Source organism: Rhamphochromis longiceps, linkage group LG4, assembly GCF_057381845.1.
Source record: "Rhamphochromis longiceps isolate RC_006_pf linkage group LG4, R_longiceps_female_GT1.1, whole genome shotgun sequence".
NCBI lineage: Eukaryota > Metazoa > Chordata > Actinopteri > Cichliformes > Cichlidae > Rhamphochromis > Rhamphochromis longiceps.
This window is the reverse complement of record NC_140560.1, coordinates 34,966,994-35,078,478: the sequence shown is the minus strand read 5'-3', so window position 1 is coordinate 35,078,478 and position 111,485 is coordinate 34,966,994. Positions and strand designations below refer to the sequence as shown.

Sequence of the window (111,485 nt, the reverse complement as noted above, 5' to 3'; positions counted from 1 at the left end):
CTCAGCTCTTTACAGCTCCTCATAATCCAGAGAATAAATACTGAAGCCTGACTGATATATCTGCAGCTGATACTGACCAACAGATACTATCTGATACACACCAGTATGAACTTGTAACATACTGCAGAAAAGATGACTGTAGTATTTTAGAAACTGTTTTATCGCCTAGTTTTCCAGCAGAGATGCATCAACTCCACTAATGACAATATTCTAACCACTGTCTGCAGCACGTGAAGCAGATTAGCATCTAAGCTCAGCAGGAGGTACAGATTGAAGCAGTGTCTTTGTGCTAAAATGCTAAAAAGTTTGTGAGAAAATATTGCTGAAAAAAAGGTTTTCTGTTTTCAATGAAACTGAATAAGTGCATTCACACCAACAAGCAAGGCAGCATGCAGCACATCGTGAGCAGAGATGGGCAGTAATCTGATTATGTTTTTCAAGTAACAAGTAAGGGATTACTATTGCAAAAAAGTAACTAGATCACTGTTACTTTCCTGTAAGCATGCTCCATTACTGCGTTACTAAACCACCATGATTTGATTTGTGAGTGTCTCATGACAATGACTTTTGAGTGTGCGACGTCCGTGGCAGCAACAGACGTGTGCAGATCAACAATGGATGGTATGGAGTGCAGGAGAGAGTACGACCATGAAGCGTTTAAAGCTTGGACGTTACTTTCTTTAAATTAATTTAAATTTGATTCTGTAAAAAGTGACAAAACCATTAGTGTTCGTTGTACACTCTGTGTGGGAAGAAAACTTCTTTCTACAGTGAAAAATTAAACTTCAAATCTGAGCAAGCACTCACCACGCTGCTACAGAATTGTGACATTCATAGAGTGACCGCTGGGGCACCGGGCAAAACTCCTGCTAAACAGGTGACAATAGATTTATGAGCTGCTGAATCTTTAATTTTATTCATTTTCTGCTGTGTTTTACTTGCATCTATTTGAAAGAGTGAGGGTAAACACAAAACATTATTTTATTTTATATGCTGGAATATGTAGGAAATAGGTTTAAATGTTAAACAAATTACTTCCTGTGAAAGACTGTTGCATATAATTAATTTTTGCTTGATGCAATGTAGATAAAGTTAAAAGATTAAAACTAATAAAACCATTTTTTTAAAAAGAGACTTTTTCCTTTCATTACATGTTATAGGATGGATTATGCAGAAAAATAGAAATGGGCTGAAAGGTTTATTGCTTTATTACGTATTCAGGTTGTGCATCATGTTTTTAAAAAGTGACTAAGTAATAAGGTAACCAATTACTTCGCTCATGGGCGATTCATTTGCAGTTTGGATGCATAGGTGTGAACATCTCCTGCCCTGATAGCAGCTGGGGGAGGACTATCCTCCGCCTGTGAGCGCTTTGGCACAGGCCCACGGCAGCACCCGCTGCTTGTTGAGAGTAAGAGCGATACGCGCTTTCACGTCAAAAAGTCATCATAAATAAGTCTCTAACTACAATTTGTCGCTAAAAATGGTAAATGGCCTGTATTTGTATAGCGCTTTACTCAGTCCCTAAATACCCCAAAGCACTTTACACTACATTCAGTCATCCACCCATTCACACACACATTCACACACTGGTGATGGCAGCTACATTGTAGCCACAGCCACCCTGGGGCGCACTGACAGAGGCGAGGCTGCCGGAAACTGGCGCCACCGGGCCCTCTGACCTCCACCAGTAGGCAACGGATGAAGCGTCTTGCCCAAGGACACAACGACCGAGACTGTCGGAGCCGGGGCTCGAACCGACAACCTTCTGATTACAACACGAACTGCCAACTCTTGAGCCATGATTGCCCCACGTCGCTAGTCGCTTTTTAGAAAAAAAGTCACTAAGGGGGTCTTAGGAACTTAGGAATTTGGGGATTATTATTAATATTTACTGTCTGTTATTTTTATTTTACCATCTCAGCAAAAGATTCAGAAGTAAACCCACAATTCAATAATAATAATAACAATAATAATGATAATCTTTAAAGTCTCTGAATCCTTGAGGCACTAAAATTAACTGATCAAATAAGAACATACACACCTATCATGGACCCCCATCTCGTATTTCTTCTTTTAAGCTGAAAGCATCAAACATCACCGAGAGCAACACATAAGCACCACGTAGCTGTGGTTACCAAGAAGCAAGGACACCCTTTTCTAGACTTTAGGTAGTGTGTGTGCAGTGCTGGGTGAAATTAGCACTCTCTGATTTGGCAAATCACAGGAGGGAAACAATATTAATTAGGTTAGCAGTTAGCCTGGTTTTCACATCCCTGGAATCAAATGCAGCACTTTTCATCTGGCAATTCATGCAGTCTGGCTGTGCCCTTTTCTGAAATGCCTCTACACCCATACGCTGAATTTTTTGTGGCACATAACCTCGTTTTCGGGTCCCAAATTTCAGATGACCCCCCGCAGAGTTGTCGAGTTATTGTGTAATTTTCATAAATTCTATTTTCAGATCTCAGCCATATTAGCATAATAAGCTGAACCGCGTGGCTTTGAGCCATAAAATGAGAAACCTTCATTTTAGCTCCATTACTTGTACGGTATGACAAAGATTTACTTCAAGTTTCATAGAAAGTCTGAGGAAAAGAATACATTGACTATTAACATTAAAGTAAGTAACTGAGCTTTTTTTTTTTTTTTTTTTTTTTTTTAAATTTAAATCTAAAGCAGGGCTCAGATGAGTCAGTCTAAAAACTGGAAGCACAGACAATATAAAAGATGGATGTAGCCACCCTGATGTCACCCAGTGGCTTTTAGCCAGAAGTCACCTTATACTGATTAAAATTAGCAAACCTGGTTAACAAGGATTCATAAACTTTGCACATTAAGTGCACAGAGACACGTATCAGCTAAATGGTGCTAAGTAGCATGCTATTAATATGCTAAAACTTCACTTACCAAAACTGAAGCACAAATTTGTTGAATGCTCTGCATCTCTGTTTGTCAGACGCTTCCATTGAAACACTCCAAAACACACCAATAGCACAAACATGCTTGAGAGGTCTAATTAGCAGAGGGGAGCAAACAGCTTTCAGCTACAGCTGGCTGATCAACAAACCTGCCAGTCAAGCGCTCCAATCAAGTTTAAGCCTTAGAAAAATCCAGAAGAAGGGCGAGATTAAAAAACCCATTGTGCGCTATTTTTAAAGAGGCACCAAAACTAACCACACTAGGTAATAACTCTGCATATGTAACTTTGGGCTCCAGGAGGAACCAAGTCTGCAGCCGATCACAATGGCAATGTCCATCGTTTGTATAAAGCCTATGGGGTTGTGATGACAAAAATGATCATTTCTTTTATTTTTTACTCTCTTTTTATTTTCACTTTCATTCTCGGTCACGTTTAGGCTCTCACAACGTGTTTGTTATGGTTGGTATGAGATTGTCTTTCACGCCAGTAACCCTTTTCAGTGAAAAATGAGTAGTTACAGTTACGGCCTGATGCTCAAGGACATACTGAGACACACCAGCAGCCTGGACCGGCTGGCATTGTTTGACACTCCTCAGAACAGTGGTACCAGTCTACCCAACAACCCCCCCGATTAAAATAAACAAACAATAATTAAATAAATATCTCTGTCAAATAGAAGCTTTTAGCATGGCTAATTATATTTTACTCTATGTATCAGAACTGTGACTTTTAAATGAGTACAGATATGTTACTATAATGATCATAGTATATATATATGTCTATATGTGCCCTATCTCCTTAACGACTGGGCCTATCTTAATGAAACACAGTCAAACATACAGTGAGTATTAACATGTATATGTTTTAAAAAACTGATTTCCTATAAATCCAAGGTCTTTTGATTTTCATATATATTATGTTCATTTCATGACTCCCCTGCCAGTGTGGTGTAAACTGTCTGTTTGCATTTCTTTTACATGCCTACATATGTTGCCTGTATGTAGCTTTTCAGTCATCAAACAGCCTGAAGGCTGAGCTTTCACCATTTTATCTAAAACATGCTGGATGTGTGGGTAGGTGTATTGTTACAGGCACAGATAAGGTGATGAAAAACAGTCCAGGAAGGCTAGATTGGCTAATGGCTGCATGCGTAATCTATGAGTAGGTATCTAACGAGCTAAAGAGCTCGTCAGATTTATATGTGAAATTTAAGGCTCAAGCAGAATACAACATTGGTATTGTTAGTGTCAATGACTCTAAGGTGCTATCTCAAACTCTGAGTTAAAGTAGGCTGCACCAGATCGCAGTGCTCAAACACAGGGTGCTGCTTTTCCTCCAGGCTTAAGGAAATAAATCAGAGCTCTGTAGGTTTCTCTACAGTAGAAATCAAGGTCATACACTGTTTTTTAAATCTAGGACAGTTCGCCTCATGAGACAAGCTGCTCATCTACCTCATATTACTGGGGTGGCACCATGCAAGTCCACAAAATCAGCAGCACAAGTACAAATGTCACTGCACAGCTGGACAGGTTTACTGCAACGCCCACAACAAGGTGGTATAAATATTATTACCTGTTCTCATGTAAATCCTGGCATATCTGAGGACCCAGAGATCCATTGGAGGATCCTAGGCTCGGGGTTGTGTCCACTGCGGGATCAATACTGTTAACTGATGAATTTGTTACATGATCTCTTGAACAAGCCACCTACTATAGAAGCATGTGACAGCTGAGAAAGCTGCAGACCATTTTTCTTTCTTTTGTGTGCTTACTTTGTGCCCCTCCTGTTTCTTCTGAGACGCTTCAGCCTAGTTGCCCAGATTAAAGCTGGGTAAACACTGTGCGATTCAGCTCCTGCTCAAACTGTACGATTGACTCGCAGAGGTTAGAAGTTCGTAGGTCACGATGCAGGTCTCACACTATACGACCTTTCCAAAGTTCTACAAGTGCCTCCATCGCTTGTGTCCAGATCACACGCTGCACTGCCGCGCTACTCCGTCTTTTTCACCGACATTTATGTGTGACAAGCTGCGGTGACACCCTCACGACGATGATGGTGTCACGGCCCGATTTTGGCCTTCATCGTGCGTCGTGCATCGTGTAGTATACGTGGGGTAACGAGAATCAATTAACACCTCACGACCAGCTCCCGATCATCAATTGCTTGGTCGGGAGGATTTCAAACCTGTTTGAAATCCTCACAACCAGTGTTGAAAACTTAGCGACTTTGTCGCTATATTTAGCGAGTTTTCAGACCCCTTAGCGACTTTTTTTTTCTAAAAAAATTACATTAGCATGATCTATTATGCAAATTAGGCGATGACATCATTTAGCGACTTCTAGCGATTTTTGGGACAGCCAATAGTGATTTTCCTTACTGAGGAGTTGGCAACACTGCTCACGACCACGTGATGCACGACGATGCACGATGAATGCCCAAATCGGGCCGATCGCCAAAACGGTTGCACGACTGAAAAATCGGCTCAAAATGGGCCAAAAATCGCACAGTGTATGCCCAGCTTAAGACTCTGTCTGCATGTTTCAGCTTGCATGCAACCAGTGGCGTAAAATGAATCTAAATATGTTAAAGTGTTAGACAGAGGAGGTGTTTTTAAACCATTCACTAAGTCTACTGCATCATAGTCTCTTAAAGATAAACCTGCACAGTGAATACACATAAACCTCTTTGTAAACAAGTGATGGTCTCTGCTGGTGGTTCCCTCTGTCAGACGCTTCCCAGCAGGATACAGTCAGATTAGCAGCATCTCATTGATGGCTTGTGAACATCCTCGTTTCATCATGTTCACACAGTGGGAAGCTTCACATCCCACCTCAGCCCCATCCTCGCACAAAGTGAAGAGGGTTGTCACGTGCTACGGTGTTGCTGGCAGAAACCACACTCAGACCGGCACAAGTAACGCTTATCAATGTAACCTATCACACGTTAGGTTTAAATTACATGTGCTGAGGACTTTTTTCTTTTCCTTCACTACGCCATTCACGGGTACAGGTCTGGTGATCGTTCAGGTCAGCCCATGTGATGGAGCACTCGCACTCACTCCGCTTCTTGATCAAATAGCCCTTACATAGCCTCGAGGTTAATTTTGGCTAAGGCTCAAGCTAAACCTTTGATGATATAAAAGTGAAGCTTAAGATTTCTTGAATGGCCACTGAGGATAACCCATACACTGTACATGGAGGATAGGTGTAGCTTGTCAAGGTGAAGGGATCTGAAAAGTGAAGCAAGCATAGGTATTTTTAAATATCTCAACCTTGTGAATTTTGTTAAGGCTTAAAGTTAGAACACGTTGACTGGCAGGTTTGTTGATCAGCCAGCTGTAGCTGAGAGCTGTTTGCTAGGCTTCCTACTGCTAATTGGACCTCTCATGGATGTTTGTGCTGTTGGTGCCTTTTGGAGCGTTTTAATGGAAGTAAGTGAAAACAATAAATATGTCTTGCTGAGAGATACAGACGGTCTTTGTCCTTTGAGTTTTGGTGAGAAACTTCTGGTATTTTCTCGTATATTATGGTTGTTATTAGCATGTTACTTAGCACCAGTTAGAACCCAGAGAGGATGGATGTAGCTTGCTATCTTGCACACCAGGTTCTGGACTAAACATGGCCACTTCTCGCTCCAAAAAGAAAACCAACAGGGAGGTTTCCAAAAGGTTAACACACACTTCAAAATGTGGATTGGAGAATAGGTGTCACGTTAGCTATGGCTATTATTTATATATCATACAGTTAGTATAGCTGTATTTAAAGCATGTTTAATGCTTTGAAGAAAGCACTGAAGTCTTTTTTTTAATAGTTGGTTGATATTTCCATTCTTCAGTTTTTTTAGCTTTAATTTACTCAAAAACTTTGTGTATTTTTGTGTGTATTTCTTGTTAAATGGGTAAAACCATAATGGGTAAATTACCTAATATGGTCAAACACTGCTGCAGTGCAAATAATCAGGTATAACATATATAGGGTGTTATAATGTAATTTTATATAATCTATATTTTATGTAATGAAATGATATACCACCCATAAAAAATGTCACAATACTAGTAAATGGGTATATAACTACAATATTAATTTTAATAAATTCATTAATTTTTGATTATATAAACAGTAATATGGGTTTTCATGTTTAACTTAAAAATGTCCAGAAAATGTTATTACAATATACTAAAAACCATACACTGTAATTTACAGTTTGGCCTCTTGTAGACAGAAAAATTCTGTTTCAGTCCAGGTACAACTTCACAGCGAAGCAGAATGAAACAGTTACACGTTTCAGGTACCTGTTGTTACCTGAGTCGATACTTGCAGCCCATTCAGGTTGAACAAGCAGTTTCACTTCTCCAGGATGGTGCATTCATGGGTGCCATTGCAAGAAAGTTTGCTGTGTCTCACAGCACAGTATTAAGAGGTTCCAGGAGACAGGCTGTTACACATGGAGAGCTGCAAAAGCTTGTAGAAGGGCATGAATCACACCGCAGAACCAATATCTGCTGCTTAGTGTGAGGAGCTGCAAGACTCCTACAAAATGCATATAGACCAAATTGTCAGAAACAGACTCCATGCCATCACCTAACACCCTCTAGCGGGACCTGTGTTCACAGCCCAGCACTGCAACTCATTTGGTATTTCAGAGAATATCAAAACTGGAACCTGTTTGCGTCACAGATGAGAGCACAACTTTAGTTATAGGAGACCGATCGAACACCAAATGCCTGCTGGAAATCTCCTCCTCTGTTTCTCGCACGTATTACCTTAAGTTTTAAAAAAATAGTTTTGAAGTTTGTGTACACATTTACAAACCTTACAAACATATCCATCTTATATTTACATGCTTATTAAAACTGCATATGACCATTCATTTACACGGGAGCTGTCTTAAACTGTTCAACAGTTTCAAGCAGCTTTAATTCTGGACATTTAAGTAACAGGGCTGTTGAACACTGAGCTGTTCTGACTGCAAATAAACTGTGAATAGTTTAAAAAAATCCGGAGTGCTTTCATTTTGGTTGCATGAAAAGAAAGGTGTTACTTTTTTCTGCTGGCATTTGATCAAATGGACACGAGAGCCGAGCTCGGACTCTGGAGAGGGCCCGGCCTCTGGTGTTCTGCACATTGATCTGCTCTGTGACCTGTACTGTCTGAAGTCTGGAGTATCTGCTGTGCTTCACGAGTTAAAGTCCAGGTTGAGGGAGGGAAAAACTCTGAGTTTGCCTAGAATGTGTGAAAAAAATGAAGGAGAAAACAGAAGGGAAGGAGGTAAAGAATGACTGAGAATTGTGAGCATCCAGCGTGTGTGACTTCAGCAAAACTAGTGCCGTTGTTATCTCGGTAGCAGATGGAGAATGAATGGTGTGTATGGTGTGTGATTAATGAAGGCTGTCAATAAGACAATGCAGGCAGGATATCTGTGAGGCAGTAAGCTTTGTATTTAATTGAACACTGGAGCAAAGAAACAGGACTTTTAAGAGCTTGGAAGATAGTTATGTGCAATATCACAATATAATTTAGGCAGTTACATTCAACAAACATCTAATTATGGTCAATTTTGGAGGGATTTGGAATGAATTTGCAGATTTTGTGTCTTGTTTTCACTTTGTTTTCTTCAGGTATGTTAAAATCACTCATGAAACCGTGGCCATTTGGATGCATTGTGACATTTATAGCAATGGCTGCTCTTATTTGTTGTAAAACCCTGCAGCTACTCTAATAAACATAAGGCTTCCTTTGGTCTACCCTAACGAGGATGTTTCCATGATATTTGAGGAGGGAGTTTGCAAGAACTCCCATAACTGTTGTTATTATCGTTATGACGGTAATTATCATTATCATTTTCTGGACAGAGTCCTCATCTCTGATGCGCAGCTCAGCGGCCCTCTAACTTTTCTTGGTGGGTAAAATTGACCAAGGTGATGAGGTCTGGGATCATTTGAGGTATACAACTAATCCATCTGTGGTCCGCCGGTGCTTTGCCGAGCCCATTAGGAAATTACTCTAATCACATCCGAGTTATGGATTATTATCATCTGCAGGTAGCCACTTCATAATCATTCACTGCTTAATTTGTGGGTTATAAAATCACGAAAGGGATCATTCTGTGGATCCTGTGTAGGATTCACAATGAGAAATGTCTTATGTGACAGAAAGGAAATAATGAGGTTCATGTAAATGCAATGAACAGCAGCACATCAGTGCAGACCACAAGAAGGTAAGACACACCACACAGTTCCCACAGAGACAGTCATTTTGGATCAAAGGAGAGCCCTGTAAATGATGCGAACCACATTTGATTAGCAGAGTCATTTGTGGTTTCTTAATTAGTCATTTAGTCAGAAATAAAGTCATTTATTTATATACTATAAAGTTTATGCTGCATAAATGCCAATACATATCACACAGTTAGGATTGAAAGCCAGGTCAAATCTGTGAAACTAAGTCAATGAAGAGATCTGAGGTTCTTCCCTTCTAGAGGGAGTCAAGGAAACATGGATGTGTCCTATGCAGAAGCCTTCAGTCAAGTAAATTCAGCCACCTTCAGTCACCTTTCTCATTCACTATGTGTTAACAGACCTCTCTGCAGTGATTCATACTTGTTATCAACCTCGGTCTCTCTTCCACAGCATGTCTTTATCCTGTCTTCCTTCTCTCACCCCAACCAGTCGCAGCAGATGGCCCCGCCCCTCCCTGAGCCTGGTTCTGCTGGAGGTTTCTTCCTGTTAAAAGGGAGTTTTTCCTTCCCACTGTCGCCATGACCCCCTATGAGTGCTTGCTCATAGGGGGTCATATGATTGTTGGGTTTTTCTGTGTATGCATTATTGTGGGGTCTACCTTACAAAATAAAGCACCTTGAAGCGACTGTTGTTGTGATTTGGCGCTGTATAAATACAACTGAATTGTATTTATACAGTGTATGCAGCACTTTTCATATACTTTGAATGCTTTTCTTTTTCCTTTTATTATGATTTAAAACACAAAGGATTAAAACACTTAAGGCACTCTCTTGTGACTGTAAGAATCTCAGACGAATGCTCGATTGGCTGTCAAACTCATAAAATTAACACAAAAAAACTTAGACTGTATTTATCTGCAGAATGCACATCCTTTCCAGGTTATTGTTACTTTTTATGTTATAGTTATACAATTTCCTCCCACCCATCCCCTCCACCCCCATTCACCAACTATCACTAGAGGCTATCTCACACACAGCTCTGCTACTGACTGCTCTCATTTAAGCAACAGCGAAGCAGTATGTCGGAGGGATCGATAGCAGCCGCCTACGAGAAAGTCGTATGTGTGTGTGCTTTGCAGTGGGAACAGCCGCAGCCTGTTAGCTGCATTCATCTTCAAACTCCCATGGTGCTATGGTCACCAGTGAATGGCACGGTGTTTACACAGGCTCCTTAAGCACCCTACTCTATTAACTCTCTGCATTTACATGGTGCCCACATCCATTCATTTCTCCCGGGAGGTGAGAACTCTCGTAGTGAACCATAGATTACATGAATTGTCCAATTTCTGCTCAGGTTGGATCCTATTGGTATAATAGCAGCAAAGATAATAGCCCTGTGGCTGGTCAGCCGCATTTATTATTTGAGTATTTCCTCTTTATGGTTAGGTAAATATTCTACTTAACAATCTAATGCATTCACTCATCTGCCAGCTATGAGTATGTGTTGCACAGTTGGAGCTTATATAAAGGTATTATTACAGTTTACAGTGTAGAATGATTGAAATTTAAGAGTGTTGGATGCAAATATGAGATGATAGACGGAGGAGATGAAATTCAGTTCTGATGAGTTTGAGAGTTTTAGTGTTTTGACAAAGTGACGAACAGACTAAGTTAAAGTAAGAGAAAACTGGAAATTCAAGAAAATTAAATAAAAACGTTTTTAGTATAAATCAAAGAATATAAACTCAAAGTATTTCATGAAGATCTTATAAAAATGGGCCCTGAATAAAACCAAGGAGTGCCAATTGTGAATCTGCAATATTGGAAAAAATCATCAGGTAGGAAGAAGGGGAAGAAAAGTAAATAAGTTAAAAGACTAGAACACACAGATTGAGAGAGACTCGTACAGTCAAATGGAGGAGACACAGTGAAAAGGTAAACACCAAAGAGCGCTATAAAAAATTCAAAAGTTGTCTAAAGTGGATGGTGAGGATAAGGCTATGGGTTTTTTCCTTTGGTTCTTGCTTGCTTGCCTTGTGTCCGTTCTTTGTTTGGCACATCAATCAATCAGAGCAGCGTTTGTCCCTCACGCTGCTGTGGCTTCTGATTGGATCACAGTGGTGATTCAGCAGCTCGAAATCCTTTGTCCTTCCAGACAACTCAGATCCCATATTTCAGCACAGATAAAACCCTGAAGTTCTCTGCATGTTTTTTTTGTTTTTTTCTTCAGAAAAATACCAACAACAACAAAGGAATGATTCATGAGTGTACTTGGTTATTTTGCATTGTTGGGATTAGCACTAGGGCTCAATAGCACAAGGATATATCCTTCTGACTGTTGGTTTGCTGATAGTAAGCGGGACCACTTTACAGTATACACCATATCACCTTTTTGAACACCAGTAGCTGTTGATGATGGTCGGAATCATTCAAGCAGCTATCTGAATTAATTAACCTGATAAAGGACACAGAGGGAACAGGATTAAATTGCTTAATGGCCAAACATTTGACCATTGCTCCTCAATTTGGGCCACAGTTGTCCAAATAACCTTGTTCGTTTTTCCATCTAAATGCAAATGGATGGGTGTTGAAGAAAGTGGAAACCACTGCTATTTGCCATCTGCCCATTTGTGTGTGCACTATTGTGACCATTAGGTTTTGTTCTGGTATTGTACAAAATGCATGGCCTGCTCACTCCGCTATGAATTTCAAGAGGGTTTCAGATGTACCAGGACATGATGGGAGCAAAAGGTATTAATACATGTGTCATAAAAGTAATGAGGCTCAGTGCTTTTTGTTGATGGTGTCAGTGACCAGGAATGCAAAGGCAGGTTGGGGTACAGGTATTTTTGTGTGTTCTTTGAAATTATTATAAAGCGAAACCAACCACATTGTAATTCTCAGTGGATCCAAATCTGTTTTTTTGTCTTAGAGATATGCACAAGGTGTCTGTTGGTGTGCCAGGACACACCTGGTTATAACAATGCTGAGATGGTTCTTATGCCCAACTCATCTTTTATGTAGTCCTGTGAAAAATTTATCTCATAGAACAACCTTTACCGGCAATAACCTTGAAGTAAACATTTTCTGTATGACAACCTCTCAGGTTGTTTTGTAGGAATTTTGACCAACTCTTCTTCATTAATTGCTTCAGTTCTGTGATTTTGCAGGCATTCATCTAAGCACAGCTCTCTTAAGGCCAAGCCCCAGCATTTCAGTCAGGGTGAGGTCTGTACTCTGACTGGACCATTCTACTGTAGATTCACTGATTTGCTTGGCATCATCATCATCCTGTTGCATGATCCAATTTTTAGGCCAAGCTTTATCTGTCCGACAGAAGGCCTCACATTTGACTCTAGGATAGCTTGGTGTACCGAGGAGTTCACAGTCAACTCAATTCCTGGAAGGTAGCTTGAGTTGACTGTTATTGTGAGTAACAGTGTACTGTGATTGAAAGGAAAGGAAATGAAGTGAATAAAAGAAAAAACATACTCGGTATTTTTCTAATTATTCTGTAATGCACGCTGACTTCTCACACTAACTGAGGCCTGTAGAGTCTGAATGTAGCTCTTATTTTTTTTTTTGTAATTTCACTGAGCATTGCATGGTCAGCACCTAAATGCTGCATATCAGTAAACTGCTAAAACCTTTTGCTTTTATAGAGGTGGTCACACTTCCAGATGATCAAGTAGATTTTATTAAGTGCACTTAACTGTTATTTACCCCCAGAATTCCTATGGAAACACTTCCAGGACTGCATAAATTCTTTTTTCACTGTAGATTATTGTAAGACAGCCCTTTGGACTCATTTTTGAATGCAGAATCTTACTCTACTTACTTTATCTAGAGCAGACCTTCCCAAAGTGTGGGGCCTACCCCCCTGGGGGGGTATGGCGCAGAGCCATTGCGGGGGGCAGTATGAAAAGGGGAAAAAAAACAACAACGCTTGGACACTACTAGTACGGGGCGCCCACACAAACGCAAAGCAGGAGATGAAGCATCGCTGAATATGTTTCCAAACCAACTTCATTCTAAGCCAAAGACTAGAAAATATGGTGAAGCAAATCTTCCCTTTGGCTTCACCTGCACAAGTGCCGAGGTAGGTCTCCCCTGCAGAATTGGTTTTCCCTTCCTCGGGAGCAGCGCTGGGCTCTTCCTATCACGGACAAACAGTATCCCACATTCTTGATTTTTAGTTCACAAACACTTGTTGTAATGACTAACTACTCCTGACATTTTGGAGATCTTTGCTCTTTATACAGTAAAGTTACAGCTGGATACAAATAACATCAGGCTGATCCTGCCACGATTTGTCCCCCGGTTCAAATCACGGACAAACAGGATCCCACAGCTGTTTATGTTTTTAAACCTATTTTGCACAGAGAGGCATTTTTTGAAAAAGGTATTGTAATTATTGCAATGTTGAATATTATTACACAGGAAAAAAACAACTACACGTAAAATAATTACACTGTGACGCCTCTGCCTTTCTAAATGGAGGAACAGTAACTGCGATTCTGCAATTCATCTCATGTAAACAATAACGTGGCGCACAGCGTGATGTGAAAAAAGATGTGAACATTTTTCTTGTAAAACAAAAGGGGGCCTAGCAATAAAGTTTGGGAACCACTGATCTAGAGCATATTTATGGCCAATTTAGAATCACCAGCTAACCTGACATGCACTGGACTGTGTTAGGAAGCTAGAGTATCCATGGAAAGCACACAGAAGTGAACTCACCAGGGTTCAAACCAGGAAACTTGCTGGGAGGCTCCAGTTTTGACCAAGTATGCCACCTGTGAAGGATTAATTAGTGAAGTAGATCGCCCACTTTTTTGCAAAAAGGCTATCAGACGAGGGTAGTGAAACGTCAAATGCTCAAACCACAAACAAAAACAATAATTGTGTCTCACTGCTGAAACCATCATGTTTCCAAAGGTTTGCATTGCAAGCTTCACAGTTTTGCAACCTCTTAGTGAGTAGTTGGCGAGAGTTCAATGCAAAGTACTGACTGTCAGGGCAATCTGCTAGCAACAAAAGCAATTGCAAGGAGGTTTTTGCTGCAGCATCATATCTTTCTTTGTGACTAATTTCACCTAGCAACAGCAAGCAACCTCCTGCAAACACTTACCAACTGGCCCGAATTCACATTTTTTCCAGCCGTAAGCAGTAAGGTTAGTGACCAGGCCTATGTGGCAGAGACCTTACTTTGTTTTTTACTGGCTTTTGGAGGAAAACTCCTGTGGCCATTTGAGGAACTGCAGTTTTTGGTGCTTCTGCATCTGCATAATATCCAAGTCCTCCCCAGGTTCACGCTACGGGTTTCCGAGTTTTGTTATCTTGGACTTATATAAGCACACGTTATTAAACGCATATATACAACACACATGGTTTGCTTTAATAATTTGTAAACAGAAAAATGCACAAGAACAGTCATAATTTGTTTGTTGAAGCCTTTAAGTTAGTCTCCGGTTATTTGTGCAGTTACATAGACGTGTTTTCATTCATACCACATTTATCTGTATTATAAAAACTCCTCTTTGACTATGAAAGACAATACAATCCTAAATAAAAAGGACAACAAAGCCTGTACGGCAGCCAATGAACTTCACAACTTTTTAAAAAGAGTAATAGAGCTATAGAGCTATACTGCATGAACAGGAAATATTGCACATAGAGAAAAGGCTCTTGGGATGACATCATTATTAATTAAGTGAAAAGAAGGAGCAGAAGTTTGTGAAATTAGTCGAGCGAGTTGGATGAACACATATCTGTCTAAAGCAGTCTATTAATCACGCCTTCTTCAAATGGCCCTCATTTGTGCAAGCACTTTCCAATATAGGAAGAAAAAAATAGTGTACAAAGACGGTAAAGTTGGAAAAAAGACAACCTCAAACTGACATCATTAAATGCATATCTGACATTAAAACATAAAGTGGCACATTAAAACAAAGAAATACATTTCTTGAACTTAAGATACATTTGGCCAACCTTTCATGCTCCACAACGTAAATCAATTTTAAATGTATTGTTATGACAAGAAATGAAGCACACTTAAGGAAAACGTGCAACAATGCATGAGCGTACTTGAGCATAATCACAGAATTGAATGGAATGAGCCATTGCTTTCCTTTGAAGTTTTCCATTTAAATTGCACAGTCCAAATCACAAGTAACATTGTATCCAAGTTGTATATACAGTGGCTGACCACTCAAATATCGAAAGAAACAACAGTTTTCCTGATATCTTACTTGTCCAGTCTGCTGAGAGTTGTCACAAAGAGACACGATTTCAATTTCTTATTTCCTGACATTTTGGGAATGGAAATAGCAAGTCTGTAGAAATACAAAGGTTATTCTGAGGAGCATTTCCTGACCTTTAATGAAAACATAATGTCATTTCTGGCCTTTATACCATAAACTGAGCTACAATATAAAAGTTGGATGTAGCTTTAAATCTCTAATTTATGGAGCCCCGCAGGGGACATGGGAGAAAAAACAATTAAGACGGACTTTTGCGAGATATCGCAAAACAAACTCGGGATCTCGCAAAAGTTTTAGCCGCATTCTTCGGAGGCCGCCAGCTCGAAGCCGACCGGGAGGTCGAGGCACGATGTGCCGGGAAAGCGGTGTTCCTCCCGGCTGTAGTAGGTCTCGACCTCCCGTTAGCTTCGAGATGGTGGGTGTCAGATCTCCGAAAACGTCGGAGCACTTTTGCAAATATGTGATGTCTTGTAAACCGAGCAGGTATCTGACGTTTACACAACTACATTCACGCCTCAAAATATCTTAAAAGTGTATTTTGTGACCCAGAAAGAGTTTGTTTTGTGAGATCTCGCAAAAGTTTTGCGAGATCCCGAGTTAGTTTTGCGGGATCTCACAAAAGTCCGCCTTAATTTTTCTTCTCCCATGTCCCCTGCGGGGCTCCGTACTAATTTAATAAAAGTCTATCAGAAAATGACTGTACTGCTCACTTGATGTGTGACACTTTCTGTATGAGTTCATAGTTTCAATTGTTAGTTACAAATTATCTTTAATTTAGCAGGATGTTTATTTCTAAAGGGTGTGAAAGTGTTTTTGGATTCTCCATCAGACACACCGCTTCAGCAGAAAGCTGAAGTTGGTGGCTACGTCCATCTTTTATATTCAGTCTAGGCTTAAATTAAGATGGGACTTGTCTTAGTGAGAAAGCTATTTTTTTGGACATGTGACCATTTCCTAAAGGAGGTGCTTAACTGGCTTTCCCTGGGATTTGAATTGGGACTTAAATAGGGACTAGATTGGCAGGAAGCAGCATGACACTCCACCTGTAGTTAAAAAGTGCAATGGCACGCTTAAATTTTCCTGCACTTAATAGAAATTTGCCTTAAAAAACTGTCTTTGGCAATCTTTATGACACACTGTGGCGAGTCCATGTAGAAAACCCAAGCCCTGAAGGAATTACACAAATCCTAACAGCCACACTTCTATTAATAGTATAAAATCTGGACCCCGACTGTCTCACTTCCTGGACTGGATCTTCATATAGCAACCGAGAAAACCTTCCCCACCTCCCAGGTCAACTGAAAACAGAAGCACAGTATTTTCACATACCTGTAAGCCCATAAAACTTTAATAAATCTTATTCGAGTAAAGTTTAAACAACTTTCAATAAGAATTGGAAGATTGATATATCTAATGGTTGTTTTGGCTGCAAAGTTTGAGACTTCTTCAATTGAATTTTTGAGGTATATATACTGCAACATCTCTCACCGTATAGGTTTTCGCTGCTGGTTCTGCTGGTAAACTATAGTCAATAATATTGCACAGAAAGCAAAGACAACAAGCATGATTGTTCAGTTAAGAGCATATGGGATTCCATACAATGAGGCAATTGCTTTAATGAAAATATCTCAAACATTTTAATCAATGCTTCACTGACAGGCGATGTGATGTCCTCTTTAGTACTGATTGGTCCATCACATCGACAAACTATTACACAACTTGTGCACTTCTTAACACGGAGTGCTTGATATGTAGAGATGGAAGCAGCTGACCAATCACAAACTGAGAATTATGGATGGATGGGGTTACGGATGACAAAGCAAGGATATGGAAATTCAGCAAATTTGAATGACCATCAGGCTCCGTTTTCACCTGTAGACTTATTTCTGCAGACTGAAGCTGCCAGTCAACACTGGTAAAAGTTTTTTTCACACACAATCATTCTATGCTACAAGCACAGTTAGAAAAGAAAAAAATACCCCCCAGATATATATTAAATCCACATATTTTGCCGACATCTGTGGAAATAATGTTATTTGGGGGAATTCACCTTATCTAAAACAAAATTTTAAAGTAGGAATCAAGGATTCCAGGTGGGAGAAAAAATAATGCCGGAGGGCCAGCTTTTCTAGGTTAATGCTGCTAATGTAGCCTATTTACAATCTCCTATTATATGCAACAAAAATAGCCTTGTTTTTCACTAATAAGCTGATATGTTCTGGCCATTCACCGAAGAAGAAGAAGAAGAAGAGAAAACTTAATCGAAAAAAAGGGAAGTCATTAATTGTGCTTTTTAACCCACAAATCCACTTCATCGCTGAAATGGGACAATTCAAGAGGCACCATCTGAAGTGCTTACATCAGTTAATGAGAATCTCTAAAGCTATAACAAGGACTGAAAATACAAATAGTAAATATATCATATTTATATATTTATAAAGTTGATACAATTCCCTTCCAGTCCCAAATCCAGTTTAAAAAATATTTTCTTCACATTGTCTAATGTCCGACATGAAGGATCTTTGTGTCGCCGCGCAAAGCCCTTATGATGCTCTAAAAGAGAGATGTCTTTGCCAGGGTTTGATTCTAATTATCCAAAATCTGGATGACACAGAAAGCTTGTGCTAAAAAGCCGGAAGAGTTATTTTTTTGTTCTCTTTTCTTAAATGCAGGAGGTTGTTTTGATGAGAAGACTGAACAGTTCTGCTGAGTATCCTTCTGTCGATGTTGGTGGTGGGTCTCAGGAATGCTTCAACCCCGGAGTTAAACAGTTACCTCGTTCTTACTGGCAGTGTGGTATGTGTGGTGGTGGCCGGGAATGTACTGCAGGTGGTCCACCGTGTGTGTTCGTCGGGAAGCAAACACCTGCCTCTTAGACGTGGTCACTTGCTGGTTGACCGTCAGCGTGTTGTAGGAGTCAGTAGAGGCACTGGGTTGAGAGTACATCTTGGTCACCTTGTGGCGGTCCATAACTGGCGTGGTGGGTATCAGCATGTCAGCATGAGACATCGCCCTCGCCATGGCCTTCTCCCGGAACTTGTCACGCCTCATTGCTGGGGACAGCAACAGCGGATCCTGGGAATGGAGGCGGTCCGCTGAGAGCAGCTGCTCTTCCGAGAGGTGGCGGCTGCTTCCATATGCTGCAGCCGCCATCACACCGTAGGAAGACAGGCCGTACTCTCCACGTCGCGGCGTCCTGGGAGGAGACAGGACGTGGTCCTGCGACATGGCCCTTTGGACTCGACGAGGACGTTGCCGCTGCTGGTGCTGCTGGTGTTGCTGGGGTTCTGCGTTCAGCTTCACCATGTGGGTTGGTCCCCGTCCACCAAAGTCAGGATGATGCTTCCTGGCGTAGTAGTCATCTATGTCTTTATCACCTGGGGAGTTAGGAGACAAAGATCATCAGGGAGAGGCAGGCATTGAGTCTTAATGGCTTTGCTTTGAATGGCTGTAATTTTGGATAGCTTGGCTTATGCCACATCTCTCCGCAGCTAGCTTTATTTCAACAAATTAGCAAAATGCACCCATCAATCACTGAAACAGCAACATTGCATCCCTGGTCAAAAATAGCTGCAGTACACTGGCAAAAACTGCAGTGTGGCTTATGAGGTGGAAAGACAGATGGGGGGTGGGGGTGCTGTTTCCATGCTCAACAGCGGGAGTCGGGAACCTTTCTTATAAACCAGGAAATGATGAGCATCCACCCAGTTTCTTAACTGTTTATCCAGCTTATGATCAGGAGCAGCCTGATCCTGTCTCCCCTCTCATAGGGCAAAAGGAAGGATACACCCTGGGCAAGTCATAAGTCCAGAACAAACAGAGAAAGGCAGACAATCACACATTCATACCCATGGCCAAGTCTTTAAACCGTGGGAGGAAAACTAAGAGAGTACTAGGAGAACATGCATATACAGAAAGGCACCAGTAAATCAGGGAACACTGAATAAACATGTTTATGTCGTTTATGTACACAGGAACACATGGTGAGCTTAGCTGTACTGACCTTCAGACTGTCACATAATGCCCGACGATCATCACTCTGCTCTTTCGGTATGAGTAATATAATCCAGTCGTGTCTAACCCTGGACTGTCAGCAGCATAAGTCAGTGTGTTAGGAATCAAAGGTTGCAGAATAATCCCACCTTGTAGCTCGTGAATTAAAAATTATCTTATTTCCATTTGATTTACAAAGAATTCTGGGTAATAAGACCCCGTTGCTAGAAAGTCTAAATTTGGTCCAATCATGACACAATGTGTTGAATGAATATTAAAGCAATGGTTGCTCATTGCCAAAATGTTTCCTGGGCAAGTCGTGCTTTGCAGCATATTAGATCATTTTTCATTCTGATACGTTTTAGTAATCAAAACAAATTATTGCACAAGCAAGAGCCTGTACCTGCATCAGAAAAAAAAACTCTCCCCAGTCTAAGGAGACTCTTTACTGAGCATAAAATCTCTTTTCTGTGGCTATTTGGGTATTAGAAGCTTTCTATCTACTATTATTGAAGGCCAGGCTCGTGCCATTTGTGTGGCTCAGTACAGATGACGGTTGCGTAGTGCGTCTCGCGACATCATTAAGTCAAATAACAAAACACTCAGCTGCGGCGGCAGATTAACCCGGTCTTTCACAAAAATGCGATCCCCACGGTAATAGTGGCAGTAAGAACTGATAACATAATCCCACACCAGCTGGAAAGTGCTATTCAAAGCAGTTTGAATTGTTTTGTCCTTTCCCTTCGTGAAAAACAGGATAACTCCAAGCTCTTGTCAATGTATTTGTCCTTCAGCATTGAGAACACTCATCAGCAAACCACAGTACTCAACAGTTCATGCGCGGGTGGTGCCTGAACGGGCAACCAGTCATTTAATCCTCTGCCAGAAAGCAGGCCGCCGCTCCGCTGTGTGCACACACTCCTAATGGTAAAATCATTACCGCAGTATTAGCCACAGGTAGCTCTCAGCAGACTTCTGTCTACCTGGTTTTTGGCTGTGCTCGCAAAAAGGGGAAGGCTACCAAGGAGCCTGCCTGATTAACTATTGTGCTGAGCAGTTGTTACCTCTGCAGTAGTTAATTACTGCAGAACACAGAGGTTGAATTGGCGCTTTAGGACTATATCACGCTTCACCAGGTCGTGGAGAAAGGGGATGATGGGAATTGTTTGTCTGGATGCTCATCTCTCTGGGAGAGATGTCACGCCTGGATGCAGAAGGTCACCTTATTTTCTCCCACTCTGAGGTTTTAATGTCCACTAGTCTGTGCATTCCTAATGAGGGAAGGCCAACTCTTGCCTGTGGCGATGCGGTCTAGCATTCTTCCCCGAAGGGTTGGTTTAGATATGACATTACGGCGGGAAATGTCAACCGAACTACAAGTATAGACACAACTGACAAGCTGCGGCTCATATCTCTAATGACAGGTCAAAGTAAAGTTTCCAGTCAATAAGATCTCAAGAGTTACACTCAGATAATGATATGGCATAAATAAGAAAAAAACCCACAACACGGAGCGGAGTCTATATAACCTTAGGGTCTGAAAAGGGAAGATTAAAGATTAAATTAGCATTCATTCCTTGTGGTAAAATGTCGTAAACTGTGGTCTATGTGAACACCACCATGGGGATATCTAAGGTTGCAAAAAGTCTCATAAAAAGTCTACGAGAAGCAACTTTCTGATTTCGTTTCCAAAAGGATGACCATCTGTGGTATTTTCTGCGAACTTGTTTGCTAACGAATTGTCAGTCGTTAGCTAATGAGCAAGCAGTTTAAGTCTTCCCAACTCCTCCCCACATATATTTTTTGCAGTCAAGATGCCTGAAAGGCTCATCTTGAGGCTTGAAAACAGGAATTTGCAAACCAACAGGTGACGTCACAGTAACGACATCTATCTTTTGTACTGTCTCGACTGTGGTGCAAAATGCCTGTTTTAGTATAGAAGTCTATGGGAAAATGACTGTACTGCTTTTATGATTTATGACCTCAGTAACCACTTTTCTATTCAGTTTATTGTCTCAATCTCTACTTTTTCTTTATATAACTCAGTATTTATCTTTAGATGGATGCTGAAGGATGTCATTCATTAGGGTTGATGCTTTGCTATTGACACATGTAGTAAAATGTAGCAACGTCCCCCACTTTCTACAAATTCCTACACATTGTTTACTTTTATATTTGAAGTCAAAGTTTTCATAGGACAGGACAAGAACAGATCAGAAAACAAGAGATGCTTTTTGTTACAATCAGCTGAAATTAGCTATTTTTTCCTTTCTGCCACTGAGATAAGTAAAGTCATCCTTGAAATGGCCTGCTCCTCTATAACTGCCTCCGCTTCCATTTGATTTAGGTCTTATTCTTTATGGATGTACACATGTTCCACTGTTTACAGTGTAAGTGGCTGAAATGATTTAAGAAGGGCAATGGAAATTACTTGATCTCATCTCTGCGGCTCAGATAAAACGCAGCACTTTACTGTTAAAATGATTGCGAGAGGCTGAAGGGTCCCAAATGTGAAGCAGAGCTACAACACAGGAAATTGCTAACAACTGCTAATTAAACCCCAGCTCCCACTTTGCTAGATTACATGCAGTATAGCCAGTGTATTTATGTGTCAGCTATTGATCACAGGACACCGTAATTATATAATGCGCTAACACTCGTGAAATTGGTGGAACATCAATTATAAAGTGATCGTCAGAGGTTTGGAGTAGGAGTGGTAGACTGTAAAAGGGGGATAGAGTAATATCATTTAGGTATTTCTTTTTGGGCGGATTAAAGGTGGCTTATTTGTTCTAAAAGGTGTTTTAATCCCTTTTAAGGGTGATTAAGGGGAAAAACAGCAGAGCCAAATATGATTGGTTTCTCCTTCTTTGTGCCGCCTCCTTGGAGGAGCTAAGCGGGTTATTTTAGAGCTGCGTCCTCAATCCCTGCGTCGTTGACGTCGTTGAAGGACGGAGAGGATGGAAGTGCCGCTCTCGCTCTCTCTCTCATACACACACAAAAACTACACACCAGAAATGATTTATAATTGCCAATTTTAAATTGCAAATAAACCATGCTAATTAAATTTACTAATCATCGTCTCTCCAGATGGTTTCCATTAAAATTGCAACTAATTATATTACTTTTAGGCTTGTTTCCAAAGATCTCACTCATGCTAGAACTTCTTTTTTCTTCAAGGGATGACTTTCCTTGCGTGTTTGACAAATTCTGCTGGGCCCCTGTCTCAAATTCAAAAAGCTTCTTTGTAGTTCAACATGATTCATCTCTGTGATTTTCTGTGTTTGTACAGGACTCTGGCAAGATAAGAGCAAAGCCCTGAGTTGATAAGTGAAAGAAAAGACAAACTTATAAAAGACAAATGTGGAATGCGCTGAGAGGAGATTGCTCTGATGCATGTTTTTCTATCACATAACCACACAGTGTAAAAAAGGACCAGTGACATGTTTAAGTGGCTTTCTCTGTGTGCGTACCTTGTCTTAAGATTCCTCCTGATGCTTTGAAGGTTTTATTTGAACCATTTTTGCAAACTCTTGTGAAGCTCTTTCTGAGCTTAAGGGAAAACTAAAGTACACCCAGAAGTTAGCGATGAAATGTGTACTTTCTGGGTGCTAAAGCTATAAGCGAGTAGGATAAAAGCAATTTTATATATACATATAATATATATGCCAGTTGTTAACAGTCATGTCAGCCCACATCAGCTGCTGGAATGACTGATCTGCTTCAGCTTTATATATTTTGTGGAATTTTAGAGCATTTAGAGCATACTATTTAAAAAGGGAGTTTTTCCTTCCTACTGTCGCCAAAGTGCTTGCTCATAGGGGGTCGTATGATTGTTGGGTTTTTCTCTGCATGTGTTATTGTAGGGTCTACCTTATAATATAAAGCACCTTGAGGCAACTCTTGTTGTGATTTGGGGCTGTATAAATAAAATTGAATTGAATTGAACTATTTAATGCCCCACTCACACAGGCCTAGATACTGGTTGGCAACTGCCTGGCAACCACCAGTTGCTAGAGAAAAAGCAGTTGCTTGAGGTTATAGGCAGTTGCTGTGAAATTGTCTGCAAAGCCAAGGACACACAGACCTAAAGATCTGCCAGTGACTCAGTGAGTAAGGAAAAATGTGTCTTCCCCGACAGATTGGAAAGTGATTGCTTGGTGTTTGGTAGGGAATAGGTATATGCAGCTGGAACAAAAACCTCCTTATCATTACACTGGATGCCTGTATTTTGTATGGAAGATGCATGTGTATTCTTTTTAATGCAATAGAAAAACATTCATACTTTATGTTGATGCAAATGTGTGGAGGTACTTTTAATGCAGTTGTTGAGTTTGATTAATTTTGGCTACATGGAAACATGCCCCAGAAACGTCAAGCATGAATAAGGCTATATGCAATCAATATTTGATTATAAAATCTCACTAAATACGTCAACTCAATGGACCCTAACAATCCACGTGCCCAGCCTAGAAATGAGCAAAGCTGCAGTTTAATGACCTGGGACTGAATTAATTCACAAGATAAACATAACATTAAATAAACAGCTTAATTTAAAGATCGCATTAAAAAATGTTTAATTCATAAATAGTCGAGATTTCCTATTTGTTTTCTTGTTCATGCCTCATGTCCCATCTTACTGTGCAATAAAGGTAAATGTAATTTACTGTCATTTAGGAAAGACCTTCCACACAGATGGAGCATACCTCAGGAAACTTGTGGCTTTAATGAAAGTTAAATAAATGAAGAAAAACTTGACTCATCACATGAAACCATTCTACGAACCAGTGGACAATGCACCAGTGAGGAGGTTAAAGCAGCAGCATCCACGTTATCATCAAACTGAAAATGTCACCATGAGGATAATGAACTGTAGTATTGGCGAGACATTAAAGTGCCATCCAGTTGTTGTATAGAAGCCATTCAGCTGAAAAAAAAAATGGTTCTTAATATGTCATTAAGAGACATTAGCAACATGACATGGGCCACAGATGGAACTAAATTACACGCCAATTAGATGTCAGTCTATGAGCCGATAGATGAGTGGATGGGAATGAGTGTGGAGCCTCTGAGCGTGCTGTCATGCATTTTAAAAAGTTTATTTCCCTAAAAAGGTGAAAAGTGAGAGTACTATCTGTATGATGAGCTAACAAACATCTGGAGGTAGTTATCATGATGCATGTCTCTGTAATGGACATTGAGATGTTTCATCGGGCCCGGCGCGGTGAATCGAGTAAAACCTCTAATGCACAGGCCCGACATGAGGGTGATGTCATCGCCTGTGTTTTTGCAGCGTATCAGGTATGACACAGTGATGGAGGACGACTGAAGGACCACTTGCTAGATCTGTGGAAAGTATTTACTTAAGTCAGACTTGAGGGCCAGCTCGTAGGAAGGCAGCAGATGGCTCAGGTTCTGGAAGGATCTGGACAGGGACAGGTCGTAGGCTTCCGTGGCTGAGGTCAGGATGTTGTTCATCCGCTGGGGTCGCTCTACAGGGGACAGGGGAGGAAGTGGTGCACTGCAGTCAGCACACAGTCAGTCAAAAGGATGGGCTCTACACTGGGAAATGTGTGTTGAGAAAGATTGAGCAGGACTACAGAGCATTTAGGGACTGTTTTACACATTTTTTCAACTTTTGGTAATAAAATTAATAAATAACTGAGACACTGAACAGCAAGTTAGAGTATTAAAAATGTGAATGTGGGCACGGGTAACTGGGGTAACCACTGTAACTACACCCACCATATCTTATGTGCATGCTGGTCAGATTTGGGCTGTTTTAAAGTCAGAACTAACAGAAAAGGCCAGTTATTTCTGTTCTTATCCTCCATATGCTCCTTGTTCCTCCTCCATCCACTCATGAAATGATGTGGTTCAAGTGGTTTTTGTATCTTTCTTCTGAACCATGTCGAAAGTTTTCGCCTATTCCTTGCGACCGTCTGCAACTTTTTCTTGGTTTTTTCCCCTTTGTTTTCAAAGTCGCTCTCACCCTTTTATATTTAAGCCTGGTACATGGCTCCATTCAGATGAGAACATCTTTTCTTTTGTGACATTTGGATAGTTTATTTTGGGCATATGTGTATGTATCCTTAAGATAGTTGCATGAGTTCTCTCAGAAATGCCAAAAACTTGGGGCTCGCTCCAAATGATCACTGTCATTTTTCTTTTGAACTGTGGTGCTTGTTAAAAATAGCCACAACTGAGCGGTGAATTTCGGCATCATTTCAGCTTGTGATGTCCTGCTTTTTGGAATCTGGCATGGCCAGGCAAACATCTCTACACATATTTCATTTTCAAGATGAACAGTTCTGCAAAAAAACTTTACAAATCCTTGTTTTTCATTTCAACATTTGTTGACCAACAGCTACCAGTGCGTCAGCCTTAACTACTTTATGGACAAAAGTCCCGCTGCCACTGGTGGAAAAAAATCAAGTATGCATATATCAAGGCATGCACTCTGCCTTTCCAAATATTTGTGAAAGAATGTTGTGCTCTAAAGAACTCAGTGAATTCGAGCATGGTATTCTCATAGGATGCCACTCTTGCAACAGAATTTCCTTCCTACTAGATATTCCACAGTCAACTGTAAACTGTATTTTTGCAAAATGGAAACATTTAGAAATCACAGCATCCCAACCAGTGCTGAGGCACATGGTGCATGAAATTCACCAGTAATTCCAGACTTCCAAAACTCCTCTGGGATTAACATCAGCACAAAAAGTGTGCACTGGGAGCTTCATGGTATAGGTTTCCATTGCCGAGCAGCTTCTGTAGGTAATGTAAAGGTAGCTCAGTACTTTTGACCATATAGTGTATCTGTTGGATGCATCAGTACAATCTATGGATGCACAATGTGAACCAAGCTTGCTGGGACTGGTTGATAGTTTACACTTCAGCCTTTTGTCTAAACATGGCTACTTCTGGCACTAAGAACCTCTCAGACTGGGATCCCAGTTTGGAAGATGTAATTTTAATTCTTTGCTGGACAGAAACATACTCAGAACTTTAAAAAGAAGAGATAACATGTTAGACTGAACTGAACTAAAAATTAAAAAGTCAGAATGGGCTGTATTTTAGAAAGGACTATGCTTAACAAAGAGCGCTTTGCTTGCTAAGGCTTGCTGAGGATTTTGCGTCAAGGCATTTCAAGGATATTATTTACTGAAGTTGCAGCTTCAATGAAATGACTAATTTGTCTTCTTTGCAGTTCTGAGTCAGCGGGAAACTGCGTCACTCAACTGCATCTAAGCAGCTCAAACGACAGATCATTTTGCACGCCTTTAACAGTTCATTTGGGGATATCTGTGATATGTATAACACCATTACAGCTCCCTGCACTGCACAGAGCTCCTGTGGCTTCAGAATTTAGGACGCCCAGTCACGGGTCAGGAGGCGCGGTGGGCGGAAAGGGCTGGGATTCAGGCAGGGACGCGGGTGCTGGATTTAAAAATAGGACCGGGCGACTACTGCAGCAAGGAGGATAGGGACACACAACACCAAGGAACATATGGTGTAGAGGGGAGACATTCACAGAATCAGAAAGTGTGTGTGGGGGTTTGTGGGGTAGGTTGAGTGAAGGAAGAGGAAAGAAAAAAAATGTGTGTAGAAAAGATTTTTAAGGTTGGACTAAAGGTCATGGATTGTAATGCAGCAATGTGAAGTTTTGCAACTGCAAAATATACACAAGCGCTTGAACAAAAGGAAAGAAAAGGAGAATAATGACCCTCAGTGTGCAGGAAAAGAATTCAGTTGCTACTATACATGAATTATGTTAAAGAAAAACTGATGAAAAGATACACATAAACACCATGTGTATGTGTATTACTTACCGTATCTCATTTGTCTGTGGGCTAACAAATCCAAGTGAGAAAGAAAGGATCAATAACAATCAATGTGCACAGTATGTTTCAAACTAGAGGTCGCCCTTGGTCAAAAACAATATTGCAGGAATGCTGCCAAGGGTTAACAAAAACGTCCAAACCAGCAACTCTTGAATTATGCATTGCAGCTATGATCCTCATCAGAAGCTAAATAGACTTCAAAAGTGCTGTTTGAAGAGTTTTATTTGGTTCTGAAAGCACTTTCGAAACCCATTTTCCCATGAAAAGCCGGCCTGTTTAAGAGGCAGACAAGCGCAGGCAGGATGTGGATGGCAGCGCTCCGTTAATGGTAAAAAACTTTGTTTAATGACTCAATGACGATAACTTTAACCCGAAACAGTGACACAAAACACTGGCCTCTGCAGTTTTAGAATATCACAGAGGGGATTTTTGTAAGTAATTAAAAATCCAGGTTGCCTCTTTCATTTCACAGCCATTTAGATGCAGAACCGTTCAGTAATTCCACAGTGAAGAGCTGCTCCCCTTTCACAGAAAATCACATTTAGAAAAATAGATGGGATGCTATGAGAGTAACTGGGTTTTCAATAACTCGAGCAAACTGCACAGGCGATCCTTTGATTATCACACTTTCTGCTTTTCATTTTCTCCGAGGATTTCTTTATCAGCTCCTCGTACTTTAAATTCCCTGTGAAAGGCATACTTTTGTTTTTGAAATTGGAAATAGTCTATCACAGAAATTGCTCGGCTTTCTATCACTTAGAGATAATAATGCATATCATTTTGGAAAATGAAGCCAATGACTGCCATGAAATCAGGCTAAACTAAAAAGAGTATATCACGTTATCAGTCTAGGGTTACACAGTGAATTGGACTCTGCCTGTAACTACACATCAGCAGTCAAGCAGTTTCTTACCCATTTTAGGTGTCAGGGCGGTCAGGTCCAGGTGGCTATGCTGGTAGTCATGGTGGTGGTTTCCTGTTACGAGAAGAACAAAAGCAAATAAAAGTGTGTCAACATCAGCAGACACAAAGAAAGGTAATAAAAAAGAAGCCCCTTTTTGATTTATTCAGACTGCATTATTATATAGAATAACTGACCCGACTCAAAAGTAATAACAATCAAGTCAAAAACATATTACAAATCAAGTTAAACTAAACCAGTCAGCAGCACAGCAAACATGAGGTATACAGCCCAAATAAAAATAAGATGGTTATAACTGGAATCTAATCCGGTCGTTATGTGATGACGTGAGTGAATCCTAATTCCGGGCCTAAAGTAGTCTGCGTTTAATATGGCTTTTGTGTTGTTAACATGTTTAATGTTTTGTATTTTCTTCTATTTAATCTCAAAAGGCTCCTAAAACAGTCAGTGATCACTGTTGACCTCCCTCTGCTTTTATTACCGCTAATCATTTATTTAAGCTCAGTTTTTAAAACCTTAGGATGTAACTAACCTCGTATTGTGGATGGATTATCTCAGTTGTTCTCCTGGCTGAAGTTTGGTCCTTTTACAGCATCCTGCCATGCGATTACATTTGTTCCTGACCACCGAGAACACTCACGTTAACTTTTATCGAGTGGAAAAAAAGTTATCTTGTTTATATTATGCTAACATAGCTGTGTCGCTAGCGATCACGTAGCACATCATTATATACCAGCTAGCCAAACTTCAGTAACCCTACAAACGTCACTGCTGTTTAGTTTTTGGTCTTCATTTATGTTGGAAGTGATAACAGAGCTGTACGTTTTAATTTGTTTCCAAAACCCTGCAGTCAGGACATGCTATATTGTATTTAGATAGAAGCTAGCGAGCTAACTTCCTGCTAACTTCTAACTCCGTTAAATGTCATAAATTCCGTTTTCATGGATGCCTGGATGTTAAACTCAATTGTTACACCTGGTAGAGCAGAACGCTGATCATTTTATTAAAGATGAAAGACTTTAGACAGTTTTTCAACTCTCAGTAATGCCATAGTGATCGTTTGATATATGGACCTGCAGCGGAGTTTAGGTCCAGACACGGCTAGTGATGTCAGACTTAACGACCGGATTACTGTTATAATACTGTTAATATGCCTGTTTGACAACAGCTTATGAAAAATGTCAACGTATCTCCTGGCTCAAGGGATCCAATTTTTGTTTTTGGGGTTTTTCGAAGACTCAGAATCTGAGAACAGATTCTTCTATCGGTCCTATTCAATACATTATACACCCGTGTTATACAGGCCATCCATAGCTGCTGTGCAATACAAATAACCTTGCTTTGCCTTGACAGTCACTACACTTTATGCATTATCTATGCCGCAGTGTTGAAGTAGTGAAAAACTGACCTTTATGAGTTCGGCACGACTGGCTCTTCTATAATAACGTGACAAATGTTGTTCTCTATTTCAGCAGAGTATCAGTCAGCCCTTCCATCCACTCAAGTCAGTATTTGCTATATCCCCAGACATGAAAGCTTTGATTTGTTCAGTGTCTCGAGTGAGCAGTAAACTGCCACTGCTCAGTTATGAGCCTGTAAGTGTTTCTTCCATTTGACAGAATCCACTGTTTAGCAGCGCTTTACCAAGATGATTGATTATAGTCACTTTGTCTGGGTACGTGGAAGCGGCTGCACCTCACGGTCATCCATCTTTGCGGCGGGTGTGTCATTTGATGTTGCGCTAATATTGTAATGTGTTGTTTTGTTGGCTATAGAACAAAGCAATATGTTGTGAGACCTCTGTCACTGAGAAGCAATGGGAATTCCAATAAGTGAAAATATTGCCTTTATTCAATTATATCTTCTTTTTTTCCCCCCTGAACAACATACAACTCATGGTTATGCAGTTGTGGCTTATTTCCATTTAAATATGTTCATCTATCATTCAATAAGGCAGTAAAAGCACAGCTCTGATAGCTGCGTGTGAGCTCTTTAAGAGGCTTTGAGCTGATGACAGTGGCTTGAGTTCTGCCTTTGTGAAAGATCGGTGCCCGTATGTCACCGACGCTGATTTGCCGGTGGGAGTTTGTGACATTTCAGACAAATGTTGACTTTTGCTAACATCCTTAATGTGGAGTTGGTGGAGTCTCTTTTACATTCAGTTAGTTTTTGAATGTAAAGGCTTTGAGAGTTAAACGGTTTTGACTATTTTGGCTAGGTGCGTTGCATCATTATAAAGCATGTCTTCGGTCCGTCCTCCCTGCAGCTGTACTCTGTTTTCCAGTCACACAGGTTTGATCAAGGGGCCAATTATAGCAGCTATAGAAAACCCAGTTAAATTACCCTTCTATGAACAGAGGTTTTGTACCGAGTAAATAACCTTTTACTATCTGAGTAATTGGGGAAACTGCTTTTTCCCCAGAGCAGAAAAACAGACCTCTAGATAAATTTCACACATTAAAATGTACCACAAATGTTTAGCCAAGGTTCAAAAGCTTATCACCCGGCAAAGATGGTTTTGCTTTGAGGTAATCTCCGGTTCAGAGTATGCATGGGTGTGATGCCTTTATATAAATATGAATGGGATCACCAGCATTGTGCAGTGCCTCTGGTACTAAACTGAGCACATATCGGAGACCTAAAGAAAAATATTAAATATTATATATACATACAAAAAAAATAAATCAGATCTAGTCCCATGCATGGCAACATGGAGCATGGAGCTCATTCACATCAAACTCAGTTACTCATGAGGCTGGAGTCTCTATTTCTTTAGATGTGTTTGGTCAGCAAGCTGACATTTCACATCAAATATATGAAATTTAAAGTCCGTGCCTTCAAATAAACTGACAGCTAAAGACTCCTGCTACATATTAAGAATTACAGGGGATTACCAAATGAAGTGAAGGTAACTTGATGCAAAAAGTATTTTGTTTTTAAAAGTAAGAAGAAAATCTCCCCCACTAGAGAACATCAAGTGCGTCATGCAAAGCCGAGCCTTTTAAAAGATGTCCTCTTTCACTAAAGCCTGAAACCCAGCAGGACGACAACACAACAAAACTCTTAGGGCTATGCAGTCTGCTGCAACAGCAGTGCACAGATGCACTACAGATGCATTACATAGATAAGGCTTAACACTGTTTTACATACAAAACCTGGCAGTTTAATGCACTACTGAAATATACTGAAACATGTGGGTATAATTAATAGCCTTCACCCATCTGCAAAGGTAATGCCATTAGTCTATCCAACCATACATCTACCCATCCATTTTCTTCTGCTTATCCAATTCAGGGTCATGGGAGGGTTGGAGCCTATCCCAGCTGCCACAGGGCTGAATGCCGTCAGGCTTTTGGAAAAGACTGCACGTATTTGCTCTTATTTAACCACTGAATGTTAAAGCTCAGCTGACAGTCGATGCTTTTAGTAAAGCTCAGATTCAGATTGAGACTGTGCCGACCAGTCGAGTTCTTCTAAACCAAAATGTAAAAATAAATAAAAAGATTCTTTATGTACCCAGGTTTTTACTGCGACTGTCACCAGAGTTGAAAATGATCTTGTATGAAAATTTCCCTTTACTGGAACTAATGAGCCTTAACAAGAGAAGAGCCTCAGACTAAAGGTAGAATGAGAGAATACTGATACTGAGTACTGTTATTAAAGTGTTATTAAAGTGCTAAACAGCAGTCACTCGAGTACGGAATCAAAAAAGTGGAGCAAATGTCAGTTTTGTCATTCACACAGAGATAGTGGCATGTTGAATGCATCAGCGTGTACTGAAAAAGAACACACCGTCTAGGTGTTAATACATAATGCAGCAGCTCTCACTGTCAGTAAAGTGTGTCACATGGATTGGCTGTAGTAATTCAGGCAGATCTGTCACAAATGAACTGAATGCTTCCAGGTTCCAGCGGGTGGACAGAGGGGATCCCACTGTGACCCAGATCCATTTTAAACGCCTCGCTCTGGGGGAAGCTGATGGACAGACGCTGGCTACCGAGACAGCCCATGCTATGTCATTATGCTGGCAGAGTGTGAAGTACCATGTGGACTTGGTGGGACAGATCACCTCATTTTGCCCTTCTACATATGCATGTGTTATGGAGAGGCCAGTTTACAGAGGAAGACGAGTTTCTCTAGAGCCATTCAGGATTTTAAGCTCTCATGTATCTGTAAAGGGAAGCTATGATGGATACATTGAATTATTACTAACACTTTACAATCTGACACAGAGTAACTACATCTGTAAAAAAAAAAAAAAGAAGCAGTTTAGTGACATTTTATGTATTTGGCAACTACAAATTTATGATATATAATAAATTAATGTCGCTTTTTTGAACTGGAAAAGTGAAGTGAGGCAATTTGACTAACCACATAACGCAACAGATGAATAGAGCACTACTTGTGGGAGCCCACTTGTGTTATTTGTTAATGTTGGTGGAAAAAAATGGAATAAATTCCCAAATCAAAGCAAAATAAACTGAAAAACGTGTATACAGAAACTGAAAACTAAAATTTAATGTGACACCAGACAAGATGAGATGCTTTGGATATTAAATTCAGCAGTCATGTTTACACCTCTGCTATACTGACGACAATTACATAATTCTGCACATGCTATTTATCAGATTTCCTCTACAACCTTCGTCAAAGCTGAACTAAAGAAATGACACATTTTAATTAGCAACTTTGGTCAACCTAAAAACCCTACTGTGACTCAACTATCACTACAGCTTACATTTAAATTGCCAGCTGGTTCTCTGCTGTTTTGTCAAAGGCAGGACTGCCTTGACTTTGTAGAGAGATGCACAAGGTGTTCTTGGGCACTGGTGTATATATATATATATATATATATATATATGATTATGATATGTTTTATGATTATACTTACTTGTAATTGCTTTACTTTCCTGAAACAAATGACTTTAGTCATTCATGTTTGAATGCCTTCTATGCACAGCAACGTTTTAGACAGGCACAGTTTTACATACATTTTACATACAGGGATATATATGGGAGATATATGCACTACTGCACTACACTAAGGAAATTGAGGCAGGTTGGAAAATACTGACAAGGTAGAAATATTTAAAAGTTATACAGGTAAAAAATTGTTGTGTAAAGTGCTGTTTTTTGTTTCTGTTGAGTATTGCAGCATCGACAGCGATCAACTCGAAGGAAAATGACGGAGGCAAAAATGTCCTTAATATTTTGGGAACTTTATTCCACATCAACATGCGGCAAAACTTTTCCTCATGGGTGCCTTTTTTGTTGTTGTATACTTTTTTTTCCCTCAGGGGCGTGATGATTCAGCATACGTGCCCTTACAATGAAACAGTGCCTCCTTGTGGTGACAACTATAATACTGTCTCTCTGTTAAACAACAGTTACCATAATGCAGTTAAACACACTGTACACCATGAGTACACACAATGAATATCTTAACAGTTTCCCCAGGGGGCTCATCAGAAATGGAAGGAAAAACTGTGTAACCCAAAGAGATGGAAAAAACAAACGAAATTTAAAAAAAAAGTCAATCGCGGGCAAAGTAAATAGGAAGGGGAGAAAAAAGCAGGACCTAAACTTAGAAAACTGAGAGAAACGAGGGATAAAAACAGCTGACAAGAACAAAGAAGAGCATATGATCAGGACCATTTAATACTCAGGGCTGAGTGGAGACTGGTGGGGAGCGTGTCACAGGTGAAGTTACTCAAGACAAGCCCACAGGGGGAGGGGCAAAGCAAGACAGATGAAAACAGACTATCAGAATAAAACAGGAAATAAACACATACCTGAAACAAGGTGAAACTACACTGAAGGAAAGTAAACCTTTAAAATGAACCAGAAAGTAGACAAACGACAATTTAACTGAAACAGGGGGACAGACATAGAAAGAGGGAGTAGACAGGTAAACACCAAGGATACTAAAACAACTACTGTACTCTGAAAAATGTAGACAAAAATTAAAACACAGAATCAGAAAAGAGAAAATGTGAGTCAGAAAGCTCACGATCTACTAGAACAAACAAACCTTTTAAAAAACAATGACAAGGACATCCTGTATGACTTTGGACTACACTTGTTTAATTAACTGTGATCTCACTCGACGATATTTCTTTCGTCTGCTAATTTTTAGGCCATGGCACAGGAACGTGTTATCCCATTATTATTTAACTGTTGTCCCTTCCAAGCATAGACAGTATGAACAAAGGGGTAAATCCGACGCATGCCCTGAAAAATCCTCCTTACACACTCTTGGAGTGACTGTAATCTACTTTTAGATATGACCCAAAATGACTGATTGCATCTATAATAATATCACAAAAGCATTTATAGGTCAAGATTTCTATAGGAACAGGCTCCACCCCCTGGCAGCTATTAAAAGAACACAGACTTAAGGCCCCCCTGCTTTAAATCTGCACTCCCAGCTTCACTTTTTAGACTCGGAAGCAACATCCATCTTTTATGGTTTCACAACACCAGCTGGCGGTGCAAACGATTCTTTTTCCCCTTCTTTCTTTCACCAAAAAATAAATTACTTGCTACTTATTAATCAGACATTTTCTTGGAGGACACACATGAAGTTACAAAGAGTTAGACTTCATGAACATTCAGGGGAATGACTTTAGATAAGGCATGCAACGTTCAGTCGTTTATTGGCTGCAGCCCATCTTTGATGAGTTTTGGAAGGTTGTTGCTCATCTCAGCGTATCGGGTATTTAAAAATTCTCAGTGTCATTTTTCACTTTCTGCACTCAGCGTAATTATAGCATTTCTCTGTGCACATGACTTCATCTTATTTCATTCTACAAGTAAACCACATCTGACTGAAATCATCTCATCCTGTAAAGACCAGGATTTGAAAAAAAAAAAAAAAACAGGAAAGAAATCCTTTCACCAATCCTTTCATGCTTTTCCATCTCACATGGTGCTGTGGTGAAAAGGAAAGTTGCTTCATTTTGCTTATTTAAACGCCGGTGTCTAACATTAACGCGATCCACACAAGTCTCAGAGCCTTACCCACACGCTGCCACGAGCTTGACCGATGGTGTTTCGGGGAGCACGGCTTCTTGGAGTCTGTGAATTACTAACAAGGATAAGCACAGATTTATCTGATGTCTTCTTCGATATGTCAGAAGTCACATCACACAAAGCTGCCGTTATCCTTGCCGTGAAATAGAGGACTCCATGAACCAGAAGGCTGAAAAAGGATAGGAAACCTGAAGAATCCAAGTAAGCAGCTGAAGTTGGAACAAACAGATTTATAAAAAACAAAAGCAGGCTTGCAACTGGCCAGAAGTGAAACGGATTACTGAAGAACATATTCACAAACCGTCTCCCCACCCCAAAGGTTTATCTAAAGCTTTCTCCTTCGACACGCCTTTCCATCCACTTATAGTTTGGCTCTGTTTTTCTTGGTTTAGGAGCATCCTTTCCTCCACTGCAGAGAAATCTCTGCTACATCCTCCAGTGTTTTTGGGGGGGATCTTTTTGTTAGCTGTTCTTCCTGTTTCAATAAAGCCAGCCCTGTAAACAAATGCTTTTCCCATTTTAGTGTGGAGAAGCTCAACTTGTGTACACACAGCTCTGACCTTCACCCCATCCAACACTTTAGGGATGAACTGGAAACAGAATGTCCAGCTTTAATGGAGCAAAAAGTGCAATGCTTTTACAGAAATACACAAAAGTCCTCCTTTAGTGTGAGTGTTTAAAGTGCAGACGTTCCAGGAAAATCCATTTTAGCAAAAGATCCATGAAGGTTCACAAGGTTCACAGTAGATTTAAGCAAATTTAAGTCAGCTATCCAATGTGTAATGGATTATAATAGAAATATATAATATGTGCAGCTTTTGATATTTGGAAAGCAGACTGACCTTTTCACTCCCCACAGGGGATAGACACCAAACTCTGGACACCACAGCTATGATACTAACTCCTTCTTTGCTGGATGGTAGTCCCACAGCGCTGACACTGGGCGAATCGAAATTAGCGACATCGTGAAGTCACCGACGTCTTATGTTCCATAAAAGTGTGCTCGACGTGTCGGCATAGCAATAAACTGAACATGAGTACCTGAACCGTCACTCAGCCACTGACCTCATTAAAAACAACGAGAATGTGCACATATCGTTAATGATTCTGCCAAAAGATTTCTTTTTATTAGAACTTTTTCTTCGCATCAATGCAGTGTCCTCTCAGAAGCAAGAATGCCGACATCTCTGCATTCATTTCAGAGTAGCTCTCATTAAATGACCACATTTAATGAGAGCTGTAATTAATGAGCAACGCTGAATTCCTGTTCTAGCGTCTTCTGTCTGTGGAAAGTTGGGCAGGCTGAAGGAGAGGAAGCGAGAACATAGACAAGCTGCTCAGTATTAAAGGAAAACCCCAGAACTCTGTGATCATACTTGTAAAACACACGTGCTCATTGGTTCAGATGAAACTATATTCTGTGCTCCTGAAAGATTGTTTTAATGCAGTATTAGTTAAAATACAGCCTTCATTGTCAGACTCACTGTGACAGTCCCAAGCTGATTTTCTATTTGCTGTTTTAAACCAGGTGTAATGATCGACGAATGGTAGACTGAGAGACTGAAGCACACTGCAGACTCATGGGCTTGCAACCTGTCAATCATAACCTGCTTTATCCTTCAACTTGTGACTGAGACCAGTAAAGTGTTAACAGAGGATTTTAAGCAAGTGAAACAAATGCTAACTTTCCCACAGACTTATGCTGTTTCCCCCTGGTGGCCATTGGAAGGAATTGCACTGCACTGCCTTCACTTTTCAGAAGGTCCGTCAATCTTTTAATTGGCGAGACCTGATTGCTACTTCAATTTTTCACAAAAAAACTGTAGTTATATTAGTAACAAACCTCCTGCTTGTTGCAGCTCTTCAGTTCAGTAGTTGTTGTTTTACCATTTTTAGATTGAACTTTTTGGCCCATTGCTTTTTGCTGATTTTATTTTTTTAATGCCAAAGAATATGTTTACAGACTTTTTGTGTGTAACCAAGACAGATTATAGCTCAAGCAAAAAGCTGAATTTAATAAGCCTCATTGCATGAACAGAAGCAAATGAGTAAAAACTGGCAAAGCGTTTTAATTCTCATTATAGATGTAAAGGAAATCATTGATGTAAAGGAAAGACAGGAGAGTATTCAAAAAACAAATTATCCAGTAAGTTATTTTCCATAATTGCGCTCCGTGTTTTCCCGTAATTACATTGGTCGTTTGGCACGGAGCAACTGTTGATAAGCAGACTGATGAAACGATGAAATGAAGGAGAAATGGGCAGGTTTTGTCAAGACACCACAAACTGGAAAATTGCAACTGGGATCTTTTAATGACTTTGTAATTATGAGGCAGCCTCATCTGCTCGTTGGCATTTAACAGAGAGCTCATGGAATACTAAAATTAAATGTTTACGTCTTTCCCTTCAATTTGGGAATGCATTTCATTTTAGTTACAGCTAATTGGAGTTCGTGCAAGTTTAGACTTTCATCAGTGATGACTGCGCAGTCAGGCATCACGCAAGCTTCAGAGTGAACTAGAAAATCGCTCTGAACAAACAGCTGAAGAATGCTCTTTGTTTAGTCTCTGATGTGCACTTCCACACTCTGAAAACAGACGAGTGCAGTCTCTGTTTCCAGTGATTTAGTATGTTTTTAGTTGTTTGTCAGTCTGTCAGTTGTGCCCACAGTTCTGACAGATGTTGGTCTGTTTTCAAAGAGCTCTCCCTCTTTGCCGAAAAGAACAGACCGGAGAACCGAGACGACTGTCTTGGCATTACATGATGGCTTCCCACCAGGGGCCCGCGAGGCCGAGGATCTTTGTTTCTCCAGTATCGATTAGGGATTGTGTGTCACAGCTCTTGGATGCATCATGTGCTCCTGACATGCTTTTTCCAGTCAAGAGGAGGCGCAGCCTGTTGTTTTCCCCTCTCCTCCTGTGACCTTGTGACTTTTTAACAAAAAGAAGAAAATACCTGCAGACCCTGCAGGGCAAAAAGCAGTAACACATAGGTGTGGAGGGACAAACCTAAGCTGTGTTTATGCACAATATTTCTTTCTGTGCCAAGGCTGTGCTCCCATTCTGGGAATGCGCTCTGTACTTTGCATTTTGTGGGCTATCTGAAGGAATCAAGGCTCTTTAATAATCGGCTCTCCCATCTCTATTCTACTTATCACACAACAAATTATAAATAAATTCAAGATTAAGGCTTTAAGATCATTCAGCTATAATCAGCTACAGGGTTACAATTTCTAGAGTAACACCTAAATCTCATCTTCAATATGTGGCTACTGTTTTAATCAAGTTTGAGCTGGAGGAGGTGGAGTCTGGTGACCGGGAGGTCTTCTTAGACCGCTGTCGACCTTAAATCACAAATTCTCAGTTTCGTCTGTTCATCGTCGTTGTGAAAGGTTTGGTCGATCAGCAGAAGGTTTCAGTTTACAGCATGAAGGTTGGGAATAGGTGCTTTACTATGTACTGCAAGATGATAAGTTGAGCCATCTGCCTTTTCAGATATCCAAAGAGAGAAAAAACATTATTAAGGTTAACACTAGCTCCCTTTTTTTAGCTCTGTTTTTGGTCCCCTCCATCTGATTCTTTAGCTGCTATCTGCTGCTTTATGGTCACCAGTTTAGTGGTGTGCAATGGGTTTTTAGAGGTTTTGCTCAGAAAACAGAGTTAATTAATTATAGAATAGAATAGAATAATCCTTTAATTGTCCCACAAGGGGAAATTTGGTTGTAACAGCAGCCAAAAAGACACATATACAAACAAACAGTACACAGGACACAGAACAGAAACATACACAATTTTCTTACATATCTATATATTTACATATTTACATATTTATACTCAAGGATGCTCTTCGATGGGTCACGGCAGCTTAACATTTAAAGTTCACACGATTTCAACCATTGCTAATATCTGTTGTGTCAGAGGAACAATAAATATTTGAGTATATTAATGTATATACACTAGCACTGTGAGGCTTTTACTCTGTGTATATGTTAGGCCATTTATTTCCCAGGCTAACCTTGAAAAGCAGCATCAGTGTCTTGCCATTTACTGACTACTGAGATGATCTTTTTCCGGGAGGCTTCAGTGTAAGTGGGTGTTATTTTACAGCCTTTCTGGCTCCCTGCATGTCTTTGAGTTGCTTTGTCTCCTTCACACTTCTGTCACATTCACAGAATTAAAGCAACAAACGCCCATTCCTCCGCCGCCTCCTGAGTAATGTGCGATGATTACAACAGATAATTACATCTATTTACATATAAATGTGATTGATATTTTTCCTACAGAGCTTCAGCTTCTTTAAGCTGCTGCCGGAGACGTTTGGCACTGATCTTGTTATAATCTATCCATAATATTTGGATCCTCCATCTGAAGTTACCTAATTAAATGATCATTCGCGACAAGTAAACAATCGGAGATGATGACGCTAATTAATGACGGCGCAACGCTGCGAGGCCGTATGTGTGGAGAGACGCTGCTATGGCATCTCACAGTGTTTATTCGAAGACTTGTGATTATAAGGAGTCAGATGTTGTGTTTTCTCAGTTGCATACTCAGAGTGACTGCAGAGGCCACAGGCTTAATTGATGAGGTGCTGTCATCCACAATATCGACCACCCTCATAAGAATCTCAAATGAACACTCCAGCGATAATGCCAGCACTCGTTAAAATCTGAGCACAGTGGGACTTTCGGAAATGTCAAGACAAACCCAAATGGTTTCAAAACAGGAGGACCTTTTAAAATAGATGCCACAAACCCCATTTTCATAACAACGAGCAACAATATCTTGATTGTGCATTCATAATTTTCAGATCTCCCTGCTGTGCTTTTTAATTTTTACTGGCCCTGCCTGAAGAGACCATTTGCTCACCCTGTGCAGCCTTGTGTCAAACATGCCCGGCAGTCAGGTCGCGCCTCAACAGGTACATAGTCAGATTACTTATTAAAACGTTGGCTTTAAGCCCAAAAGGTCGGCAGCTTGCCACTTGGCTGCAGGTGCAAAATGCGGCTGGCAGGAGGTTTGACCTCGGGTCAAAATGATCCTTGATTTCCTTTGACGTACTGTAATAATTCTGACACACTTAGAAACTTTTACTCATTAGCTGCTGAGGATTTCGGTGTAGCACCTGTCACATTCGTGAGATGATCTTATACACACGCAGTATAAAGTTGACTGATGTATGCCTCGTACAGCCTTTTCATGAACAGTTTGGTGCACATAATCCTCTCACTATTTAAAGAAAGGCTATCTTCACAAAGTTTAAGTGTCATATATCTACAGCATGGTCAGTTTATGAAGCTCACAGGCTTTCCTTGCAAGCTTGACTGACTGTAAGGACAAAATGTATGTTCCCTGACTGGGTCATGGGGGGGTTGGTCAATGCAACTGGTGATATTGTTGGAAATAAGTATAAAGTGCTGCACCCAGTCTGCATTTTACTTGCAAACTACTGGTGACCGTGACAATGTAGTAGTGACCAAAGCAATCCCCAGGAGGTTTTTGGTGAAGCTAATTTCACGCGGTGACAGCTAGCAACCTCCAGCAGCCACTCACCAACCAGCGAGGGAACACACACTTTTCCCTAGCAGCTGGAGTTTTGCAGGGGATCACTTACTGGTTTCCAGGCCTGAATGACTCAAAGTGTCAAGCAAAACAATAACAACTTGTTTCACAGGCCTCTATCAGACAGCTGCTAGTAATATGGGGCATTTAATAAAACCCAATACATCCTGAGCTTTGATATTTAAAGACTACAGCTGTAGTTTGCATTCCTCACCAATCTATACCTTAAAAATGAGCCTTTGAAAACCCTTGAAAATATTTAGTCTGAATAAACCCTTTCAGGAGGTTGAGATGAATATAAGCCACACATGACAACAAAGAATGTGGTTCACTTCTCGGCCTCTCTCAGAGTTGAACTAACACTGCTTTATTTAAAGCAAGCAAGGTGATCTTCGCTGACCTTAACTCCCGATGCTCTCGGCTATTTTTTGTAATTTCATTTATCAGTAACATCTCCACAACTGTAAGGCCAAACTGAATACATTCAGTGCCTCCGCACCATCACCTGGAAAGAGTGAGATATGTGAAAGTCCAGCAGAAATCCGGTTTAACTTCAGCCCCATCAAAATTCTAATCAAAATTCAAAACAGGGACTTTTTATGACGAGTCAGTGGCACTGTTGCATCTATAAAGTCAGTGTTAGTATTATGCACACTGAATGTGCCAACCCTTTTTTAAAAATGTCAGGGGTTCTGTTTTAGTAATTGGCATTATCCTCAGTGCAGGAATTACACAGTTTGGAAAGGCTCAAACAAAGAGGTAAAATAAACCAACCTTAGAGGACACATCTATGAAGATGACCAGCTTGTTTTCTTTTACACCTGCCATGACGATCAATATCTATTAGTTTTAGGTGTGGAATCTTTTTTAGGTGATGTCATGTACATTTTTAACATATGTTTGTCTCCTCTAGTGGATTTATTCTCAGGTTTTGGGATCTACTTCATCAATATATAACACTTGAACAAAATCCAGCCAGTACATACATACATATATAGTCACAGAGAGGAAACGGAGGCTTTGGAAATTGAACTGAAAAGAAGCATGCACCTCTGGACAGAAGGGTCTTTAGACAAATTTGCAACAAATATTTTTTCAAACCAAGCTTGATTTTTTGGATCCAAATGAACAGATTGGACCAATCAGACCACTGCATGTTGCAACAGGTGCAACGTGCCCTGGTACTTAATATACAGTGATACACAAACAGGAAAATGTTACTGTTTTACCTCAGACACAAAACAAGACATCAGCTCTCTGAATGATTCCTCTGCTTCCTCAGATGAGGTATGAATTATGTCCAGCTGCCTCTTTGTCATGAGAAGTGAATAAACCCAGAATCTCATTTTCTTCCTTCTCTTGTTTAGAAACATCAGCTCATCATCGCTTGATGTTGATAAACTTCTTTTCCAAGTGCATTTTGATGTTTTTATTGGATTACACAAAAAGTTTGTGTCACTTTTTTGCAACTCACTCGGTGTGTAATGGCCTTAAGACTATATGGTAACCATCCATCCATTCATTATTTAAAAGAACAATATTATATAGAAGTTTCCAAATGCACACTTCAAGTCCTGTTGGCAGGTTTAACATCCCATATGGAACAGATATATATCAATCTTATAAAGTTTGTATCGGTCTTGTGTGAAACTCGTATGAAAAGCATACAAGAGTGAAAACAGATATAAGATCCCTTGAAAAATTATATAAATGAAACTTGTATGTTTTGGATATTTACTAAAACAATATATGAAAGTAATGAGAAAGTGGTCACATTCATGAGTAAATCATATAAGCCTTCTATGATTCACTATATTTCTTTTCCATATGTGATAAAAGTTGAATGTACTGTCACCTATCAGTTTGAGACGTCCTGTTTGAAGCCTTAGCCTGAAGATTGTCATCTCTGATATTTTAAAGTTGGGCGTGACAGTTGAGGAGTGGCTCTTACAGAAAAGCTGAGGGTCACTGCGCACCCACTTAGCAGTCACAGGCTGTCCTGCCTTAGAGCAGAGCCTGTTTTATAATCCATTTGACTGTAAATATGAAAATACAAAATGAACATTATTCCCACTGGCTCCACTTTTAAGATTTGAAAGCTCGGTCATCTGACACATGAACATGAACCCTGTGTGACTCCTTGAGCTACAACTTTGAGAGATTTCTCAGCAATGACACATTTCTCAGCACTGAAACGAAATGCACTATGTTCAAATATATGATATATGTCAAATATAAATATATGGAGAATATGATGATTGATATCGAAAACCATCAGTTTTATCAATTTAATAAGTGGAAAACCCAAATATGTACTTTCTGAATCGACTGTATCAGCCCGCTCAAGGTTTCCTCGAGTGAAAACAGTTATTCTGTTACAAAAAAGCCGCTCAGTGTTTGTATAACCGCAGCCTGTACCCTGCAGTTTTGCCACTAGTACAAAGGTAAACATATGGCATTAACAATTTGACAATTACAATGCCAAGTAACAACACGGCAGTCCTTTTATAAAGCAAGTTAATTGACTCTTTTCTTAGGAGGTCTTTTTATACTCTGTGTCTCCACAGCATTTGGTTGTCTACCCCACGCTCAAAGCACCCCCCGTGGTGCTGACTGCAGGAGTGACTACTAATTAGACAACAGCAGGGATGTGTACAGTAAAATGGTATTGCTATATAACTTGACTTTAAAAACTGCTTCTTTATGTGTCTTTTTTCATGCGTAATCTTTTGCTTGAAATATGATCCTGACTTGAGGCAGGTGTCAAATATACAGAGGAAATGAAAACTCATCAGCTGCAATGTTGCTACCTGTCAGGACAGAAATACGCCGAGTGAAATCAGAAGAAAATAAAAATCACACAACTAAGTGAACATTTCTGGGGATTCAAAATACTTTTCTACCCAAAATCTGAAAGGCTGAATTTCAAAAGGCTGAGATAAGATAAGAAGTAAAGGAAACAAGGGAAGATAAGGAGCAGGTGAGAGGCCAGAGATGAAAGGAAGGATTGAAAGAGAATGAATGTCTATGAAGGTTTGTGTCAGAGCTTTTGAAGACATGTCTGGTTCTTACAAAAGGAAGGGTCAGTGAACAGATAAGGGTAGAATGGGTGGTCTGCCATATGCACAGGTGAAGAAATCCCACACTGCCAAACAAAAGAGAATGGAAAACACAGGTGAGAATGAAGGATGGATGCATCCTCCAAGGGATGCCAGACATTTTCTGACGTAGGCGATAACAAAGAGGTGAAGATGAAGAAAGGTGAAATAGACTAGGACCTTGATGTGTTGCTCTTTCTGTTCAAACTAGAGAAATAATGGTAGAATTTGCTCATATTGCTTTTCTTTCATGGAAATTCAGGGTTAAATGTGTGGTATAGACATACCTAAAGGTTGTGTTTGGTGTTTATGCCATGGCTAATGCACTGCTGTGGTCCTACACTAGGTTTTCTTTTATCTAGTAAAAGAAAATTTAGCAACATATAAGGGAAAAAAAGAAGATATCTCTCCTAACCTATGGTTTAGTCAGTAACCCAGATGTTCTCAATACAATGATGTGGACAAGCTTCACATTTCTAAATAATTTTAAGCCTTACCAAAACCTCAAACAAGCTGAGTGGCTTTCATTTCTTCTTTTATTCACCAAATCGATCAGACATCAGATCCATCTGCAAAGGCTCGTTTTCCCGAGTGGTAGTAAATGAAAAACATCTATGCCTCCCTCTGTAGTGACATTTGCAAAACCAGTACTAAGTCTCGCTGCCCTCAACCTCCTCCCCTTACAAACAGCTACTCGCTTTGTTCAGTTTAATACCTTAAATGTAGACTCAACGAAACAGTTTCCGCCTTAAGTAACCTAAACAATGGACCCTGCTCTTTTTGCAGAATGGCAAGTGTATAGTCAAGACACGATAAGCACCAGGGTATCCATTCAAAGATGCGAACTAAGAGAAAACTAGAGTCAAGCGACAGTTTGTAAGACTGATTTGCATTGTGCCTTCAGGTATCTTGGGGGAGTGTAAATGAAATTTCTGCAACCTCTTGTCATCTATCCGAAGACTCCTGCTGTCAGGGAGCCTCCACCAGCCACATTTTGATCTTTGCTTTTATGTCTCTCAATGCTTTGTCTCGCCTCTAACCAAACATGTGTTTTAATTAGACTCAGAAAGAAGCTGCTTCACTTTTCATCTGTTTTTTCTTTCAAAACTTGAACCTAAAATATTATTTATTATTTACTCAGAAAGAAGATTGCATTAGCAGAGGCAAAGATTTCTTTATGTGTTTACTGCAAATATGTGCCTGTGGATAACACAGCGTGACGATCGCACAGACAGCACTTATATATATATATATATATATATATATATATATATATATATATAAAGACAGGAAATTGCATTTTGATGGCCTGAAAACTAAATAAAAACTGAAACTAGACAAAAGTGAGAGATGAAAAGACTCGTGCAAGTCTGTGAATATGGGAACAAACAACGTCCAGCCGCTTCCCACAAGACAGAGTGATGCACTAACAAGCTCTCAGAGTGCCTCGTTTTTCCACCTCTTGCTGTTTCTGTTCATTTTGGGTGCCAGACACATCTGTCTGCGAGCCTGCAAAGGTTATGACTGCTCGGAGATGAAATCCTGGTGGGCATTGCATGACTGGAATCCACATAGAGATTCAGGTGTCTATCAGTGTCTGCTGTTGCTCCTGACAAGCAAACCTAATAACAAAACAAGAGCTTTGGAGGCGTGAGAGCTGCTGATGATAAACGAGTGTGTTCAAATCCGGGTGGAGGCACCAGTGCGCTGCACCACAGAGCAAAATATATCAAGCATAAATCAGAGTGTCTGCAGGGGATTGATTAGTTGATACTAATGAACTCCTGCCAATGCCTTGCATTTTTAACTACTCCATGATGAACGTCTCTGCTATGACTGAGCAGCAGGATATTTTATTTTAGCTTGAAACTATTTCAACTCTTGGAAAAAGTACAGTTTAGTGTACTTCAAGTCTGCTTGAATGGTTTTGGGCAGGAGAAATCTTAACACTAGACCGCACAGCTTGTAAAATGGTTTGGGGAGCACCCTTTCTCTGCTTCAACATGTCGGTATTACAGGTGCTTTTGTGGGTAAATGGGAGCTGAAAGAGTCCAACAACTGGTGGAAACCCTGCCTGCTTTTATAATACCACATTATTGTGGAACTATTATGCTTTCCCTTATGCACTGTCATATATAAACAGCAGTGAATTCATATTACTTTGGCCAAAGTTTCAAATCACAAGGTCGGTATATGTAAAAATCATCCATGGGAGGTTCAGACTGCCCTACATGCTCAGGCTACGTCAACACGAATACGTTTTTGTTTGAAAAAGCATCTTTTTCTCTCCGTTTTGGCCTTCCGTCCACACTGAGACGGCGTTGTTGGTCAAAACGCTCTCCAAAGAGGATACATTTGGGAAAACGCCTTTTCGAAAATGATGACATATTTTAGTCACGTGATGCAGTCATGTGACCAGTTAAACTGAGATAGCTGAGGGCATTATACAGCGGTTGTTTTGTTTGCTCTCAGGTTTGACAGCCCTGTTAAAGATTAATATCAGTCTGTACATGTGACCAGACTAGCTTTTCTTCAAATTCTTTAACTCTCACTCGCTTTTGTAACTTTGTACTTTTGTGTTACTCGCAGCAACAACTCCACCTCATTGTTAGTCCATTTAAAAAACTCGGTGCTTTTCCTCAACATTTTGCCGCGACGTTTCAAAGAGCCGGAAAGGAAATAAACGGCAGAAAGAAATGAGGAAGGTCGAATCGTCTTGCGTTTTCAGTCGTTTCAACTTTTCGGAAATGATTGAAAACTGTAGTGCGGACGTGGAGCATTTTTAGACTAAAATGCCGTATTCAAATTTATCCAGATTAGTGTAGAAGTAACCTAAGTTTTTACCCCTCAGCCATAAAAGGCTTATGGGTTATTGTTGTGGATACTCAAGTTTGTGAATGCGATAAGTCAAGAACAAAGCGGCGTAGGAGTTTCAAATTGATATAAAAGTTGTATCTACTAAAAATCTCGGACGAATTTGAATCTAATGGACCTCGACCTCAAGGTCAAGGTATAACCTTTAGTCAGTCAGAAAAACTTTGGCTCATGGTGACGTGGTGACACGTACGCTTGGCAGCCCTGCTTTTCTATGAGAATGTAACCAGACTACAACCAGTTGGCAACCAGCTGAGCCGAGTTCTTTGTTGCAAACAGATGTGTTGCAGATGAGTTGTAAAGAGGTTGCTGTGTTATTTTTACTTTAGTGTACCTGAGCCATTAAAAGGAAGGTGACCTTAAAGGGGGGAAGAGATTGTTTCACACAATCTGGAGGCACAATCAATCATATCGCGCTTGTAGAATCTAAGAATAAAATGAGCATGAAAATCTTCTTTAATGAGCATCGCTTTTGATTTCAAGTTAGCAGATGTTTTTATTAAATTCTGTAAATTTATACAAAGTATGACTCAAACTGAAGCAGAGACTAATTTTTTCTAATTAAGAGAGTGTCTACAGCCAAAAGTGTCTGACAAATCAATAAGACTGATGGATTTCAAGCAGCTGAAGGTGGAGATTTAAACGCAGTCATAAAAAGGTCTCCACCAACTTGCCAGAAATGCTGATCAGCACCGTGTGAAATAGAGGCTCCATTATGAAGTGGTAGGCACGTCCCCTTTATTGCTGACAGGGTTGGAAACCTATCATCATCTCTGCAGATTTCATTATTTCCTAGTGTGCAGTTTGTGATGAATGAAATCTGAGCGGAGATCATCGTGCGAGTAAAGCCAGTTTGAGAAGTTGTTACTCCAGGTTGTGAAGAGAGGCACAAATAACACGTCGCAGAGTGAAATGTGTTTTCAAATAATGTTCTGCTAATTATATTTCTCTGAAAGTTGAGCAAAAGCCATTAAAATGATTTCATTGCTGTCTGAGTGGAGCATTATTGAAATTGCCTTCATGTGAAGAACATAAAGACATAAAAATGGCTGTAAGGGAAAAAAAATCCAGAGCAACTGCTGGGTCACATCATTACATCCAGGTTTCACTGCTCAGCTCCACTCAACCGAATATCAACTTGTCCAACATAACTTCACTCATACGTGGTCCACAACAACGCGAAACCAGATTTTCTGCATGCATGTCAGAGGTCAGTGTTAGAGTCAGGGAGGAAGGAAGGATGAAGACAGCCAGAAAAGAAGGAATTAAAAAAAGGAAGAAAGTTAGGAAAAGGAGGTGAAAGGGAGAAGACTGAAAAGAAGGAAGGAAGAGAGAGAGGAAGGAAGGGAGAAAGGAAATAAGCCAAACAAGAAGGAACAAATGAATGGAGGAAGATGGAAGCAATAAACAAAGGAAGAATGGCAGGAAAAAAGTGTAAGATGAAAGAAAGACAAGAAAGGAGACCAGGAGTAGGAAGGAACAAAGGAAAACTGGGAAAAGGCATGATGATAGAGGGAATGAACAAATGAAGGAAGAAGAAGAAGAAAGGAAAGAAGATACAAAGAAGTAAGGAATGAAATAAATGCTAAAAGAATACAAGTAAGAAAGGAAAGGAGCTAGGAAGGAAGGAAAAGCAAATTATCAGCTGCATCATGTAATCACACTGACCAATAAATCAATAGTGGTGAACATGTGGATGTGTCTCTCAAACAACCAATCTGTCAAATAATTAAGGGAAAAAATCTCAAATGTTAGTTTTCAAAGAATTTTACATTTATTCTTTTACAATCTTTAAAGTTGTTGTCAGAAAGTGCCACACAGACCGTCTTCAAACGTCTTCATGTTCCACACAAACCGAGTGGCATCACAGGGACAAACAAGGTTTCCCTGCAGATCCATCGCAGCGAGCAAAAAACAGCCACCGAGGGGAATTGTGGGCATCGGTGGAACGAGCCTGTCCAGGCTGTCACAATCCACACAGCACAAAACTGTCAGGACTTTGTTCACAATAACGACCCAAAATCTGCGGTACGCAAAGACTTGAAGAGTCGCGATAAAAAGATGACACAAACGAATGAAAGACAACAGGGACGGAGTAGAGACTCTGACCTGACATACACTGAGGGAGAATACGCTGACTAAATACAGACACCAGGAAGAGAAGGGTCATGTTGAACAGATGAACTAAAGGAAGAGAACAATGGAGACGAGTTCAAATGAAATGAAAAAGTAAGCAAGAGGGACCAATAATAAGCTGACAGAGACAACACTGAGATGGAGGCGAACACAGTAGGTGCAGAATTTAACACTTTGGGGTATCCAGTGGATTCAAGGGACCCTGATAAAACATGCAGTGTACACGTGAGGAGTTGGAGGTGTCATCCCTTACAGCACTGGCACCAAAGGACACCTTGTACACATATCTGGGACGCCAGCAGCTCTGACCAAATTTAAATGAAAACAGTTTCATTTCCTACCAACAACTTCCAACATGTTTGAAACCGATGCTTATCCGTCTCCGTTACTTGAACAATATGACAGTCTCGCACCCAACCTTTACCCGTACAAGCCCGATGACCTATTTGCCGTTTGATGACTCGTTGGAGCGCCTTTTACAATACGCCAGGAAACCCATCCCATTTCTAACACGCAGCTCCTAATTCATTATAACAATGGTGTGTAAATTACCTCGGGCTCCTTCCTGTGGTCTGACACTGAAGAATGCTTCAAGAGGAAAACAGCTGAACTTGAAAAGGAGATAAGGGCAAATGAACCCGTGTGGGAAGTCTTAAAATACCCCCTTAAATAGGGCAGCGCAAGAGGCTCGGGGTGTAGCACGCTGTACGGCGAGCCCGTCCACGCAGACGGGACACGAGTTACATAAACCGACACGAGACACCGCGGGATCCAGCTAACTGGAGCTCCCGATAATGAAAGGGAGCGTTGAGGGCCCTGCGAGCGATCGGGACCGAAATGTCACCTGCTGCACGGCGACCCAGATGACTGCGCAGGTACGGCACCCAGCCGGGGATTAACTCCAGAACTTATACTTTGAATTTCAGCTCTGCCAGCGAAGCAACTTGTACAACTGGGGTGTTCTGAAACAAATGAAAGGAGCAGAGGTGGTTAAAGATTCATAGGCTCTATATTCACAGCCATCCGTTTCACTGATGAGGTGCATAGTGAGGGATTAGGGAGGCCTTGCATATTGTTAAAAGTAAATTGGTGCCTTTCAAATTTCGCAGCATTGCCCGGTCTGTCCTGCACATATAATGAATTCTAGTAATGAACCGCCTTATACAGGAGCTGTAAAGCGTTGTACTATGCAGACCACATTTGTCACCATTACAGTCAATATTTGGTGACTGCCACAAGATGAATGTTGCCCTGGGGAACAATGAAAGAAGCCTGGTCTAATCTAAAGTGAGTCATGATAGTCTCTTTGGCTCCTGCAGGTGCAGGTAATGGCCGGCATTATACAATGCAACACCAGCTATTTTCTATCCCTTTCCTTTGATTCTTCTCTGTATGCATCACACTCTGAAAGCATTAATATTAGTTCGAGGAAACAAAAAGTAAAAGGATTAAGGCAATTATACAACAAAAAGATGGAAAAAGAAAAGCTGAAATGGAGCAGATGTATTTTATTTCTGAGTCGCAGCACTGACCCAAATATTAGAGGTACATTCACCTCATTTTCTATTTGCGCTGGCTGTCTCTGGTGACCGAGCTTAACATGGAATCAATTCAACTAATTGGAGACTTCAAATGGAATTGTTCTTGCCCAGCACCTGAATCATTGCCAAAAGCGCCTCATTCAGACAGTGAAAAACAAACAATAGTGTTACTTCTATTAACTCTGTCTTCAATTAACTGCTTAAGTTCCCAGTTGTGTCTTTATAATTCCCCGGTAATGATATTAAAATGAAGGGGTGGGTTGTAATCTCAGGTTTCTTTCCTCCTACCCCTGTTAAACTATCGACAACGCCAGAACAATAAATGTCATGGTCCTGGGTCATTTTGACCCAGTGTTCTTAGTTTTTCTGTAGTTTTGTATTTTGTTTCTTATGTCCATTGGATTGTTTGGTTTGGTATTTGGATTCCCCCTGTGTCCATGTTTTTATTGTGGTGTTTGCTCTGGTACCGTGTTCCCATCCTATGTGTTCTGTGTTCTCCTCATCCCCTCGTATTCATCCTTCTTCTCTGCCTCTCTCTCTCCGTGCTCATCTCTGTGTACTGTGTTGTGTTTAAGGTCCACATCTTGGTGTCAGTATCGTCAGTTTCGTGTCCTCCCTGCTCGGCCATGAGTAATTGTCTTCAGCTGTGTTCCCCGTGTGTTCCCACTTCCCTCGTTACCTTCTGTGTATTTATGTCAGAGTGTCCCTTTGTTCTGTGTTGCGTCGTCCCTCTAGGTTGTGTGCATTTTCCGTGTCTTCCCAGCGCCTCAGCTTTTAGTTGCTCCCAGTATAGTTTTGTATGACTTCTTATGTTCCTGTTAATAAAGACCGGCCTTTGAGTTCATCCCCGTGTGTCTAGAGCCGTGCATTTGGGTCCTCTCTTGCCTTCACACAGCCGCCGCATGACAATAAAGGTGTTTACGTACCAGACAAAGCGACTGCGCTTTGATTTTACCTAAACGTGCATGTTCAGTCTCAGTTTCTGCATCCATGTGGCCAAGGAAAACAACGTGAGTGGAGTTTTTTCTTTATCCGGCACAAAGCAGGTTCGGCACCTTCACGCGTGTAGACTCAGTGTTTTAACCTACTTCAGCTTTAGGCCAGCTGGTTGGGACCAGCGCTAAATGTGGCAGAACCTTCACATGAACGCACAAAGTTTGTATGGAGATATTGTAGGAAGCAGATTGAAGCTGACCTGAGTACGAATGATCTCTTTGTTCCAGGTGTCAGCACTCCCCTACCAGCCGTGCAGTGGCAGTTCAGAAGCCTTAAAGGTAAATTGGGGTTAATTTTGTAATTGTCACACCTGAGCGGAGTGAATAAAGGCATGACTGAGCGGCTTTGTGATGGTCCCAGCATCTTTCTGCAGAAACCTATCATACTCTTCTGGTTGTGTTTTTTTTTCGTGTACTTGAATCTTTTTTAAATCGTTGTTTTTAAAAAGATTTTTTTCAGCATGAACACATCCAAAGTTAAAACTACAGTCTTTATGTTCTGTTGCAGTTCATTAGCTATGTGACACCATGTGCTGGTTTATAGATCGTGATTCTTTCAGTCCATGTTCCCTCTGTTTGCTCCAGGCAACTAGGCCCAGTCTGGGCTTTGCCTTACAATCAGTGTGGTTCTTAGTTTTCTAAAGCATTCACAGGTTCACTGGAGGCAGGAATTACTAATGGATAATTCAGTATACATTTAATGTTTCTGATTTTCCAAACATTTAAATAAATATCTAAATGGTTCGAGTTGCAGTCGACAACGTGTGTGATCACAACTGTCAAATCCATTTAGTCTTTTCTTGAAGGAACTTGCAATCTCAGACTCCCCTCTGGCAAATAATTTCTCCAAAATGTCCATCACTAGCATCTTTTTATATGTTTTTACTGAAGGTTTACAGAGGTACTGTCACACTGAGTGAAATCTAGGATCAGTCATATTTCTGATAAACCTGTCGTTTATACACATGACCAGAAATCAAATGTTAGATTTGCAATTGTATTAAATCAAATGTCTGTGGCTCTTTAAAAAAAGTCTAGTTCATTCCATTTCCATTAAACCCAGAGATATTTTTTTCACATTTTCAGCCACCCAGACTCTCTGCAGAGGACAGCGTCTTGCTCAGCAATTCACCCTGGATTTTCCCTGCACTGCCGGGTAAATCCAGCCACAAACAACCTAAAACTATCTGACCGTAAAACCTTTATTTTCTGCAGTGGTGTTAAGGGACCCATGCTCACCTCCCCACTTTTGTTTTTACTCCTAAGTCCTTCAGCTTCATAAGAATCCAGCTTGTCAGCTGACAGACTGACAGAATGCCTCGGGGCCACCCTGCATCTCCAGCCGGGCTGGGGCATTAGCATGCACGCAGAGTTTGAAGCTCGTGTCCGTATCACACTGTGTGCGGTCATATCAAACCTCCTCCTCCAGTGCTGCACACTACAGGCAAAGGCAGTTACAAAAAAAGAGTCGCCATGGCTACAAAATATAGCCCAGCATACGATCTGTAAAAGAAGCATTTAAATTAAATTAATTAAATATTAGTTAAAATATTTTCAGATGACAAATCCTCAATTATTACTCAAGCCTGCACTTCCCTTCAGCTCTGTGGAGCTTTTTAGAGTTCGTTGTTTTAGGTTTTGTGCCCCAGTCCTACCTGCAGCATACACAAAAATAAAAGCATATGAAGGATATTAAACTTTTTCTGTGAACTGGATGCACAAGTGATGGCAAAGATATTTAACTTATCTGTAAAGTGTATTGCATTAAATAAATCAAGTCATTTTTTCCCAGCTACAATATTAAACCACTAAATTGAGAATTAAAGCTGTAAATTTTATTAATAACAGTTGTGATGTCTTTTTCCTTCATGCAAAAATAAAACACCGGTCATGATGTTTGTTTGCTGTATTATTGCTATTTTAGTGTTCCTACTGTATTCCCCATAAACAGTTTATTAGCTACAGCAGTCTTGGTCACGACGGCCCTTTGCCAGTGAAATCTTTACGCTGTTCTCAGTCACGCAGACAATGGAAACCACAGCAATCAAAGTGTCACTGGAGAATAGCTAATTATAAAGACGCAGAGTGGATTGCTGTTAATTTGTTTTCCCTGAAAGGCATCAGCATTTATAATATTCCACAGCATTCACAAATAACTGTGTATTACTGTGTTTTCACAGCAGTTTCAAATTCAAATTTTATTTGTCACGTACACAGTCATACACAGTACGATATGTAGTGAAATGCTTGGACAACTGCTCGTGACCTAAAGAGAACAAAAAAGGAAAAGGCTATGAATAAGATAGGAAATAAATATGAAAAATTAAAAAGGGTAAATTTAACTAGGAAGGAATAAAATATAAATTAAGGTTAAAAATGAAATAACTGTACAACACAAATTAGAATGAAGGGTAAATTTAACTGGGAAGAATAAGATAAAGATAAATATATAAATTAAAGTTGAAAATAAAATAACTGTACAACAAAATACACAATACACAATATAGAACTATATAAGAATGTATGAAGAAATCTAAATATAAATAAATATATACACAATAACAGCAGCTGTACAAGTATTAACCGGAAATGAAGAATATAGTGACCAGTGTTGTGCAAAACCAAAGTCCAGAAAGTCCAGTGTGTGTGTAAGAACCATATGTGTGGGTCAGTACTGTGTGGTGGTGTGATTGAGAGACCGTATCGCCTGCGGGAAGAAGCTCCTCCTCAGTCTCTCTGTGTTGGTCTTCAGGGAGCGGAATCGCTTTCCTGACCTCAACAGAGAGAACAGTCTGTTGTTGGGATGGCTGAGGTCCTTCACGATCTTCCTGGCCTTGGTCCAGCACCGCCTGCTGTAGATTGAGTGCAGGTCAGGGAGCTCGGAGCGGATGGTGCGCTCAGCTGATCGCACAACCCTCTGTAGAGCTCGTCTGTCCTGCATGGTGCTGTTCCCGAACCAGGTTAAGATGTTTCCCGTCAGGATGCTCTCTATGGTGCACGAGTAAAAGTTCCTGAGCACCTTGGAGGGCAGTTGGAAGTCTCTCAAGCGTCTGAGGTGGTAGAGACGCTGTCGGGCCTTTTTCACCACGGTGTTGATGTGACAGGACCATGACAGGTCCTGCGTGATGTGAACTCCGAGGTATTTGAAGCTGTCCACTCTCTCCACTGGGCACTCGTTGATGACGGGGGTCTGGTAGTTCCTCTCCTGCTTAGTGCTGAAGTCCACTATCAGCTCCTTTGTCTTACTGACGTTTAGAAGGAGGTTGTTCCTCTGGCACCAGTTCTCCAGATTCCTAATCTCCTTCAGGTAGGCCGTCTCGTTGTTATCAGAGATCAGGCCCACCACGACGGTGTCGTCAGCAAACTTGATGATGGTGGTGGAGCTGGTAGTGGCCACACAGTCATATGTGTACAAAGAGTACAGCAGGGGGCTCAGAACACACCCCTGGGGGGCTCCAGTGCTGAGAGTGGTGGAGGCTGAGACATGTCCGCCCATCCTTACTGCCTGTGGTCTGCCAGTTAGGAAGTTGGAGATCCACTGACACAAAGATGAGCTGAGTCCCAGATGCTCCAGCTTGGTGGTGAGTGTGGAGGGAATTATGGTGTTAAATGCAGAGCTGTAGTCTATGAAGAGCATTTTAACATAATTCCCCCTTCTAGTGTCCAAGTGAGTGAGTGATGTGTGGAGGAGATGAGAGATGGCATCGTCTGTGGAACGATTTGGACGGTAAGCGAACTGTAGTGGGTCCAGTGTGTCTGGTAGTGAAGAAATGATGAAGTCTCTGACCAGGCGTTCAAAGCACTTCATCACTACTGAGGTGAGGGCTACAGGGCGATAGTCATTGAGAGAAGCAGGGTGGGGTTTCTTCGGGACAGGAACAATGATGGACTCTTTGAAGCATGTGGGGATCACCGACTGAGATAAAGAGATGTTGAATATCTCAGTGAACACAGGAGCTAGCTGGTATGCGCAGTCTCTTAGGATACGACCTGGGATGCCGTCTGGTCCTGCTGCTTTCCTGGTGTTCACTCTCTTGAAGGCTCTCCTTACTTCATGCTCGGAGATGACGAGCACGTTTCTGGTGCTGGCAGTATCTTCCTGTCTGCAGCCGTTAGCGCCGCTAACACTAGCATTGTTGGAGACCTTAGCTGCAGCCTCGAAGCGAGCATAGAAAGTGTTCAGCTCGTCTGCCAGAGTCACGGCCGCGTTCGTCATACCGGTTGTTGGTGCTTTATAGTCCGTTATTGTCCTTAGTCCCCGCCACAGGCTCCTAGAGTCACTCTGTTGGAGTTGTGACTCTAGTTTCCTCCCGTAGCGCTGCTTCGCCTCTTTCACCGCCCTCCGCACGTTATATGACGCGGCTTTGTACGGGTCCATGTCCCCCGTCATGAGTCCCGTGTTGTAGGCAGCGGTGCGGGATCTCAGAGCGTCGCGGATGGTTTTATCCACCCACGGCTTCTGGTTGGGAAACGTTGTGATAGTCTTTGTCTCCACGGTATCATCCGCTAGTTTCCCGATGAATCCCACAACCGCTTCCGTAAACACGTTGACGTCATCGTCGGAGCTGTTTCTGAACATGCCCCAGTCTGCGTCATCGAGTGCGTCCTGTAACGTGGCCACCGATTGATCCGTCCAGCGCGCGACCTTCCTCTGAACCGGAACTTCCTGTTTCAGCCTTTGTTTGTATTTTGGCATGAGGAAGATGGCGGCGTGATCAGATTTGCCAAACGGGGGGCGGGATTGTGCCTTGTTAGTGTGCAAAGAAGTGAGAGGAGCAAGATAAGTTTACCTTCGGCTTCACTCATTGAACCACGTTATCATTTGTATGTGTCTAATTAAGCAGATATGCTTTAATCATAATCAGAAAACAACAGTTTGGTAATTTAAGAAGTGGTTTCTAATCATTATAACATCTAAATAAGCATGAGAACTGTGCACACTTAACTTTTAAGGCATGTAAAATAATGCCCGTCCTGAACTGTAACCATATAATCAAAGGTCACTGTGGTTTGTGTTGCCATTAGCGATCAATTGAAGTTGTGTTTTGTCCTGTTAGTGCAGCTTCTACGAAATGACCTTCCCTTACAACTGCTCTCCCTTCTCAATTATGTTTTGAAGGGAAACAATTTTTCTCCCAGTTAACTTTTGTTTGTAACCTTTCACGGATATTTTTGCTATTTATGTTCTTGCTCTCCTCGTGTGGCTCCTTCTCAAGCAACAATGCACCAAGTGGTTTTACCTGTACAGTGTAGGAATGACCTGTGGCAAAGTATGTGACACAAAAGTGTGCAAAAAAAAAGCAAAATATTTGCACACTTTTGTTTTGTCCGCTGACAAAGCACATTTAGTCTTTAAGGACCAAACCTATAAATCATCCTATTGCAGATTCAGCATCTTTAACAAAACACATGTTCAAATTAAAAAGCTTAAAGAGCTAATTTACTCTTGTGCCTTGCTACTGTGATTGTAGCACAGAGGAGAATATTCAGCTAATACCCGTCACTTTTTAGACTCATTTCCTGAAATTCTCAGGTGGATTAAGAGCATTAGAGAACGACTTACAGTGTTTTGAACAATGCCTTTGTGTTAAGGCTACATTGTGAAATAAACCCAGAAAAGAATATGACCAAAAAAAGAGATTTAATATAGCAGGAAGCGGAGGATTGCAGCGCAATATAATAAGCGCGGTTGTTATTAATTCAGTGTCTGATCTCGACAGAGTGCTTATCATAGCAGAAAGTAGGCCACCGATTCCAGCCAAAGATCATGTAATTTTCTGAAATGAACATCGTCAGTGCAAAGGCCAATAAAGCAGAGACACACCTCTCTGCTCGATCTCCATAATGAGGTCAAGCATTAAATATGCCGCCTCTCGGAGTGAATTTCACTTCCGCTCTGATCTCTCTCTCTGATTCTTAAGCTTTTTCTCTCCCGGTGACATTTCAATTGCCACAATAGCTGCTCGTGTAAATGCTGCCAGTAAGTGAATCATCACAATTAAGTTAAATCATCACAAAGGAACATCAAAGCCATCAGTAAACCAAGTAGAAATGAAGAGCGACCGCAAAGGTTTGATGTGAGAGAAATGTGAAAAAAGGAAGCCGGTTATATTAATACATAGAGGACATTTTTCCTGTTGTGAGTCGCCGACACAAAATGAAGTGTTTCATTGATCTTGTAAGAGCCAATAAAGCATTTGTTAACCTCTCTAATCCCTCTTCAGATATGTTTTAATCACTCCGTGCCCATTTTGTTTCGTTAGCTGCACATACAGCAGCTCTTTATCAGTGTTTTCCTCCATTGCATGTCCCTGAAATCTAATGAACTCGTCAAAGATGCGGCTTTTCATATACGGTCCCCGCTGACTGCTCAGTTAATATCATTTACCTCCGTGGAAACGCATCTGAGCCTCGGTGGATCACGACAAATATTAGAAATGTAGAATATTTATTTATATTTAGTCACAGTTTTTGATGAAAATGTACATCTAGGGGCAGGAAGATGATATTTTGTGAATATTTAAAGAGGCTGCTGTACAACTGAGAGGTTTGGTAGGAAGAAAGGAACTGATCTCACTGCGTGTGATACATGGAGTATGCAATTTTATTAAATGTTCATGCGCGTTTTATCAAAAGGAAGCTTTTAAAGAATTAATGGAGGAGTGTTTCAGGACTGTCTGCACTGTCTCGAGGTAGTTTTATATGGAAGATCTGTGTTCAGTGAATAAATCTCATTTCATATTAATGACACGGTGTCTTGTTAAGCCTCTGAAGAGTCAACACGAGAATTATGAAGAAAATTTAGTGCAGGGTGATGCCTTTAGAGAGATTTTGTTTAGTTTTCTGCGAATATTAAGTGCTGAATGTGAGATAAAGTCATGAACATGTCTAAAAAAAGCTGTAGATCCATCCAGCTCTAACCGGCAGGAACATGGAGGATGTTAAACCGTCAGTCTTAAATATCTGTTGACCAAACCTGGAACTTCGTCTTCCCCTGAAAACATCTCTCTGGTCTAAACAGGTGAAGGCTGCCTTGTTTGTGGCAAACCCCACAGAAAGGTCACCAGCTCCAGTGGATACGGGCTCGGGGTGTTTGTGGAGGTGTACCTTTGTTTAAAGACTGTATGATTAATTCTGCTGGTGTAAGGTAAAACCAGACAGCAGCAGTAACAATGCAATTTCACAGAATCCTGACTTTTTTACAGTTTTATTGTACAGCTGCGTGTTTTTATTGAAGTCTTTGATGAATAGTAGATTTTATCATTTATTCTTTTTTTTTAATTAATTTATTCCAGGAAGGATTTTACCTTAAGTGTTGGATTGGATTACAGTGAATCCTCCTAAAGGTGGGTGCAGTTACTTTAAATCTCGGAGCGCATTATCATAAGTGGCTTTCAGTTTTTCTTGCTTCTTATTTGCATGCTTGGCTTTTACGTGTGTTTAGTATTCGTCATTTTTAGTGCAGTGACTGAATGTCTCTCGTGTTCTTTAAATGAGCTGTGATTCCCCTAGTCTTGGATTGACCAGCCTTATCCCTATATTTCTATATCTTTTAATGTTATTTGAATATTACGTTTGTTAATACTCAATGAAAGTAGCACTTTTAAAAATAACTTTATGCAGATTTTGGATTTTTAAATGAGATACGATAAATTCTATCATTAAACGCGATGGGTGTGCTTGTGTTATAGGGTGGCCTTATAGTGAGAATCAAAGATGCATTTGTAGTTAATACGAGAAGGTAGATTGTGTAGGTCCTGAGGGGGTGTTACTAAGATCATAAATATATATTTTGCCAGGTTTTCTGTTGTGGCTGCACGTCCATCCATCTTCTGCTGATCAGGCTTTTGCCCAAGTGGAGAAGCCTTCTCTCCAACCATTGCCTCCAACCCTTTCAGGGGTATACTGAGGAGTTCCCAAGCTACACAACACCCAACCTCACCTGGAGGGATCAAGAACCTCAAATCACTTCATCTCAGTGCGTTTGATGCAGAGGAGGAGCTGCTCTCCTCTCAGCCTTTCCTAAATCACTGAGCCTCCTCATCCTTTGAAGGTCTTTGAGGATAAGCCCAAACATCCTTCGGAAGAAACTAATTTCCACAATGTAATTTTTTAGGTCACTAACCACAGCCTGTGACCATAGGCGAGAGCAGAAACATAGTTTAACTAGTAAATTGGCAGCTTCACCTTCACAGCAGAGCGGGACAGCATCAGCACCACTGCAGACACTGTGTAAAATCTCCTGCTCCACAGTTCCCTCACTTGTGTTTTTGTCTTACTTTGAAGGTACGCGAGGAAAAATTAGAAACCTGCAGCCGATGACTGATTTATGTGGTGAATTACAATCATATGTCCTGTCTGAGCCAAGCACTGATGCAGCAGAGTCTTAACGCTGATAAATCGCCGAGGTGAGGAAGAGCCCAAAGGATACTAGAAGTTAATACCCACCCGAGCCACAGCCTGTTCACCCTTCTGCCATCTGGCAAGCGATACCCAAGTATCTGCTGCCATACCGCCAGACTTTTGGAGAAGTTTCTCTTTTCAGGCTGAGAGAGAAGCCAGTGTCATCCTCCTAACAACGCCACGATATTAGCTTTATTATTTTCTCATGACGTGCTTAATGTGTGGTTCACTTCTGCTGAAAAGAAAACAGATCAATGCGCCCACCATAAAAATCACCAGCACATTAATTCACATAACATTTCTGATGATCGAGTGCAAGCGCCGCACATGTAGCTGCTGGTCACATAAAACCTTCATCACTCTCCGCAGAGAGCTCTTTGTAATATACCTGGGGAAGAAAATAATTACACTGAGGCTGTGGGAATCAAAACACATGCATTATAGTGCTCCTTTTTCAATATGTAATTTACTATATTACTGAAAAAGTTATTAGCCTGACAAAATACCACAAGTAGGATGTATACACGTATACAAATACCACAGGTCCACTATTGGCTTGTAAACTGGATGGACATGATTTACAAGCAACAGCAGGAAATGACAAAGATTTTCTGGTAATAAAAAGAAAAAGAAAAAATCCTCCCGAACAACCTGTTCAACGCTGGAAAAACAAACTATGCTAATAATCATCAGAATCCAAAGTCATTATCTTGATTGTCATGCTGGGAAGCAGCCTTGCTTTAAAATAGTGACACTTATATTTAAAAACCCAAACAGTGAAAACTCAGAAAGGAGATTGTGTTAAAATATTTAAACAGACACATTAGTCTCTGTTTGCATCACTTGGTGTCAGTTTGTGTCCTCACATGGACACTGGAAGCAATCATGCTGCACTCACACCAAAAAGTAGACCCTCTGTCAAGTTTCATGTCTCAGGACATAAGAAGACATCATTTGGTTCTTACCAGAAGCAATGTGTGAAACAGCAGCAGTAACTTTGTGCTGTTTGAAATTGATATATTATTTTGCTGGTAGTGATTTTGAGACGTTATCAGTTTCTCACTTTTTGTGGAGGAATGTTAGCACACAGTTCTTTACTGCATCCTTTCAGTTCATTGAAATGTGCAGCATTCATTCATGCACAGCTCTCTCATGGTGCCACCACAGCACCACAAACTCATTGCCCTCTTATATGACCCAAACTGGTCCAAGATTTTGCTGTTGGACAGATGGCCTCACGTCTGACTCTAGAATGTTTTGGTATACAGAGGATTTCATGGTAAAGTTGGTAACTACAAGGTGCCAAATTCCTGTTTGTGCAAAAAAAAAAGCCCCAAAAATCAGCCCTCCTCCACTCTGCTGACAGTCGGTACGAGGCGAAAATGGTGAATGTTTTTTCCAGACTTGGTGCTTTGCATTGTGGCCATTCACATTGTTGAGGTTTTGTGGTTTGTTTAGATGCAGCTTTGCAGATCTAAGCCATGCTGCCATGTTCTTCTCAGACAGAAGACGTTTTCCTTCCAAACAAGCCATACCTCTTCAGTCTATTTCTACTGTTGTGAACTGTAACATTTAATCTTAACATGCTAACTGAGCACAGCACCGTTTGACCGTGGGGTGAATTTACTGGAGCGTCCTGAGAAGGCTGGCAGCTCTCTCAGAGTAGCTGATGGCCTTAAAGTTCTTCCCAGACTGATCATTTTCTGTCATTTTTTAAGATCATTGCTAATGCCTTTCCTCCTTGGTCTTGTGATTACACACCTGAATGCCTCAGGACAGCAAACTGTCAACACTTCTGTTTTTATAGAGCTAATGCTAAAACTTAGTGATCAGTTAAGAGTGCATGTGATTATCCTCTCCGTTACTTACCCTTACAACTCCTATAAACACACTGATGGTCTTTGTAGTTGTTGACGGGACCGTTTTTGCATTTTGGCTTCATTTTAGTTAAATGAATAGTTGCACATCATAATATATCATGTTTTGTAATTCATATGAAGTTGCCTTTATCTGGCATTTAATTTTAAGGACCTGTTACATCAGGAAGACAGCTGGAAGTTAAATTTTATAGTGTTTAATATAATTACTGTTGCTTTAATGTTTTGGACTGAATTTGAAGGTAAATGTGTTTGTAGCTGTTGTGAAACTCTCACAAACAAAGCCATTTTTCATGCCAACAAGGATCCCTGATGGTGTCAGAGAGGAAACACCATCTGTGCACAGCAGCCAAGCCTGTCAGGACAACTGCAGCATTCAGAAAGACTGACATCAGGATTATGTTCAGATTGTCTAACCCCGGCATTCACAGGCAAACAACAGACGAGGATGCTCTTAACTAAGGAACAACCAGGGAAAACAATCACAGTTTGTCTTTTAAAACTTGAGAAAAGTTGAATTATTCTCTTATGCTCATGCTGGTTGCTCTTTAAGGTTATTTTTTCCAGGAAGAAAAAGCGCTAAATCCCGAATACTCGGTGTTCTGCTTACATTTTAAACCTGCACAGCATCAGGTCTCAGGTGATACCATATTTATGGTTGTCAAACTGGAGGTAAGTGTCACCACAGATCCCACAGCAGCTTTCTACGTGAGCTTCCACATTTTTGAAGTTTTAATCACGCAAAGGCTTCACTCTGAGATGAAAGATTTATTTTTAGTGAATCAAACCTTTAGGTTCCTGTTGATCACAGAACTTTTATACCAACATCAAACGCTCCGTGTAAGTAAAAACCCACAGGCTGGTTGTGCAAGCTGTTATTATGATCTATTTTAGATGACAAGCAAAGTGTATGTAAAATTCACACTGGTTTTTCACCTTTAGATAGAAAGGTGGAAGAAAACGGAGCTTTCGAACACTTTAAATTTGTGTATGTGTTAGGCCACACTGTGAGGGTTTCCTTGCCTAACCCAAACAGAGAGTTTGTGTGGCCCACATACCTTCCAATGTAGACTTTTTCTTTCTTTTAAACACTCCTAAATTATGAGGTTTCGGGAACACGAGTTTAGTTGGAGGACGGTGCGCATATGGAACAACTGTAAAGGAGAAACAGTTCACTTCTTAAATTTAGACTGCTGTTCTATTTTTCTATGCTTATGCACAGTATAGTGATACAAGTTGTAGAACTCTATATTTCAACTGAGAAATGCAACAGAGGAGCAACGGCATGCGCGTCACTGGCCAGAATTACAGCAGTAAGTCAGAAGCATGCGATGAGGTGCATAATATCTAAACGCGCAGATTTGTGACACCAAAATCAAAATGACGGCGTGCTGCTTTATGAAGCACAAAGATCACGGAGCGGTTAACTGAAGACTAAATTATCGGACGGTACAAGCGTTTGAAGCCGAGCCACTCTGTGTCCAAATGACCTCAGCGACAGACCGCGCTTTCTGTTAAAGTCCCGGCGTGAGCATTTAATTGAGTTGTCAGCCCAGTAAAAACAGAGACTGCTCTAAGGTCGGTCTCTTGTTGATTGAAGGTTTTGTGGTGAGGTGAGGTGATGAACCTCTGGAGGAAGTTATTGCTGCTGTGTGGAGTGGCAGCTCTCAAATGATCTCAGTGGGAAAAAGTAGTGGGATGGGACCAGAGGCCACGAGGTTAGACTACACTAGAAGTGTCCTGAATTTCCAATCAGTCCAGCGAAAGGTAAAAAGAGACCTGTCCACTAAAAAAAATTTTTTTTGTAAAGGTTTCAGAGGAATTCTTGTCCTAAGAATTGTAAGAGAGAGATATCGTCTTGATTTATGTCCAGGGGATACTTTGGCTGGATCTCACACCAATTGGTTGCCATATTTTCATAATTCCTCTCTTGTAAAAAATAACTTTGTCATTGATTTAAATGTTTTCACACTAGAATTGATAAGAATCATGGTTCAGTTTCTTATAGACTGAGATCTGCTCTATTCAAAGGCTCGGGGCTATTTGTAGCTGACTGTGGTCCAGGAAAGGTTTCACACTTCTACACTCAGGCTGGAGATAACTGAAAAGAAAGCTCTCTAATGGTTTGTCTGTCTGATTCTAAACAAACTCCAGAGCAGTTTGTTCATGGCCAGAATGTAATTCGACCTCGAGCCAACTCAACTAGCAGGTGTTCGAGCTAAACGGCTTCCCATAGCATTCTGGGATGTAGCAGAATACCAGAAACACGCAGAGTACACAAAGTGCGAACACGTATTAATATGAATGTTAGAAGTGAAATTTTCTTTCTTTATCTGCTTTTGTCGCTCATGCCCGACCCGTCTGACCAGCAGGCAGCATAAACGTTTTCGCGTGGTTTGTAGTGATGCCTTTTGGTTCACGTGGAATTTTCTCTGTGTACAAAAAGAAAAAAGAAAAGAAAGAAACAGAAGAAGGCTACAAGTTTGCAAACTGATCAACTGATACATCAACTATAGGTGTGAAAACGAATGACATCAGCATTTGTTTGCTATTTATTATTTTGCTGCCATTTCCTGCAATATTTTGTTCCTGTGCAATGTTTCGGCAGATGTGCAATGTCATCTCTTAACTTGTCCTTAACAACTATAGCACTTCCACTCTTATTTATCATTTATTATATTTTATTACGATGTCCTTGTTCACACCCCCACAATGCTTCCTGTAACCCAAACATCGTGTATACACTGCACACAGTGTTCTTATATTGTTTATCTTCTTCTTTTCTTGTATATTGTTTTCTTTACTTTTGCACCTTCATTGTGCAAACAGCTGTACAATGGCAATAAAAGTTCTAAGTTCTAAGTTTAGTCTAAATGCACAACACACTACTTGGTTTAGTGCCATGTTGTCGTGAACAAGATGTCCAAGTCCAGCTAAGTTTTCAGTTGCAGGTTCACAAAATAACTCTTCAGTCCAACAATTTATTTCTATTATTTCTATATAAATAAATCTATATAATCACTTACAAACAAGTCAAACCAACGTTGAAACCTTTCTCCTTCCTATCATTGCAGCAAATCTAAACCAAGCCATTTCATATGCAGTCAAGTCAGAGCACTTGAAGACAATTCATATTCTATTCATTTAAGTCCCTGAGAAAGTTCTGATGTCATTTGCACTTACATCTGTCTTGGCTTCCAGATCTCTATTAATATTGTGTAGAAACAGCTGCAGGTAAATATTTAAACATAAAAGCCTCAAAGCTCTAAGGACCTCGCTCTTGCTTAGTTATTTACGGTTACTTGTTTTTAATCTGTTAAAAACACGACACGATCACAGGCTTGTGTTCAGATTTTAGTCTTAAGTAAAACAGTCTCATTAAGCTCAAATTAAACTCTCGAGTTTAAGTCTTGAGCGTCCAGCTCTGAAATACAAAGCTCCTAAAATTAATTCAGATATTTCATGAATACTGTATTAAAAAAAAAGAAAACTCATACAAAAACAAAAGCACTCAGAGAGCGCAGTTCCCAAAGGAGGGCCAGAGTTATATTAAAACTTTCATGTTTTATGACATTTTTATTACCACACGCTAATGTCAGCCTGCTTACAATACAAAATGCTTATGCTTGACCTTTGAACTATGACCTTCATGCATGACGTACTAAAATGACGTATGTTATTATCTTTTTTACCCTTATGATTAGAGCAGAACTGGATGACATCTTTGGTTCTACAGGCTGTAAAAACGTGAGATTCTAAGATATATTCATGCTCTCTCCATAATGTATTACTAAGTTTTGATTCTTGACTTCTTTTTGGTAAAGGGTAAATGGACTGATTCTTATATAGCGCTGTTCTACTCTCCCGGAGTGCTCAAAGCGCTGTATACAACATGCCACATTCACCCGATCATACCCATTCTCACAAGCACTGACACTAAACACTAAAGTGCTTTTTCTAACAACATTCACACACATTCACACTCCAATGGACGCATCGGAGAGCAACTTGGGGTTAGTACCTTGCCCAAGGATACTAGGCATGCAGACTGGAGGAGCCGGGGATCAAACCACCAACCTTCTGATCAGTAGGTGACCTGCTCTAACTCCTGAGCTTTCCAAGATTAACTTTGACCTTGAGCACTAACAGTGGGGCTAGCTGTAGCTCAGGAGGTAGAGCAGGTACTCTGCTGATTTCAAGGCTGGTGGTTTGATTCCTGGCTCCCCCAGTCTGCCAAATATCCTCGGGCACGATACTAACCCCAAGTTGCTCTCCGATGCATCCATCGGAGTATGGAAGCACTTAAATGCATAGAAAAAGGTGAATGTGGCATGTTGTATAAAGCGATCTGAGTGCTCCAGGAGAGTAGAAAAGTGCTATCAGTCCATTTAACAATGAAGGCCAAATGCCAAAGATCAAGTATATTGTTGTGAAGCTTGAAGACAATGCATTGAAAAATGTGGGTAATATAAAGTTTTTACTGGTTTTCACATTTGACGTGGCCTTGTCCTTTATCCAGTCGCTTGAGCTGTTATTGGTCTCCACCATCACACAAAATTTGAAAATTATATCTTGAAATTTGTGGACTCCTAACAAACAGTCGATTACATGCTCCCTTCCTTCAGGGGGAGAATGATGGCCATCATGAAAAATGTTAAACACCAGAGGTTTGAATTTTTATTGAATTTTAAGGATTAGTTTATATTTTAAACCACAAACCTTCCTAATCACAGCTATGTGCTATAAAGACACTGATTGGCATCAATCACAGCTGCCCAGAGAGGCTGACTGTTATAAAAACCAAACAGATGGTTTCTCATCAGGGAATAACCTCAGTGTGACACTCGTTTATTTATCCAGCCAAAAGAGAGCAATATTTTATTAGAACTTGTTAGATATGTTGTTCAGAAATCATGACCTTCGGAAAAAACCCAGCTGTCTTTGTTCCAAATAACATGGCTGCTTGCTTGTCTTAATCAATTAAATGTGTAAGCTCTTAAGCTCATTCCTCTTGATATCTGTGATATGCATAATAATGACCTCATTACTGGAGGCGTCAGCATTGTGTTAGGGAGATTGGCTGCAAAACACACTTTTATTATTTGTAATTTATCCTTCCGAGGGGCCGAGGAGGAAAAAAGAAACAAATGGTGAGAGGAGCCAGGGAGGCTGCGACAGAGAAACCAGACACTGTGTGAAATTGAAGCTGGTCTGAGTTATTCCAAGCATGAACGCACATCCAACCATATGTGGCATCTGTGCTATCTGCCCATCACCGACAGCAGGCTGAAATGTAACACATAAAACACGTCGTCTGCTACCTCTTTGACAAAAAGGTGCAAAGAGGAAAGAGAAAAATGACCTTTTCTCGAGTGACTCAGGGCCTTGGACGTGTTCTTTTCCAACCAGCACTGTTTCATTAAACTCCATTTTCAAGATGTGTTTCTGTTGTCAAGGTTTCAGTGTGACGATTATCTGTTAAAGGACAAACTTTGTGTTTTTATTGAATAATCAGATGGTCCTCTGGCACGAGGAGAGACTCGAATATACTTCATCGAAGTAGTTGGCATGTTGTTTGACAGAAACGTCAGTTTAGTTTTAAGCACAAAAAGTAAAATAATCATTTATCACGCACTGTGCACTTTCTTGTGAAATGCATTGAGCGTGCCTCGCATTTAAAGGCGTTTTGTTCATAACTTATTCATGAGTTTTGTAATTCTTTCTCATGCAAACAGACAGAATGTCAAACAGGGAAATGTGTGAAAAGAGCTGAGAAAATGCAAAAAAACAAAAAAAGAGAGATGTTATTCAGCGCAGCCTCGTGTCTAGATTTAGATCTAGTAGTGGACATTTGTGATTGAAAAAATAAATTAATTTAGATTTAAAAACTGCTTCTATAGCCTGTTTCTCACGTCTACTACATTATCTCTAATTCGCTTAGTTAGTTATTCTAAACTGAGAGTTATGAAGTGCTTTTCTATTTTTTAAACAGATGAATACGTTGTGTAAGTAATATTTATAGTTCTGCTGATTAGCTTCATCTTTGAAATTGTGTCTCGGTTACAGTGGCTCAAGTTTGTCGTTTAAATGAATAAATTTAGACACTGATGTCTGCTGACGAGTTGCATCTTCTGATGTCTTTCCTTGAGTTGTGTAACTGTCTGATGTAACTGCACTTTTGTTGAACATGAGCATGATGTGCAGGATCAAGTCGTCTTGTCTCGTTGTGTTTTAAACTTCCAGCTCCAGGTCCAGGCCTCGAAGCCCTCCAGGCGTTCTCACTAACAAGCGCTAACACGAAGGTGTAAAATAATCTTTAATTTAATCATTATAATTATAGCTTGCACTGTGTGAAAAATACTGGTTACGAAGTTGATATGAGAGTCACGGCATCTTTTTACTGGGTTTCCTTGCTGTGTCATATCACACGGAAAAAAGGCATCGTGTTGTGAGCCACGCTCGAGTTTCGTTGCTCATCCAGGTCGTGTGGGTAAAGGAAGATAATCTATGACCGGCAATATGCTGATGTTAGATACATGCCAGGGTAAAGGTCAATCAATATCAAGTAGGGGGACATTTGTAGCATATGTGGTGATAAGTGCAAAGTTGTTATGCAGATTTCTGCAGTGTATTTGCAGATTTTCTGTGTGAAAACAGAACTAAGGTTAAAAATGTATACGGCATCACAAAAGATGTGGCTGCTTAAACATGTAGATATAAAAAAATTGGAGAGGATGAAGGTCAGTCGCTTGAATCTTTGTCTCCAGATTTACTTTCAAAAAGTCAAGACTCTGTAAACAAGACTAGATAGGATTTAAAACATTATGGATGTGTCCTGCACCAAAAGCAAAAGGTCTGCTGTTTAACAGCATGGAGCTGAAATATTATGGTTTCTAGCTTCATATAAAACATTTTACTTCAGAGTTCACAGATTGTGAGAGATCTCTGCCACAGGACTCACAAAAGAACCTTGGTCACATCACAGGCGGGCTTTGTGCTAAACTAGTTTGAACCTAAAGGTGACCTGTTGATAAAGAAATCAGGTCTGTTTGGAGCTGTGGATTCAGCTGACCTGAAACACTCACCCATCGCTTTGTCACGTGTGCAGTCTTCTCTCCGCCTGAGCATCAGCGGAGGCAGCAGAGTCTTGGAAGCCCTGCTGCACTCTGTGGTGCAATGTGACCTGGATGAGAGTTGGAGGAGACTTATCTAATGTGGGGCGGCACAGATTGCATTGTGTCCACAGGGCCAGGGACCACAGTTCTGAGAAACCTCAGGGACACAAAGCGCTGAAAGCAGATCTCTAACAGAGAAGACCAGTCTCCAGCCTGTTCGGCTTAGCCTCTGGTCTGAGGCTAAATGAAAAAATGGAAACATGTAACTGATTCGTTTAAGCCAAGAACTTTTATGTTACAACAGTTAGTCATTTTTTTGTTGTTTAATTTGACCCCTTTGGCAATGGTCACTACTGGGGAAAATTAAAGTTAATTTCAACAGTTATGATGTTAAATTGGCTTTCACAGTAAATTTCAGAAAAAACAATCATAACTTTGTGTTTGCTCATTTTTGAGTGGAGTCCAGAAGTTAAATGAGGTGAATTACCGCCACATGTAATGATGATCCTTGTTAATGCTGGTACATGTGTACAGTTATATAAACTGAAGCAAATTTTAAAACTCATCTTTTGTGGAGTTGGACGAGCAATGAAAATTAAAAAACAAAAGTCATGAAAATACTTCTATGGTTCAGATAATCATCCACCAGGTGCAACCAAAGGCTTTAACAGCAACAAAACCTCCACCCCTGATGCCGATGCTGATGCCAGGCTAAAGTTTATTGTGGTCTCTGCTAACAGTAAAAAAATCCAATTTGGCCTGGATTACTCTGAGGATCAGTACAAATCAAAGGAGCTCGGAGGACCTCTCTACACCAGATGAGGTCATTGTACAATTGTGTGTAAAGAGAAGCATCTTTATGTGTGGTCAAACAGTCACACTTGAGTGCATCACAAAAAGTCTGCTCTCAAGTACAGAATAGAAGAGCGAGGCGTCAGCGCACACTGTCAGACAGTCTTGTCAGAGCTGTCTGTTGTGTTGCACTTAATTGTACCTACAGAAGATCCACAAGTGAGGGACATTACAAGGGAGAGCTGGAGAAGGAGTCCACACCTTGCCTGCCTTCGCACTGCGGCAGACGGTGTTTCAGAAAGTTACACGTTCTGGACAAAGCTTGTTAAGTTCTGTTAGAAGCAGTTTGTGCTGAAAGTGGGAAGTATAAAGATCCTGCAACACAGAACATCAGTAGCTGACATAATAACATTCTGGTATTTTGTGTTTAGCTCTTGGTGGTGACGGCGACTGAACTACTTGATCTAAGAAGACAGATTTAGTTAAATCAGACTACTTGTCAACAGAGATTACTTTTTTCAAGTAGCGAGTAAAGTAAGGAATTACTATTGCAAAAACGATAATTAGATTACCGTTACTTTCCTGTAGGAACGCTGCGTTACTGTGTTACTAAAACCGTGATTTTTTTGCGAGAATGTCTCACGACAGTGACGTAAGTGAGTGCGACGTTCGTGACAACAGCTGTGTGCAGATCAACAATGGATCATATATTGAGTGCGGGAGAGAGTATGAGCGTGCAGCGTTTAAAGCGTGGAAGTACTGACCTTACTTTGAGTTTGATTCCATAAAAAGTGACAAAAACATTAGTGTCCGTTGTGCGTGGGAAGAAAACTTCTTTTTACACCGAAAAAACCCCTAAACAAGCACCGAGTGCGCTACGACGTAATGGGAAATTCACAGAGAAGCTGCCGTATCCTTCCACTGACCGCTGCGGCACACCTGCACCAGGGTAAACCTCCGCCTATCCTACTCCTGCTTTACAGGTGAAAATAGAGCAACAGGACCGCTGAGTCTTTGACTTTATTTATTTTCTGCTGTGTTTTACTTGCATCTGTTTGAAAGACTGAGTGTAAACACAAAAAATATTTTATTTTATGTGCTGGAATGTGCAGAAAATAGGTTTAAATGTTAAACAAATTTCTTCCAGTCAGAGAATGTTGCATATAATTTAATTTTTGCTTGATGCATAAAGTTAAAAGATTAAAACTGATAAAACAAGTAAAAAAAAAAAGAGACTTTTCCATTTGATTACATTTTGTATGATGGATTATGCAGAAAAAGTAGAATTGGGCTGAAAGATCTATCGCTTTATCACCTCTTCAGGTTGTAAATCGTGTTTTTAAAAGTAACTAAGTAACTAAGTAATTAATTACTTTTGAAAATAAGTAATCAGTAAAGTAACAGGATTACTTTTTTGGGGAAGTAATCAGTAATTAGTTACTGATTACTTTTTTCAAGTAACTTGACCAACACTGCCTGTCAACAACGAAATGAAACTAAAAGGGTGATAAGTGTTAAGATGCACCGCCAACCGATTCTGACCGAGTACATGATGAACTGGGAGAGAGTCCCCTCTCAAAAACCATATGTTAGCTGTAGCTAGTTTATCATTACAACTTGTGGAGACGTTTTATACCTCGTGTGCATCTACTTGTCACCAAAGCTCAGCTCTGAATCTGGCAATCTGAGCTGCATCTCTGGCCAAGAAAACACAAAATCATTATCTACACGCTCATCACTAACTTGACATGGTGGATCTGTGAACAAATCCAATTTCTCTCCAAAATAACGCCTCTAACAAGAGCCAGCAGCGTGGCAGCACGTCTCACACGATCACAATGTCATACGAGTCAAGTGCTGCTCAGCCATTACTCGAGACATCTCGTCGGGGAAACTGACCGCAGATCCAGTCGTCGCCCGTGGCCTTGGCTGTTCCTTTGTCGTGGGCTAATGTAAGCACGAATGTACACTCGCCTCCTCAGGCCGGATGCTGGTCTCTACCCTTCGGATCACAAGTTCAATTAATTTCACAGTCGGCGGCACCCGCAGTCATTTCACCGGGGCCTGTTGTCTGGAGCTGGAGAAAAATGGGAAGAATATGATGCGCCCAGAGTCAAAGCCGCTCAGCTGCTCAGCCGCTCAGCGCCTCCTCCTCCTCCTCTCTATCCACTGCACCCATGAAGGCTCCAATCGCCCGGAGCCACATCTTATCAGATAGTGCCACGGCTGTGCAGCATATTAAAGCTCATATCACGACGATAAGGGGAGATGAGACGGATTCATGCATCATTACTACTCTGTAAAGACATCTCTTTTCCATCTCATACAGCAGAAATGTTGGAATTTAGGAGAAAAAATGCAGTTCATTAAGGAGTTTGAGCTAATTCACAGTCTGCTGGATCAAATGGCTGTTGGATTCTCACACAAATAAATAAACCAGCGACTGCTTCAGACGTGAATGGAGGTCACGTAAACTCTGCATCATAACACAAACATTTAAGAAGCAATATAGTGGAATAGCTCCACTGCAGACACCCAAAACAGCTCGATATGCTGCCCTCAGTTTACCATTTTATTCATCAAAGCAAACATGGTCTCACAGAAATGTTTTCATCAGGACTGTGAGGCTCCGATTTGCACTCAGTTATTATGAATGACTACATTCACAAGACACCTATGAGTGAAAGGGGTATAACTTGCACCTATCAATACAGAAATCACTGCATAATTACAGCTTCACGTAGACGCTCCTATTGGCAAAGTTCAAATGTGTCAGAGCTGCGAGGACTACTTGACTGGTTTACTGGCAAAAAGTAATTGCAACCATATTGATAATCAATTGCAAATGATTAAAAATGCCAAACATTTGATAATTGGAGCTTCACATGTAGAAAATCACTAGGTTTAGATAATTGTTTGGCAAGCTAAACCAACTAACGATGTCTCTTTGTGCACTGCAACTTAAATCTTTGACTATTTTATGAGATTTGAAGTCAGCTTAGTACAGAAAATTAGCAGATTGAGTTTAACAGCTAACAAAGTTTATGTAACTATTAGTAAATAAGTATTTGTTAAAGTGTTAATTTCGTATTATTAGTTAATAATTATTCATCCGTAATTCAGTCCTGCTATTTTGCACGGCTTCCTCTTCTTCCTATCCAGAGCATCTTCCGGTGTGCCTTTCGCAGCCTTCATATTGTCTTTGATTCGGTCCTGCCAGCGCTTTTTTGGCCTTCGTCACGGCCTGTTGCCGCCCGTTTCTAATCGTTGGGCTGAGTTCTCATTGCAACGGACAACATGGCTGTACCATCAAATCCTCGACTCTCGCATCTTGTCCGTGATCAGCACCACTCCCCATCGTTTCCTGATGTCTTCGTTCATCACTCGGCCAAGTCGTTTGAGCACTTTGACTCTGTGTGCCACTGGGTGCACGGCTGACTTGTAGACTTTCGTCTTGAGATGAATTGGCATTCTCTTGTCGCACAGGACTCCAGTGACCTGATGCCACCAGTTTCGCAGTCCGAGGTGACGAGGGACCCGAGGTATTTGAATTGGGTGACTTTGGTCAGTGGCTCGCTGTTGATGGTGCCGTCAGTTTGGGGGCTGTATTCGAGGTACTCAGTCTTCTTAATAATTAATCCGTAATTGTTAAGTATTAATTAAAATTTAAGTATGGATATTGTGTCAATAAGGCACATATGATAATATGATAAATAAGTAATAATTATTGTTATTTTATGCAATGCGTGACCACAGCATTCTTGCCATTTAAAAATGATCTGTTGATACTGGGAGAACAATATTATTGTGTTTTTTTATTTTGCCACAGTAATGATGAAGTGGAAAGCAGACACCATGACAGCCCTGCTTGGAACAAGAAAACTAAATTACACTTGTGTTTACTTCTTTCGACAGGCTTTTGGCCTTCAGCTGCACGCTTAATCACTGCAACTGCATTGTATCAGCGGCACTCACACTCTCACAAACAAAACTTCACACTTGTGTAAGCACTGATTTGCAAGTGTGTGTGATCAGAAAACTTCAGACAAAAAAAAGAAAAAATACAGAGTGATAGATGGAGACACTGTCTCATCACTGGTTGGCTTTTAAAAGAGTTATTGAAACACACTTGTGTCTAAAAATGTCATTTTAGGAATCTAATGCATGAGTCTATATGCATACTGCTTATGACTTGAGACAGACTTATTTTAAGGGTGACCTGGTTTCACTTTTCCTTTGCATATCTATAGTGCTGGTTAAAAAAATGCAGATATGGCCTTAAACCTCTGTGTCCTCTGTGAACTGTCCTCTTGTGGCACTGGAGCCTACCCATGAGGCACAAGGGCACTCCCTGGACACGGCTCTTTAACAGGACCTGAATCCAGACAAAACCCCAGCTGGACCTGTCCCCAACCTTTTTACTGCGATGCCGTGGGCTGCGCATCAGCTCAGTGGCACGCACTTAAATTAACACTAATGCTGATAGCTCTCTGCAAACCACATTACACTCAATGATGAATGAGTCCAACATCCGTAAATATTGTAATGAACCATCATGCATTCCTGCAGGCACCCAGCTGGCGTCGACTCTAATGAGCACTCGGAAAAGTGGCCACACGGCTTGTTGAAACACCCCTGATAGATGCATCGCATTATGGGCAAAAAGGCCACCTTTAGTAGAAGTGAATTCACCCTGCTCCCCTTTGGTTTCCTTCTTTAACATTTCTCATTCTGTCTCTTAGCCTCTCTGTCATGCAGGGCTGTGTGTGCTGGTTGCTTTTCCAGGACAAAACACAAGGGATGATACTAATCGCAGACCTCTCAGTGCTACCCACTCACAGCTTATACACCTCAGATTTGCTGTGTAGTAAGCCTTGAACTCTCTGTCACAGTGTGCTGCAGTACGGCAGCTGAATTTTTCATACTGCTTCACATCTGTGCTTTTTAAAGAGCTGGATTTATGAATGAAGCCTGGTCTGTGAGCGAGTCTTCGTGCGTGCATGTGTGAGTGCATGTGTGTGGGGGTTGTATCACTCAAGTTATTCAAGTTAGGTTTGCCCAAAGGGTCACGGGAAATCTGTGGGCAGCTCTGTTCACACAAAACATGCAGAGGCACTGACTAACGAAGCATTTAGAGCAGAAGACTCAACCTGAAGACGAGCTGCAAATGTAATTTCTGATGATGATTTACATACAATTAGCATCATTTTGTGAAAGCTAGCCACTGGTCGCAATTTGACAAGAAGCACCAGTAAAACGAGCGAGGAGCGGGAAGAGTGGGAAGATTTCACGAACACGAATCACATCTCTGCCCAACTGCAGGCTGATTTGTTTGGACAGGATTTGTCTCTGATGAGTTCAGTGCGCTTTAACAAAGCTGTTTATGTAATGTGTGCGAGCGCCTATCAGAAAACACTTGTGCTTCTACATAGATACTTCAGTCGACCAAAGTTGCATTTTAACACTGTCAATTATGCATCTTAAGATGGCTCAAATATTTTAAAAACGTTTTAAAATTCTTTATTTTGTCTAAGAAGGATATTAATAATATTTAAATCCTACATACATCTTAAAGTACACTATCAGCTTCTACTGTAGGTGTTCCAAGGTCATTTCTAGGACTCCCCTCAGAATGTCCTGAGGTGAACAGACTCAGCTGTTCACTATGATAATTTGAGCATTCACTCTTTTTCCCCACAGTTATATTTGGCAAATTTTGGATATCATCTGGAGGTAAGCAATATGGGGCGAGACCCTGCCGCAAGTGGAGGAGTTTAAGTATCTCGGGGTCTTATTCACGAGTGATGGGAGAAGGGAGCGGGAGATCGACAGACGGATTGGTGCAGTGGCTGCAGTGATGCGGACAAGTGAACATTTTGTCCTCAGAGTTGACGCAGGAACAATGTGATAGCTAGATAACTGGCCGCCAAACCTGCAGCTCTTGTGGGATGTTTCCAGTCTGAAGTGGTCAGTATCTATCAAAAGGGGTCCAAGGAAGGAGCAGTGGCGAACCAGTGATCCAGCATCTGTGGTGCGTGCTGGACAAACAAGTCAGCATATGTCCAATGAAATTGTGGTCCCACCTCACAACATCAAGGACTTGAAGGATGTGTTGCTAATATCTTGGTGCCAGATACCACAGCACATCCTCAGGGGTTTGGTGGAGGGTTAGAGCTGTTTAGGCAGCAAATAGGGGATCGACACAATATTAACCAGGTCCCTGATTGGTGTTCAATCTCATATTGCAAAAAGCTCTTTTACATTTATACTAATTATGAGGGAATTTAATGATGAAAGATCCAAAAGCCATCGATCCTTAAATGCATCCTCTACATTATTTATCTCATCTGTTTTTTCCCTGCTACTTGTGCTTCTTACCTTATATTTTTCCATTTACTTACATCAGGGTAGTTAGTTTTCTTTTTACCTTTTTCCCTATTTGCCACAGCGATGTTCTCAAGATTCAAAACACACACTTCTCATCTCGACTAAGGCCGTTCTCTGTTTCCCCAAAGCTTAGTTTTGACGTTTAGCCAAAAGCCCATCATTACAATGTCAGCGTGCGCGTCTCTGCTGGTCAAACGAGAGTAACTATTACGAAATGGAGTCCCATTTGTTTTCCAAATGAGCATATTGTCCTTCACAACAGAGACATTAACATTCAGCCTCTCCTCACAACACTGAAACTCTTTTTCTTTATCCTTGGTTGTCAGCTTTTTTCTCGCTTTAATTATTCTATCGCTCTGGCAGCTCTCTGGTCCCATGCAGTCCCTCATCATTGTAAAGGGAGAATACGTCCCGCATGATAAAAGCAACGCTGCCTCGAGCTTGCTTGCCTACTGTACGATAGCTAATTCTTTGCATACCAATACAAGCAGTCCTCTTGGTATTTGCTTGTGGACAGTGTGCTGACTGAAGCATTTCCATGTCCAGCTCTGCCGTGTCCTTGCCCCCTACTCATAATAGATATTGACAGGTGCGGCGCAGATAACACTAATCTGCATCCTAATAGGATTTTACATGTCATAGAGTGCTTTCTCGTCACCACGGCATTCAATTCACAACTTTGTTATGCGGCTAATAGCATTACGGTGGCACAGCCTCCGGCCTTCAAAGGCAAGGATGTGAAAGTGGAGCCTGACTCATTCACAGGTTTGCTGTCTGAGCAGATGAATTAATGCTTATTGGACTCAGCATATGGTCCATTAACAGTCACGATAAAAAAACATGTCATTAATAAAATGCATCAGTGAGAGATTTAGTACTTCAACGAGAGATATATTATCTTAAAGAGCATTTTTCTTTCATTTCAGCTCAACGATCAGAAGGAAAACAACACTGTGACGCGTTTTAGTGGATTTTCTTAAAACCTTTAAACATCTAAGATAATTGGAATGATCTCAAATTAGATTTGAAGATCGTAACTTTTATCAGCTCTATTCCTTTTTCACAAGATTCTAGTTTCTTCTGAAAATCCCAAATTTATAAATACCATAGGCTGCTTTCTCTTTCTTCCCCTTCTCTTGCTACTATTACAAATACAACCAGCCATTCCCTTCCTGTTGTCCTCAGTGGGTGTCCACCTTTCCATATGACCTCCACACCCACCTGCTGCCACGTGTCCTTCAGCCATTGTCGGATCATCTTTGTGCCACTTCAACCATGGGGGCCCTGCGGCTTTCTTCTCTCCTTTTTTCTCCTTATCACCTTTTACCGTCAGAGTGTTTGTGTCTGAGCAGTGAATGTGAGTTCATATCCTGTCATAGCGAGCTGCTTCATATGATGGAACTGCAGCACAGCATTCGTGGAGTAATCGTTTAAAGGGCCCCTGTTTTCCAGCTCCATATTTAGATTCTCCTCTAGGGTAGTTTTCCATGATTCAGACTTCAAAACAGAATAGAAAATTAGTGGAAGCCATAATAAATCAAGTTTAATTTGAGCTTTTAGGGACTGTTAATGAACTGTGTTAACTAATGATTTATGTTTGCAGAAACTCACAGTATTGATAAAAGAAAGGCGTGCGGTGAGATCCAGTACAACTGCACTGCAGAAAGTGCCCGTGGAAGGTATTTTTCTCACTCTCGTATGTCTTTGGGATTACATTTAAATTTGGATTCACATTTTTCATAATACTCTTAAAGCCTCCCGTATGAGGCAGTTCTTGGTTATTTTTTCAGTTTAAATGTTTGTGAAGCACTTTGAAATAGCCCTTCTGTGTAAAGACATTTTCCTTCCTTTTATCTTTTACTTGTAACTTTTACCCACATTCAGTCACTACTTCGACTTTTTTCTGCACTTATAAAATTACATACTCTTAATTTAAACATTGACTACTAAACCTGATATTAGAATTCAAAGCGATATACAAAATGTTATACATAAATATGTTCAGACAGATATGCACTAGCCTCGATATCAAAAAGGACAATATATATTTCCAATTTCAGATAAACGGTGTCAGGAAAAGATACGGCGAGAGCTCGGGTTGACCTTCCATTTGGTAAGCTCTCGAGATGTTATTTCAGTGTACAAACAAGCGCTACATAATTCATGAGGAGAGGCTGGATCAGACGAGGTGTTAAGAGGCTATCTGTGTGTGTGTCAGGATGCATGAATGAGTCTCAATATTCAGTTCTCGGCCATGTGGTTGGAAAGACTTGTGGGATTCTCCAAGTGTGAGTTTCATCTAACCACTCTAATCAGGCTCATTAGCCTCCTATTTAATGGACAGGGGAGATAAGGAGACAAATCAATTCATATTGTGCATTTGGCAGCCGCAGATCTCTGCACGGAGACTGCACCATCTCCCTGCTGTTTGGAATCACGCTCATTGAGAAAGTTGCGGATTAGGAAAACGCTGCGCTGACTTGAAATGACTTGATAAAGACCAATCACAGACTGATGCTGCCTGAAAATTGCCCAGAAACAGTCAAATATGTTATTACAAATCAAAAAGGTCACGTACCAGGTTTATCTGGAGGCTGGTTTACATCAATGATTTTAAGAGTTGCACCAGAAATGAACTTCTTAAGGTTTTAGCATACAGGCACTGCAATAAATGCAGTGACCTTTAAGTTATTAAGGTTTGTTATTGCTAAATATTTGCGAACGTTTTTATATTTTGGTGCAACGAAAACGTGATTCACTTGCTACAGATATCTGCATACATTTGACTTTGCACTCTGTACATGAAGTTTTAAGGAATTTTGCATTGCAGCATCACACTGTTGAGGGTACGCAAGTTACAAACTACAGCTTCTCTCACATACTTTTTAGAGCTTTAGAGGTCTGTGTGTACAATTTCTTTTTACCAACATCCTATTTATAATTTCATATCCACATGCAGACTCAGATCCAGTAGCCAATGTTGTGGAAGACATGAATGACGCTTCGGTAACACAGGCCTTGAGGGCGACCCTGCTTTGAATCATTGGTCTCTGTTTCTGGTTTTTGAGTCACACTCTTCAGTTTCACTTTCACTCAGTGAGTAGTTGCTGAGTGTTTGCAGATAAGTTGGCATCTTCCGTGCAAACTGCTGCTGGCAGTCTGCAGTCTCTCTGTAACCAGTGTCACCTAGCAACAGCCAGCAACCACTCAAATGCACATTTTCCCCTAGCAACAGGTGGTTGCCAGGCAGTCAGCGACCACTCTCGAGGCCTGTGTGACAGCGGCCTAACATGACTGTACCATGGGCTTGTATTAAGCTTATACTGACCATCTTGCAGTAAGTTGTACCTTGTTTTTCATCAATGCCAGTGGTCATAAAACTCAGAGACTTGCAGCCCTCTTCACATTTAAGTTTTTGGTAGGCTAGCGACAACCAGGCCTGTGGTGTTTTTCCAAATTCTTAATTTCATATTTCTTGGTGGCTCAAACCAAATTTTATCGCTTATACAAATTTTGGTGACGGTGTGGGCGAAGTTAACACAACGAAGAACGTAACATCGCATTCACAGGGAAATGATGAAATCAAGACAATATATAGGAGAATCAAAAGAACTGAAATTTATAATAAATGCTTTTAAAAAAATCTTAATGTTAATAATGAAGACAGACAAATATTATTATAGCGAGAAAGACTTATTTATGTTCCTGTGACTTTACTTCCAAATTAAATGCAGAAGACTGCAGCTTTTACCTCATTTCTCAATCCAACATGTAAATATAGTGCATTTAAACTGAGTTAAAATAATAGCTGACAGTGTAAGTGTCTCTCACAGACAAATGTTTCTAATGGGCTCTTCTTTTAAAAATGGAGTTTCTATGACAATATAATCCCATGGTGGCCCAGCAATATTATGCAAATAAACCAATTACTCTTTGGAATAAAAGCAGATTCATTTTTCTGCATAAATACACAATGCAAAAATAGTCCATTTAACCTTGTTACCACCTGCTCCTCTCATCTCAGTAAACAACCGCAGCAAAGGCCGTATGACCCTGACATCATGTTGAATATTTTATTCCACCCCACTATGCTGAAAAAAGGTGTCTGATAGTGAGAGTAGCGCAGTTTGCCTTTACAAGATTTGTGCGTTTAGGTTCATATGTAAAGCAGAGCAGGATGAAACGCTGCAGGGATAAGGCACTTGTATTTCGCCCGATGTGATGCCTTGCCTTTGAGTCTCAGCCCTTTGAATGCTCTGATCATCTTAATGGAGCAGGTTTGATGCTGCGTCTACACCTGGATCCCACGCCACGTCTGCCATTTGTATAGATGTGACCAGCTGGGAGATGAACTGTGGGTTGTAAGTAAGCGTGCAGAAGACGAGACTTGATGAAAAACAAAACAGCTTCTTCTTTTTTTTTTAATCTAGTCGTATTTCCTGTAGAAAACCAGCAGCATTGCCGTGCTCTGTTTCACCACCTGTGAAGACTATACATCAGATGCTGCTGGTAGCCCTGCTGGTTTTAGATAAGTGTTGGGATGGGAACTGGTCTGTGTGGGCAGAACACAGCGGGTCTATCACAGACTTTCCTGCCCTTGTAATAGAAGTCCTGTAGCTCTGTAAGCTCAGTAACTCTGTGACATATAGCGGTCGTGGAACATCTCCGATCTTGTATCTTTTATAAAATAATAAATATGAAGATTGGAAGGAAGCATATTAATCGGTTGAAAGAAACAGTAGCTCATATCAAAAGGCTTGTTGTCAAACAATTTGCAGTGACAATTTTTTTATTTTAATCTTACTGTAACAAACCACATCTTGTTGTTCATGATGTCGCTCTACAAGGTGAGGAATTCAGTTACCAAACACACAAACACAGGTACATGTTAGGGCTCCTGAAGATATTTATCTATGCCAGAAATGGTGACATCATCACGTTGCCTAGCAACCGCCTACCTATGGGCTGAAACGACTCATTTTTGCACATACAACAGCTTATATAGGCATAATATTTTAATTTCATAATAATAATAATGTTTATATTCACATAACTTGAATTTTATGATATTGATGCTGCTTGTAGCCTCCTAACAACAGAGCATAAGCATGCACTATTGTTAACTCATTCACTGCCATTGACGTCTATAGCCGTCAATGGCAGTGAATGAGTCAATGGGTTTAACTCATTCACTGCCAATGGCTGGCAGTGAATGAGTTAAGTTAATGTTGGGAAAAGACTAATTGTGGAACAAACTGTGGTCAAAGCATGTAATGATTGATGAAAAATAACTGCAAAGTCAATAAAAACTGAGTCATTTACCAAAATGTGAGCACAGTCTGGTTTTCCTTTACCACCCTGCACACCAGTCTGAAGGCCGGCAGTGAATGAAATGTTCTTGTTGTTGTTATTTGGACAGTCTTATGTAAATAGGCAGCATCACTTTTGCTTATCATTATGAGTGTAGTGTCGATGCACAATGTAGTAGCTATCGAAAAATGATACCAGCAACATTTTGATTGGTGCCTGTGACCCTCACTGAGCATGAAATCTGCCAGAAAATTGAAGGCTTGGTTGAGCAATAAAAGGCTGTTTTGGTTTAGCAGGTAGCTGAAACGGTACACACTGGGAAAAACAAAATAGATTTACTGTTGAAAAATATTTCCATTTCCAGAAGCGGCAAAAAGAAAAAACGGCAGATTTATAAGAAAAAGACAAGCTGCAGATGCAGATGGTCCAATTCATCTTATTTCACCACCCAGGAGCTCTGAGATGGGTATGCCAGAAGGTTTGCTGGGAAACATCCACCGGCTAAATGGGAGACTTACTGTACAGCTGAATGGGACATTTATTGGAGTGTAGAATGGGGCACACCCACTCAGTACCAGTAGTGCAACTGTACACACTGACTTCATTGACTATTACTAACAGAATATTTTGCTTCAGAGGAATCAAAATTCTCTAAGAGACTTTCTTTCATCGCTAATTCTTTGTTTTAGACCATCGGTCTCCCTTTTAGACTCAAAAATATTATAGTTCTTTTCTTTTAGAGGAGTTTTTTTCATTTCATGCATTTTTTTTCAAGACGCATTCCACAACGACCACAATCTCAACCCAGTGATATTTGGATATTTGTACCAAGACTGTCGAGGAAGCATTAAGCCTATTCAAAATCAGATATCAAAAATAATTACACATTATCAGCTCCAATCACAAACGGTGGCTGCACACTGAGGGGAGAATGCATGATCTTCTATAACCAATAAAATCTCGGTTGCTGGTGCACATCCTTATCTTTCCAGATGAAGTTGGAAACTTTAGAAAGAATTTCAAGCAGCAGCAGCAGCAGGGAGCCGTCACTGGATCCAGAAGGAGTTTGACTCACCACTGATCCCTTTGAATCAATATAAAGCGTCATAGTCTAGTTTGGTAAACATGAGTATGCAATTGGCTGATGTCACCTTACAGGATTTTATTGATCAGTGATTCTCACGTTTGACGTTTTCAGTTACAGCATGCTCAGATTTTCAGCCGCTACGAGCATCTGTAAAGACGAGCCTATATAAGGACTCGGTAATGGAGGCAAACTGGAAAGTGAAACCTACTTGGCACAATTTGACACCCCTCCATTTGTACTCACACTCAGCTACGCAGCCCCATACATGCATAGGCACAGACACACTGTAGGCCTGGAGGGATTAAAGCAAGGGGAGGTGGGAGCGCTGCAGCAGTGCGTCCCAATAAGACAAGGTCACCTTAAGTGGATTGGGATGACGGGGTGGGGAGGTGGGGGGGTTGGGGAGGTTGGAAGACAATTCCCTCAGGATGAAAACAGGGAGCAACTCATGAAAAAGTAATTAAGCAGGATGCACATCAGTGGATGCCACAGGCGGGGAAAGCAAGGAGAGAGATGAATAAGCCCCGAGGACGAGGGGGATGTTTGTACACAAGATGTCTGGGAGATGTTCGCTAAATGCACACATTGGGACTGTTTAACCTCCGAGATATTACACGTTAGCCTCAGAGTTACAGTGAGTCGACAACTATTCGGGAAACAGCAGTCCAAACATGACTGGACCGTGTTACTGCACGGCTTTTGTGGCTGATTTACTCCATTAAACAGTATTTTAAAGCTGCAGATTTTACTTTACTAGTAGAAAATGATTGCTAATTGTTTTTAAATGTCAACAGCTGGAGGAAAACTCTTGCTGCTTACGGCACCCTTTTCTTTGTAGTCGCAACAATAAATACTGTAGCAACGTTCTCTGTTTCAAAATAGACATTTAAAACTACAGAAAAACTAATGTATGTGTAATAATTGGTAAAGTCATATAACTACTTTTGAAAGAAGTCCATCCATCTACATTCTGCTCCCTATCTGGGTCCAGGATGTGGGGGCAGCCGTCCAACCAGAGATGCCCAGAAACCCCGCTTCCTGTCACCTACACCAGCTCTTTCAGGGGGCCACTGAGGCCTTTCCAAGCCAGCTGAAAGAGACAATCACTCAGGCATGTCATGGGTCTACCCTGGGGTCTCTCCTCTAATTACCAACCCAGAGTGGGCACTCCACCCTTTTCCAGCTGAGAACAATGGTCTCAGACTTGGAGCTGCTAATTTTCATTCTTGGCGCTTCACACTTCACGCTGCAAACCACCCCAGTGAGAGCTAAAGGCCAGCGCCTGATGAAGGACCACACCAGCAGCAAAAAGAGGTGCTCTTCAGCCTCTTGGCTCTGCCTAGAAATTCTGTCCATAAAACCATCCAACAGCCAGTGCAAACAGGTTTGACTGAGGACGCAGCGAAAGAAGCTGCCTCTGTAGCTAACTTGTGTAACACCGGTCGTGTACATCCATCCATCCATCCATGGTAGAAAGTCATTTCTAAAAAATGAAATAGCAATAAAAACTTGAAAAATCTACCAAAAAATGTGCTGGACCAACCAGAATAGACAGATTTGTGTCACATCAATGACAATCTGAAGTTTAGATGTAGATCTAAGAACTCTGAGAACAAAGCTGAGCCTTTAATTCCATCACTGAGTCAAATTTCTGATACTGATGCACAAGCCAGTCAAGCTTTCTTTGAATCGTACTGTTATCTAAAGCGCTGCTGATTAATTATTTCAGATAAAAGAAAGAAGGAAAATGCCCTGAATGTCATTTTGATGTCAAATTAAACTCAGAGAAACAGGCTGAACAAAGAAGAGATCTTATTTTGAATTTTCCTTTCCTTTGGGAACATGTTCTTAGACAAAACCTTAAAATCTGTGCTACTTTGATTAAACTGACATTCCTTGACTTGCAAAAGGGAGCGCAAGCGTTTTTACTAAAGGAAGCTTTTCTAAATCGACAATGTAACAGTAGACCCTCTTGTAATTATGATGGAGTTAAACAGGAAAAATCAAATAAACTGAATTATGTTACTTTTGGCCTTAAAATAAACCACTCACCCTGCTTTCTCCTGCCTTATCTCATAACCAGACCTTATACAAAACAAATACAGTGATCACACTTCTGGATAAACCAAAACATGGAGCATCTCAACCAGTTTTATTCAGTTAAAATATTTAGAAATATCAGCTGTTTGCATCTGCTTGACTTGCATATAAACTGATATCTGGAGCTGTTAAGCAGCATCGCTACATATAATCCATCCAGCCTCACTTAGTCACTTTACCACCTGATCCGAGCACTCCTGCAGGCAAACCAGAGATGCTCGTGTGTCTCTGTGGATGCACTCAAAGCTCAGAGAGTCATGTTATATCACAGGTGCATGAATATTAATGACATTATTTGGATCTTTGTTTAACAGCTTGGTGGGACTGACGTACATTCAAATCTGTACTGTTTGTACTGTTCCTGTCACTATAGCACCCCCACACAAACAAAACAATGCTGCACACATACACAATATGGGGCGTAAGGTCAAAGTATTCATGCTTAGATATTGTCTAACGGAGTGATTGTGAATGTCTCATCCAGCCTTTTAGGCCAATAAACGCATCCAGGATGTACCTGAATAGAAAATGGACTTCTAATGAAATAGTTCTTCTTTCACTGATATAATGTGTTCAACTACTGAACCTGGTCTGTGTGACCAAAGCCTTGTATCTCCAACGCTGGTGTGTTTAATGGTAACTGATCCATCGAAGGTGAAGCAGGAAGGACAAAAACTATGATAAATGCAGTAAAAGATAAATAAAGGATGGAGAAAAGTAATGGAGAATGCATCGTGACAATCTAGAAAGAGTGAAAGAAAGGAACAAACTGAAAACTAAAAGAGGAATACAGGAAGAATAACACAAGGGAGAAAGGGAGAGAGGAAGCAATGAAGGAAGCAAGACCAGAAAAGGAAGGTAAGGAGAACAGAAAGAAAGGGGAGGAAGTAAAGAATGAAATGTGTAAAATTCCTCCAAACGGTCTCTGACTACAACAGAACTTGAGTAAATGAACTTTCCACCTCTTCACATGAACCAGAATTAAGGACGTGATGTCTGCCTGGAACAGCTGACCTGTGCAGATGTTCGCTGTGGATGATCTTTGCTAAAAACAAATAAATAAATAAATGTTTTTGGAGCAGATTTGGAGCCAGGGCAGGATGCAGTCAGCTGTGACACGTGCACATCTGTCAGTCTACTTCCTCCTGACAGTAGCCGTGTGTTCGGGAAGTGTGTGTGTGTGTGGGGGGGGGGGGATCCCGCCGACAGCCAGCTGTTAAACGAAGACACGTATGATGGAAGCTGACAGGACCTCCGCTTTGAAGTGACAGCTACCGCCATCAGGCTGCTAAAGCGTGTCAGCTAATAGGTGCAGTGAGAGGGTGACAGGTACAGTCAGGAGAGGGTCGCTGCCTCAGACAACAGCTGAAGTGTTACTCTTTAGTTAGAGGGATTCATCCAGTTCATGAAAGCTGACGTTTCCAGCTTTCAGAACTGCTGTTCAGTATTTGCTTTAATGACATGCGCATGCTAGCTTCACTTTCAGCATTTCTGTTGACTCATTTTGTGTCTTTTGAAATCGATTTGCTTCTTTCATAATATTTCCAAGTAGAGTTTCTGCATTACCTCCAACTTCTTCAGTGTGCTACTGTAAGGGAGCTTCAAGGCTGAGATTTTGCCAGTTCCCAACAATAGATGTCAACAAATTCATTATCAGTGGCAACAATTTCGCTTTACTCTTAGATTTTAAGGTTTTTCTGTGTCTGTTAAATGAAAAGCTTTTACGCATTCTGCTATATTTTATTTGGTGTTGGTTCTGTTGCTTCGGAGCAAGTCCTTCTTATCTCAAGTTAGCCTCAGGGGAAAATACTGTACTGTGCAAAAGTCTTGAGCCACCCCTCATTTCCTTTTTTTTTTGCTTCCAAGGAGCCGGACGTTGTTGTATTTTTTTTAGTGCTCTCCAGCAGGAGATCTACAGGCTTTCTGAAGGTGTTTCCAAAATATTCTGTGGACACTGTTTGTTTGTTTGTTTGTTTGTTTTTTCCTGTTAGTCATTTAAGCATTAAAAAGCCACTTAAGTCAAGGAAAGATAGTATTGAGTTCACACAGACGGCAAAGAACCAACTTTAAAACAGCTATTTAGGCACATTGTTGTTAACAGCCTGATGCTTAAACACATGATTCGTTAGTTTTTTTGCAAAAGAAAATAATCCAGCTTCATAAGAATGAAATTGCATTTTGTCATTAGCTGAAATGTGTCAGCACGGTGTGCAATGTGCCCTTAAAAAAACTGAAAAAACGTATGTACAATAACATCCTGCACACATTTCCCATTTTTCTAGCAGAATATAAAGAAATGAGGGGTGGCTCAAACCTCTTGCACAGTCCTGTACATAAAACATTCAGTGGTCATTAATACATTTAAAAAGATAATTTTTAAATTGATTAATTATCATCTCTGATCTTTATATCTGGGTTTTATTGAAAAAGCGTATCTTTTACGTATGTATATTAAGGTTTAGAGATAAATGTTCACATACATAGAGTGAAGTTGCAAACAATTTGCAATTTGAAGTCCTTTCTTGAGCTTTTCTTTATGTTGAGTACTGAGTTTTTCTCTGTATTTTTACAACAATCAATAATTTTACAATAATCCAAATGTAATCTTTCCAGACAGACACACACTTATTCGCTGGTTTTAGCTCAGTGAGAGTCTGTGCAGACATAACCGAGACGAGTTTCAGCGTTTCTCAGGTGACATGTTAGGACTGCGAGCTGGTCAACTCGACTGGTCCAAATTTAACTTGTTCAGGTTGTGTGAAGCTGAATGATCCAGAAATGTTCTCCCCTTTTTAACGACACTAGACTTTTTTTTTTAATCTCACAAAGCCATTTCCACTGCACTGTCGCTCTCTCTGTCGCTCTCTATCACTGGGACTCGAAACCAGGTTACAATCATCAGTTCAATCACCAGTCCTCCTGCCACCACACTTTCTAAAGGAGAAACACCTCTTGGCACATCATTGTCACTTAAAAAGACAAGCTTGCAACAAAATGTTCTTCATGGGTCTGAATTGCAGTCTCCTGAGAATTCGGATCAGTTATGATGTTAAAAGTGAGAACTTCAAAGATGAACCACACATTTTAGGTTTAAGAACTGGAAAGGATTCAATAGCAGATTCAACATTCAATAATAGAACATAAGACTAAAGACACGATTAAGAAGCAAGTATTTTCCCGATCAAAGTCACATAAAAGTCACTCATCACGTCCTGCAGCCTCGATCTTCTCTAAACGTTACCCAGCAGAGCTGTGTGTCAGAAACCAAATGTCCAAATGAGTCACGTTGGACATTAAGCACACTTCACCCTCCCAGCTCCCTCGTGCAAATAGAGCAGGTAATTATCTGGATAACTCACAGTCAGAAAGTGGGTGACATGCGACTCATCGCCATAAGCAAATTCAATATTTCCAGTAGTAATAAAACATCTGATACAGAGGATCATCTGCTGCGTGACACAGCTGAGAAAGGGCCATTTCAACCTGATTCTCCAGGAATTCACATGTGAAAACAACTAATCACATGTTAACTCAACAAAAGAAGGAAAAACAAACAAACTTCAGACTGTGAACCTTTCACTTACCTTCCCGACTGCTGAAAAGTGTTAACCCCTGGCTAGACTCTCACTTATAAGCATCAAAGCAGCCCTGTTAACGTCTGACATCCTCACCTGTGCGTAGAGGTCATACAAATAAAGCCGACCAGTGTATTCATTCAGAGCTGCTGTCAAACAGCCACCAGCAGAAATCCAAGGGCTCTGAGAACCACCTCCCATAGAATAAATAAAATATTACAACTCTGGCACTGTACACCCGGTGACTGAGCTGTGATTATCGGCCAAGGGCACTCCACTGATCCGTGTGTGTGTGTGAAGTGTGAGCAACTTCTCTTATCAGGTGTGAGCAGAAAACAGGTTGTGTGGCTGGAAAATGGAAGATTTAGAGAACATACCGTAGGACATGGGGATGTCCAGATCGCCCTGCCAGGACATCTGCCCCGATTCGTCTATGGAGTGCTGCGCTATAAAAACACAACAGGCCTCTTGTTTACGGCTCATTCTTAATCTAATGCTCCTTACAGGACAATAGGAGGGAAATCTACAACTGTGCCATGCTACGTTCACACTGGCTGCCTACAGAGTTGGAAAGTGTTACTTTGTCATTGGAAGTGTGGATTTAATCATAGATAAGAAATGTGTGTCTGTGTGGGAACTTTGCAAGATGTCACTTAAAGCCATTATGAATTGTAGCGTCCAGTTTCCACTGAGCTGAAACAAAAGTCACATTCTTTGACTTTTTTTTTTACTGCGCAGTCCTGCACACAGTCATTTGGCAGAAAGAGCTCGACAGCACGGCACAGCGAGTGAAATGATTGTTATTCTGCACTTCACTGTACTGTGAAGTGAAAAACAGATAATGAGGATGGACTACCTTTCAAGTGGCCACGTCCAAGTGTGACAAACCCAGAGGAGATGAAGTTGTGCATGTCTTGGCCTCCGCTGCGCAGGTTCTCTTTTCCGTAATGTCCTGGTGAGACAAAGATTGTGGAAAATTAATATTTCAGCAACAAATTTGAGAGTTTAAAGGACGTGCTGTGTACTGTGCCTCAAGTTGAGACACAGGCTTCGTGATGCAGACTCAGATAAGCTGACATCATCTGTTTCACAACTCAAAAGGCAGTTGCATCATCATGTTAAGACTGACAACTGTTAAGTGAATCCTTCCCTGCTGTTACTGATCTCTTCATTTGTTCGATCCTCTACTGGTGAATATCTTAGTGTTCGGAGGACCTAAGGAAGATACACAAAGTGTCTGACATATTTCACATTCAGTTATTTTCCAAGTTTGTCGTCACTGTTGGAGCAGCAGAGCTGCTCGATATCCTGGATTCTCCAAAGATTATGAAAAGTTACATGAAAAGTAAAGGAAAACATGGATTATTGTGCACTTCTTGGGCCAGCTGGCATTCAAAACATTCATATTGTGACAATGGTGACTTTTTAGTATTCATAGTTGCAAGTGTGCTGTGAAGTCTCATTCATTTTTTCTCTAATAACATTATGAGACTCACAAGTTGAAAACCTTGGCCAACAGAAATCCTGCAGATTACATCGATGCGAAAACGGAACCAAACAAATGGTAAAATATTTGAAATCTTTCGAAAATTTCTACATGCACGTGAACTAAAAGACCGTACTTTAGTTTAAAATGTCATTTAATTTTGAGAGCCATCTGAAAATCTACAAAAAAAAGTCCCAAACAACTTTTGAATTCGGGTTCTGTTTTGTGAGCAGCAATGACAGTAACAATGTTACTCAAGATAATTAAAATGACTGAAGTCAGATAAATTGGACCAACGAATGCCGAAACACACTTTTCCTCTTCAGAGTCAGTCGCTCACTCCTTCACAGATCACTGCTCTCAAGACAGTTTGCTATTGGCTACCAGAGCAACATCGCCAAAGTTCAACTCACCTGAATTTACTTGACCCCCTCAGGTAAATCCATTGATTAAAAACGCTCTATTGGAAAGAATTTAACAGAAACATTTCACCATGTTAAATGCTGGTGTGGCTGCGCTTCTGAACTAAGGAGAGTCTGCAGTGAATTCCCAGCTGTTTCTGCCATTTTATAAAAGAGCAGCCGCAGATGACAAGAATACTAAACAGGGATAAAATGGCAAAACTGGCAAAACTGACTCTCAGGTGGGTTGATTAGCTTGTCAATATGCATTGCTTAAGGATGCCAGAAATGAAATCAGCAGATTTCAAGGTTTCATATTTCCTCTTTTCAGTGGCCCTTTGTTTTTTCTGAAGTAGCTGAAAGCCTTTGATAAAACTGCAGAGGTTTTGGAACCTTAGTAAGGACAGAACTGGGTTTTCATATAATTCAGACTAGATTAAAGTCTTTAAGACTTTTGGAGGCGTATGTGTAAGAATGACTAATGCTAAAGCTTAAACCCCGTTTGTGTTAAAAGATCTGTAATCGGTGATTTCCCCTCATCGGGATGAACACGGGTGTAACTGAGAGCCTGGTGTGAACACAAAGGAGCAACACAAGGTGTCTGCTAGCACCGTGGCAGTGTTGAGTGTTCCTGTCTCCCACAAAGCTGCCTAAAAGAAAATGAAAAACGGCAGCATTAATTAACAGATGAAAACGTTTTTAAAAAAAAAAAACATGCAAACTCGTAGAGGTGGTTCATCAAACAGCTTCTCCTCCTCCTCCTCTCTGCTCTCGGTTCGCACCTCTCTGCATTAACTAGCAAAGAGTTAAATGCCTATTTCTCCAAAGAGCCACTTCAAAGTCAATAACATCACTCAGACCTTTGGGCCAGGGGAAGCGGAGATCGAACAGCATTTCAAATTATCATAATGAGAAGAAACAAGTGGGAGCATTAGGCCTGGTCTTCATCACGCCTCGGCAACACAGCTCGTTTGTTTCCTTTTATCAAACCCAGAGGATGACTAAAGCCTGATTACTGACGCACTTTGACCACCACTGTTAGTTTGAGACCTTGAAAGAAATCAGGAAATATCCGAGGATGGGAGGCAGCATTTTTCACTCCTTTTAGTGCCTGATTTTTAATACTGCTCTCTGTGCAGATATGAATGCTGTACTATAGCTATGTTTATTTTTTCTCACAGGGTGAAATGTTGATGATTCACAAGTTCTGTACACTCAAAGGAAAACACCTAAAACACTAAAACCATGAGCTGGAGACGCTCACCATGATATAAATTGCTCCTGCGAGGCAGCCTGAGCCTAAAGCCGCTTCGATTTATTATTTTATTTTATTTCTACTTGATGTGTTTGCAAACTTTGAGGAAAACACTGTATGACTCCCTCTATTTCCATGACTCCACTCATTGACAACAAACTCCAGCCTGAAATAGTTTGGCTTACTCTTATTTAGTTTTAAAGGGTTACTTACAGCAGCAGGATCCATATGAGTGTCACCAAAGCAAAATGGTTCCCACACATTTGTTATACTTGGAATACCAAATATAGTGGTATCTTCATTTTTTTTTTTTTTACAATTGTTAATTATTCCTGAAACTGAGATGGAGTGTGTCAGGACCTAAAAGTGTGACATTTCACCTCCATGAAATATAGAGAAGCATAAAAGGGCATCGACATGTTGAGTTGCACTGCAGCTGCTGGGAAGTTTAAAAACATGTTGCTTTAAGGTGTGTTCTGGCCAAAAACTAAGGTTAACCTTGTTTCCTTTGGACATATGTTACTGCTACAGATAATGCACTAAATATACAATGTTTTAATATTTGTCTTCAGGCCAGCTTCTTGCTGTTATCATGTTCCAGTTTTTCTCCAAATAGTTCTAGGTCAAAATTCTAGGGACATTTCAGATTTTGTTACCACTGGACAGAAATAAACAGACTATTTCCCCCAGTTTGCTAAGCTAATCTAACTAGATGCTGGTTGCAGAGATTGATATCCTATATAAACAGATGAAAATGGTATCAGTCACCTGATTAAACAAATAAACAAAATCAAACTCTTTATTCAGAGCAGCGTTTGTCTTTTTCCTCAAAAACCATCTGCGTGCAGAAAATGTTTTCTCTTGCATTGTTCAAATCTGCTCACCAGGACAGCCGATTCATCTGGCATCTTGACCTGACACCGAGGTTTCTAGTTTGAAAAGGTGATTGTGCTCATTAGTCCTGCAGGAGGATGTACAATTACCCATATGAGCAAAAATCAAATGTCCCTCACCTACAGAAATCCTTCAGAGAGGAGGCAACAACAGACTGAAGATGGAAACATGGTGCAAGGTGTTGACAGTTTTGTCAGGTAGCAGTCCCATGCACCACCTTTGGAGCGCTGACAGTGAGCCAGGCCTTATTAGCCCATATCAGTGCTGGGCCACACTAATTCTCTTGTGGCTGAATGTGAACAAATCCCTCCAGCCAGGGTTAAAAATGCGGTGCAACGTTTTCTCGGGGGAGTGAAAGCTGTTAAAGCAGAGGATTAATGTCTTTTGTATTCACCACAGTGGGTTCCTTCCCATATACAGTTATATCTGAATGTCAAGTAAAATAACGGAGTACAAGTATAATACATATAATACAGACACAGTTTTTTGCTACTCTTCAAGCAAACTGATGCAATGACATCATCTTTTGAAAGTTTCAGCCCAAAGTTGTTTCCATCAAAACTAAGATGAACCCAGTTGCTGTAAGTGTCCTGAAAGGATGATTTCATTCTCCGTGTGGAAAGTGTGGAAGACATTTGTCGCCTATAGAAACTTTAGAGGACAAAATGAGAGTAGAGAACAAAACTTCAGGAAATTGAAGTGATAATGCTCACTCTGGGACAGTTCTGGAGGGGTACTATCCTCACCAGAAGACACACTCCATCACCATCATATCTTGATAGGCTATAATACAGTTTCTCCTCCGGAACAGCAAGTGCGATTTGCTCATAACGCACTGCTGATGTTTCGAGTTCACATCCAGAACACAACTTGCTACACGTCATAAACCTCTTTTAATGAGTTTTCCCCCCTTTTTTCCAACTCTGTCCTTTTTTTGGGGGAGATATGACTTGGCTCTTGTAGGCTTATAATTCTTTGAAGGGCTATTTTTTTAATCACAACATATAAAGACAGTGATAAAAAAGATTAAGACGAGAGAATGAGCTTCATACTGTTAGAGCCCATCCGCTGAGTGTAGCTTCTTCTGAGTATATTTTATTCTCTTTCATGGTTGTATATCAGTGTTTCACAGAAGTCTATTCAAATCTGTCTTCATTCTCTCTGCCCATTAACTCTGATTTGTTGCAGCGATCCAGAGGATGGTTTCAGGCTGCCAAAAGAATACTGCACCTGTGGGATCATCAACATCTTTCTTTCTTTTTCTGCTTAAATAGCTGGCTTAAATAGTAAACACCATGAGGTCAAGGAAAGGATGAAGCAGGAATTCAAGTTCATCTACTGTTTGAAACAGACGAGCAGTGAAGAAACATGAAATGTAAATTGCTCCAATAGAGTCCAAGGATAAAAATATAGAACTAAAACATAAACATGTCCTCTTTAGCTCAGACCTCTTCTACTACTTTAAAATTACTGCAGTGTTTTGTTGTCGCCCTCATAAAAACTTACATTTCCTCAGTTTCTCGATATAATGAAAACCAAACGCAGTCTTATGAGACGTGTGTGTTTTGTGCATAAACTGATCTGTCGTTGTAATGTTCTGTAAAGCTAACAATAATTATGATAATGAAAATAAAGCCGCATGCTGCCAAGCAGCAACAAACTCTCCCCATTCTTCTGGTGTAAATGAGTGGGCTCACAAATCCACATACTTAACAGTAGTAGTAATAATATGTTGCAATACATCGTGTAAATGCTCGCACTAACACTGTAATACTTAAACGAGATAGTTTTCCTCATTTTAAATTCCCATCACTGTCCAAAATTTCAGCCATCTCAGCCTAAACATCCGTCATCCTCCTTAAGGTCACCATTCACCCGTTCACTGGGAGGTCTTCTGTTCACACAGCAAACAATAGCCGGGTAATAAAACACGGGTTTCATAATTTACCAACATCTTTTCTGTGGGTGTTACCATATACTGAAGAAAGTTATGTGTCACTTTGTGAATCACAGACAGACTAGTCCTTACACAGTGTTTGTACTCACACAAACAGACACTGAAGCTTATTCTAAAAGCTGCTTCAATGTTTTATCAAAGCGGATGAGCTTTTAAACTTACCCCTAGTGCATTTCTGCTACTTTGGCGTCACTTCTGCCTGTTTCAGGTTAAGGGTTGGTAAATAATAAATGGCCTGTATTTGTGTAGCGCTTTTCTAGTCCCTAAGGACCCCAAAGCGCTTTACACAACCAGTCATCCACCCACACACATTGGTGATGGCAGCTACATTGTAGCCACAGCCACCCTGGGGCGCACTGACAGAGGCGAGGCTGCTGGACACTGGCGCCACCGGGCCCTCTGACCACCACCAGTAGGCAACGGGTGAAGTGTTTCGCCCAAGGACACAACGACTGAGACTGTCCAAGCTGGGGCTCGAACCGGCAACCTTCCGATTACAAGGCAAACTCCCAACTGTTGAGCCACGATCGCCAGGGTTAAACCTAGAATTGGTTTATGGTTTAGGTAATAGTCTCAGGCTTGGTTGTGATGTTTAAAGAATGCATTAATGCCAATAAAGATTGTCAAACAGACATGCATGTGTGTATGTGTGCCTCTCCCGCAGGCTTCCTGGCTTTCACAACTTTTTGAACCAGTGCTGCAGCTTATACGCCAAATTACTACTGCATCAGAAAGTGATTGTATTAGCTCAACCTTGACAAATAAAATGCAGTTTATTACTTTAAAGATACACTCACTAATTCAGTTATAAGTTCCAGTAGCAAAGGCAATATCTCAGAAAACATCCCCTTGGGTCTCGGCTGTTGTTTTGAGAGTTTATGAAGTTCACCTTTGAATCCCAAAGCAGAGCAAAATGGCAACAAATTATAGGAAAATTATGGAAAAGAATGTACACTGTATTATTTTCGACCATCTGAGTTGGTGATTATGTGAGACGTGATTTACTTTTCTTTCTTGTTTGCTTTTCTTTGGTAAAACACAAACTTATAGGCTTGTGTTGCTTCTCCTGTCTGTTGGAGCAGTTCCATTTCAATCATATATGCCAATGAAATCAAGTCATTCTGTAGCAGAAAAGGAGTCATGCTCTGATATCCTGCTACTCAGTATGAGCTCTCCTCTGACACTTCATGTTGGGTGGTGGTGCTGATGGAGAAAATGGTGAAGGCAGAATGACACCAGAGTAAAACATAACACTACGGAATCTGGGACACCATACTAGGGCACTTAGCAAACAAGCTAATCCCTGGAGCAGGGATCTGGAGACCAACCAGATAAAAGTAGCAGGAACAGCGTTACACCAGAATTATCTCTGGACAAAAAGCTGGCGTAATCCCGCAGAACATTATAGTTTACGACTCAATTTTTAGCCAATGCTAAGTAGGCTTATGCAACCTTAGCATGAGGAAGAGGAGAACTCAGACAGAGGATTGTGCTTCATTTATGCACCTCCGTGAGTGCTGGCTCTACAGAGCAACTCAAGAAAAAGGATCTGTTTCACTGGACGCCAATCACAGGACGCTGTGGCAGATTAACCAGAGCAAAGGAGGTCTCTGTTTACGCCTGCACGTCACAACATCGTAAAGCTGGATTTGTAAATGGACGTACGGTGAGAGCTACACATGAAGCCAGTTATTTGGCCTTCACACACACACACACTCTATTTTACAGTCAGTGTCACCTACCGTGGTTTGCTGCCTTAGCGTGAACAGGTGTGTAATGATTCTTCAAGGTTCTGACCGGTGTCTCATCTTTGGGGGACCCGTCAAGCGCTGCGATGTTTTCGTGCTCATACTGAGATATGGGAACCGGTCCTTGTTGTCTCAAAATGTCAGCCAGGGCTCTGAAAGGAAACCGCAGTGATGTTAAAAACATGAACTGATATGTTCTCGTTTCCAACTGCCAACATTTTCTTTTCTTAGCTCTTCTTAATTTGTTTAGCTGCAGCTTCAATTTGAGCCACAGAGGTTTGGGGCAAGGCGAAAAGGAAATCCTAATTACATCCACAATCACGAGGGAGTCAGGTGGTCAATAAAGCAATGCACACGATACAGAGTGTTATTTGTACCGGACTCAAGCTCGAGGCCTGTTTGCAAAGCGATAAATCCGTGTCTTTTCTTTGCAGCCGCAAAATAAAAGTGATATTTCACTAATTCTGCTTCCAACTTTTGGAGGCTCAGTGTCTGTCTCTGACACGGAGTGCCAGCAGTGCGCTTTCTTAGAAGAAATGAAAGGGCAATTTAACTGTGTCAATGTCAACCTAAAGGAACCACATAGTCCACTTTTCCATAACTCTGTGACTTTGGGAGATATACTGTATATTAATAGCATTTCCCTTCCAGGATGAGCACACTTTAGCTGTTTCGTTTTCACAGACAGAGGCGACCTGATTTTGCATTGTCCCAGTTGATACCTCATTGCATGCAGCAGGAGCACATCCTGTATAGTTTGCAGGAACTGACCCAACTTTAATCAGGTATAAAACTGCAAAATGTGAAGGAAGCAAGTTTCACACAGCTTCTTCAAAACTGTAGGAGCAGCTGTTATAAATGTGATTACTGTTTATATGGAATATATTCTATCTATCTATGTTATTTACAAAGAAGAAGACTCAATATGTAAAAAAGTACTTGGTAAAAATAAAGTCCTAAAAGTAAGTTACAAGTTTAGATAAACTTTGTGCCATGATTACATGAGCTCGGCTATATACAATATTCATAAAAGCTCATGTAAAGAAGAATCTTTTAGGATACAATAAGAAAAAAATTTGGAGCAAGAATAATCAGTCAAAGATGCATAATCCAATCTGATCATATTTTACAGTCAGAACATTAGAGATTTTAAAATGAAGGCAGCCTCAAAATGAACTGAGAAAAATAATTACTGTGGTAAACCAAGTTTTACAATAGTAATTACAAAGGGCCAAGAATCGATCCTTGGGGAACACCGCAATTAAACTCACCTACTGTTGTTAGAGATCTAATAGCAACACTGTGTATGTAACAACTTTAATATAAAGGATAGGTATAATATTGCATATGTTTTCTTGTTGAACTGAAATGAAAGCAAAAATCCTCCAATTTCAGTGATTTACGTGAACGTGAGTGAGTCGAACTGTGTTTTGAATCTCATGCTGATGCCACTACTAAAAAAGTTCAACAAAGACTGTTCTTTTTAAGGAAAATGAGATCTTTTAACGTCTCATGTGAGATGTTGTCCTTGTTTTATAGAAGTTTTATCGAATCTGTGATGTCTTTTTGTATCGCTGCCTGGTTTGGTAACCTGACGGTGAAGAATAAGAATCGGTTGGGACTTCTGGTAAAAACTGCTAGCAAAATTTCAGGGCGCTGGCAAGATGGACTTTTGGCCATTTACAATAGAAATGTGCTTAGAAAGGCTCATTCTATTATTAATTGTGTGAACCATCCACTTCACAGTGAGTTTGAGTTGTTGCCTTCCGGCCGCCGTTTTAGAGTACCTCCGAGGAGGACTAAAAGACTCCAGGTCTCTTTTATCCCTACTGCATCTTGTCTCCTTAATGGCAAATAATTGTCCTTGAATTTTCTATCATTATTATTGTTATTATTGTTTTATAGTATTGTTCTGTTTGTTCTTATCCTCCTGCTGCTAAACTAATTTCCCCTTGTGGGACAATAAAGAAATTGAATTGAATTGAATTGAATTGTTGTAAGACGCCTTTCATTTGTCTTTGAACATCTACAAAGTTACAGGTGAGCTGTGCAGGGTTAGATTTGAATAAGAATTATGGAAACTTGGAGCTTTTACATTTCAAATGAAGTCTCGTCCTTATTGATGTTATACGTTTTCTGATAAAACTGTCATATAAAGGGTTTGAACATTAACCAGACTCCGCTCCCAAACCCTAGATGTGGTCTCCCGTGTCCTGGTGGATGTGAAGAGGTAAGTCAAACCAACCGCCCTGCACCGCGCTGCCCCAAACGCTCACAAGCACCAAATGTGTAACTAGCATAAATTGCATCTTGTTTTTTTTTTCCGAGAAAAGCGATCAATAAAACTTTAGCTCTCACTCACATTTCTTGCGTTTCGGTGAAGGTCACAGACCAAACAGCAAAGGTCTGCCAACAGCTCAATATTCTGCTCACATTCCTCCCTCAGTCACAGAGGTAGGAGTCTAAATCACTTTGGAGAAGCACCGGAAATTAAGAGAGACGCTCACACTTTTCAGGAGCAGGCCCTTGCCAAATATAAAGCTGATCCCATGTTCCACTACTTCTTTGTGGTCACGGCTGTCAGCATGAATGTCTGCTGCCAGCCTCTGAGGTCTATTCCAGCAGACATCATTACAACAGCTCTATGTGCCAAATGGCTGGTGAAAATAAATAAATCATAAAAAGAGGGAAAATGCTACTGAGCACCCAGCAGGCCGTGCCTCCTCGTTTAATTGTCCTCTCTCTAAACTCTTGACACCAGCCCTCATATTGAAGTGGTGACATTAAGCAGATCCACTTGAAAGTACACCCCATGGCTAGGATGGAAAAGCAGTACGAAGGCATAAATCTAAATGTTGCTTCACTTTTCAGAGTACAGACTAAAAAAAAATCTGCATCGTGATATTTGTTGTTATTTTTGTGTCCATTACAAACACAACACTGTATTATAAAGTCCATATGGATATTAAAAGCTTGCTGTGCCAGCTTTTGAAAGGAGAAAGCCAACACTCTAGCTTAAATTGAATCTATAATTGATTTGCTGAAAAGGTTTCTTTGTGTTGTTTGTCAGAGCTTGAATTTGGACATTTTCTATCAAGAACTTGTTACTGTGTTTCTCTAAGAAAGACAGCTGAGTAATCTCCCTCGACATTTTCAAATCAGCAGGCAACAAAGCTTCATGACTCGAGCATAACAATGCGCAATTATCATTAAGTCAACTTCTGGGCTCTGGAGAGAAACAAGACATCCTCTACTGCTCTGTCCAGAGTCAACTATGGATAATACGAGGTGACTCCAGAGACTATTGAACACCAGCAGTGACTAACTGACTATAATTTTTCTTTAATTGTGGGTGGAAAATGCAATTTTAGTCAAACCTACGACTAATTAAACACTATCCTTAATTATCCTTTTAATACCTGCTTCAGTGACGACGGAATATCCATCAGACATGGAAGCAATCAGCTACGTGGAAAATGTCTATCAAACAGTAAAACAGACAGTGGTTTTCCATTTTACCTTTTCTGCAGGAATGCTGACGGAGATGCATCTAAAAAGATTTTTTTAATCTCAAGGTGGAAACCAAAATTCAAAACACAAGAAATTCTATCTAACCACACACCACACGAACAATAAAAGAACCCCTACTGTAGAAATTTACTCTATAACAGCATGAGCTGATATACTACGATACCATAAAAGTCATTCCTGTGGACGAAAGCAACCTATAAAGACTTCTGTAACATTATGGCATCACAGTTACAGTCACCACACTCTGCTAAATCTTCAGAACAGTCCATCATCAGATCCTCTGTTACCTAAAATGTTTCAGCCATGAGCAAAGTAGGCCACATGGTCTTTTGCTGGTATCTGAGGAACTGAACACCAAGTTTATTTCTTTTATCTTTAATGTCAGCACAATGCATGTCAAAACTGTGAAGCCAAATAACAAGGACATAACTATTAGATCCTTTGGTGTTTTTCCATGATGACTTTTGTGCTACCATTTGGCATAAAGTTGCTTCTAAAATGTTTCCTATCATCATTATTATTATTATCACATTATAGTTCATTGTAAAATAATAGTTCAGAAAGGCAGAATAGGCATAATTTTTTCCATTCGAAGTATCATTCAGTCTGTGTCAGGTGACATGCGATCTGTGTGCTGCCATTTCACAGACCTCTTCCAGAAAGATGGGGTGGCCACAGTGGCTCACTTCCATTTAAAGCTACAGACAGTGAAAGAGCCATATTTGAAACCACAGCTGCACACATTTGGTAGCAAACATGAACAACTAGTGTGGCATTTTGAGCTATCGTGCCAAAGAGGATGATTAAAATGTAGATTTACTTTATCTGTAATCCCTTTGTTATTAAAGATAAGAAAGATAACAAAGTTTTCAGTCGCTTTAGGGTTCTATGGATGGATGGATAGACAGACAGTGACAACACTTGAAGTGAGAAATAAGCTCCCAATGATCTTGCATCTGGCCTTTGATTTGCATAAAGTACCAAAGTTCTCAGTTTTATTCAAATAGGGAGTAGGGTCCTGCACATTTTATCACTTAGAATGCAATGCAAAGCCTCCAGACTGCACTGCATGGAAAATAAATGAGAAATTTGGAAATGATATATCCTGCTGAAATGAACCACAGTCTGAATTTTTCCACAGTTATCTGGCTATTTCTGGGCTGCAGACAATACAGTCCTGAAAGATCAGTTATTCTTTGTAATTTATTAAGAGTCTAGCTGCAATACTCCAAGCTTTCAAATTGACAGTCATAAATTTTTCAAATTATAAGAAACTGCAAGATTTTACACCCAGGTTAAAGCTTTCTATACAACAGCACACCATTTGCAGTGTTTAGCACAGCAGACTTTCAAATGCACAACGGTGCCCATAATTTGGTCAGCGGAATTATTTTTAGGCAACAAAAAATGCCTTGAAGCTGAAAAAATAGACGAAGAGGTCTGATTCAGGACATAAGGATGGAAACAGAAGTCATTTGCATGGAAAATATCTTATAATTGACTTTCTGATGATGATGATCATGATGTGTGTGTGTGTGTGTGTGTGGCGGGGGGGGGGGGGGGGGGGGGGGCAAACATTGCCTTTGGCCTGTTCCACACATCATACAGCAATTTGTTCAGCTTGTGACTGAAATGGCTACAGGATGTGGTTTTATGTGGCTTTAATATTCACTGAGCAATTCAGTGACCACTACTGGTGCCTCGAGGACTTAAAAAAAAGTCATTGCAAAAGAGACCACTCCCATCACGATGAACGTGATCACTTATAATGGTTTTCAGTGGCATTTGCTTTATTCCCTGGAGGTTTGACGGACATAAAATACCACCACCCGCCTTCAAGGATTGCCAGAGAATGGGATGTGTGCCCTGTAAAGGTATCTATGATTTTTTTTAAAGCAAATCTCTGGGAAAAAGAGTAATGGTAATGTTAAAAGGTCATGGGGTAGACTGAACCCATGATACTGAAGGTGTAAGTTATGTGCGTTACTATAGATTAGTTGATTCCCCATGAGAGCAACTATATAGATTGGGTTTTAAATCTATTGGAAGGAACTGACAGCAAAAAATCTGATTGTGAGCTGAAGTCTGTGTCAATCTGCAAAAAAGGCTTCCCCATCTGATCATTTGATAAACTGTAGTTTTAAGAATTAGTCTTAATTACTCTGACACATGAAAACAGGTTCAGATTTATATGAGTAAACGGCACTGACAGAGTCCAGACAGGAACACAAGTGTAAAACTGAAATTACATAAAGGACATCTTTTAAAATTTATAATTTCCCAGATTGGATTGTGACAACATTAAAAAAAGAAAAAAAGATCTCACCTGTGCACGTTCATTTCCTGAGGGGGCTTCGTGGCTTTATCGTAGGCAACTTTTGCAGAAATCCCAATGGCAATGATGAGCGCAATGACCCCGCAGGTGATGTACACTGTGGTGTTGGTCTGGTCCAGCGCGGGGTCGTACGTGTCACCTGTTGGCGCCGGTGACGGGGGCTGGGTTTTGATCCAGTCCGGGGTGATGTAGTTGTTGCAGCTGTTCTGCTCCAGCCGCTTACCCCGGTCCGCGCAGCAGAAGCGCAGAAAGCAGCTGCCGCAGCAGAAGCGGTGATCGGTATTGTTGCAGGCGAACGCGTTGTCGAACTGACCGCTCACGTCGTAGTAGCCCTTACAGGTGTCGTGCTGGAACGCGACGAGCGGCGGAGCCTGGACCTGGGTGATCTTCCCCGGGACGGCGGCGGCTCCGGGGACCGCGGTGGTGCTGCCGTTGACCTCCTTCACCTTTGGGATCCTCCTCAGCGGGGTTTTGTTCTTTTTGTTGGTGGTGGCGGCGCACAGGACATTCAGAGGGTCTAAGTAAACCAAAAGAAGCAGAAGGTGCTTTATCCCCATCATTTGATGACGCGCTGGTGTTTGTTTGCTGGCCCCCACTCTCTTCTCTTTCTTCACTGAATATCACTCTTCCACTTCTTACCGGGTGGAGCTTCTTGCGGGTTTCTTCACCGCGGGTACTCCTGTCTGCGCCGAGCTCTTGATCACGGACTTTAACTGGCAGATTTTGCACTCATCGGACACGCAATGCATCTTCACACGTCGTGGTCATCCAATAAAGAGCGTGTTTTTCTTCTAAAGTTGGGTCTGACCAAAGGTCTGGATTTATATCTGGACACAGATACCCGATAAATACACAGAGTCCTTCAGGGGAATCTGTCTTTGCTTTGCCACGAGCTGTTGGTCTCGAGTATGATCGGGGCTCTTAGTTACACTGTGGAGAAGAGAGGGGTTATCCATGAGAAACTTTGTCAATACAGACAGAGATAAAGCTGCGACAACCGGACCGTCTTTAAACACGCGAACACTTTCAGCACCGTGGACAGCGCCCAAGTTTCCCTTTGGTTTGCTGGAGCGCTTCAGCACCCGGAAAGTAAAAAAAAAAACACCGACCCGTTTCTATATTCATATAATTCAAAACACCAATATCAGCTACTTTGGTTTAAAAAAGAACCAATTCTTAATGTTGACTTGCACGGAGATCCCAAATATGCCGCTGCGTTGCGTTGTGTCGCCTCATCTGTTTCCATTTTATGCGCAAACTTTATTTCTTCCGACTTCCTGACCTGTAAAGTAACTTCTACTCGTTTCTAAAGAGAGATAAATGGCAAATGGTCTGATTTAAAGAGAGAGAAGAAGAACATGAGGACTTACCAGGTTAACATTGGCCGGTAACAGGGTTGTCTCAGCCACTGCCACTGAATCAAAGAGCCTCGGCAAGACAAGAGGCAAGACCTCTCTCTCCTCTCCGGCCCGCCTCCTTCCATCGCTCTCTCTCTCTCTCTCTCTCTCTCTCTCTCGCTCTCTCGCTCTCTGTCTTCCCCACCCACGTCACCGATACAGGTACTTCACTTAATTATCAATCATCTCTGCTCCCCTCTCCTTTGGTCATATGCCTGCAGGCTGCACTCGATAAGTCGCGAGGTGGAAAAAACACAAAGATAACAGTGTATTAGAAGTTGTCTGCAGAGGCGAGGCGCTGCTGTTGGTGTATATTCACGCATCAGTGCGCACACAAGCTGTGCGTGCGTGCGTGCGTGCGTGCGTGTGTGTGTGCGTGTGCGTGTCTATGCAAACATGCCCCAGCTGGTTTACTTTAGAATTATAAATCAAAGCCCATCCAAGTGGAGGGGAAGGTGAGACGGATTTGGGCGCTGCAGAAATATCTTGAAGCGGGGAGGAAGTTTTAATTTGACGTTCAGAGTAAAAGCTGAATTTAGGGAAAGGGCTACTTTAAGAAAGGTTAATATTAAGCACATACATATGAGAGTATTTCAGAAATCCTGCTTTTTGCAATCTGATTACTCATCCCTTCACTTTAATGCCAACATCTGACTGACATATTTGAATATTCTGTACACTGATGGGAAACAAATGACTTTAAGATGACATTTTCTCAGTTCACCGCAGCTCCCAGAAAATATTTTCTACAAATGCTGACTTGATTTTCAGGATATGCTTCACAGATCTGACAATTTAAAAGTCAAACTTGAGAATGTTTTACTAAATATGGCTTTTGGGAATCATGACTTCGGGCTGCTATTTAATTTCAGTATTAAAGATTTTCCTAAAATCATTTTCCCATTGAAGTCATTTACTTTATTTCAAATTTCTGGCGAAATCAATGTTAAGTGATTTTTTGTGTATTTGTCTTGATGACTCTAAGCTCACTGTTTTCTACACTACTATCAAAAAAATGTAACTTTTCACTTACTGGTAATTTCACGTTTACATCATATGATACTTGGTAACCACTTATTGTTAGGGAACGATTATGTTCTAGGTCATAACACCTGATCGTGTGCTGCTTTCTGTGTTTCCAGAGTGCCAATTTTGTCCCCTTATAAAGGTGATGACACCTGAATCCTGTCACAGCCAGGATGGCCAGTGTGTTGTGGAGTGGACCCAAAAGCAGACACAGGAAAGAAAACAAAGTATAACAAAAAGCGCGCCGTTTATTTAGGCTGATGGTAAAAACAAAAACAAAGGCAAAGACGAACTGAGGAAAAGACTAAATGATAACCTAAACTGAGAACAGCTAGAATGAGACAAGAAAAGTATGACATTAACATGAACCTGAAAAGAAGCATGACAAATGGAGACTTGTGGATAGGGATGGGTACTGATATCCGGTGCCATTATGGCAAAGTCTGGCTGTACTTCACAGCAAAAGATGCAAACTCAGCAGCCTGCAACAAGTGCTTTAAGCTGATACTGTGATACTGTCAAAGGAGGTAACACCTCGAATCCGATGAAACACCTGGCAACGCATAGCGTTTTTTTTTAAAAGCCGAAAAATGCGCCGTATTTGATAGCTTGCTGCGAGACCTCACATCGAGCACATCTACTGCGGGTGTGGTGCCTGTTATCGGACCCGGAGTTAGCAACATCCCCCAAAAACCCGAAGAGGAGAGTCCTGGCCCCTAGCCCTGCCAGTGTAGCAGAAATGATGAGGATGATGATGCAGCAGCCGTTCTTCTCTGCGTGAGTAGCTTAATGTTGGTCGTGTGTAATTTACGTTGAGTAGGCTAACCACGTTATTACATTAATGCATGTAAGGTGAACTAGCAAACACCGTGATAGTTACATGCGGCTGTCTTCTTGTTTGATGGCAGATACTCCCTTCACCCTGGCCAAAAAGGCTAAAACGACCAAAGAAAAAGTGGAAAACAGCTAAACATGAGAGGATTTTGGACAAAAGTTGTGTTTTTTCCATTGATTAAGCACTGCTTCCAGCCAAGAGTGATGCCATAAATCCCCTATAGCTGCAGAAAAGGCTAACATTGTTATCTTTTTACAAAAAACCAGCTGAACAGGAGAGGTTTTTGGACCAATTTTGTGTTCTCCATTCTTTAAGCACCAGTTCGAGCACCGTTTAAGCACCGGCACCGTTTCAAAAGTACCGGTTTGGTACTGGTATCGGATAAAACCTAAACGATACCCATCCCTACTTGTGGAAACACAAATAATCCATAGACATGAGGCGAGATAAGCAGATAACCTGACAATGAACAGAGGGAGACAGAGGACTTAAATATACAGAAGGGTAATGAGGGAAGTGGAAACATCTGGGGAAACACAGCTGACACAAATCAACATGACGCATCAACAACAGAAGCAAAACTAAACACACTGAACATGGAACACAAGATTCTTCAAAATAAAACAGGAAACGGGACATAGACAACAAGAGCTTGACAACATGTAACACAGGAGACACACGACAGACTGGGGAGACACAGAACACAAGGAGAGACACATGAGAACAGATAAAGACTCAAAACTAAAATGACCTTGATGACAGCATGGACTAGACTAAACCTTAAGAAAAAAAAAAAAAGATCATTTTTGCTTAAAATGGTCACTAAACCTTCTGATGCTGGCCTATAAAGCTCTGAATGGTTTAGGACCAAAATACATCAGTGACCTCCTGACCCAGTATGAACCTTCCAGATCCCTCAGGTCATCTGGATCCGGTCTTTTATCAGTTCCCAGAGTCAGAACCAGACACGGAGAAGCTGCATTCAGCTTTTATGCTCCTTATATCAGAATCAGAATCAGAATCAGAATACTTTATTGATCCCTGGGGGAAATTATTTTATTATTATTATATTATTATTTTTATATCTGGAACAAACTCCCAGAAAGCCTCAGATCAGCTGAAACACTCAGTTTATTTAAATCCAGGTTGAAGACTCACCTGTTCTCAGCTGCATTTGAATAAAGCACCAAATCCACACTTTTAAGCTTAAATTTCAAAACTTACACTAACTACTGATTTTATCTACTGTTCTGATTTTATCTGTTTTGATTTTATATACGGTTTTGTTTGTTTGTTAAGTGGGTTTAGAGCTCTGGGTAGCTCCCCTTTCGATAAGGGTTCAGATCGCGCGAACAGGTGTGGGATTAGAGCTCTGGGTAGCTCCCCAACTGGGTCTAGACTGGGTCTAGAGAGTATTTTAAATTCAGGGAATTTAAAATAGAAAGTAGCTCGTCCACAGAAGGACTGGTAGCTCCCCTTACGATAAGGGTTCAGATCGCGCGAACAGGTGTGAAATGTGTGTGTTTAGTTAGTTTGTTTGTTTGCTTGTTTTAATCAATTTTAAATCATGCTTTTTATTTGTTTTTGTTTCTAATGTCTCTGTAAAGCACTTTGAATCACCTTGTTGTTGAATTGTGCTATACAAATAAATTTGCCTTGCCTTGCCTAAACCAAAAGTATCAGTGAAAGTCACATTGAGCTGGACCATGCAGTGTCTCAGTAAGACCCACACTGCATCTGATTTCATCTAGTTTCAAAACACCAACATCGCCTCAGTTTCACGATGAGCGTACAGCTACTGTCACAGTGTTTGTGTCCATCTTCTTTATGTAGTCAGTGAATTGTACATATACTACATCTCCCGATAGCAGGGTTTTATTACAAACATATTGCAAACTTTTTTAATGAACAGATCACTCAAAACGAGAAATATCAGGAGTGGGACATAGTTAATAGAATTATTTTTTTTAAAACTCAGCCTTTCCCATTTTCTCAAAGGTTTAATCGTTTTAAAATATGTGCTTTATTCTGGCCAAATCTGACAGAGCAGATGGTGAGCATTACCACATTAAAACATCCAGACAGGTAATTTGACAGCAAAAGGAAACCGTATCAAATTGACTTTCAAATACTTTGCTGTCATTGCATGAAGTCTGCTGTCCTCATTCACTCAGTTATTATCCGGCATGTCAAAGCTCATCCATCTGGTGTGCAGACTAAAACTACTGTTTTAGCCAGCTCTAGTGCCATTTGATCAAGGTGAATGCTGTTTGACCAAGGTCTGCTGTTATTACTTTTACAGCAATTCTATTTTTCACATAGCAAGGTGATGATATTTATGGGGTCCTCTGCAACATTTAATGCACTTAAGTTATAAAACTGATATCACTGGTGCATTCTTATAGTATTATTAATGTTAAAGCCACAACAAACAGTTGTTAACATTTATTTTATGTGTGAGTGAATTACTTTCAGCCATAGTTGAATTATTACATGTGAATCTTATGGTGCCAGATTTAATTTTAAGGGTAGGGAGATTAGATTTGACATTTTAGGACAAATAATGATTTTTTGTGGGTTTTTGTTGTTTTTAAATGTAAAACAGTTTTTGTTTTCATGAACTGCACCATCTCATAACATTAGAATATTGTGACAAGCAATACTTTTTGTGTATCCTATATTCAGTACACACCATTTCATGCTTTTTTGGTTTAATTTTGATGATTAGAAAGTACACCCTTTTGTCACTTCTAAAGTTTTATATATCAGGACTTCAAGAATCATCTGGTCCTTCGCAGATCTTAGGATTAGGTGTGATATATTACACTGTGTGATTATTTATCTTTAAAAAAAAAACAAAACAAACATGAGCAACATTCAAAAGCAGAATGTAAAAACACTAAGCAGACCTATACGGCTTCTGTGAGAACAAAGAGGGTAAGAAGCAGCCAGGTGATTATGGGCAAGTGTGAAGTTTGGGCAGTTTGCTAGTCGGAAGCATTTAGGTGTGTTTTAACACCGTGCCAAAGAGGAAATACATCAGCAATAATAGAGAAGGAATTGTTGCTGCCCATCAATCCGGGAAAGGTATTAAGGCAATTTTCAAACAACTTCACTCTACAGTCAGAAAGATTGAAAATTCAAGACAGTTGTTTATCTTTCCAGGAGTGGACATCCCAGCAAATTCACCCCAAGGCCAGACTCTGCATTCCTTAAAGTAATTGCAAAATAAAAACCAAAATAAATAAACTACATGTCATACACTACATGTCTCAGCTGACATGTTAAATGTTAAAGTTCATCACAATTAGGAAAAGAGTGAACCAGTATAGTTTGTTTGGAAGGGAACCAAAAGATTTCTTTAACAATGCAGATGTTTGGTCATGATGAATATCAGCACAAACACCTCCTACCAACTGTGAGCATAGTGGTGGAGGCGTGCTGACTTGGACGTGGGCACCTTACAATCACTGAGTCGTCCATGAGCTCCACTGTATAACAAAGTGATCTTTGCATCATATAACATGACAGCAATCCCAAGCACATTGCCAAATCTGCAAAAGAAGGGCTGAAAAAGAAAGGAATCAAAGTGTTTCAAAGTCCCAACCAGAGTCCAGGCTTCAGCCTGACGGGCATTAAAAGAGCTGCGTGTAAACAAATACCTGCAAACCTCAATGAATTGAAGCAACACTAAAGAAGAATGGAGATTACATCAAGTTATTGCTTTGGAGAGTCGTACTACAAGTTACCCAATCAGAGCATCTTCTTAGTTCTCCCAGACACTGCTTCTGAAATTTTATCATGAGCTGTGAGTTTGTTATTTTGAGTTATTTCCCCAGCCAGCAGTATCCCTTAGTGTCAAGTTGCTGTATGAGTATTTTGACTTAGTGTTTTGTCACTGCTTGTTTTACTTTGTGTCTCTTGTGTCTTGTCTCAAGTTTTATCTTCTGTCTGTCATTTTCCCTGATTGTCTCGTTTTCCCAGATGTGGTTGCTTACCCGATTATCCGGTGTGTGTGTATAAATAGTGCTGTTTTCCCTTTGTCAGGATGTCTGTTATCCTGCTGAGGTGTTTTCCTTCTAAGTTATTTTGGATTTTGTGCTTCATGATATGGACTTTGTTTTAGACTCTGTCCATTAGCCTAAATAAATAAATCATTCATTCTGCTTCCTGTTTCAAGCACTTGGGTTCTGGTCCTAAAAAGCCTAGTTTTTGTTTACTCAATAAAGCTCAGGTTGTATTTACTCAATTTAAAGACCCAGTAGATCATTTTATTATGTCTTTTACCTTTTTATTGTACCATGGCTGTATCTCACAAATCCCATATCCCATGATCATTCAAAAATAATATTTCTGACCTTCTGAACATCTTCCATTACCATGAAGCCTTCGGCTTGTCTACAGTTTTGCATTCGACATTTCTCACCTTATTTTTGACAGTAGAGTCTCTGTGGGGTTCAGGTCAGTTGAATTATCAGGCAACATTAGCACAGTATGATCAGCAAACAATCTGGTGGTAGTTTTGGCACTGTGGAAAAAGAACTCAGTGTCTTCAGATGGTCCTATGAAGTGCTCTAAAGCTTCCTGGTAGATGTGGCATTGGCTTTGCACTGTGGACGCAATTGTTCAACCACCACCAACACCAGAAGATGACGTGACATCCCAAATCATCACAGACTGCTGAAACGTTAAACACTAAACTCTTCCTTCAGACACTGAGCAGCTGTTCAGTTCTGTTTCTTCTTAGTTCAATTAAGGTGGTTCTGTTGTTGTCTCTGGTTCATGACTGCCACTTCTTTCTGAAAATGGATGGATGCTGTTGCTCTTGATGCTCTGATACCGCCTCAGTCCTCTCTTTGTGAAGCTGTCCGCACTCTTGAATCGACTTTACTTAACAGTCCTGTCAAAGTTGCTGATTTCCTATATGCTGGTGTGCTTTTTCATGCTTGTGCACCACATTTTTCCCCTTCTCGTCAATTTTTTCATTAATATGCTTCGGTACAGCACACTGTGAACAGCCAGACTTTTCAGCAATGACCTGTGGCTTAGCCTCCTTGTGGTGTCGATCATCTTCATCCAGACAGCTGTCAGGTGAGCTGACAACCCCATGGTTATGTTTGTGTGTACTGACACAGACTAAGAGGTACTGATGCCGTCTGAACAGTAACTTACTCAAACAAGGTATATCATCTGATTGTCATAATCTATAAGCCATAATTATAACAATTATTATTTTTTAAAGTCTTGAAATATTTGACTTTATATATAATGAATATTGTTTAAAAATTAAGATATAAAAATCACAACACAAAATATTTGAGCTGTAATTGTATGTAAAATTTGGAGGTAGCTGACTTGTGAAGAAGTGAAGAAGCACCTGAAACCTGCATTCTCTCTGCTGGCCAGCAGAGGGCAGCTGCCCTGAGAGCAAAAAGAAGTGTAAGTGTATAGAAGTCTGTGGGAAAAATGGCTCCACTGTTCACTTCGGTAAACACTTCCCCGATGTGTTTATGGTCTCAGTTTCTACTTTAAAGTCTTCTTTGAAGCAACATGATGTTTATTTTGTAAACTAGCATCCCCTTCAGAGTAAATTTAGATGATTATGCAGGGCACACATTAGCATTTGGCTGCTACCAGGCAGCAACCTCAGAGACAGGAAAAATGAAGCCAAAAATCAGTTGAGTCCCTCTAGTGGCCACTTGAGTCTGGGTCCAAAAGCGAGTCACATCGGCGAACTCCCATGTTAAAAGTTTCCACTTGAGCTCTAAAATCAACATTTTACAGTCGAGTACAAATGTTTTCATAAATCACCTGTTTTATATTTTTTAATTTTTCTATTTAAAGTTTAATGATATTGTTGAAATTTAATTCTCAGGGCAGTGCCTATCATTATCACAATTATTACAGCCAATAAATATAACTACAGTAACCTCTTATAAATGTAGCAGCTCGACTGTGTCTTTTGCTAAGATACCTGAGCAGATATTAAGACTTGCACACGTTGCACCGTGTTAGTGGTGGCGTTTAATTCTGTGCCCCTACTTGACTTGTCAGTTGTCTAAAGCACTTTATCTCACACCGCTAACTCCAAGTTCCAGATAAAAGAATAAAAAAAGAGAGAAGAAGAAGTTAATTGCCCACCCATCCTTTACATCATTCAAGTGATCTAACCATGCAGGCCTTTGATATATGGTATGATCAACTCTGCAGTGCCCCTGACAGCACTGTACAGATAATATGACAAGAAGACAAGAAAAAGGGCACAGAGCTTTTGATGAATGTCTTTCCACAGTGGATGCTCTGGAAGGCAGCATTTGCAAATTGGCCCTCCATTCCTCTGTCAGTCAAAATGGCACATCAGATGGCATGTTGAGCAAAAAAGCAAGAGGGATTGTCTATTAGTGTTAAACAGCTTCTAGTGTGCAAAGCTAGTTTCAGCAAAAAGAGCTGACAGGTAACGACGGGGTCGGAATTCGCCGAAGAATAATGAGACCGTATTTCCACAGACAAATGAAATAAATAACAATAAATGACACCGAGGAGCTCTCGAGCTCTGTGTCGGCTTTCCACACCACGAGCGCTAAACAATCACGCTGTAAAAATAATCGCCTTTCGC

The 111,485-nt window shown here is 40.6% G+C and overlaps 1 protein-coding gene across 3 annotated transcripts; it reads right to left on the bottom strand.

Moving 5' to 3' along the window:
• Nucleotides 1-14,551: 14,551 nt before the first annotated feature.
• shisa6a (shisa family member 6a) lies at nt 14,552-103,084 on the bottom strand. Of its 3 annotated transcripts, XM_085404727.1 has the most exons (9): nt 102,982-103,084; nt 101,603-102,541; nt 95,740-95,897; nt 88,861-88,956; nt 88,382-88,450; nt 28,114-28,176; nt 27,189-27,209; nt 24,720-24,848; nt 14,552-18,740 (listed from the first exon to the last, which is right to left on the bottom strand). In XM_085404727.1, the coding sequence occupies exons 2-9, from the start codon at nt 102,169-102,171 to the stop codon at nt 18,127-18,129; spliced, it is 1,719 nt and encodes a 572-aa protein (XP_085260853.1). In that variant the 5' UTR covers nt 102,172-102,541; nt 102,982-103,084; the 3' UTR covers nt 14,552-18,126. The 3 variants fall into 3 exon arrangements, with proteins under 3 accessions (XP_085260853.1, XP_085260854.1, XP_085260855.1); XM_085404728.1 differs by lacking the exon at nt 27,189-27,209; XM_085404729.1 differs by lacking the exons at nt 24,720-24,848; nt 27,189-27,209.
• Between the last annotated feature and the right edge of the window lie 8,401 nt (nt 103,085-111,485).

What these genes read in the sequence shown, in the direction of transcription:
- shisa6a (XM_085404727.1), bottom strand. Translation starts at nt 102,171, where the DNA reads ATGATGGGGATAAAGCACCTTCTGCTTCTTTTGGTTTACTTAGACCCT. An exon ending in GGACATCCCCATGTCCTACG is followed by an intron (nt 28,177 to 88,381) that starts GTATGTTCTCTA and finishes TTCTCGTAACAG; the next exon opens with GAAACCACCACCATGACTAC. An exon ending in CGCCCTGACACCTAAAATGG is followed by an intron (nt 27,210 to 28,113) that starts GTAAGAAACTGC and finishes TGGATTTGTTAG; the next exon opens with CCCACAGACAAATGAGATAC.